The sequence below is a fragment of the Lemur catta genome, chromosome 4 (genome assembly GCF_020740605.2).
Source record: "Lemur catta isolate mLemCat1 chromosome 4, mLemCat1.pri, whole genome shotgun sequence".
NCBI lineage: Eukaryota > Metazoa > Chordata > Mammalia > Primates > Lemuridae > Lemur > Lemur catta.
Genome location: NC_059131.1, coordinates 93,964,443 through 94,108,621, shown reverse-complemented (window position 1 = coordinate 94,108,621; position 144,179 = coordinate 93,964,443). Strand labels below are relative to the sequence as shown.

General features: G+C 38.5%; 1 protein-coding gene across 1 annotated transcript; it reads left to right on the top strand.

Annotated features, from left to right (window-relative positions):
* Positions 1-77,594: 77,594 nt before the first annotated feature.
* Positions 77,595-133,559, top strand: DHX15 (DEAH-box helicase 15). Its single transcript, XM_045550461.1, has 14 exons — positions 77,595-77,875; positions 84,383-84,809; positions 89,814-90,007; positions 103,905-104,064; positions 105,698-105,916; positions 112,062-112,229; positions 119,083-119,169; positions 120,171-120,320; positions 121,230-121,338; positions 121,824-122,015; positions 124,922-125,044; positions 129,354-129,544; positions 131,601-131,770; positions 132,993-133,559. The coding sequence occupies exons 1-14, from the start codon at positions 77,805-77,807 to the stop codon at positions 133,108-133,110; spliced, it is 2,379 nt and encodes a 792-aa protein (XP_045406417.1). The 5' UTR covers positions 77,595-77,804; the 3' UTR covers positions 133,111-133,559.
* The last annotated feature ends 10,620 nt before the right edge of the window (positions 133,560-144,179 follow it).

Sequence of the window (144,179 nt, the reverse complement as noted above, 5' to 3'; positions counted from 1 at the left end):
TTCCAAAGCAGCCATTCTACCTTCGGCTCCTCCTTGCTGTTTTCCTTCCTCCTCTTTTCCTCTACTCTTCCTCTTTTTCCTTTCCAGGTCCTCCCCACCAATCTTGCAGTGGGAATGGGAGGATGGTAGTGTTCTTCCTGCCAGCCATGTCTCCTGCCCTTCTTCCCTGCACTCAGAATTCCAATTTTGCTCAGGCGTGAGATTTCCTGCACGTTAGGGGGAGGTAGAGCCTCTCCCTGCTCCAGGGTGAATTTGGATTATTTGGCTCTAAACCAACCAGAGTAATTACATTCCTTTGCTAATATAATTGTTTTAAGCATGAGCATGTGACTCATTTCTGGACAATGTGACAATAGAGAAGTCTTTTGAGGGGCTTACTGGAAAATTCTCTTTACCCTATAAAAAGTACATGTGGAAGAAACGTTGGTGTGCAAAGACATGATGCCTGGAATGGTGGCAGCCATTTTGTTACGTAAGGAAGAGAATTGGCCCCATACAAAGTAGAGAAATGGAAGGGACGTGGGTCTTTGATGACATCAATGAACTGTTGACTTAACCATCCCTAGAACTGCTGGAATAACTCTGGGCTTCGTTAAAGCTGGTTTGAGTTGCTTTTCTGTTATTTGTGACTGAGAGTCTGACTCACATACACTTTCCCTCTCCTTTTCCTTCCTTATGCCTTGCTGCTTCCTTCAGGGTTGAGAAGTGCTCAGCAGGGAACCAGAGTCCATGAGTTTGACACTCTTTTGCACTGTTGAAGCTGGGCCAAAAATGGCAGAGGGGAAGGTAAGGGGGCCTCGTGCAAGGCTTATGTGGGAACTTTAGGTGCTTCTAGGTCCACCTGAGGTTCACACAACAGGTTAGACCAGACGTCCCTTCCAACTGCTCAAGATGGTGGCCGTAGAAAGCCACGGTCATTGACATTCCTAGACACAAGACCAGGAGGTTGCTATCCACGGTCTGTAGCACAAACAACATTAAGAGGGGAGAACAAGAGTGATCCCCCTGCCTGCTTTCTGGGGAATCAAAGATCCCCGAATATTGTTAGTGCTAGAGGGGACCTAGCACATATCCAATTCATTCCCATTATTTTAAAGATAAGAACCTGAGGCTCAAAGAGGGGAAATAATTATCCAAGCTCCACAGTTAGTTAATGCCAGAGGAGGGTGGGCAGATCCTGCTTTGGTTCCTAACTGAGGGCTTCTGCATGACTCAGAGCCACAGCGATCAGTTGAGATACGTGGTCCCAGATTGCTAAGCATTTCCCACATTGTCCCTGAATATGTATAAAGGCAACCTTTTTCACTTGGATATGGTTCAAATCAAGAAACAGTAAACTGAATCAGGCGTGGGGGAGGAGGGCAGTGTGTGTGTGTGTGCATGTGTAGTGCACACAAAGAGGAGGTGATGTGAATGTTTGAGAGCTGCTGCCACACTGACTTGCCTCTTACGCTATCACCAGGCTTCCTGGTCACACCAGCTGCGTTTCCCAAAGCTCATGCCTTCCTGGCCTGCTACCGACAAATTGCAATGATTTGCAAAACAGACAACTCTGCAATTGCGTGAGTACATTTAATCTTTTCAAATTAAACTGACTTCACATTCGGCATACCATATGGAATTCTTCAGGGTGTTTATAAACACAGTTACACTTAAGCCCTCGTCCACTCTGCTTAAACTGTAGCAGAAATAGCACAGAGAGCCAAAAACATACAGATCGAAAGGACGATCTGCCACCAGGCCAAATCCCTCCAGAGGCGGAAAAGACTTCGGACATCATCTGGTCCAAAGGCCATATCCTGGAGGCCACGGGCCGAATTCAGCACACAGATGTGTTGCGTTTGGCTCAATTTATGCTTCTGAAAAATTTTGCGCCAACATTTAAGAATTGGAAGGTTTCACACAAAAATGCAGACTTCCTTCATCTTCAAAAAAAGAAAAAGAAAACTGGAAACATGACCACACTGAGCGCTCATTCCTGTATAACAGTGGCTAAAGATGAATAGTGGCTTCTCCCTCTGCCAGGGAGCCCTTTCCTGTCTGCCCTGTTTCCACCACTCCCCACTTTCTTACATTGTCTGTAGCTCATTTGCAATACTTGTCTGACCCTCCTAGGCATTTGGGTTTGCCACCCTTATCTAAATCAAGACGTTTGTTACAGAGGAAGAAACTGAATCTCAGAATCCAAAATTGACTTTCCTTCCACCGGCCATGGAAGTGGGTACATGGAAGATGGAGAAGGCAAGCCCATGTTACCCACATTTTGAGAGCCAGAGAGACCACAGATGACTTTAGGATTAGATGAGAAAGTGAGATATTCGATCTTGGCCTTGGGCTCATTGCAGATGTTCATCCATGAGTTCATGCATTGAACGTTTATTGTGTATTGCTTTTCAAGAACTACTTTAGGCTCTGGGGAAACAAAGATGATAAATCTTGATTTGGATACTCAAGGAGCTTACAGTGCAGCAGAGGCAAACAGACAGGGTAAGCACATGAGTTCTAACACCCTTTCCCCTCTCTTCTGGTCAGATCCGCAGGCAGACGGCAGTTTCATCCAGTGGTTACTGCCACATACAGACTTGGGTTCAAATGCTTATCCTCTCTTTGCCTAGCTTGGACAAAATGCTTCATCCCCTAAGCCTCAGTTTTCACACCCATTTAAAGTAATGAAATACAGGCCGGGCACGGTGGCTCACGCCTGTAGTCCTAGCACTTTGGGAGGCCAAGGTGGCAGTATCACTTGAGGTCAGGAGTTTGATATCAGCCTGGGCAACATCGCAAGTTTCTGTCTCTACAAAAAATAGAAAGATTAGATGGGTGTGGTGTTGTGCACCTATAGTCCCAGCTACTCAGGAAGCTGAGGCAGGAGGATCTCTTGAGGCCAGGAGTTTGAGGTTGCAGTGAGCTATGATGGCACCACTGCACTCTACCCTGGGCAATGGAGTGAGACCCTGTTTCAAATAATAATAATGATGATGATGATGAAAGGCCTACCTCACGAAGTTCTTGTGAGGAAACATTTGAAAAGCCCCTTGCACATGGTAGGCATTCAATAATTGGTGTTTATTCTTTTTCTAGAATGCTTTTCTTCCCTCCTCTGTGATTCATCTTCTTTCCCCCCTTCATTTTTCTTTCTCTCTAATTTGTTCCAGACATTGATTAAAATTTGGGGATCTCCACATATTTTCTATTATTGCAAGTCATTCCACTGGGTGATGGGCAGGACTCATAATGAAAAGTGCCAGTGCTTATTAAAATAAACCCACACGGCCTTGACTCTCACAAGTGCATTGTTTGTGCTCCTTCTTTGAAGGACAGAAAATTACTGAAGAGTGAATCCTTAATTATTTGCTCAGAGTGTCTTGGTTGATGGTCCTACTCTGGGGTTCTCACATGCAAAAATTCTTCTGGGCCTTGAGCTTTCCAGATTCAAAGGTAAAACAAAGGACCAAGAGCCAGAAAATTCTTAGACTTTAATCCCAGGACAGATTCTGGTTCCCTCGTTGGCCATGGGCAAATTACTTCCCTTCCTCGCTTTCCCCACCAGCAATGCAGAAGTCAATTATTTCCTTGCCTCACTTGGGGGCTCAGAGACTTAATTAAGCTTTTGGAAGATGGTTGTTAGTTAACCTAATTCTCTTTGTAAACTATCATTTCCTTTCCTAATCATATCTCCCCAACTTTTCATAAATTCGTACCCTTTTCCTAAAGTCAGAATGTAGGATTACTCTTATTTTTCACTAATCCACTCCTATAAATGATTTGTTTCAAAATATTATTATCACTTTCCCATAACCAGACCCAGGGTGGGAAAATTCTGATGAATCACCTCAGAGATGACCGAGACCCCAAAGGTGCTGGAGGAGAGACCTTCCTTCGCCAAAAGGTCAGCATTATCTTTGACCTTGAAAATGGAAAATGGTCTTGAGCCCTATGGTCATTGTGGCAGCCTTAAGGAGACTTGCGTCTTAGGTTAAACTTGCTTGTTTTGCAGTGTGTAGTCCTAGCAGGAGCAAGAGTCCTTCAAACTTAGGTTCAAAACCTGGCTCCACCACCTCCTAACTGAGCGAGCGACCTCGAACACTGACCTTGAAGTCTGTCCGTCGGTAAAATGATGATGCTAGCGTCTGCAAAGCTCTCCTTTCCAGGCTTGTCATAAGGCTGAAGTGAAGCCATATGAGTTTCTTCTTTCACACCCCCCTGCAGAGAAGTGTGTACGTCTGTCCAGTTTCTACAACTAGATTATAATAAACCCCTTGAGAATAGGGATTGTGCAAGTATATCCAGCCTTTCTGAACAGGGGTTCCACAAGGGAATTAAACTCCACAGAAAATTATGTGATTGACTCTTTTCTCAGTTCTCCCCCAAATGATATATAACTAGTACCATTTCAGACTCAAAGGAGAGAAGTTAATTCACTAACTAGAATGGAGGACTTAGGACATTAGGGCTTAATTCTTTCCTGCAACCTGGTAAAGAAGCCCTGGAAAGGTAACAACTCCAGCACTATCAAAGGTAAACTCCAAACTTCCAGTGGTTTAATACAATAGAAATGTATGTCTGATGGTGTTCCAGATTGGCAGGAACAATAATCCAGGGCTTCCAAGGTCTCCGTGCTCATCAGCATCAAGGGGAAAGAGCTGGGAAGAGAGAGGTTTTCAGTTCACATTCTGGTAGCCAGAACTCAGGCACGAGGAAATCTGGGAAATGTAATCCATCTGCAGAACCAGGGGAAAGAAGAAAAATGCTAGCAGGTTTCTGCCATGTGTAAGTATTGTCCCCTGGTGTTTAGGCTATCACAGAGTATCTTACAGGGTGACGGAGCTTAACAAATGTTTATTAAGTTTATGAATAAATGAGTGGATTAACCAATCAGTCCTCACACTCTTTCTCTGTTTATCATCTCTCCCATTTCCCTAAACCCTTTCTTCCAGCCAGCTGCTGCAGTTAGTAAAGCCCTCATTCGTTGATCTATAGAGTAAACAGAGTGTTTGGAAAAGAGCACTTGGCCTCAACTTCCAGAGCCTTGGGTTTCAGTCTCAGCTGGATCACTTAGCAGCTGGGTGACCCGGGGGCCAGTGGCTTTGTACCTATCATTACAGGTAGGTATGACACGCTCCTGTGTCTACAGGGGAAACAATGGATTGTGGCCCATCTCATGGTTTTGGTGAAGACCACAGGACTTAAAATTATAGTACTCTGGGAAGTACCATACAAATGTAAATTGCTGTTGATATTCATCCTTGTTCCATTACTAACTAGAAATATTCAAGGCATTTCTCCTCAGAGGGTGTCTGTGTTATAAGAGGAAGCTTTGAACAGATTCCTAGTTGTAAAATATCAGGCACTTCCTTGCTAAGCTGTGCTTTCTGCTCAATGTTCCTGTGTCCTAGTAGCTGCATGTCAATAATTTCCATAAAGGCCATCACGGGGGGACCAGAGTGTGGGGTATTGTTTAAATCTGTAATGATGACAGGCTCCAGGATAAGGGAGGAAAATGCAAACACGAGCTAATGGGCCAATGAGATGCAAGCCAATTCAGAGACAGGGAAGGAATGAAAGGCGGACAGGGAGGGGCTGAGAAGGGAGGAGGCAGGGATGAGCACTTCCTTGTACCAGGGGTTTGGTGTCTCTGGCAACGCAAGTGAACATCAACTGACCCAACTGGATTATTTCCTCCAAAGGGAAGGGTTATAGAGAGTCAGGGGAAAATGAAATGAACAAAGGAAGTAATTCAAGGTTTATAGCCCCTTCCAGTGGGGCAAAAGACAAATGCATCATTTGTATGGAATCTAGATGAATTCTAAATTAAACTATTTACCCTTTGTGCAACAAGAGTTTGAGGGGTAACCTGCTATCACAAACAGGACTCTTACCTCTTAGGAAGGGAGGTGATGCGGTGTTACAGAAAAGATGCCAGTTGTAGAACCAAATACAACTAGGTTTAGATTTTTGCCCTGCCACTTATTTCTAATCCGACTTTGGGGAAATGTCTAATTCCTGTGTCAAAGGTTTGCTGTAAAAACTGGATACAATAGTGTACCTGCTCACCTGCCTAGCACATAGTAGGCTTTCAATAAATGTAAGTTACCATTTTTTAAATTTTTTTATTTCACGACTATCATTAGAGGAAGAAATAAGTTACTATTACTAAATTAGACCAAGGTATCCGTCTTCGCTAATGGTGTAGTGATTGATATGCCCAGGTACAGATTACAAACAAGGTTTGCAAAGCTCAGACAGAAGCCATCTGATCAACTTGCACATGACTTTTTGGAAAACTTCATCCTGTACCATCAAAGTCATGTCACTAAAAGTAGGCTAAGAACTTGCAAACTCTGTTGCCCTGGCTTTTCACATGGCTGACTCATCACCATCTTTAAAGTCAAGGTTTAAATAGTATCACCACCTGTTGGAGGAACAGGCTCTTTCCTGACCATCCTAGCCACAGTAGGCCTTTCTGGTAACCTCATCACTGGGTATGTATGTGTGTACTTGGTTTCTGTCTGTCTTTTCAACCAAAACGCAAGTTCCAAGAGGGCAGAGAGCTTGCCTGTCTTGTTCATGGCGGTTGTGGAAGTGACACAGCCCCACATGTGATGTTGGAAAGGCTGCCTGCATGATTAGTAAACATTCTAACACTGGCCACCATCGAATCCCACAGAGAGCGCTGCGTCCTGAAACGCAGATGCCCCTGGGAGAGGCAGCAGTTGATTGAAATGTGTTCTGGCGTGTAAGGGACCCTGAGGAGCTCCCTGCACGGGAAAGAGCCCCCAGAGAAAGTGGGCTGGCAAATGAGGGCAGGGAAGGAGCTTGTCTGCCCGTCACCTGGGCCCTTGGATACAGGTATGCACGTAGGCTGGAAAGACATCTTCCTCAACCCAGCCTGCCCACGCAGAACCCAATTTGCACACGTCACCTGCACCTTGGTGTAGTCCTCTTCCTTTCCGTGAGTGGTTGTGGGGCAAGGAGGAAATACTGTCAAGACCAGACATGAATCTTATAGTAAACAAGCTTTACTCCGCTCTGTTCTGTGGGGTTTAACCCTTCATAATACCCAGACGGCAGGTTGAAATTCTGTAAAGTTTCCATGCTAGGCTGCTAAAACTCTAGCCATGAGATAAACAAATAAAAAAGGATGCAAAGCTCTAAGAGCCCTTTTCTCCTAAGAGAAGGCATGTGAAGCCCACATTCTTTGTTTGGCAGACCTCTTTCTTCATTCCCTTTATAACTCCTTTCCTCCTTCCCTTTCTTCTTTCTCTCTCTTTCCTTCTCTCTTTCTTTCTCTCTCTCTCTAGCAATAGGATCGGTGAGGATTTTCAGAGGAGCCGCTCTGACAAGAACCTGGAGGGGGAGACATAGGTTTCATACTAGGTGGGAACTGAAAAAGGAACGAACCTGCAATTTATGAAGCACCTACTGTGTCTTGAGACTCAAGTGAGGCTCTGCAGTTAATTTGCCTGAAGTCACACAGCTAACTGGTCAGATTTCACCCCCTATACTATTTAATTATTTTGAATTTTATTCAAACTGAGGAATATTTTCTTACAAATGCACACGCATGCTCTTTCACCCATTAACGTCACTTCCTCTGGAAATAATTAAAGATGTACACAAAGATTCAATAATGAGATTGTTGATTATAACATTGTTTTTGATGGAAAAAATAACTGAAATGTCCAATAATAGAAGTTGGTCAAATAAACCATGGAATATCCATGCAGTGGAATACTTTATAGACATTAAAAGTGATATTTTCAGCCGGGCTCAGTGGCTCATGCCTTTAATCCCAGCACTTTGGGAGACTGAGGTAGGAGGATCACTTGAGGCCAGAAATTTGAAACCAGCCTATGCAACACAGTGAGACCTTGTCTCTACAAAATATTTTCAAAAAATTAGTTGGGTGTGGTGGCATGCACCTGTAGTCCTAGCTACTTGGGAGGCTGAGGCAGGAGGATCACTTGAATCCAGGAGTTCAAGGCTACAGTGAGCCGTGATTGTACCCTTGTATGCCAGCTGGGGCAACAGAGCAAGACCTTGTCTCTAAAAAAAGAAAAAAGAAAAAAAAAAGATATTGTCATTGTTTATTGCCATGAAAACATGTTGATGATTTATTATTAAGCTACAAAGAAACAGGTTTCAAACAATATGTAAAATGTTATTTTGGCAAATAAAAACACAGGAAAATATATACATACAAAAAATTCAAGAGAATATTAAAAAGTGTATCCTTGAATAAGAGGATTGTAGGTAATTTCTATCTTCTTTTGCTTCTCTGTATTTTTAAATATTTTTATACAAGGCACTTCCATCTCTTGAGTACTTTGTTTTAGTTTTTTCTCTATAAGAGTAATTTTTAGAATGATTAGAAAGCTACTTTCTAAAACATTTTGCTTGAGGGCCCAGAATTTGGAAACATCTCTATTTTTTCTAGCCACTGCTGAACAGAGAAATACAAATCCTAGCCAAAAATTCACACTTGGCCAATATTGTTTCTTTTTATAATTACATTGTCAATCGCTGATTAAAATGTAAGTGCCTGAAAACAGAAAATGTGTCCTTTTTTCCCCTCTTTAATCCATGTCTGTGTGTGGTACTCAATGAATATTCATGGTTGTTTGATTTCTTCCCTTTACCCCTTTGGTCTTGTCTTCTTTCCTTCCCCTTCCCCTTGCTCTTCCCCTTCCTCTTCCTTTCCCTTCCCTTCCGTTTCTTTTCATTTTTCTTTCCTCCTATTTTACAGCAAGAAGCCTTTTATTTGGACCATTGGTAATTATACTTTGTGAAAATCTGGTTAATTTAGACAAGATTAAAACTCACTTTTTTTTCTTTTGAATAACATTAGGGTTTGTTGAGTGAAGTGTCCTTGTAAACAAGACAAGGTGGGAAGGGTGTATTTAACCTACTGGAGAAAATACTTTTGAACTCTGTGCAACATCCTTTTGTGCCCAGTTAATTAACAGACTGGTTACAAATGATTATAATTAATTGACTTCATTTGGCAGAATTTCTTCCTGGCATCACCCTGTGTTCTATTAGCTTGTGTTACTTGTCAGTTTGGAAAGTAACACATCTTTTCCTTACAAATAGCACCAATTTAGAACTTGTTCAATAATTTGGGTGGGTTTTTCATACTCTTACTTCTAATTTTCATATTTTACTGTGTTTTAGAACCCTGTATATCCCTCTTTAAAATAAAAACATGCTTTTTAAAAATACAGAAATTTTTTCTTCCTTAAAGAAATACGGCTATAAAATACAGGGTGTGTATTGAGAAATTATTTATTTATTTATTTTTTATTGAGACATAATAACTGTACATATTTATGGAGTACATGTTACATCTTGATACAAGCACACACCATACAATGAACAAATCAGGGTAACTGGGACATGATTCACCTGAAACATTCGTCATTGCTTTATGTTGGGAGCATTTGATGTATTGAGAAATTAATCACGCTCACTAAATAAAAAATAATATAAACCAATCAAAGTGTGTAAAAGTAAAAAGTGAAAGTCCACACCCCAGCCCACCTTGCCTGTCTCCATGCACAGGCGCGGAAGATTCCTAAGAGTCAGGTCCACAGGGCTGGGATGGGCCTCCTTCCTCATTCAGTTTACAGTGGCTGAATGTGCTTCTGACCCTCTAATAACGTAGCTTCAGAGTATTCAAGGCCACTTCATACCAAAATGCCAATTTGATAGAGTTGGCAATTTTTCAGTTTTCCAAAGTATGTTTTGTTCGGGTTTTGTTCGCCAAAAGCAAACTCATCAATTAGCCTTTAACAATATGCCTGTCAGGTAATTTTTTCCTTCATTGAATAAAACAGGTATAGAATGAAGGTAAGAATTGACATATGAGTACATAGAATCTAAAACAGTCCCGCCAGAGCTGTACTGTCCAATAAACCAGCCAGTAACACATGTGGCTATTCAGATTCAAACAACATTTAAAGTTCAGTTCCTCAATTCCATAGCCACATTTCAAGGGCTTAATAAACATGTACAAGCTAGTGGCCACCATATGGAGAATGCAGATGGATAACATTTCCATCACTTTCAATAGAAAGTTCTATTGGACAATGCTTCTCTAGAGTCTAATATGAGAAAAAAATACAAAATCCTTAGTAAAATACCTTCCTCATAATACAGATATATGTTTCAAGTTTGGGCTACAGACGCCTTACATTTTATAGCTGTAGTGCAAAAAATATAACTGGAAGGAGGACAAAAATATACCCCAGGAAAAATACAAGTCAAAACCACAGTGAGATATCATCTAATCCCAGTTAGAATGGCTATTATCAAGAAGACAAAAATAACAAATGCTGGCAAGGATGCAGAGAAAAGGGAACTCGGATACACTGTGGGAATGTAAATTAGTACAGCCAGTGTGGAAAACAATATGGAGGTTTCTCAAAAAACTAAAAATAGAACCACCGTAGGATCTGGCAATCCCACTCCTGGGTATTTATCCAAAGGAAAGGAAATCATTATATCAAAGGGATACCTGTACCCGTATGTTTATTGCAGCACTATTCACAATAGCAAACATAAGGAATCAACCCAAGTGTCCATCAACAGGTGAATGATTTAAACCAACGTGATATATATTATATACACGTGGAATACTATTCATCCTTTAAAAAGAATAAAATCCCGGTAATTTGCAAAAACATGGATGGAACTGGAGGTCACTAGGTTAAGTGAAATAAGCCAACCACAGAGAGACAAATATCGCACATTCTCACTCATCTGTAGAGGCTAAAAAAGTTGATCTCCTGGAGGTAGAGAGTAGCATCGTGATTACCAGGGGCTGGGAAGGGTGTGTGGGTGTGGGGGTGGGGATGAAGGGAGGTTGGTTAATGGGAACAAACACACAGGTAGAAGGAGTAATTTCTGGTGTTTGATAGTCACAGTAGAGTGACTATAATTAACAACATTATACTGTATATTTCAAAATAGCTAGAAAAGAAAATTCGAAATGATCCCAACACAAAGAAATGATAAATGTTCAAAGTGATGGATATCACTAATTACTCTGATTTTATCATTAAACATTGTATGCTTATATCAAAACAGCATATGTACCCCATAAATATGTACAAATACTATACATTAATTAAAAATAATTAAAATTTTATATATAGAAAATATATATATATATATTCCAGACACTTTCTATTCTAGGAATTGACCATGTTAAAGGAAAACCTTAACTGCATAACTTCTGCAGTGCTTTTTCCAGCCAAAGTAAGAATTCTAAATCTTTATTGTACCATGCAGCCCCTTGGCATTATGGTAAAATCTATGGATTCCTCAGAATAATGCTTTCAAGTGCATAAAATAAAAACATAAGATTACAAAAGAAACCAGTCGTATGGAAACACAGTTACCAAACTGTTTAGTTAAATTATAATTTAGTAATATCTATCAAGCTCTAGTAGCAGGTCTTATTAGTACTGTAATTTCGAAGTTGTGATGAGCATAAATGATATTTCAAGATATCTGTAACGATTGTAATGTTCTATGAAAAGATCTGTGATTTCTATTAATGACAAATTCATAAATACTGCTAACATTAGTGTGCTTTGTTGCCTACATTCATATTTAAAGGAAATGCTGAATTTCAGTTAAAGGCTAGTGAAAATAAAGATGTGATTTTTTTTTTTTCTCGTCCAGGTTTGTGGCTCTCTGAGCCTGCCCTGCTTAGGAGCCAGAGCTACAGGCTTGGTGCTCTTGGCGCAGCAGCGACTGGAAGGGCTTTAGGAAGGGGAAGGCGAAGTCTGGGGGCCGGACGCAGGGTGGGCAGAGGGCAGACAGGCAGGAGCTAAACTGCTCGGAGTGAGGAAGTAACAGGGATCTGGATGGGGAGGAAAAGGTTCTGGAGGACAGACAGCTGGAGACCACAGTCAAAGGTGAGGCCTGAGGAAAAAAAATCCCCTGGTGAAGAAATGCCCTCTGGCTGAAATGGCCAAGGAAACTTTGGGACCCTCGGGATTGTCCTGCTTGATTTTGCCTCTCACCCCCAATTCCTTGTTGTCGCCACACCGTGAGCTACTTCCCTTTTTCTGCCAGTCTGGACTTTCTTCCAGCGCAGGCAAGCAGAGCTTCTGTCACAGCCCGGTCCCTGAGCCAGCTGGTCCAGTCCCTTCTGGGGGGGCTTGAGAGGACTAATTAACTATGCCGCTCTGCTCTGTGCCCAAACTCTAAATCAAACGGGAGAGCCGGGAATGCGGAGATGGACGTCAAAACGCAGGCTTTGTCGCTGCTGAAGGCGGGCTTCCTACCTCTCCCTGCCCTCCTGCCACCACACGGCCCGTTCTGAAGCCGGGGACCTGCGGGAGAAGGCGGGGGGCTGGGGCGCAGACGGGCCTACCCAGGACAGTGCGGGCCCGGGGCACGGGGGTGGAGGGGGACAGGGCAGAGAGGGGACACACATACGCTTACCTGTAGCTTTCTTTTTTTTTTTTTTTTTATTTCAGCTTATTATGGGGGTACAAAAGTTCAGGTTATATATATTCCCCATGTCCCGTCCATCCCCCCGAGTCAGAGCTTCAAGCGTGTCCATTCCCCAGACGGTGCGCATCGCACTCATCAAGTAGTTACACCCCCATCCCCGCCCCCCGCCCCCATCCCCCCGAGTCAGGACGTTCAAGCGTGTCCATTCCCCAGACGGTGCGCAAGGCGCTCATCAAGTAGGTATGCACCCATCCCCTCCCCCCGCCCCCCACCTCTGTCCGACACCCAATTGGTGTTATTCCCAAACGTGCACTTAGGTGATGATCAGGGAAACCAGTTTGCTGGTGAGTACATGTGGTGCTTGTTTTTCCATTCCTGGGATACTTCGCTGAATAGAATGGGTTCCAACTCTCTCCAGGAGAACCAAAGGGATTCTGTATCACCGTTATTTCTTATAGCTGAGCATTCTTGATAGGCCCGTTCCTCCCAGTGTAGGAGCGCGGAGGGATGGCTGTCACTACCCATCGGGTAACTCCACCTCCAAGGGGAGGAGCTGAGGGAAAACTCTTCCTGGGATCTGAGGGCTGGAGAAGTGTCCACCTCCAAGACCCACATTCTGAACTGTCCTACCCAGGCATAAATAATAATTATTATTAACAATTAATATCATTATTGATTATTAGAATGAGAGGAAGAGGATCAAGAGGGCTCCAAACCTTGTCATAGGGGCTGGATTAAAACTTTTTAATACAGAATCTCATTTAATTCTCACAAAAACCCTCTCTTGTAGGAGGTTGAACCACGTGAAATTGCAGATATTTGACCACAGGACTTACAAAAATGATAATTTTGTATCTTCTGACCTAATGGTTCCCCCAGTTCACAGATGAGGTCACTGAGACTTACAAACGTGAAGCGACTTGCCAAGGACCACATAGCCAGTGAGAGATCCATCTGGAACTTTAACTCAGGCCTGACTCTGAAGCCCGTGGTCTGAACTGCCAGGGTAAGACGGAGGTGGGCCGCGCACCTGCAAACACACCTGGGGGCTTGGGCGGCTCAGCGCACAGCACAGCAAACACCCAGGCCTCTCGCAGGCCTGTGCCAGGGATTAAGAGTAAAGAGAGTTAATATATAGGATCTGCCACCAGTGGTGCCTTGCATGTAGTATAGCAGGTGCTCAAATACATTTTTGACAGGTTAATTACTGAGGCTCGCCTTCTTACACAGCACGAGGAAAGCCTACTTGGCCCGGAGAAGCCTCCAACCTTGCAACGTCCAGCCCCTCACTGTTTACAGAGCTGGTAGGCACACGTTCCTGGAGCCGACCTGCTGCTTTGTTAAGTGCCTGATCAAGGGCTGAAACTGATGACTTAGCCTGCTTCCCGAGAGCGATGACTCTCCACTGCTCAGAATCAAGTTGGCTTACAATAGAAATCAAGGCCGGAGTGGGAGCAGCCTTGGGCCAATTTAGAGAAATGCTAGAGGTTCAGATGCAGGGCAATTTCAGGTTCCTTTTTGCATTTTTCCTGAGCACGAATCTACCCCCTGGTTCTCACTCCCATCCCAAATCACTCCTGGGAAACAGTCTTACCTCAGGTACAATCTGACTCATGGTGACAGCAGGACCATCCGGCAGTGCGACCCTGCACCCCAGGCTGGGAAGGCTGCATTTGTAGCATGTCAGCCCTTCACCTCCAATTTCCCAGCATAGGGGCTGGATGAAGGATCCTTCCAGCTGCCAATTCGGCTTTCTAAACACCTTCAGTGTGCATCCACTTCTGCTGCTGCCACCGCCCAAATTTAGGCGGCAATAATCTCTTCCTCAGATTATCGATCTGTTTAAAACAAATCCCTGATTGTGTCGTTACACCACTTCAGACTCTTAAAATTGTTTCTTTATGCTAGAATAAAGTCCAGACTCCCTCGCTAGCCCATGAACCGCTCCACAATTCACCTCCCTGCCTCCCCTGCCCACCCCACACACTCGAGGTTTCAGCCACACTGGACTTCTCTGACTCCTCAACTGTGTCATTCTCGAGAGATCTTCCATGCACACTATTCATTGTCCTGGAATATTCTCCCTGTCTCCACTCATCTTAGCTGATATTTCCTTGGAGACTTTCATTGCTCCTCCCCAGGCTCCTATATTACCCTGCACTTCCTCCACCCTAATGCTTTTCACACTCCATTGTATTTTCTTCTCCAGTTCTCTGCCTCTCCCACAGAAGTGCCTAAGTCACAATAAAGTTTCAGTAAATATCTGTTGAATGAATAGATGAATAAATGAACAAATAAAAAAGGAAATTAAAGTTTCATGCTCCAGATGATTGAAAGGTCTTCAAAATACACAGCCAATCACTTGAGGTCAGGAGTTCGAGGCCAGCCTGGGCAACATATTGAGACCGTATCTGTACAAAAAATGTTAAAAATTAAAAAAATAAAACTAGCCAGGCATGGTGGCAAGCGCCTGTAGTCCCAGCTTCTTGGGGAAGCTAAGATGAGAGGATCACATGAGCCCAGGAGTTCGAGGCTGCAGTGAGCTATGATCGCACTGTTGTTCTCTAGCCTGGACCACAGAGCAAGACTCTCTCTCTAAAAAAGCAAAAACACGTAGCCTGTTATGGACCTGAGAGAACTTTAGTTCTGCTCTAGGAGACAGACTTACCGACCCCAGGTTCAAATGGCACACATGTATCTGGGCAGAGCCAAAACCCCACGGAAGCCCCAGCACCTGAGACCATAGTGTATCCGGGTGGATTCCCAAAAGCCTAATATAAGGCAGTGGCTATAAATTAGGATTCATTTGTCATCTCACAATTTTAATCCCCTGCAACAACACCAGGTCTAAATCTCATCAAAAATGTCGATGACTTCTTGATTTGCTTTTATTATTCATCTCAAACGTGATGAAAAGAAATTTTTCTCAAACTTGAAGTAGACAGAGAACTCAATTTCTTGGCTGCCTGAATGAACCTGGGATGGGAGCATCCTTTTTCAGGAAAGACAGTTCTGCTTTACCAATGTCATCGCTGCTGTCTCTTCAAGGGCAGAGACCAGTGCTGCCCACCCAGTGGAGACCAGGGGCTGGAAGCAGTTGTCACTCCTAAAGAATCCAAATGGTGGGATTTTTTTCAAGCCAAATCACTAAAAGCTATGACTGAAAATATTTATTTATGTCCTTAAGGACAACTGCTGTGCTTTTAAAACCTATATGTAATAGATAACCAAATCCAGGACATAAAGCTATACACACTACATGAAAATTCACACAACTAGTTTCCATAAGGAATGCCCTCTCTATAGCCTAAAGATAGGAATACTACATATTTGCTAAAACAAATGAGAGCATTTCCAAGGTGAAGAGATCCCATCAAAGATTCCAGGGTAGCCTGCTAATCTCATTCCTTATCCTTGATGTCACAGAATGAGAGAAACAATGTCAGTGAAAGTGGGTCCCAGCTCACTAAGTGTTGTGAGAAAATAAACATACAGCACACCTGTGTTCATGCTTGGCCTTACTTCACAGAGGGAGCTATTGGAAACACATAAATTAAAATAGTAAGACATATATAAATGCTAAAACATAAGACTCAGGGAAACTATACATTAGAATGCAATGTCAAGTTTTGGGGTGAAGGGAAATAGAGCATAGTTTTGAAAGCTGAAAGTCCCATGCATTGTTATCAATGAGCTTCAAATTTAGCTTTGAGTTTCCTAGTGCCCAAAATGAAAAGGGAATGTAACTAGTGATATTCGAGGTAGTGCCAAAAGCTGTGTCTTAGGAGTGCACATCTGAGGGCTAGCCCTTGCTTAGGAACACCTCCCTTGCCGAGGGGAATTGAGAAATTTCAGATACTGGCTGAAAGGTATATGGAGTTTTATTTTACCTTGGGTGAAATGATCTCTTCTCACTGTCCCTAAATCACATCCTAAAGGTAGACAAGCCATTCTGTCCCTTACAGGTCTGGCCCGAGGCTCTGAATAGGTTCATCCTTTCCCCAGGTATTTACTGAGCACTGTCCTGGTATGAGGGACACTGTGGTGTGCTGCCCAAGGCGCCTTCCAGCATGAAGGACTCACCCTTGGCTGCTGGCATGCAGCCCTCAGCTGCCAGCCCGCTTTGGCAACCACCTGAGCAGAGAGGAGCTGCCGCACCTGGGTGGGCCCACATCTAATGACTGGTCAATGTGGGGGTATAAATGCCAGCCCTCTCATCTCAGCTAGGGACAATTCAGAGGGGACACTGTAGCTGCAGCACAGGCCACAGAGTTGGCTGGGTGCTCCACTGAGACTGCATCCCAGCTCAGCTTCTCCCTCTGCTCAGTCTTTCTGCCTTCTCTTCCTTCCTACAGGCAGTGATCCCAAGAGCTAATAAACCTCAGGCACACTCTCTCCATCTCAGGGCAAACTTAAAGGAGAAGAATAAGAGAAGCTATACCTGGTTAGCAGTTACAACACTGCTACCTCTCCAGGAAGTCACAGCAGAAGAGAGGAGGGAGGAAGGATGCTCAGTGTCCTAGAGCTCAGGAGCCTGGGTGGTCCAGCTTACACAGTCCTTCACTGTCTCTTCCCAATTGTCCTCCCAGCTAGGGGTCCAGGGTCCTTGGGCTCTCCCCCTCCTCTCCTGCTATCAAAATCTAATCTTGGGCTGTTTTCTTGTGCTTAAAATGAGGGAGATGGGCTCAATGATTTGCAAGCTCTATAATTATGATTCTTTGAACATTTAAAAACATAGTCATGTGCTTTTAAATCTCAACCCACATTATTTCAGAGAGTCCCAATTTATGCAAACACAAACCAAAGGACATTACAATATACTATTTACTTTTTCAATACACTATATTTCAGTAAATAGATTTACGTCACCATCGTTGAAGAACATTCGATGAGTGCCCGCCAGATGCATCATATAGCACTTAAGAAATCAGCAATTGTTGAGATGTTGACATGTTTAAATTTGGCTCATATTACATGAAGCAAATGAGTGCATAACTTAGATTAGGAATTACATTCATGCTACATGGCTGTTGTTTCTTCTCCCTCTTCATCTTTTTCTTCTTCTTTCAAGCTGCCAGATGGTGTGGATCAAATTATTCTAGAATTCAGAGAAGCCTGGATTTACACAGATGAGCATAACATCGGTGCCGACTTCTGCTTCTGTCACTGCCGCTCACAGTGGTGTAATCTGTTCCCACCACCAACCCCCAGCCAGCCATGCTGCTCAGATACGAGGGGGGTTCCAGCAACAATTTTAAGTATACTTTGAGAATTGCTGGAATAAAACTTTTTGTTTTATCTCTTTCACTTATTTTGTTAAAATTTTAAAAATAAAAGTTTTATCTTTATTTTTAAAAAATGAACTGGGCTACTGGGCGACTGTAAAATACAGTGGTTAGAATTTCAGCTTGAAGAGCCAGATAGACAATGATGACAACGAAATTTTACTGAGCATTTTCTGTCTATTAACTTATCTCATCTTCACAACGTCTCCATTTCACAAAGGAAAGAACCAAACCCCCCAGAGAGGAAGGGCAATTTGCCTAAGGTTACCCAACTAGCAAGAGAGAGAGCGCCAGGATTTTTAACCCAGGCTGTTTGGGTTATGGAGACTAACCATGCTTTGAATTGCTTCCCTCTTCTGATACATAGTCAATTAATATCTTTGTTCTCAGTATCCCCATTAAAAGACAGAGGTAAGAAGATCATCTTCCATATAGGGTTGTTGTGAGACGGTGAGAGGATGCAAGGAAAGCATCTAGCTCTCTGCCAGGCACATGGTGAGCACTCGGAATGTATTTGTCACTCTGCAAGGGGCTCTCTCAAGGGAAATGTTTATCTCCCCTCAGTATCTCACTGTTGCATCTGATTTGGAAGCTTCACCTTTCAGGAGTTCACAACTTCACTTTTCTCCATACTTAACCAACAAGGATTCTAACTCTCTGAACGGTTACGGGGGTTTGCTGTGCATGTGTGTGCGCACCTCCCGGTGCATACCTCCTGGGGCACTGCCTGGGTGCCTTCGGGCTGCATTCATTGGTTCCACAGCCTGGGAGTCACATGCTCGTGTCTGCCTCCAAGGAACAGAAGAGAACATACTTTGTGCAGTGACCAAAGCAGGGACAAGGGCAACACAACCATTGGTCTTATCTTTTCAGCACTGAGTTCCTACTCTTATACTTTGCTAATAAGATATAAATTGGTATAGGCTTTATGGAGAATAATTGGAAATTTCCATCAAAATTTTAAATGTACATATCACCTGGCTCAGTAGTTTCACTGGAAGAAATTATATCAACTGTATGATAGTCACTTCAACACTGATAAGCCCAGAAGATTGAAAACTCTCTAGATGCCCATACATTATGGTATATCTATACAGTGAAATATAATGTTGCCAATAAAAGAATGAGGTAGCTCTTTATTCTAATAAGAAACATCACCAAGATATATAATTAAGTGAACAATACATAGGTGTGTATGTCTGTGTACATACATATATACATAGGTATACCTAGATATGTACACATAGACATACAGATATAGATATATTACATTTGTGGCTATCTTAGTTTGAGTCCCTCCAGAAGCAAACTCTGAGAAAAGAGTATAAGGATAAGATGTTTGTTTGCAATCCCAGGAGCTTCTAGGAGAGTGGAGAAAGAAGGCAAGGAAGGCAAGGCAATCAATTAAAGGAAATAGACAAGAACGTTCCCACTGAGGATAGCTGGGGCACAATCTTGCTGGGCAAGTCTGGAGAACAATGTAGACAGAACTCGCTTTGGAGTTGTCTCACCCAGGATAAGCTGGGCATCTTCAACCTTCCATCTGACTTTGGTGGCAGGCTACTTCCAGGAGCAGGAACTCTTGGGCAATCTTGCTTACAGAAAGTGCCCCTTGGGCCAGAACAAAAAGCCCGCAGGCATTAAGACTCAGGTATTCACAGAAAGCAGCCTTTGGTGTGTTGAGGGGAGAGATGAGAGGATGTTAGGTGGAGCACTAACGGCATCTGCTCAAATATGCAGAGCATGTCTGGGAGAGATGCACAAGGAGCTGGGATTACTGGTGGGGAAGAGGAAGAGGAACTAGAAGATCGGAAGGGATGGGTATTTTCACCGTGAACCCTATTGCATTTTTAGAATGTTGCAATGTGCATGTATCACCCATTCTCAAAGTAAAATGATATACAGGCATTAAATTGAGCAGAGATGCATGAGAGGCTAACAAGCATGTCTCTAGCACACCTGGGCACCATTGACAAGTGGGGCTGGATAACTCTGCCTTGCACATTATAGCACATTTGGCTGCATCCCTGGCCTCTACCCACTATATGCCCCTAGTTGAATTGTAATCATCAAAAAATGTCTCTAGACATTGCCAGATGCCCCCTGGGGTGGGGGTGGGGCAAAATCACACACACACTCACACACACACACACACACACACACACACACACACACACACCCCTGCTGACAATCTCTACTTTAGGGAACCCCGAGCGGCACCTCTCTCTAATGAACTGAGACACAGGATGGTCTAACGCAGCACATCCAAATCTCAGCACGAAGCCTGTGCACAGGGAAGGGTGCCAAGGACCCAGTCTACCCCTTCAAAGGAGTGGATGAGCTGTTTATGGTTCTCTCCCCAGCCCTTCCCAACAGGCTCCCCCTGCTCGTCCCTCACCTCCCACACACGTTCCGCAAAACCAACAGGACACTTGAAGGCAGGAGGTTTTGCACACACAGACATCATGTAAGTATTTCAAGACAGTGTGTTGTATAGTGTGAAGTGAAAGTTCCTCCGCTGCCTGGCAGTGTTTGGGGAAGCTGTGCTCCTGACCTTGGACATGGCTGAATCAAATGTGGCCCCTGCCTGAAGTAGCTCACAGCTTCGGTAAAAGGCGAGCCTCCCCAGCAAAGGGCCAGTCAGGCACTGGGAAGGTGGGTGCTTCCTCCTCCGCCTTCCTTCCCTTTCTTTGCTGCCCTCTTTCTCCTGTCTGCCCTCCCTGGAAGCACTTCTCACTCTCCCACATTATCCCATCCATTTTATTTACTTGTTTGTTATCTGTCCGTCTACCTCTGCTAGAAGCAGCTCAGGTAAAAATGGGGACAGGCTCAGTCCTGTTCTGGCTGTTTCTCCAGCATCAAGAACAGCACTTGGCACAAAAGGGTTGGTCAGTAAATGCCTATTGATTGAATGACTGGATGAATGAATATTGCGGAGTATTGGAGAAGGAGGAGAGAGCACTCAAATGATGATAAGGGAAGAAGAAAAGGGACAGGTCAGGAACCAGGTCAGGAGACACCTGGAGGTTAGCAGGCATAGCTCCAACTGCTCAGAACAGGAATGAGATGAAAGCTCTTCCCCAACAAGGAGCTGGGCTACCTTCCCACCAACTCCTCCCCCTCTTCTGCCAGTTGCCTCCCAGAAACTGGGGCTGGACCACCATTTGCAGGATGTAATATCATCAGAGGATGATGGCATCTCTGATATGAACCGAATTTAGATGGGCTCAGCCGGCTTTGTGCCCCACTTACCAGGTCCTTGTACCATTTGCCATTTTTGCAAACAGGCAATGGGGAAAAAGGAGTCTTTGTTTCATTAGAATGAAGGCCAGCTTTTCCTGAGACTGTGTAGAATAGTTGCAATTGTTTGGATTACTGTTGAGCAATGCTCACTCTCCCTCCCTCTGTAAGCCAAGTTTGTGTCCTGCTCCATAGATGTTGGGCTCGGCTTCATAGCTCCTTTTGACTAATGGAATGCTAGCAGGCACAACATGGCTAGGGGACCTTAAATGCACTAACCCAGTGGGTTGGCTCTTACATTCTGGTATTCCTCCAAGGGAAGAGCACACCCTGCATGACCATGGCCGTTTCAGAATGAAGACACATGGAGTGGACTTGAGCCTGACTCCCAGCCTGGATCCTACCCCACAGGACCCACAGCCAGAAACAGAGTCCCCCGAATGAGTCCAATTTGGGTCACCCAAACCACAGTCCACCTACAGACCCCTAATCATGAGAGCAAATTCTGGTTGTAAGCCCCTGAGTAAGTTTTGGAGTGTTTTGTCAAGTACCATTATGTGGCAATGAAGGATTGACTCAATAGTAATGTGCAATGCCTGCTCCAAAGTCAGGCATGAACTGTAATGTCTCCTTCTCAACAGCTACATGGCTTTGGGCAAGTTAACCTAACCTTCTAGCCTCAGTTTCCTCAACTATAAAAAGAAGTAATAATAGCATTACCTTCAGCATTGTTGTAAGGATTAAATGAGATAATCTATTAAAAGTGCTTAGCATACCATCTGGCCCAGAGTAAACATTGTATAAATCAGAGGTCACAAATTGGAAGTCTGTCTTCAAACAAATCAATTAATTCTCTCTATTGAGATCAATTCCCAACTGTCAATTCAGAAATTTCATGTAAAAAAAAAAATCTGGATTTATATCTTCTCTTGAAAAAACAGAAAATCTGGTGACACACAGCAACCATGGATAAAGCTAGGGGGCAGTGTATCACCATGTATAATAGAAAGCCTGCCCACAGGGGCTTAAATAACTAAGGGGTTAATTTTTCTTATGCAGCAAGGTGTCAAGGGATTGGAAGTCCAGGGCTGGCACCGAGGCTGAGCAATGCCATAGGGGACTGGGACTCCTCTTTCTTGCTGCTCTGGTATCTTTAGCACATGGCAATTGGTCCTCACGGTTTCAGGATGGCTGCTGCACATCCAGCGATGGCATCTGTCTCAGGCAGGAAAAGAAGGTGAGGATCTTAAAGGGACAAAGGACAAAATCTCTCCTAGCAAGACTTTGCCCTTTTATATGAGAAAGGAAGAATTTCTAGGGACTTCCACTTACATCTTAAGGTTAGCAGCGAGTCGTATTGGCTATACCTTGCTGCAAGTTGGGCTGGAAGTTGAGCATTTCCTTATTGCCTCTATAGTTAAAAAAGAAGGGAGGTGGATAACTCAAGCTAGAGTATCAATCATCTCAGCTTAGCACAGACTCTCCTCAGTCATTTATTTACCTTCCCTCCGTGGCCCCTGCATGTGTTTGTGTTTGCAACCCCTGCCGTAAATAGTCTCTGTTTTTATTATTCTCAGAGAAGTCGGGCACAGTTTGAGAGCATGTCCCTGAGTTTCTCCTTCTGGCCTAGGCCTTCTAAGGTCATGACAGAACTGAACTTCCAAGCCACACACTCCCCAGCTACTTCGCCCCATTTTTTGTCTTTAGCTTCTTATCTGGGGCAGGAGCAGTAGATAATACATTCAAAGAAGCCGTGGCAAGTTTCTAGTCAACCTCTTACAAGTATCTCTGACCATACTAACCATATTCTTGATGTGGCCTTGGCTAAAACTGAGAAAATAGCCTTTTCCCTCCACTCCGTTTCTCCTGTTTTTCCTTTTGACGGACATTGATAGTTTCACACCATTTTTCAAGGCAGGCTATTGAAGTTCCAGTAGGTGACCTCTATTTACTACAATAAAATTAGTGATTTATAGAAAGTCAGAATTCCACAATCCCCCGAACTCCCCTTTTATCCCTAACTACTATGTCAACAAAGCACCCAGCATCCAGTATGGTTCAAAGGTCTGAATTGTGTAGCAAAATAAATCATTTTTAAAATCCCAACAGTAATGTATGGCGTGAGCATTCTTAACTGGAATTGAGTAAGGAGGAAGAGAGCGGATGCAGCCAACCTTGGCTGTGGTATATTACTCAAGTTGATGTGGGGCAGAGAAGATTGGATATTTAATGTCAATGATACCATGAGAGAGGGTGAAAAATTCCAAGTTCCACTAGAAAATAAGAAGGTAAAATTTAGGTCCCATAAGCCCTAGCCTATTTTTCTTTCCTCCCCCTCCCCCACTGTCATTCTCCCTGTTTTCATACCTTCCTCCTTCCCTCTCTCCCTCCCTTCCTGCCTGCTGGTCTATTTCTGAGTCCACTGTTCAAGGCCTAACAAATTTTTTTAATAGGACCCTAATTTAGGTTCAGCATTGACATTCTAATATATGCGGAATGCTGGTCCCAAACTTGCTTATTCAAATGCATTTGATGTTGTGCTTTACATCACAATATTCAAACCCAAATCTCTGGGGTGTACAGAGCTGCCCAGAGTCTGTGCAGGGCTTGCCTCATTTGGGCAAATTTACACATTCAAGGTGGTCTCTGCTCCAGGGGACTCAGGAATCGTGCAGAGAAAAGGTCTGTCCATCAGGAAGTGGAGCGAGCTGTGTGGGTGTGGCAGTTCAGTTATGTTGGCTCTCACCGCAGTCAGCAACTTTGTTTGGAGCTCTTACTACAGTCAGGCGTTGTGCTGGGTGTTGGGGACAAAAAGCCATAAGATAGGATCATGCCCTCAAGAACTCACCACCGAGAGGAGGCGACGGACCCCAAAATAAATGATTTTCCCTTCTAGAAGAGCTCTAAAACCCCTAAGACCGTGCTTCCTGAACTTTATTTTTTCTGGTTTTTTGTTTGTTTGTTTGTTTACCATTCCGTATCTTTGTGCTATACTTCTTGATCTTTAATGTGCACGCAAATCCCCTGGGGTTCTGATGAAGCGTCAGTTTGGATTTAATAGGTGTGGGCTGGGGTCTGAGCTGCAAGCTCCTGGGTGATGCCCACGCTGCTGGCCCCCGGCCACACTGTGAGCAGCACTGTCCTAGGGCTGGGTGTCCACTCTGAAGAGGAAGCCTAGAGGGCAACTGAGAAAGAAAAGCCCCAGGGAGCAATTAGATGCCGCTTCTCCAGAAGCATGTGGCTTCCACTCAGGTTAAGTAGGACAAACGGTCCTTTTCTGGGCTTTACTTATCCCAGTAAGGCTGCCGGTCACTGTGTTCACAAACCAAAGGAGCATTTTCAGCTGTGGGCTAAGGGATGCAGCAGTTTCAGGAGACAAACGCTTGAAAAGGAAGCACCAACCCCGTGCTTAGAGTTGGGGGTAGTCAGCGCACTCTCATTCTTTTTAGTACATCCTTCATTTCTCTTTTCCTTCTTCATTGGGAAAAGGAGTTTTTCATGTCACTGCAAATTCTGTGGCTCTCCATGGAGCCTGTTTTCTCCCTTGCCCCCTGTCCCTTCAAAGTTACCGTATTTATCAGAATTCTTATGTCACTCTACACACACAGTAGGTGCTCAATAAATGCTTTAACAGTCTTGAGCAGAAAACACATGGACATTTAATTCTCTGTTTTGCTTTGTAAAGCCTAAGCCAGACACTAGAGCCTATTTTGTACCTCTGAATCTCTATTTAGAAAACGTTTCCTTCTTTCTTGCAAGGGATCGTGTCAGGGACCCACTATGTGGAAAGCTTTTGGGAGATCATTGAGTTCCCAGTCTATGAGACTTTAAATGTGTGCTATCATAGCAGCTATCTATTGCCACAGCTAGTGCTGTGTAACAAACAAGACCTCATGAGTAATTTGCGTGTTGTTCATGCATCTTGTGGTCCACATGGAGGTTCTGCTGGGTTCACTCCCATGTCTGGAGGTCATCTGGGTGTCAGAAGATCTAGATTGGTCCTGGCTGGACAAATGGAGGGACTGAGCTCTGCTCTGTGTCCTGTCCCGCAAAAGCCTCTCTCCGGCATGTGTTCATGTCAATGAAGGTACAAGAATGCAAGCAGAGACACACACGTGCTTTTTTTTAAAGCCCATGTTTACATTCTGTCTACTAAAATCCTGTTTGTCAAAGAAAGTCAAATGGCTGGGCTAGAGTCAGAGTGGGAGGGCACTGCAAAGTTGCATGCAAAGGGCATGAATACAGGAGGGGGAGGAAAACTAGAGCCATTAATGCAATCCATCTACCAGGGCTTTCACATGCAACAGAGTAACTTCACAGTCCTAGTTAAGCTGATCCCAGCAACATCTTTGCAAACAGCAACCATCTAACCCTTCTCTGCTCCCAGAAAGACAGAACAGCTGCAAAAAGTCAAGAGAAAACAAAGGCATCTGAGAGGAGGGTGAGCAACAGAGTATTTACTGACAATGCTCTATTCATAATCCACATTTAATTCAGACTCAAAAGGACGCATTTACAATCTGCCAGGTTTTAATATCCCCACCCTTAAGTGGCATCTATGCAGCAGTAGAAATATCAAGCTTTCTGCCTCTTTCAAAAGCAAGGGCCTGAGCTCAGAAGGTAAACAAAGGGTAATGAAACAGCAAATGGCAGAGTGTCAAGTTGTTGGAAGGTGTCTAGCGGAATGCCACGGGACGCGGTTTCATTTTGGTCTCATTTAACATCTTCATTAATGATCTGGAAGAGGGAGTAAACAGCACATTAATTATAATCACAAGTGCTGCTAAATTGGGATTTGTTGCTTGCACCAAAGGAAGGCACTCTGAAAGGACAGGGCGGGAGATGGATCCAGCTTGGGAAAGGGGAACAGCACCTAGGAAAAAACATCACAGCACATGGCAGGGAGGGAACAAGGCACTTGGAAGCAATGAGGCCATAAGACAAGGAAGCTGCCTTTATAGAAAAACCTAGGGTATTTGCAAATAAACCAAAAGTGGGAGAAAAGTTTACAACAAAGAGGAGGCCTCAAGAAATTACATACAAGTAAGCTGTAGCAGGAAAAGACAACATAATTTGGAGTATAAGCTACAGAGCAGAGGATGCTTGACAATTTTTCCTTCATAGCGTCCTTCTCCCACCGGGCTATAAGTTCACGGAGGGTGGGGATATGTGTTGATTTGTTTTTTGCTCCATCCCCAATGCCTGGTATTTAGAAGTCACTGAATGAATATTTGATGAAAATGATAATGGAGTGTGACTTCTGAAGAAGGACTCAAAAGAAATTTTCTGTGGTCCTAGCTACTTGTGAAGCTGAGATAGGAGGATGGCTTGAGCCCAAGAGTTCAAGACCAGCCTGGGCAACATAGTAAGACTGTGTTAAAGAAAAAAAAAGCTTTCTCTCTAGAAAGTACAAACCAGTCAGAAGATTAACTAAAAGCAAAAGAAACAAACAAAACAAAAACTGAAGGTGTGGAGGAAATGAACAAAATGAAAACCAATGAAAGCCCCCCAGAGAGCCCAGACCCTGTTGGTTTCATTCTAGTGGCAATAGTAGCAGTGGTAGTGGCAGTAGTATTGTGCTTAAAGATGCCGGGCACTGTTCTAAATGCCCTGCATGCATTCTTTTATTTAATCACCACAATAAAGTTATAAGGTGTGTTCTATCATTGCCCCTATTTTACATATGAGATATAGAGAGATTAAGTTTTTTCAAAGTCCCATAGTGACAGTGATGAAATTTAAATTTTATGCAATCTTATTTCATGTTTTTTAACACCATATTGTATCGCCTGCCACACTGGCTTAAGGGAAAGGAAGGGAAGAGAGAAAGAGAGTGAGAGTGAGAAAGGGAAAGAGAAAAGAGAGTCAACACACGCAGCTGACAGCGCAGGTGGCTCCTGCCAGCCTCCCCCCCCCCGCCCCCGCCCCCCACCAATGAACCACGCCCCAGCAGGAGATGAGACTGGAGAATGAACACAGCCCCTCTCCCTTTCTGTGGCTAGAAGAAAACACCTGTAGTCTTCCTTTATTTTCTTTTTTATTCTTTCATTTCTCACCTCTCTTTAGGTAAGCGAAGATCTGGAAATTTATGTTTTGCACATGTACCCTTCATTATTTTCTGTATATTAGTGCATACCTTTGTCATTTGTATACATTGAGAGTTGAATACATAAAAGCACATATATTGTACTTTATAGGTGATTGAAGGAAATTTCAAGGGCAATTTTTCACCAGAATCATTTTTTGTCCTATACTTTGATTTTAGAACAAAAACCGCTTTGTCCTAGGTTCCTTCTCCCATGAAACCACTCTGTGTTGCTTAGCATTTTTGCTTATACTTATAATTTTAAAATAATTGTTTGTTTTGTTTGATGCTTATTAGGTAAATATCTGAAGGTCATGAATTTTTGCTTCTGTAATTACCAGCATCTGTGGAGGCAGCATGGTCCTTGGTGGGAAGGATTGAGGTTAAGGCGGAGGCGAGCTGTGGTTATCTAGAAAATGCTGGAGGCATCAAGAAACTGGGTCCAGCCCCCAGAGTACCCAAAGGTGCTCTGGTTCCTGAAATCTGTCTGATTCTAAATTTCTTCCCCAAATTACTTTTTTTTTTTTCTCTTTGGCCTGTTAGCATTGAGTTTCTGTCTCTTACAACCAAACAATTCCTTAGTAATGCAATGACCTTAGGGTCTGTCCAATTTTAAACAATCAATGCTTTGATTTGGGGATTCTAATGCTAATGGTAATGGGGTATCAATGTAAAAGTGTTCTGGGGACAATAGGAAACTATTGTTCCAGATAATTTTCCATCTAGAAATTACTAAGAACTGACTCTAAGTTTGATGCCCAATTTATAAAAATATGCCCATCAAACAGAGAAAGTCCTAAAACTAATTTAAGAGGGTATAAAAAGTTGTTCTCCACACACCTAACAACAGGAAAGCATTTTCTAAAGTCTATTTGTGTTAGAATAGGGTGATCACATAATTTAGCCTCCAAACTGATATACTTTTGGTAAGGAAAGGAGGTGCCTTTAGCAATGATGCAAGGACAGGGACGTAAAACAGGACTGGTTACCCTATTTAAGATACACGCCAGCAAGAGGGTTCCTTGGCCCAGTAAGTTGGGTAGTCTGCATACTATACTTCCCTTGTTGAAGGCCTTGTTAAAGGTTCTGAGTCCTACGGTTAAGAAAAACCCACCAAATGTCCTCTAAATCAGCATTTTCCAAACTGTGTTTGATTATGAAATCTTTATTTCCAATAATACTTATTACCATCCAGAGACTCGGTGTTCCATGGAACATATTTCAGAAAATGCTGACCTTGAACCTGTCTTATTCAGGTACAGTGTAACTTAACTACTTATATGAATGACTTGAATCTAGAGGCCTCCAAAACAAAAATATCTTCCCACCAAGCTCCCACTTGACTGAAAGTTCTCCTACTATTTTCTCCTATAAAGACCTTTTACAGGAAGTGTGCATTGTGATGGGGCTAGGCATCATGTCATCTGGAAGGAATAACTCATTAGTGAGCTAAACATTAGCGATAATTAGTTTATTATCTAAATAGCCACTTACTCCCCACAGATTCTGAGTGGAGAACAGGTCTCCCAGGAATTGTCTTTATAGGAGAAGTGGGGACAAAGGTGTCTGAGTAGGGGACACTGGCCTGGCCTGTGCAGTATTTTAGTGATAGGTTATAGATTAATATGGTTCCCAACCTTTACTCCACTGAAGACCACTTCTCTTTGCCTGTTTCCCAGATCTCCAGTTTTAAAAGATGTTGCCTCCCAAATAAACTAAACTTATTCAGTAGGAGCTCCCGTGGCCTTACTGTCATCCGTTTTCTGGCCTGCCCTTCACCCTCCTCCTTCTGAGAGTGTTCCTCCCCAACTCCAGCCATGGACTCCAGAAAGGGCTCCCGTGATCTTCTAAAACCCACCTCTTGGACGCAGTGATTAGTCTAGGGATGGGCCCCTGGACCAAGCGGACTAATCAGAGACTTTCCCTGAAATTTCTGACATTTGGATCAGAGCGATTGAATCTCAGTTCCCCTCGGGCCACCAAAGCTGTAAATACGTGCCTGAGAGCTGCCAGCAGCCAGGTTTCCAGCCCCGCGGAGGAAGCTGGCTGCTAAGGTTTGAGTGTGTCCCCCGAGGTTCATGCGTGGGACATGTGATCCCAATGCGGTCTGCTATTGGGAGCTGGGACATTGAAGAGGTGGTTTGGGCATGAGGGCTCTGCCCTCATGAATGGATTAACACTGTTATCACAGTAATGGGCTCCTTAAAAAAGGAAAAACTCAGCCCCCTTTTCTCTCTCTTGCCCTCCTGCCATGCGATGCCTTCCACCACAGGATGACACAATAAGAAGGTCCTCGCCAGATGCAGCCCCTTGATCTTGGCCTTTCCAGCCTCCAGAATCTTGAGCCAAATGAACTTCGGTTCATTAAAAGTTACCAAGTCTGTGGTATTCTGTTATAGCAGCACAAAATGGACTAAGACACTGGTCTTAGAGCAGGGTTCCCCAGCCACTGTTGACATTTGGGGTAAGGGAATTGTTTGGGGAGGCTGTTCTATGCATTGTAGGATGTCTAGTAGCATCCTTGGCCTCTACCCACCAGATGCCAGTAGCACCCTCCCCCTATTTGTGACAACCAAAAATGTCTCCAGATATTACCAGATGTCCCCTGGGGGGCCAAATCCCTCTCCAACCCTGGCTGAGAAGCGCTGGCCTAGAGCATGAAGCTCACACTAAGAGAAGAGCCCAGGTGAGAGATATGGAATGAGAGGATGTCCTGGTGACGTTTAAGGCCCCGGCTCCAGCTGTCTCTGAGACTCAGCACTCCCCAGTTCTTCCTGTGGATTGAGTTCATGAGCCAATTAACTCCATTTTTCCCCTAAGCTAGTTCCAGTTTAATTTCTTGAGTTGCCCACAAGAGCACCGTGTTCATCTGTAATTTCCATTAGGATTTTTGAGAAACTGAAGATAGTTGACTTCCTAGCTCTCCTCCTGGCCCATTCCCCACCCCTGCCATGTGCATGATTATATTCAAAGGCCCTGCGAGTCAGAGCTCCCTCCCCCTGCACTAGATGAAGTTTGAGGCGTGAAGGAGGACAGACATAGTGAAAATGAGCCCACCATCCCCACCTCCACCAATGCTCACAGCAAGCACAGTTCCTCTCCCCTCTCCAGCAAGCAGCAGAAGTGGGTTTGCCTAAAGATGAGGAATGTTTTTTTGAGGGGGAAATGGGAGTAGTGGAAGCAGGGGAAAGTATTAATTTTTTTTTCTTCAGTTATGATAGCTAAGCAAAAATATTAATAGAAAGCGTCAACAGAAAAGAACTCAAACTGTAAAATAAAGAGGTTTATCCTGAGCTGAATATGTGTGATCATGGCCCAGAGAGCCACACCCAAGGAGCCTTGAGCAAGGGTGTCCCCATGGTTGGGTGACAGTTTGGTTTTATACATTTGAGGGAGACAAGAATTGCATGTGAAGTCATAAATCAATACATGGAAGGCGTACATTGGTTTGGTCTGAAAAGGCATCTCGAAGCAGGGATTACAGGTTATAGGTGGGTTTAAAGATTCTTTGATTTGTAATGGATTAAAGAAATGAAGCTTTGTGTAAACGTTTGGGATGTTTTAAGTTAAGAAAAGAAAGTCTGTTAATCAGAGAAAAGCCACTGAACTTATACCAAGACTCAAGTGATCTGATTTAACTTTTGTCTTACATGGCCTTAGGCTTGTTAATGATTTTGTGTCTTATTTTTAGAAAAAATAATTCCAAAAGGGACATGGCATAACTAGGCGTGTCTGACCTCCATCATCCTCATGGCCAGTAGCTTAGCTTTAAGGTTTTGGCTTTTTTTTAAGGTCCCCTTGGCCAAGGGGGGGTCCATTGGTTGGCTGGGGAGGCTTAAGATTTTATTTTAGTTTACAAAATAATAGAAAATTTATGTCTTGATGTCAGAGAAAGCCTTTTCCCAGAATATATATATAAAAAATGTAATATATATAACATGTAACATATATATAAAATAAATGAAGAATAATAAAATAAACATAAAATAAAATAAGATAAAAGAAATGGTCTTCAGTGGAGTAAAGGTTGAGAATCATACTAATCTATAATCTACCACTAAAATACTGCACAAGCCAGGCCAGTGTCCCCTGTTCCAGACCATTTTTTTCTCACTTCTCCTATGAAGACAATTCCTAGGGGACCCGTTCTCCATTCAGAATCCATGGGTGGTAAGTGGCTACTGAGATAAACCACTGGGGTAGCATGTCCTGAACCCCATCGGTCTCATAGAATACCCCTAAAAGCATATTCAAAAGACAGTGGTCGCCCATGGGGAAGGAGATTGAGAGGTCAGGGGACAGGGGAAGATGGAGACTTCCTTGTTATTATATAACATATAGTTAATAATAGGGAGTTTCCCGGACATGAAAGCTGGTGACCACACATGCTGGGTCTCAGGGCAGGCTATGGCCTGTGTTGACAGCTCAGAACTACTCAGACATTGCCCTCCTGGGGCCCTGGGCCCTGGGCCTCTTCAGTATGACCCCTACTCCTGCCCCAGGATTGAGCTCAGTGACCCACCTCTCCCTGCGAAAGTGCCAGGCCCCATGCAAGGAGAACATCCCCCGGCCCAGCTTCCCGCAGGTTTGGGGCTTAGAGCTGGGGGCCTGCAATGGGGCTGGAGCCGGCACACAGGCAGGTAGCACCAGGAGAGCCATAAGGGTGTGAAAATACTGGAATACTTCCACACTGCTGGGTAAGCACACACTCTCCTGAGCCCGCTGGCTGTAACTTTGCCAATCCAGCCCCTCCCTGGGAAACCCCGGAGGGCCTGATGCTCCTGAAGGGCTAATTAAAGGGTTAATGCTGCAGAACAGGCAGCCCCAGGACCCGGCATCTGAGCACGCTGCCATCTCTCCTGATTGGCTGGTGCTGGTGCCTTACTGGTTGTTAAGTGTTTTGAATAACACGCCTGGATGGAAAACAGAATCCTGGGGAGAAGGGATGGGAGGGTGGCGAAGACTGCACTTATTTTATAATCCTGCTTTGAGATGACCCTGCACTGTCATTTATTCTTTGCAGATGCATTTTTTCTGAAGGCACTTTGGATTTGCCCTCAGTGACAGAGTAGCCTTGGCACCTGCTGGAGGCAAAGGCGCTCACAGTCCAGCAGGGAAAGAAGACTTGCGCCAGCTACAGGTGGTGGAGAAGCTGCTCTGGCCCGAAGGCTGGGACTTGGCTGATGGATACTTTCCTTTCCTATGGGAGCCATGCTGCGTTTCCGCGGTTTTCCAGGGAGTTCAAATAGCCTGGCAGGGTGCAGCCATGCTCTCTTCTCGGGCCTCCGGATGGGCACACACTGGCAAGTCTGCTGGTAGGAATTCTGCTTCTTCCTACCATGCAGTAAACACACCCAGCACCCTGGCCACCTCCAGGCTTTGCTGTGACCCACTGAGCCACCAATGCCATGTGTGTACCAGAGGAACTGATGCAATCAAACGGAGCTAATTTAGACTAGAGAGGGCTTCTGTAGCAATTTCCTTGGATTACTTTTACTCTTTCTAATTTAGGCAAAGCAGAGATGCTCCAGTATCCCTTCTTAATTCAACTTATGCTCAGGTCAGAGAGAAACAGACGAATCATTTTCAAACTACTGCTCTTGAAAAGGCAAAGGAGACTGGATAATGGTGAACAAAGTTCATTCTGGTCAAAATACAAGAAAGACCAAAAAAATGACCCCTTCAATAAACGCCCTCTCTCCTTCTTCCTGAATCTATTTGTCCTTCCATAGCACGGCCCCATCCCTCTGCCATTCTCTGCCCCATTAAAGCAAGATCTTATGCTCATGCGACAGTCAACTATTAGCTGATAAGGCTTAACAACTCCCAGTAGGTATTTGCATTTTAATAGAGAATTATTGAAGACCAAAAGCTTTCAGGGTCCAAAAGAACAAAGCACAGAATTATAGGCTGTGAGGTGGGTATTTGGGGGAGAAGAAAATTGTCTGGATTATTTTCAAGTTTTACCATATTTATTTTGTCCCCTCCACAAGGGCCACCAAGTCTCTGAACCCTCTTCTGATGTTCCTGCCCCACCCACCCCATCTCCACAAACACATTAGCTGGCAGTGGCTTGTCTGTGGTTCTCTGGGGGAGAAAATTGTCTTTTATGTAGCGAAAATTCTCGTGGGCCATTCTGGCTATGGAAGACCAGTCCTCGGGTTGTGGAAAGCCTGTCGTTATCTGAGTCAGTAGGGGGAGGGGTGACCTGCCTGGTTTAGGAAAATAGCGTGAAGGGAGGGTGGCTGGATCGCGGCCTGTCAGCTAAAATGGTGAAGCTAAGAAGTGATGAGACAAAGATGACAAGAACGTGGGCATAGACTATGGTTTCCTATGGAAGACTGGCCAGTAAGAAGTTCGTAGTACAAGACAGCCAACAGACTTTTAGAATAGGGATGTTTAATTTTAAATTGTGGGATATGTACTTAGTTAAAAACAACCCCTCATGTCCTCAAAATTTCATAATTAAAAACTTCTTCAGGTACTAAAACAGATATCTATGCTGAGTAAACTCTACATGCCAAAGTAAAGATTTCGGTGGCTAAAATCCTGTGAGACATTTAAACTTTATAACCTACTAACTCTATTTCTAGGAATCGATCTTAAAAGATAAAAATCTGAAATTAATATAAAATGTTATTATGAAAATGGAGTATTATTTCCACAAATAAAATTAAGAAACAATGTCCAAAAGTGTCTGAAAGATCCTCCACGTGGAACACTTCACCAGCCTCCTCGATCTGTCAATGTCGAATCCATTCTTCCAGGCATGTTAGTTTGATTTCCTACTAAAGCAGAGTCTTGCCCGTAGCTGGCTTGCTTGAAAGAGGAAGACAATAGGTGTGTGTTACTGAGCAGGTGACCGCCCAGAGTAATCTGGGGCTTAATCCCTAGGGGTATCTTCTGAGGAACTTGGTAAAATGTGCCACAGAATGACTCCTCCTTGGAGCAGGAAGCTGGGGTACCAATTCACCAGCTCTTATGCCACCGTAGTCGACAGTTGCCACTGGGAGCATTGGGTCTGAGACTGGCAGGCTGCCCTGCAGGTAGACTGAGCAAACCTGCATGGCACTGGAAAAGGCCTTAAGCAAAGAAGCAGAGTCCCTTAACTGTCCACTATAGCTACCAGTGAACTGAGGCAGTCCTGGTATGACATGGGGTGCCCCAGTTCAAAGTCATCCCCACTCTTCCTCCACATAAAAGAAGCCTTCACGTCCTTTATAAAACATCGATCTCCCCATTTGCCAATAATTCTATAGCTCTTGTGTCTATAGTGCCATTGCTTTCTGTGTGAGCTTATGTGTCTCTTTAGGCCTCAGTTTCCTCATCTGTAAAATGGGGACAATAATAGTGTCCACAGTAGATTACAAAAATGGCTATGATTCTTCATCTTTCTGCTATCCATGCTCTTTACACTGTCATTTCGCAGCTCCTCTCATCAAGAAGCAAAGTCTATTTCCCCATTCCCTGAGTCGGGTTACCCTTGTAAATTTGCTTTGGCCAAATGCAAATGCACCAAAAATGACCATGTGCAGTTTTGAGCCTTGGCCTCAAAAGGTTGGGGTACTTCCACATGCTTCTTGGAGTCCTGCCTCTGCCTAGAGAGCAAGACAGAGCTGGCCTGCTGGAGGAGGCGAGACCTCGTAAGACAGCAGCAAATTGTTTCATCTGGGACCTTCCCAGACCAGCCAGCCACCAGCGCCCAGATGCACGAGAGAACCCAGCTGAAGGGCCTCAGCCAACAGCCAGCTATCCCAGAGGCAGAAGCTCCCAGCCAATGCACAGACTTGTAAGAAAAGATAAATATTGTTGTATGCCAGTGAGGTTTTATGGTCGTTACACCACATTATGATGATAATAGATAACTGATAGAGCACCAATTCCACTGAGAATTAAAGAAGCATATAAAAAAACATGTGCAGGACTTGGCACAGTTCCAGGACAGTGATCTATTTTCCTTAAATGTTAACTATGACTGTTATCATCACCACACTAGCCTGGTGCACCATGTGTTCAGATTATGTATATCTATGTCGGTTTCTCCTACTGAACTAGGGGCTCCTGGTTGATAGAAAACTAGATCCAATTCGTCCTTGCTGATATATTTCCCTATATGCAGGGAGCCCAGAATCCAGTAGGGAGACAGACATGCACATACACTCCATTGTGTGCACATGAGATAGCAAACGTCCAAAGGTGCTGAACACAGAGCTAGCACAACAAAAATCCCCAATCATGATAAAAGCAAATAAAAAACAAGCATCGTGCACGTCAGCACATTTGCATGGAAGATTGATAAGGGCAAGGTTGGCCTTCACCTCCACCACATGGAGCTTAAGGAACGACGGGCTTATTTGGCAGTTTTATAGCCATAGCTGCTGCTTTAGCTTTCAGGCTCCCTCTCCCTCCAGAGACTAACCATCACATGATGATAAAACTAATTAGAGCAAGCATGGGGCCCAGAAAAAGCAGCCTATTAAGGAAATTTGAGTCAAATGAATGCAAGAGGAACTTCTATTGTAAATATATCCTTAACAAGTATTTATTTTTGTTCTAGCCCAACTTTCCTAAGGGGAGTTTATTGTTTGAGAAAAGACATAGTGAAAATCAGAATGTTTTTATAATACATCTCCTGGTCCCCGGAGAGACCCTTTCTGGGCCCAGCAGGCTGCAGGGAGCGAGCTCTCTGCAGAAACACTCAGGCAGCATGTGCGGAGCCTGGGCCGCAAGGTTAACAGAGACTCAGACAAATTCATCTTCATTTCATGTCTTCGACAGCCTCTCAACTTAGGTCAAGGCCAAGGCAAACGAAGCGATTTTATTAGAGGCAGGCACAGGTAGTGGAGCGCACATGCACTAACTTGGATTCCATGCCCAACTCCACAACCCATCAGCTGGGGGACCTTAGCCTAGTTATTTAATTTCTCTGAGTCTCAATTCCCTCATCTGTAAAATAGGGACAATAAGAAGTCACCTTGTCTGGCTAGTATGACGATAAAGAAGAGATTCCAAATGTCTAGCTCATAATAGCAAGTGCGTAGGGGCAGGACAGACTAGTGGTTGAGCAACTGGGCTCGATAGCCGTATGGCCTGTGTTTGTATTTCCAGCTTCACCACATGCTGACTGTACTTACCTCTCTGTGCCTCACAGTCTATAGTATTTGCAAAGGGGGGGTGGGAATTATAGCTAGCTTTAAGGCTGTCATTAGGATTAAATAAGTTAGCATATGTAAGGCCCTTAGAACAGTATCTGGTACACAGCAAGCGCTCAGTAAGTGTTAGCTATTGTTGTTATTCAAACAGAATTATTAATAGAAATCTCTGGTGACCAGAGACCTCCTAATCATCTCACTTTAGTCAAGATATCAGCTGCAATACATTAGCTCATGTGCACAAACAGCAAGAGTGGATTTAAGCAAATCATAATTCAGTGAGTCATGATTCCAGTTTATAAGCAGAGAAGCACAATTCAATTTTATAGGCAGCTGGGCTGCTAATTAAGAAGAAGCCCTTAATTATAGCACCTGACATAGAAGCCCGGTCTCGTGGTTACTTGCCTTGTTTTTCCACACTTTTCCTTTAGTTGAGCACCCACCTATGTATCTGCTTATTGATTATTTCCCTATCTTTATAGAGAGTATGTCTCTATGACAGAGGTGGCCCAGGGACCTAAAAAGTGCAACTGCTTCCTGGCACTGGAACTCACACATCTCTGCTGGAAGTAAAAAACGGTACTCAGCTCCCTGGGATGGTGATTTCTAAGGACAAGAAGGGAGCCACAGGACTTTGGGAGAGCAGAGAAAATGGCCCATAGAATTTACCCAAAGGAAATGAAAACTTCTGTTCATATAAAAATGTGTATGCAGATATCTATAATGACTTTATTCATAATTGCCCCAAACTGTAACAACCCAAACGTCCTTCAGTGGGTGAATAGATAACAAACGGTACATTCATACAGTGGCTTACTATTCAGCAATAAAAAGAACAAAGTATTAATACTACTACAGGTATAACATGGATGGGTCTCAAGAGCATTAGCTGAGAAAAAGAAGCTAGGCTCAAAAGGCTACATATTGTGTGATTCTCATTAAGATGACTTCTTGGAAAAAGGCAAAACTGTAGAGATAGAAAATAGATCAGTCATTGCCAGGACCTGGTATTAAGGGAAGCGGGTTGACTACAAGAGGCCTTAGGGAATTTGGGGAAGAAATGGAATGTTCCATTTCTTGATTGTCATAGTAGTTACACAACCTATGTGTTTGTCAAATCTCACAGAACTAATACACTAAAATAAATACATTTTGGCCGGGAGCGGTGGCTCACGCCTGTAATCCTAGCCCTCTGGGAGGCCGAGGTGGGCGGATCGTTTGAGCTCAGGAGTTCGAGACCAGCCTGAGCAAGAGTGAGACCCTGTCTCTACTAAAAATAGAAAGAAATTATCTGGCCAACTAAAAATATATATAGAAAAAATTAGCTGGGCATGGTGGCGCATGCCTGTAGTCCCAGCTACTTGGGAGGCTGAGGCAGGAGGATCGCTTAAGCCCAGGAATTTGAGGTTGCTGTGAGCTAGGCTGATGCCACGGCACTCACTCTAGCCCGGGCAACAGAGCAAGACTCTGTCTCAAAAAAAATAAATAAATAAAATAAAATTTAAAAAGTAAATAAAATAAATACATTTTACTGCATGTGAATTATACCTCAGTAACCCTAACTTTAAAATAAAATAGTCCATAAGAACCATGGAGCAGCGTAAAAAGGACCATGACATTTTCGAAAGTCAAACAAATAACCTCTATTTTTTTCTGACTTTTATTTTTACTTTATGCATTTCTTGAGATCCTGGTTAGCCATTAAAATATGCATTTTTAAAAATAGAGGGCAATTAATCTCATCAAATATAGTAACACTAGCATATGAAAGTATTTCCTTTTCCAAGTAAAATCAGTCTTGCAGGAAGAATCAGATATGTATTCCACTGGGAAAAACACATTAACAGCCCTTATCCATGTCAGAGGCTACACAGGAGGGACTGCATTGCTTCAGACTCTGGAGAAGGGGAGATAAGGGCTGTGTCTAGCCTATTCAGAACTGACCTCAATGCACAATGACTTTAGCACATAGGAAAGCTGGTCCTATGAAATTAAGGCAAAGTTGAATAGAGAAAATTGCCAGGTGGGTATTCCCAGAAGAATAGCTTTGGCCAAGTGAAAGAAGCTCAGCATGGATAACAATCCTGGAATTCACAGTCAGAATACTAACAAACTTGTCAGGGTCTAGCATTGCAGAAAGAGATCTGGCTTTCACAGTTTATGACAGACATAGAAGAGTGTGGACTGATTGTTGTGAGCTTTTTCCACCATTAAAACAATTTTTCCAACTGAAAACACACTTCACTGATGAATCATCAGTGCCAGCTATTCAAAGAATGACAGCTCCAAAAAGTGCTGGTTGATAAGTGCGTAACCCAAGCCTGGGTGGCTGCAGAGGAAGAGACAAATGCTACGAGCCAACGCGTGTTGAGTATGGCTGAGTGACATGTGCATGACCTCATCTCATCCCACGCAACCTGTGCGGAGGATGTTGTCATCACTGCTTTACAGACAGGACACGAAGGCTTAGAAAGAGGTAGCCACGTGCTCTTGATCATTTTATATTTTCAATGCAAATGTTCTGTGATTCTACAGCACGTGGAAATGGTGATTTCTGAATTAAATTCAGACAAAAGTTGGGGGAGGCAAGAGGATAGGAAAAATAATCCTAAAGAGGTAGGCAGTGGTGTGCAGGTAAGTGTTTCACAACTAGCTGTGGGATGAGGGGCTGGTCTATACCATAAACAGTCAACCATGACCGAATTCAAGCTATCCTCATATCCTCGTGAAGTCCACCAGCTTGCAAACTTCCTGACAGTTTAACAATTGGCTCTCCTGTGAGTTGTTGGTAGGGAAATTTTTGGTGAAAACTATCAGTTGAGAGAAAGCCTTAAAACAACCCTAAGTGAACCAGAAGGCAGGGGTGGAAACAGCAGAGTAACTGGAAGAGAAAAGGGGACCAAAGGATATGGGGGATAACAGAGGAGGACACAGGTCAGGTGACAGATTCAAGACCTGCTGATGAAGACATCAGGGGAGCCCCAAGTCACCCTTGGGGTCCCATTGCCCCTTAGGTTAAGGCTATGGGTGGACTCAGGGACTGAACAGAAGCTTCTGCTTAAGGAAAGGCAAAAAAAACTTGGTCAGGGCTTAGAAAAGTGACCTGGAGAACAGAAAAGAGACTGAGTCACTGAGAAGCGGAAACGGTGATTTCTGGTGACCACATTGTTAGACTTACTCTGACATCCAAGCATAAAGAAGCAACTGTCCAGCCATCTGAGCTCCTCTGACGGGCAGTATCAGCCTGTGTCCCACATGCTAGCCAGGCACTGCACGGTCACAAAGGGGACCCTCTGGCGTCACTTGCTGCTCATAGATCTTATTTCCGAATGCCTGATGCCAACAGTTCCTCCCGTCACATGGTTTCTGTCTCTTGCTGCTTAGATCCTGACCCTATTTTTCATGCTCCTACTTGCAGCCTCATCATGGAGCAAGCCTGAAGGGCACACAGTCCTTCCGCTATAAATTCAACTTCCCCTTCAGTTCTCCCCACTCCCACACTTATGGCAGTACTAAAACAAAGCTGCGAGTTCCTTGACACTCCTTCCTTCCAGAGGTAGGATCTATGTCCCCACCTCTTGAGTCTGGGCAAACATTATCTTTAGAGTATGCTAGAAGTGCCACCATAGGATTCTGAGATTGGGTCATAAACAGCCACGTAAGGAAACTAATTACTCTGAGGCCACCACAGTGAAAAAGCCACATGCAGGCACTCCAGGGGACACTCCAGCTGAGCTTTTCATCCAACTTGCCAAGCTACCACATGGCTGTAAAGCCATCTTGGCCCCTCCTGGCCAGCCCAGCCTCCATCTGAATACAGCCAAGTGAGCTTAGTCGGTGCAACGTGGAGCTTACACGCGAAGTCATGAGCTATAATAAAATGGTTGCCGGGTTAAGCCAGTACATTTTGGGGGTAGTTTGTTATACAGCAATGGATAACTAGAACACCCCACTCACAGACTTTTCGTGCCTTCCCTTTTGAGGAGTCTCTGGGCTGACAGTGGATCTAGTCCTAACCCCTGAACTGTTAAGGGGTTTATTTAATCCCATCACATGAACCCAGACAATTTTATTAATACCAGTCTATATGCTACGTTAGTACAAATGTGCGATAAAGAATCATAATTTTCAGCACACATTTCCTTGAAAAATCAGTCTCTGGACCTAAGGCCTGTCAGCTAGTCCTGAGATGTTGTGTTATTAGTTTGCTACTTGTTTATTCGTTTGTGAACTACTCCCTATCAGAGAAGTAGAAGCAGGTTCCAAAGATTCCTAGACAGTTTAAATATGAATATTTTATCCATTTATGTAATCTTCCTCCCTTAAATTTGAGAAAAACATTCCTCCAACTGAGCGGCAAAACACCTCCATCACAATACATGAAAAAAGGAAGAATAAATTGAGAGCCATCCCTTCAAACTTATGTCATTCCAACTGAATTCATGACCATGTATTGTTAGTTACCTAATTAACTTACAGTGTGCCTTTATTCATTCACTCCACAGCATTTATTGAGCACATAATATATACCAAGGACCATACTTGACTCTAGAAACACAGAGATGAAGGAGAAACAATAGCAGAACTGAAGAGCTTAGAGTCTTGTAAAGGAAACAAACCCTTAAGCAACTATCTTAATTTTGTGATTGTAAATGCAAACATTTGTTAAGTTTTGATGTTTCTGGAATTGGAGTGTGTCTTTACAATCAATGTCAAACTTTACTTTCCTACCAGCTGCCAAGCAGGAAAGTAAGGGCCACTTCCTGGGGTAACACAGGTGGTAAGGCCTGAGCACGGGCTATTTAGAGCTGCACAGTAAGTCTTCCTTTGCCCTGTTCTCACTCCGGTGAGTTATTTGCATCGGTGACAAAATATTAACTAAACTTTTGGGTCTCTAATTTGTTGTTTAAAATGTCTTCCAAAAGATTATGTTATGAAGAAACATTAAAACAAAAACATAGTGTGCACACAGAAAAATTCCTCTCTTCAATAGGCAATGCAGTTAAAGGGGGTGTCTTGGAAATAGCTGATAGAGCTTTCAAATGAGGGGGAGACAAATGTGACCAATGCACGCACCATGAAGGGCTATCACTCAGGCTCTAAAGGTCTCTCTGTTCAAAGCCTCCTTGTCCCTTAAAGAGAAGCCTTTTAACTTCTAGCAATATGTCATTCCCTACTCTGTGTGATACGATTTAATATAACGGTGGATACATGTCATTATACATTTGTTGAAACCTATAGAATGTGTTGCCGCCCAACCAGGTTCATTTGCCCACTGCCCAGAAAGAAGCCAATATGCTGAGTCAGCAGGTTTTACCCCAGAGAAAGAGTCTTTATTCCACATACAGCTTGCTAGGTGAGGAGAGAGGAGAAAGTTTCTCAAATCCACCTCTCCAAGACTTTGGGAGACAAGGTTTTTAAGGATAGTTTCGCAAGCAAGGGATTAGGCAATTAGGTTTGTTAATTGGGGCAAAATTATGGGGACGTAGAAATCATCTTCTTGTGTTGCTCCAGTCTGTGGGGTCACAATTCCAGTTGAGTCAGTTTCTTGGTATGGGACACCAGTCTGGGTGGGCTAATCAATCTACTGGAAGGCCAGGCCTGGAAGATATCTTAAAAACTACCTTTAGGTTTTGAAAAGGTGATGTTATCTACGGAGAAGGTTAAGAATCTTTATGGACCCCAGCTGTGTGGCTCCGGAGAAGCAAACAGGGGGACAGTGACTAATTATCATTATTTTTAGCTAGGCCTTTACCATAATTCTCACCTTGTACCCCATTATTGAAGGGCAGTTTCAAATGTACAATATCAAGAGTGAACCCTAACGAAAACGATGGTCTTTGGGTGATATTGATGTGTCAACGGAGGTTCATCAGTTGTAACAAATGCACAACTCTGGTGGGGAATATCAATAACGGGGCAGGCCTTGCATGTGTGAGGACAGCGAGTTTATGGGAGATCTCTGTACCTTCCTCTCCATTTTGCTGTGAACCTAAAACTGCTCTAAAAAAATAAGGTCTTAAAAAATATATAGTGCTTACCTTAATCATTGAATCTTCTGATGGCCCCTTAAATTTTATGCCCAAGGCAAATGCCTCACCAACTTCACCCTAGTCCTGGCCCATGTGTTGCCAGATTATTTGTAAAAAGGGTTTTGCTTCTAATGACTGCCATGTAAACACAAGCATTTTACAATGTTTTTTAACTTAATTACAAAATACCACATACTCATAGAAAAGAAAAAATAGAAAACAGCATAAAGTAAAAGTCTCTCATATTATCCTCCTCTCAATCCCATTTCCAGAATAAATTGTGTATTTATTCTGTTAATAAATTATGTATCCTTCTGGATAGTTTTTATATAAATGCATGCAAAGTATACATGCTATATACACCTTTTAAAACAACAAATGGTATCATATTGTACCTCTGTTCTGAATTTGCTGTTTTTTTCACTTAATGATATGACAGACACTTTTCCATATCCTTCTAGTCTAGCTTGTTCTGAGTGCATAGAAAGCCGTTGTACAGTATCTTAGTTCATTCACGCTGCTATAATACCATAAACTGGGTGGTTTATAAACAACAGAAATTTATTTCTTACAGTTCTGGAGGCTGGGAAGTCCAAGACTAAGGCACTGCAGTTTCAGTATCTGATAAAGGCCCAAACTTTCTGTTTCATAGTTAGCATTTTCTAGCTGTGTCCTCACATGACGGAAGGGACAAATCAGCTCCTTTGTCCTCTTTCATTAGGACACTAATGCCATTCATAAGGGTTCTTTCCTCATGAGCTAATCACTTCCCAAAAGGCCCCACCTCCTAATCCCATTACCTTGAGGGATTAGGTTTTAACAGAACTGGGGGGGAGGACACAAACATTCAGACCATATTATACAGCTATATCATAATTTAATCAAGTCGGTATTGATTAAACAACATCCAGGTTGTTTCTCGCATTTGTTGTTTCAAACAGTGCTCTAACAACAAAATTCCCTAAACATATTTTTGTTTGTTCTAATTTAAATTTTTGATTAATATTGCCACATGGCCTTCCCAAATTTTTTTTTTTAAGAGACAGAGTCTTGCTCTGTTGCCCAGGCTAAAGTGCAGAGGTACAATCACAGCTCACTGCAGCCTCTAATTCCTGGGTTCAGGTGATCCTCCTCCTCCTGAGTAGCTGGAACTACAGGCACATGTCACGATCTCTGGCTTAACCTTCCCAAATATTTTATGTATTTTTTCATCCTCCACCAACAGTTCAGGGAGTATCTCTTTTCCTTCTCCATGGCCAATACTGTATGTCATTAATTTTTTTTAATTTGCTAATCTGATAGATAATTTTATTTTCTTTTGGCACTGTTTTATTATCTTTTTATAGATTTTTAGCCATTTACTGCTCTTTTGCAAATTTTGTGTTCATATCCTATGCCCATCTATCTATTGAGTCATTGATCTGTTCCATATGGATTGGTATGAATTCTTTGCATACTAAAGAGATGGATCCTTTGTGAATCAGGCATTGCGAACATTTTTCTTTCTGTTTCTCATTTATCCTTTGATTTTGTCTATAGAGAGTTTTTTGTTTGATTTTTGGGAACGTTTTTTGCTACATGGAAATTTCAGGGTTTTTAAAAATATTTAAATATTCAATCTCATCATTAGTGGTTTCTCAATTTCATGTCATATTTAGTATGCCCTTCCCCATTCAAACTTTTTTTTTTTTTCAGACAAAGTCTCGCTCTGTTGCCTGGGCTAGAGTGCCATGGCGTCAGCCTAGCTCACAGCAACCTCAGACTCCTGGGCTCAAGTAATTCTCCTGCCTCAGCCTCCCGAGTAGCTGGGACTGCAGGCACACACCACCACGCCTGGCTAATTTTTTCTATTTTTAGTAGAGATGGGGTCTCACTCTTGCTCAAGCTGGTCTCAAATCCCTGACCTGAAGCAATCCTCTTGCCTTAGCTTCCCAGAGTGCTAGGATTTACAGGCGTGAGCCACCATACTCGGTCCAAACATTTTTTTAAAAATCCGTGTTTTCTTCTAAGATTGTTGTTGCTATTAATGATATTTCTTTGAGAGTCTGAGCCATTGAATTTCCTTTGGTTGAAAGAAGTGAGCTAGAGAGCCAGGTGACCTTTGTCAAATGGCTTTCCATTTTTCACAACACATTTTATTGATGAAGTATGAAAAAGGCCATCTTTGTACCACTGTTTGAGAGGCCTGCTTTATCTTAAAATAATGTTCATATAAACTTTTGTTGATTTCTGAATTTTCTGTTCCGTTTTTTTAATAGAATCTTTCTGCCTCCATACTAGTCCATAGCATGTTAATTACTATAATGCAATGAAATATTTGAAAGAGATATTTCCCCTTATGGTTCCTTGTTGTCTGCAGATTTTTTTCCCCTGGCTTTTCTTTCATGTTTGCTTTTCTAGATGAACTCTAGAAAAATTTTGTCCAGTTTAAAAAAGCCCTTTACACTGACTGGCATTACACTGAATTTATAAATTAATTTCAGGAGAATTCCTATCTTTTAATATCTTTTTAATAATATTCATGCCTTTTTAACTCATAGAAAAAAGGAACATATCCCAAAGTATTAAAATCTTCTTGAACAAAATAATATTGCATTGTATGGCATATATTTGAGAGCTTTAGGAGGGAGCTCTTTTCTATGTTCCATCATAACCATTTACATTTGTTTTAACACAAACAAATTTTTTCTATAAGCAACATTAGAGCATCTACTGCATGTACTAGGCACCATGTTAGACAATAAAAAAAGAATGAAGCAAATACATGATCCCTGATCTGCCACCTCAGAAATGACCTCAGATGCTCATTTCTGGTAAGGAAGACAATCATAAAAAATGTCAGTGTAATGTAGCGACTGCTAGAACAGGGGCAGTACAGTGTGTTATGGCATATAGATTCATAGAGTTTGAAGAAGAGCTTACTTTCCTAAGGGTTTGTCCAGTGCTTCCAAGACATGACATGTCAACTAGATTTTAAGGAAAAGTGGATGATGGCTAATAAGGGTATTTTCCATTCATGTATCTACTGGAGACTTGATGTTACTCAAGTTGTTTTAATTAAAAATAACACCTTCTTATTACAAAAACATTCATTAAAGACCAGCCATTATATATAAGCAGATTTTCATATATGAGAGAGAATTCTTTAGATCGTATAGATATAACTTTTTAACTTTATATATGATGCAAATACTTTCTAGCCAGCTTTATTAATGTCCATGGTATGAAAGTTCAAAAATTTTAGACAGTTAAATCTGTCACTTCCCGTTTAATTTCTCCTATTGTTTCAATCTTTCAAAAGCTACCGTCTCTACAAAGATCCAGTAAATGGGGTCTCATTTTGGCCACCACATTTCTGTAGTCACATGGAACTTCTGAATAGGATCTAAAAATGATGAGAAATGAAAAGAAAGTTTCCATTTCTCACAAGTAAAAGTTAAAATAGAACAGACCAAAGAGAGAACTTGTATATTATCCCCAAGAATAATACAGAGGATGATGAGCAATGATTTTCCATGTCCGATAATTTTGATTAAGAGAAAATGTGTTTACAGCAAAGTTAAAAAAAGTTTGGATGAACATAAGAAAGAACTTATGTACTATCAGGGTCCTAGAAAAATGCAGTAAACTCCAAAATAAGATGAGGACCTCCAGTTGCATAGATTTTTCTAAGATAATAGAAACAATTTCTCTTTAGTGATTTATACCATTGGTTTATAAACTGGAGTTCTTATCTGAAGAATTTGTGAAAGGTAAGAGAAAGGGATAGGACTGTTAGTAGTAAGTTAAGTTATAGTTCTATTGGTTAAACATAAAGATCTAGAAAAACTAGTTTATCCTGTCCTCTTGATGCTGACTCAGCTGATAACTCAAGGTCTCTTCTACCACTACTATTGCTTAATGGTAGTCATCAAAGTGCAAGTCACATTCTTAAAAATAATTTTTGTCACAACTTTGTGATTTACTGATCTGTATTAATTCTTGTTTGGCCTTGGACAAATGGGGTCACCGTGAACACACTTCCCCTAAAATCCAACATAGCCACAAAATTACATTATATAAAGAACCAAGAGCATTGAGAATATAATTTTTTTAAAGGAGGGAATAAAAAGTATGTTTTTCTATGGCTTAGAAATGCTATGCTGATAGGAAAGTTAGATAAAAATAGTTTAGCACACTCCCAAATTAACCAAATTTCTTTTCCTAGGGTAGGCATATTCAGCATATAAATCAATGGTCAAAATCTGGTCTTTAGTGACTTTGAAAGCAGACATAAAAATGCATATTTTGCATTTTGAAAAGTCTTTAATTGACTGCTAGAGCCATGGTAAAAGGAGATTAGAATTTTTTTCAGCTGCATAAGATTTTCAATGAGTTCCCTAAAGATGTGGGTGGGTATCTTTAATTTTAAGATTGAGTCTATCAGTAGGAAGGAAATGTGGTATCAGGCGTTAGAACCTCATTTTTATTATCTAGCATTTATGCAATTCATTTCCTTTCTGAATTGAAAAATACTTTATAATGTCTCAGTTAATGTGGGCAGTGTTGCCCTTAAAGGGCTGGAGTTGGAGATATTAGACGTCAGCAGGTGGCTAAACCAGGCTTCACAAGACTACGTTGAATTGGTAGGGTCACTGGGACCTAAAGTCCAGGAACTCAGACTCAGAGAGTCTGACTCACAGCAACGAACTCAATTTTCTGAGGTCAAGGATGGATGGTGATGGGTGAGTGAGACACACATCTGCCTTTTCTTCCTCACCAAATCCTATGAAATCACCAAAGAGTTACTTTTAAAAGAATAAATCTACAACAGTGTAGGGAAAGAATAAAAAGCTCTATTAATGAATTAGAAACTTGGAATTATTCCTAAAAGAGAGAAAGCAGCAGGGATCATATTTAAGAGAAAAAAAAATCCTAAGGAACATCACAGCTTAAAACACACGTAAGAGAGGAATCATAGCAAGAGGAGGACCAGTCTGGGGGAAGCTCCATACACAGGGCTAATGCAATGCACTAATTTATTCTTTCATTCAACGAATATCTGTTAAGCATCTTTTATGTGCCAGATGCTATTCTGAGCGTTTGCATCACGTCAATGCACAAAACAAGATTCTTGCTCTCTTGAAGCTGATTTCCTAGTGGGATGAGACAGACGATACAAGGTACACTTAATAAATAAACTTTATATGTCAGAAAGGGATGAGAGCTATGGAAAATGAAAAAGTAGGTCAGGGCAAGCAAGATTTGTTGTGTCAGGGTAGGAGGGAGGATATCGAATAAAGTGGTCAGGGTAGGTCTCGTTGAGAAGAGTTACTGAGCAGCTATCTGGGAGAAGGGCACTTTAAGCAGAAGCAACAGTGAGTGTGAAGGCACTGGGGCGGGGGGGGGGGGGTGCCTGGCATGTTTGAGGCACTTCAGGGGAGCCAGAATGGTTGTGGGAGAGTAAGTCAGAAGGAGAGTGGAAGGGGATGAGGTTGAGAGGTCACAGGAAGTCGGACCACAAAGGCCCTTTTGTGGACCTTGGGTTTTACTCTGTAAGAAATGAGGGCAGTGTCAGAGGGAGATGAATAGGGAGAAGAGGGGAGTGCAGGGTTTTGAGCAAAGGAGTGATGTGATCTAACATGTATTAAAGGGCTTGTTTCTGGGTGCTGTGTTGAGAATTGACTATAGGAGGTGGGAGAATAGACACACCGAGACCAGTAACCTGGGTGAGGGAGGGATGGATGGTGGCTCTAACCAAAACGGAAGCACTGGAGGTGATGACAGTGGTCAATTCTGAATATATTTTGAAGGTAGAAGGGACAGGATTTCCTGATGCATTGAATGCAGGGTGTGAGAGAAAGTGACAGATGACTCATGTTTTCTCATCCAACCAGGGCAGCTGCAGGTCCCTACAGGAGCTTTTCCCCAAGGTCATGCAAGGTTTGGTGGGATCTGGAACAGGGGAAGGTAGTTCACAGTTCCGTTTTGGATGTGTTGAGTTTGAGATGTCAATCAGGCGTTCAAGTGGAGGTGTCAACAGGCAGTTATGCAGGGTCTGGAGTTGGGAAGAAGGTCTGTGCTAGAGATATGTATTTTGGAGTTGTTGGCATATGTATCATGTTTAAAGCCATGAAACTGGATGAGATTACCATATGGGAGGGTATAGATAAGAAGGAGAAAAATGACATTAACTGATTAAAAGAAAAAAACCAGATGATCGTCTCACTAGATGCCAAAAAAGATGCAATAAAGCTCAAACACTTGTTCCTGATTAAGAAACAACAAAATTTTTAGCAGGCTAGAAATATAAACTATATTTGAAGAAAAAAAGAAGACCTCAATACATATTGAAATATATCAAGTCCTCAGATGGAAGGCCCTATATATTTTTTCTTTTTTCATTCAAATTACAAAGCAATACAGGCTTATTGAACAGTGTGATGATGTGTAAAGAAAAAGTTAATCCTCACTCCATCCTCCCTCAATCCCCTTTGAGGTCATAGATGTTAACACCCTGACATTATTCCTTCACATCTTTTTAATGGTTCATTCAATATTACAAGCATTTATGCAGCCCACAAATACAGACGTTTGTTTGTATGTGCTTTGCTTTGACAGAATAGAATCATACCATACCATTACTAGCTTTTTAAAATTTAACACTGTATCATGGACATCCTTACAAATATGTAGATATGAGTTCAGCTCTAGCTCTTTCTCCTAATACATATCACATTTACACACACATTATACCTGTATATTGTATTTTATGCATATATACATATAATGAATATACATGTTAATATGCATAAACACATTAATTGGATATCATTATGGTGGCTAAAACAATTAGATCATTTTTTTCTTCTACCCTTCTCCTTTCAGGATCTCATCCCTCCACCCCCAACTTGGCAAATCCTCTGCTCACAACCCGATATAGAGCATTCCAAACTCTTTCCTCAAACTCATGTAATAGTTTGAAGCAAATAGGAAAGGTGAAAAAGCTTGATAAGTGGGTGGCTCACGAGCTGACCAGAAATAAAAAAAATTGTCTTTTTGAAGTCTCACCTGCTCTTACTGTTCACAACAATGAACCATATCTTGATTGGATTGTGATGTGTCATGAAATGTGAATTTTATATGACAACCAGCGACGATCAGCTCAGTGGTTGGACCGAGAAGAGCTCCAAAGCACTTCCCAAAGCCAAACTTGTGCCAGAAAAAGGTCATGATCACTGTCTGGTGGTCTGCTGCCAGTCTGATCCACTACAGCTTTCTGAATCCCAGCGAAACCATTACATTTGAGAAGCTGTAGCCTGCATTGGTCAATAGAAAGAGCCTGATTCTTCTCCATAACAACACCTGACCGCACAACCAGAGTTGAACGAATTGGGCGATGAAATTTTGCCTCATCCGCCATATTCACCTGACCTCTCACCAACTTGCTACCACTTTTTCAAGCATCTCAACTTTTTGCAGGAAAAACACTTCCACAACCAGCAGGATGCAGAAAATGCTTTCCAAGAGTTTGTGAAATCCTGAAGCACGTATTTTTACGCTACAGGAATAAACAAACTTATTTCTTGTTGGCAAAAATATGTTATGGCAAAAATATCGTAATGGTTCCTATTTTGATTAATAAAGATGTATTTGAGACTAGTTATAATGATTTAAAATTCACGGTCCGAAACCACAATTACTTTTGCATCAAGCTAATAGTTTATGATGCAGATACATACACAATTTATTCAACCATTTTCTTATGGACATATTCATTTTGTTTTTAGTTTTTTGCTACCATAATTCTGTAATAAATACCTTCATATATGGCCTTCCACATTGGTTCTTTTATTTCCACAGCTACAGTTTCAGGAGTGCAGTCATTAGGTTCAAGTGTATATGGATTCTTTATCTTAATAGATACTGCTAGACTTTTTTTTTCTCAAAAAGCAATAACAATTCACATTTTCACAAGCAATGCATGAGATTGCAATAGATAATATCATTCTTTTAAATTTTTGTCAGTCTGATTGTGTAGAGTAATATCTCATCATCATTTTAATTTGCAATTCCCTGACTGCTTGTAAGTTTAGGTACCTTTTAATATGTTGACTAGCCATTTGGATTTGCTATTCTGTGAATTATCTTTTTATAGCTGTTGCCTTTTAAAAACATTGGAGTGGTTTATCTTTTTCTTATCAATTTGTAACAAATTGTTGTATATAAGAAATATTAACCCTCTATTTGTTATCTACATTGCACATGTTTTTCTAAATGCATTTTGACTCTTGACTTTGTTTTGGTATCTCTCACTAAATAAAAGTTTTAAATTATATGTAATTGAATATGTCTATCTTTTATGCTTTCCAGGTTTCTGGTTTTAGTTTAAAAAGATGTTCTCTATCTCCTAGATTTGCATGTAGCCACCTAAATGCTCTTCTAAAACTTATTGTTTACGTTTAAGTTTTTAATCCATTTAGAATTTATTTTTTGGATTTGTTGTGAAATTGGGATAGAAGTTCATTTTGTTCCAGATGAATAGCCAGTTATGCCGGCACGACTTATTAAATAAGCCATTCTTCCCAACAGAATTGAAATACTACCTTTGTCACATATTAAATTATGATATATACTGAGATCTATTTTTGGATCCACTCTTCTGTTCCGCTGATTTGTCTACTCTTATGCCAATACCATGTTGATTGTATTACAGTGATTTTTATTACAGTGGCTTTCAGTTGAAGGCAAGTCTCTCATTATTTATCTTCTGCATAGTTTTCTTTGCTATTCAGGCATCGATATTTCCATGTGGATTTTAAAATGATTTTATCCAACTCCTTCAGACCCCTAAAAGGAGGACTACTGGGACAAGAAATGGAATTTTGCTATATTTATTTAGGGGAGAATTATTTTTTTAATTTGTAAAACTTGTAGTATTTTTCTTTAAAAAAAAAAGAAATACCATTTACCATATGTTTAAAAATTAACAATTTCTTGATATAATTAAATGTTTATTCACTGTTCGAATTTCCCCAATTATCTCATGATTATTTAGTTAATTTGTTAGACTCAGGATCTAAATAAGGCCATAAATTGCAGTTGGTGGTCGAGGGTGTTTAAATCTCTTTTAATCTATTGACTCTCCCTCTATCACATGTTTTCTTGCAATTTACTGAAGAAAATAAATTGTTTGTCCAGTAGTATTTCCCTAGCCTGAATTATGATAATTGCACCTATATGGTATCATTTAAAGCATTCCTCTGTCTGCTGTAGTTGCTGTAATTGGTGGTTAGATCTAGAGGTTTGATCAGACTCAGGTTTAATTTTCTGGCAAATATTCATCATAGAGGGTTACACAGAAGGGTGGATTGCCTCTGTTTGTTGTTTAGCACTCTTATATCCATTGATTATTGCACGGTGGTGATATTTTGATTCCATCATTCCTTCTCATTGTTAACTGAAGCAGCTTTAGAAGTTTCTTCTATTTAATACAAATGTGCAGGGTCCTCTTCCACCATCTGGTACCTGGAGGTGCAAACTCTGTAGGAAAATAAGAATAAGGATTGATTTCAGATGAGCTGGTTTCCTAGAATTCTGTAAAGGTGGCTCCTATGTTTTCCTTTGTGTTTGTTTCATTACAAATGAGTGGAGATTGGAGTTGGTGGAGGAGGGAAAAAAACCTAGTGGAGATAAACACATTAGATTTCTTTTCAATCTATTACAGTTATTATTTTTATATTTCAATGAGCTGTGGGAGAGAGCCTCTTTAGATTGGCTCTTGAGTCCCTTGGTCACATCCTTGGGAGTTTTTTTCCCCCCACGTTTTTATTATTTATTTATTTTTAAACTTCAGAATATGATGGGGGCACAAACATTTTGGTTACATATAATGCCTTTGCCTCACCCAAGCCAGAGCTACAAGCATGCCCATCCCCCCATACAATGCGCTCTGCACCTATTAGTTGTGGGTTTACCCATCCCCACCACCCCACTGCCACTCACCCAGCACCCAATGAATGTTACTTCCCTGTGAGCACCTAAGTGTTGATCAATTTGATGACGAGTACATGTTGTGCTTGTTTGTCCATTCTTGTGATACTTCACTTTGAAGGATGCAATTGCAAAGATGTGGAAACAACCCAAGTGACCATCAGTACATGAGTGGATTAATAAAATGTGGTATATGTGTACCATGGAGTACTACTCAACCATTAAAAAAAGCCCTTGGGAGTCTTTGAGGCTGATCCAGGGAAAAGAAAGCTCAGATGCTCAGGGCAGGCTGCCTGTTTCCTGCCCTAGATTTATTAAGGCTGTAATCCAAGGGGCCCTGCTATCTTCCAGGGAAAATAGTATTTGGGACCACCATCTGCGCACTTGGTGTTACTGGTTTTGTCATTGTTTCTGAGCTTCCTCAGTGGACAGAGTAGAAAATGGTATTTGTTTATAAGATGATGCACACCATGAGTTTATGCTAATAGTAACAATTCAGCTACAGGGTTTTTATTTAACTCTTTGATCTCCTTTCTCCCACACTGAAAAATTGCAGTTGTTAATAATCCTAACAGAATTTCTTGTTTACTTTAGGCCATTCTGTATACACTACAGTCTCAAAATAATGGTCTTTACACTACCTCTAGAGCATGAGATTTCTGAGAGGAGCTTAAGATATTTTTTGCAATTCTTTTTGCTCTTAGGGCATATCCCACTAGGGATAGGCTATTAAATTGCTATGCTTTCAAGTCACTTTAAATAGGTTTTCTCTGTGTGGCTGTGCCACCACCCTGATTCCAGTTGGGTTGGGTTCATTTGTTTCATTTTACTTTCCATTTCCAGGCATTGCTTTTTAAATATTTAAGTTTGTTGTATAAGTATATAATATATACATGGTTTTAAAGGAAAATCTATGAGCAAGATACATTCAGAATAGTCAAGTTTCTGTCTCTGATAGTTCCTCAAAAAGAAGTCATGTAAAGCTGCCTTTATAGTTAATTAACTTACCATTTTTAAATATAAGTAGATACAGACCTATGCACATGTGTGTACATACATAGTATGTATATGTGTGTGTATCTGCCCTTTCTTAGTTAAACAGTAGAAAACTGCATACACTTTTCTCCATCTTGTTTTCTCATTTAACAAACTATGGTAGAGATCACTCTCTGTCCTTGATCTTTTGAATTTTAATGCTTCATTCAGTGGAGTTCCCACTCTATGCAGCTTCTTATCAGCCTTGAATTATTGTAAAATTGAGATACAATCCAACTGTATCATACCTCCTCCCCTTCCAGGCCATCGATATCATCCACCAGATGAGAAGTTTTATTTTTTGATATTAACTTTTCCTATCCAAGGGCAAGGTATATGAAAATGCAAGGATATCAGTCATATTTCTATCAGTATATAATTTAATTCAATCCCAATCCAAATCGTAGCAAGACTTTTTAAGAGAATTTAGTAAGCTGGTTAAACATTTCCTATGAAAGAGAAATGGACTCAAATGACCAAGAAAATTTTGAAATAATAAGAAAAACGAGAGAAGATTTTCCCTACCAGTTTTTGGAGCATACCCTAAGAGTCTATAGTCTATAGTCTATATAAACTTCTTTAGTAACGTACTATAAGACTTCTGCTCCTGGCCATGACGGAGCATCAGAGCCCAGATTAAACCTCCTCCCTAAACAATGATATTACTAGATAAAATATTATTATATGAAATAACAGTTTTCAGGCATTGAACAACAGGCAGAATAGAGAAGGAAAACAAACAAGGTGAACCCTAATGTTGCCACAGCTCGCTGCCAGGGGAGAATTTCCCAGCGGCACTGCATGGAAGGAGCACCCATACCAAGCATCTCTGACTTGAAAACTCAGCATGCAGAGTGTGAGGAGATCAAGGCAGCTAGAGTTTGTGGGGCAGGGCCAAAGAGTGAAGAGCCACACTGGAAAGCTCTCTGAAGATCTGCAAAGGATTTCCTGTGAGGGTTCAGCTCAGTACCAATCAGTGTATGTGTGCCTTAGTCAGCTTGGGCTGCTGTAACAAAATGCCATAGACTAGGAGGCTTAGACAACAAACATTTATTTCTAAAAATCTGGAGACTAGAGGCATGAGATAAGGTGCTGGCATGGTCAGGGTCTTGATGAGGGCCCCCTTTCTGGTTATGTCCGTACATGGCCTTCCTTGTTGCTTGCACACAGAAAGACAGAAATGCCATGTCTCCCTGTCTTTTCATAAGGGCAATAATCTCATCATGAGGGCACCACCCTCATGATTTAATCTAATCTTAATTACCTCCCAAAGGCCCTACCTATAAATACCATCACATTGAGGGTTAGGGTTTCAAAATATGAATTGGAGGGGGGACATAAACATTCAGTCCATAGCAATATGTATGAGAAAACTACATGAAGTGGTGGAAAGACCACCAAAATGGATCAGCCAGAACAATCTCTAGAACTAGCTCTAGGCTAAGGGCTGTCTGGACCCAGCTAACAAAGCATAAAGGCAAGCTTTGAAAGAACTGAATTCATTCCAAATAACTTAACTGTGTCCAAGAAAAAAAGCCCCAACATATTTTTAAAAATAAAGAATACCCAGTATTGAGTAAGACAAAATTCAAAGTATCTGGCATCCAATAAAAGTTTACTAGGCATAGGAGTAATGTCAGGAAAACAGAGTTTGCTACCACCATCTTCATACAGAAGCATTCATTTTGATAGTCACCCACAGATGAGAGTATCATTGTGGGAGTCTGGAAGTTCCAGCACACCTTGGAGCAAAAAAGTCTAAGAATAGATGCATTAAAGAGGGTAATAAGAACAATTTCCCTTTAACTGTGTCACCCTTACCCTAAGGCAGTGCAGCTCAGTGCCAAGAGAGACCCCTTCAGGCTATAATCTTATACAGGGGAAAGTGAATGAATAGTAAGCAAGTGCCTGACTTCTCAGCTATGCAAGATGCTGCTCAAAAGGTCCACTTCTTTCTCAACCCACCCAGAATACTGAGGTCATTGGCACAGCTGAGTAGTTGGGAGAAGTTGAGAGCAAGGAAGAGAGTTAGGGACTCATATCAACCAGGGCTCAGAACTCAACAAAGGGCCATGGATCCTACTAATGGCTCTGTGTTGCAGATTCTATCAAGAAGCCCTTCCATGAGCTGTTGGGGCTACAGATCCCCTCAGCTGGCTCACAGGCACCCCAAATGCTTTGCATAGAGTGCTTTGCATGACTCGCTTAACCCTCCTCACTGCTGTGGCCAGCTCCCCATACATGCCCCCACAGATGGCAAATATGAGCCCTTGCAGATGGTTCATAAACACACACAGACAGCCAGCCTGACTCTGTATGATTGAGACAGGGCACACAAACTAGAGCAGTTCAGGGTACTGACTTAGGGGGAAAAAAAGAAAAGCTTTCAGCATGATACCTGGCTTTGAAGGTTGAAAAGAAAGCACAGAATCTTAAGAATCCCCCATATCCAAGAGATGACAAGAATTGTTGGGCAGGAACATTCATTAAAAAAAAAAAAAAAAAAAACTGAGAGAGCTTCAGAATCCCTAGTCAGGCTGAATGGTGAAAGTATTTCTCTCCCAAAGTTAGTTAGTTAGAAAAACAACAATGCAATTGAAAAATCAAGGAAACCTGACACTACCGAAGGAAAACAATAATTTTCTAGTAACTGACACAAAGAAATGGAGATCTATGAATTGCTTGACAAAGAATTCAAAATAATTGTTTTAAGGGAGTTCAGCTAGCTACAAGAGAAAAGAGATGCACAATTCAACAAATTCAAGAAAATAATACATGACAAAATAAAAAGTTCAAGAAAGAGATAGAAATAAAAAAACAGAAATTCTGGAGCTGAAGAATTGAATAATAATAAGAAAAATGCAATAAATAATGCCAACAACAGATTTATTCAAGCAAAAGAAGGAATCTATGGATTTGAAAACAGGTCATTTGAAATTTTCTAGTTAGAAGAAAAATTTTCTAAAAGAATGAAAAGCAATGAAGAAAGCTTACAGTGTTCATAGGACACCAACAAGAGAACTAATATATATATTATGAGAATTCTAGAAGAAAGAAAGAAAGGGGAAGAAAAATTATTTGAAGAAATAATGGCTGAAAACTTCCCAAATCTAGAAAGAGATATGATCACCAGGTAAATTAAGCTCAAAATTTCCCAAACAGATTCAACCCAAAGAGGACTTCACCAAGACACAACATAATCAAACTGATAAAAAGTAAAGACAAAGAGGACTTTGAAAGCAATAATGGAAAAGAGAATCATCACATAAAAGAAAGCCCTCCCCATAGGACAGTCAGTGAATTTCTCAGCAGAAATCTTGTGGGCCAGGAGAGAGGGGGGTAATGTAATCAAAATGCTGAAAGAAAAACCTGGCAGCTAAGAACATTTTACCAGGCAAATCTGCTTTTTGGAAATGAAAAAGAGACAAAAACTTTCTCAGACAAATAAAAGCTGAAGGAGTTCATCATTGCTATACCTATCTTACAAGAAATGCTAACAAGAGTTCTTCAAGTTGAGTTGAAAGGATGCTAATTAGTAACATGAAAGCATATGAAAGTATAAAACTCACTAGTAAAGGCAAGTATATAGTCAAATCAGAATACTCTAATACTAAAAAGATAGAGTGGAAATCACTTGTAACTCTAGTATGAAGGCTAAAAGACAAAAATATTATAAATAAGTATAGCTACAATAATTTCTTAAATGGCAAACAATATAAAAAGATGTAATTTGTGTCATCAAAAACATAAAATGGAGGAGAGGGGAGCAAAATTGTAGAGTTTTGTGTGCAATTAAAGTTGTTATTAGCTTAAAATATACTGTTGTAATTATAAGATGTTTTATGTAAGCCCCACGGTAGCCACAAAGAAATCTATAGTAGATACACAAAAGATAAAGAGAAAGGAATCTTACCACTACAGAAAATCATCAAATTACAAAGGAAGATAGCAAGAGAGGAATAAAGGCAAAAAGGAACTACAAAACATCCAGAACACAACTAACAAATTGGCAATATTAAGTTCTTACCTATCAATAATTACTTGACATGTAAATTGATATTCCTCAATCAAAAAATATAAAATGGCTGAATGAATTTAAAAACAAAAACAAGACTCAACTATATACTGCCTACAAGAGACCCATCTTAGCTTTAGGGATACATATACTCTGAAAACATGAAGGATGGTAAAAAGATATTTCATGTAAATAGAAACTAAAAGAGCACAGGGATGGCACTATACTTGTATCAGAGAAAATAGACTTTAAGTACAAAACTAATAAATAGTTTAGTAAAGATGCAGGATACACAATCAATATACAAAAATCAGCAGCACTGATACACTGACAACAAATTATCAAAACAGAAATTAAGAAAATCCCACTTACAACAGCAACAAAAAGAATAAAATACTTAGAATAAATTTAACTAAGGAAGTAAAATATTTATATGCTAAAAACTATAAAACATTGATGAAAGAAGTTGAAGACACAAATAAATGGAAAACTATTTCATGTTCATAGATTGGAAGAATTAACATTATTAGAATGTCTATATTATCCAAAGCAATCTACAGATTCAATGCAATTCCTAACAAAATGCCAATGGCATTTTGCACAGAAATGATAAAAACAATCCTAAAATTCATATGAAACCACAAGAGCCCCTGAATAGCTAAAGCAATCTTGAGCAAGAAGAACAGAGCTGGGGTCAGGTGCAGTGGCTCACGCCTGTAATCCTAGCACTCTGGGAGGCCGAGGTGGACGGATCATTTGAGCTCAGGAGTTCGAGACCAACCTGAGCAAGAGCAAGACCCCGTCTCTACCAAAAAAACAGAAAGAAATTATCTGGACAACTAAAAATATATAGAAAAAATTAGCCAGGCATGGTGGCGCATGCCTGTAGTCCCAGCTACTCGGGAGGCTGAGGCAGAAGGATTGCTTAAGGCCAGGAGTTTGAGGTTGCTGTGAGCTAGGCTGATGCCAGGGCACTCTAGCCCGGGCAACAGAGTGAGACTCTGTCTCAAAATAAATAAATAAATAAAAAGAAGAACAGAGCTGGCAACATACTTCTTGATTTCAAATTATATTATAAAACCATAGTAATCAAAACAGCATGGTACTGGCATAAAAACAGACACCTAAACCAATGGAATACAATAGAGAGCTCAGAAATAAACCCACACATATATAGTCAACTAATCTTTGACAAAGGCACCAAGAATACACAATGGAGAAAGAATAGTCTCTTCAATAAATGATATTCAGTTGTTGGATATCAGCTAAGGGTCATTCCCAATTTCTGGAGGCCACATTTATTCATTTGCTCATGATTCCCTTCTCTATCTTCAAAGCCAGCAATGGTAGGTTGAGTCTCTCTCTTGCTTTGAATCTCTCCTGCCTCCTCTTCCATCACATCTCTCTGACTGACTATTCTGCCTTCTTCCATTTTTAACAGCATAATCTGGGTCAATCTGGGACATAATCTGGGATAATCTCCTTATCTTAAAGTCTGTAACCTTAATTCCATCTGCAATTGTAATATAACATCATAGGCAAAACACCAGGGGATGAAGATCATGGGGCCCAAATCTTGCCTAACACACTTGGTTTCTTAAAAACCTTTAACATTTCCTTCTTGGAATGTTAATTTTTCTTCGCTTAAGGGGCCTGGTTTGTACGGTTGGTTCTTCTGTTATCTTTGCTGGTTTTGGTGGTTAATACTTCTCAGCTGTCTTTACTGCAATGAACGGTCACGAGAAAACCAGGGCCTGTCTTTCACTGTAATTCTCTATATGGATGAAATGATCTCACCTACACCCATTTTCAAATACAGCTTTACTCTGATGACTCCCAGATTTACATCTCCAGCTCCAAGCTCTAGACACATATTCAGCTGCATCCTTGATGTCTGATAAGCATCTCAATCTTAGTATGACCAAAGTATTAATAGAACTCTTGATTCATTCACTCCAACCAACTTACCACAATCCTTTCTATCTTAATAAATTGTTCCATGATCCACCCAGTTGATCAGACATCCTATATTCTTCTCTTTTTCTATTTTCCCAACCTTCTGCTGAGACAATACAATAGTGTGTTATTGTCTCTGCCTGTAAAATATATCCCAAATCTAAGCACATCTTACCTACTTTATTGCCACAGTCTTAGGTTTACTCACTGTCTTAGTCTATTCAGGCTGCTATAACAAAATACCATAGACTTAGTAGCTTGTAAACAACAGAAATTTATTTCTTACAATTCCGGAGACCGAAAAGTCTAAGATCAAAGCATTGGCAGATTTGGTGTCTGGTGATAGATTGCTTTCTAGTTCATAGATGGTGCCTTCTTTCTGTGTCCTCACATTGTGGGAAAGGTGATAGGTCTCTCTCAGGCCTCTTTTATAAGGGCACTTATCCCGCTCATGAGGGCTCTATCCCTATGACCTAATCACCTTCCAGAAGCCTCACCTCCTAACACCATCACATTGGGGATTAGGTTTCAATATATGAATTTGAGGGGGGGATAAAAACATTCAGACCACAGCAGTCACCCTCATTTCTTACCTGGATACTTCCACAGCTTCCACTTTTGCCTTATTTCTCCATAATAGATTCTCCAACAGCAGCTGAAGTGACTTATGGAAAAGTAAAACATAATATTGCTCCCTTATTTAAAATCCAACAGTGGATTCCCACTGAAATTAGAATAAATTCAAACTCCTTACAATGACCCATAAAGCACTAAATAATCTGGCCCCTGCCTACCTCAATGACCTCATTTCAGTTTACTCTCTCTTGTTCACTACTTCCATTCATTCTGATCTTTTTCCTACACTTTACATACTAATACTCATTTCCCTCCTTGTACTTGCTTTTTTGTCTTCCTGGAGTGTTCTTTAAAAAACTGATTTCTTCTTATCTTACCTCAATGCCATCTTCTAGGAAAAGCCTTTTCTAACCACCTTATCAATGTAGTCCCTCACACTTCTGGCACATCCAGTCTAGCATATTATCTTATATTATTTTTTTCCTAGCACTCATCAATATCTAAAATTATCCTATTTGTTTATTTATTTACTTACTGTTTGTTACCCTCCACTAGAATGCAAATGCCATGAGGATAGCAACCTTGTCTATTTTGTCCATCACAAAAGCCTTAGCACCTGGAACAGTGCTTAAGACATAGTAGGTGCAAAATAAATATTTCTTGAATGAATGAATAAATGAATACATAAGACTTTCAAACTCTCTGACAATTCATCTGGAATTTGGAGCTTGTTCAAATTGAAATGAAAGAAACCTATACTAGTATCTTAAGTTGGGCTTCTGGGAAGCAATCTCTGAAACTGAGATCTGCATGCAGAAACTTTATTAGAGAGGATTCCTGTGATCAACACCAGTGCAAAAGAAGGGAAGAAAGCAGGATTGGACAGAGGATAAAGTTTGGCTGTGGTACAATCACAAAAAAAGGCCTAAACTGATCCCAAACAGAACTCTGAAACTGGGATGGTCCTTCCAATTTGGCCCAGACTATGAAGGGAGTCGTTGACCAGTCATAAGACACAGGTTACCTTGGTTTGGAGATGTGTCCTTGGGTGAGGTGGGTCTCTACAGCTGAGGAAATTCCTGAAGAGGCTGACAACTGAGGGCTGAGTGCTGGCCTCACTCCTTGCAGATCCTGGGGAAATAAGTCCTTCCTTTTCTTTTCTTTTTTCCTTCTTTCTTTTTTTTTTTTGAGACAGAGTCTCACTCTGTTTCCCAGACTAGAGTGCAGTGGCATCATCATAGTTCACTGCAGCTTCAAACTCTTGGGCTGGGCTCAAATGATTCTCCTGCCTCAGCATCCCAAGTAGCTGGGACTGCAGGTATGTGCCACCACACCTGGCTGATTTTTTAATTTTTTTTTTTTTTTTTTTTTGTAGAGATAGCGTTGCTCAGGTTAGTCACAAATTCCTGGGCTCAAGCAATTCTCCTGCCTCGGCCTCCCAAAGTGCTGGGATTACAGATGTGAGCCATTGTGCCCAGCCAGTCTTTCATTTTTGAAATGAGATCTCGGTGGCACACCTGAGGATCTATTACAGTCCACCCCTTGCATTGCTTAGAGCCACTTCTTTATACAAGTCCTAGGAACAGCTCCTCCAGAATTCTGGAGCACCTTTTTCCTAGAGAAAGCTAAGAGAATGAAGGTGAGGGGGATCATCTGCAGAGAGCATCACTCAAGTAGGTTTCAGTGCTACAATTACTGCTCATTGTTTCCCTGCTCTACTGACCGCCTATCTTACCCTCATCCTTGGCTGGCACCTCTGCTGGTCCTGGTGGCTTACCTAGAAGTATGACCCAGACCATCAACTCTTCAGGATCTGAGTCTCTGGTCACTATGCCCCTCTCAGAGTGTAGCTGCTACACTTGTCTATTTGCTGTCAAAATTGGTCAACAGAATACCAAGAGGTACTCAAATAGATCACCAGAAGGAAAATGCATTTTTCCTTTTTGCCCTTATTTTGTAAAAGCAACCTTACTGCCTCCTGATGATCAGAGCCAAATACCTCTGTCAGGATGGTAATTCCTCTTCTTGCCCTCTAGTCTCTTGGTATGAGACACTTAAAGAGCCCAGGTGGCAATCTTAGTGGAAGTATTCTCTTTTAAGAACCAAGACTCTTAAGTGTTAAAAACTCAGAGTTTCAGGGATAGAAAGCACAAGTTCCCAAAATGGATCAATGGGAGCAAAGGAAATTGCGGGTAATGCCTGCTGCCAGCCCTTGGTCCCCAGACCTATGTGTTCTACCTACTGGGGAAACGGCACCATACGAAGGCTATTCACTGAGACAGTGCACTGCATTCTGAAGTCATGGCACGCCATCTTCATAAGGCATTGGCTCTGAGCTGGTGCTTCAGCCAGGACATTGCCTTCTCGTTATTACAGTATGTGATATGAACAGTGAACCTCCTGGTCACTGGTGCCTGTTCCTGTGTCTGCTTTAATGTTAAGTGAGTTCCTTTGTCTCACACAATAGTACGTGGAATCTCATCTTGATGATAGAGGCTGGCTGCTACCAGTTGGATAACACAGGATTTTTTAGTGCCCCTTTCCCACCACTGATACCCCCAATATAATACCATGGAAGCTGCTGGTTTGTGTGGTCCAAGAGGCCAGCTGCTTGCCCTATAGCTTGGACTTGATGCAGAGTCCTTTCCTCCCATGGACCCCATTGAAAAATGGCAACTTTCCATCATCCAGTATGTGAGCTGGAGCAGTCCTTCTGGAAATACATTGCCTCCAGAACCTGTAGAGGACTACCTCACAGGCATTGTGCTGCTATTCTTGTGATAGGAGCTACAAGATACAGTAATTTCTCCTTTACTTTGAGAGGGATGTCCTGGCATTTCACTGGACTCTAAAAAATTACTATGTACTGGGTTCCAGAATCTTTTATGGTTAATTTCCCTCCAGAGTGCATGTGAATTGCCAAGGCCTCCAACTTCCTAGCCAGTTTTTGTTCCTCTGGTTCAACTAACATGATGTGATCAGTTTGCTGGCCCAGTGTGATATTCTGTAGGATGTCCAGCTGGTCCATGTCTCTTCAGGCTGCGTTATGACAGGGGACAGCAGAGCTAACACAGCTCTGGGGCAAGGCTGTAAATGGACACTGCTGTGCATTTCAAAGGAATGTGAATTGTTTCTGATTCTTTTTTTGATAGGAATGGAAAGAGAGTGGATTTGCCAGATCATTGGTCACATATCATGTAACTGAGTCCATGCTAATCTACTCTAGCAAAGATAGACCCAACACAGAAACTGCAGTTGGGGATACTATTTGGTTAGGTGTGTGATAGTAAATTGCCATTATGCAGGATCTGTCTGAATTTTGCAGAGGCCAGACTGTTAAATTAAGTGGAGGTACAATGGGAACAACATTTATCTTCTAGGTCTTTAAAGGAGGTGAACATTTTACCCTTTTTTCCCCAGATTACTTTACTGTGGTAAAATATATATATACACACACATATATAAGATAAAATTTACGATTTTAATCATTTTTAAGTGTATAGTTTAGTGGCATCAAGTACATTCATACTACTGTGCAACCATCACCACCATCCATCTCCAGATCTTTTTCATCTTCCCAAACTGAAACTCTGCACCTATTAAATAATAACTCTTCATTCCCCTTTTCTCCCCAGCCACTGGCAACCACTATTCTATTTTCTGTCTATGAATTTCACTACTGTAGGTAATTCATAGAAGTTGACTCATATAATATTTGTTCTTTTCTGTCTGGTTTATTTCACTTAAGCATAATGTTTTCAAGGTCCATCCATGTTGTAGCATATGTCAGAATTTCATATTTTAAGGCAAAATAATATTTCATTTATGTATATATGACATTTTGTTTATCCATTCATCTATCAATAGACATTTTGGATTGTTTCCAGCTTTTGGCTACTGTAAATAATGCTATGAACTATGGTGTACAAATATCTGTTAGAATCCCTGCTTTCAATTCTTTAGATACATACCCAGAGGCAGAATTACTGGACTATATGGTGTCTATTCAAGTTCTTTGCCCATTTTTGAATCAGGTTGTTATTTTGTTCCTGAATTTTAGGAGTTCCTATATATTCTGAATATCAATCCCTGATCACAACTATGAATTGCAATGTTTCCTCCCATTCTGTGGGTTGCCTTTTTACTGTGTTGGTATTGTGTTTTGATGAACAAAATTTCTTAACTTTTATGAAGTCAAATTTGGGAAGTTTTCAGACATTATTTCTTGAAATATCATCTTTTCTCTTTTGCTTCTCTCTTCTCCTTCTGGAACTCCCGCAAGGTATATATTGGTCTGTTTGATGGTGTCCCATAGATACCTTAGGCTCTGTTCACTTTTCCTAAGTCTTTTTCTTTCTGTTTATCAAACTCAATAATTTCCGTTGTCCTATCTGCAAGTTCACTGATTCTTTCTTCTGCTTGCTCAAATCTACATTTGAATAACTCTAGTGAAATTTTTATTTCAGTTATTTTACTTTTTAGCTCCAGAATTTCTTTTTGGTTTCTTTTTAGGTTTTTCTATCTCTTTATTGATATCTCCATTTTGTTGATATATTTTTTTCTTGACTTTCTCCCTATCATCCTTTAGTTCTGTAAGACAGTAGTTTTAAAGTCTTTTTTAGTAGATTTGCCATCAAATGTGTTCCACGGACAGTTTCTATTGATTTTTTTTCCTTGACTGGGCCATATTTTCCTGTTTCCTTATGTTTTTTTTTTTTAAACTAGACATTTGAATCTAATAATGTGATATCTCTGGAAATCAGATTCTAAACCTTCCCCTGGAATTTGCAAGCCTTCAATAGACTCCAGAGACAGATTTTGTCAGTGCGCAATTGTTGTCTAGGTGGAGAGACAGATCCTAGTGCTTCCTGTTCTACCACCTTCTCCAATCTGACTCCCTAGAGTTTTCAATATACATTTTTAACTAATCTATGTCCACCCACAAATAGCATTATATTGCTTCATGTATAGGAGAAATAAATTACAACAGAATATCTCCAATTCCTTCCTACCATCCTTTATGACATTGGTATCACTCATTTCACTTGTCTCAGTGTTCTAATTTCCAAAGACATTGTTACTATTATTTTAAACAAAGTGTTATCTGTTAGGTCAATTAAGAACGAGAAAATAAAAAGTTTTATTTTACCTTCATTTATTCCTTCTTCAACACTTTTTCTTTATGTATATCCAAGTTTCTCATCTATGCCATTCCTTTTTCCTTGAAGAAGTTTTTAAAAATATTTAATGCATCCAGTTCTGTCTGCAATGAATTTCTTCACTTTTGTTGACCAAAAAAAGTCTTTATTTCTCCTTTACTTTTTTTTTTAATAGACAGAGTCTCACTCTGTCACCCAGGCTGGAGTGTAGTGGTATCATCATAGCTCACTGTAATCTCTAACTCTTGGGATTAAGTGATCCTCCTGCCTCAGCCACCTGAGTAGCTGGGACTACAGGTGCATGCTGCCACACACAGCTAATTGTTTTGTTTGTTTTTTGTTTGTTTGTTGTTGTTGTTGTTGTTGTTGTTTTAGCTACAGGGTCTTGCTATGTTGCACAGGTTGGTCTTGAATTCCTAACCTCAAGAAATTCTTCCACCTCAACTTTCCAAAGCACTGGGATTACAGGTGTGACCCACCACATGCAGCCTCTCTTTCACTTTTAAGGACAATTATACTGTACCTAAAACTCTAGCTTAATGAGTTTTTTCTTTCAGCACTTAAAATACTTTACTCCATTCTCTTCTTGCTTGCTTGGTTTTTAATGAGAAGTTCACTGTGATTATTATCCTTGTTTCTATGTAAGTAAGATTTTTTTTCTCTGACTTCTTTTAACATTTTGTCTTTGTCATTGCTTTGTTGCAATATGAGTATGATATGCCTAGTTGTATGCTTGTTGGTATTCATCCTGCTTCGTGTTTTCTGAGCTTCCTGGATTGTACTTGTATGTCTGTCATTAACTTCAGAAAATTCTCAGTCTTTATTACCTCAAATATTCTTCCTCTCTATGCTGTCTTCCTTCTTCTGTTGGTATTCCTATTACATATAGTTACACTTTTTGGAATTGTCCCAGAGTTTTTTCATGTTCTGTTCTTGCTTTTAATTTTTATTTCTCTTTGCATATCAGTTTGGGAAGTTTCTGTTGACATATCTTCAAGGTCACTGATTCTTTCCTTGGCCATATACAGTCTACTAATGAGCCCATGAAAGGCAATCTTTTTTTATGTTACAATATTTTTCATTTTTTATTCTTTCTTGGAGTATCCATTCCACCTACTTATATTATCCATTTGCTATTGCATGTTGTCTACTTTTTTCATTAAAGCCCTTAATTTATTAATTATAGTTATTTTAAGTTTTCTGTTTGATAACTTCAAAATCTGTTATATCTGAGTCTGATTCTGATGCTTGCTTTGTCTCTTCAGAATACGTTTTCTCTCGCCTCTCAGTATGCCTTGTAAGTTTTTGTTGAAATCCAGCATGATGTATTATGTAATAGGAACTTAAGTAAATAGGCATTTAGTGTGAGGTTTTATGTTATTCTGGCTCGAAGTTGGGCCATGTTTAATGCTTGCTGTAGCTGGAAGTCCTAGAGGCTTCAAATTCCTCTAGTGTCATTTACTCTCCATTATTGACTTTGGGCTTCCCTAAGAACTCTTCTTCAGTTAGAATTTCTGTCTTGCAGCTTTTTCAGCCATAACCCACTGTTACTATACTAGAGTCGTGTTGTTGTGGTGGTAAGGAGTGGGGCAGGGAAGTGTTGTAATCTTACAATTAAACTGTAGCCTTTTAATAGGCTTATGTCCCTGAGCTGTAACCTTCATAAATGTTTGATAGCTTTTGTTACTTCCTTGGGTGAGACAAGAAGGCTCCAGGGGGTAGGTGTGGGAGAAATACCCTTTCCCAAGCTGGGCCAAGGTTCTGGTATAGTCTTTTCCCTGGAAAGGAGGCCTTCATCATGAAGAATGTTCTGGGCATATTTTACAATGGTTACTTTTTCTCTGTCTCTGCCAGAACCATGAGGGCATTTTTCTTGGCTTTTTGTTGTAAATAATTGGTGGGTTCCCTGAAGGTAAAACCCATGAAAGTGTGGGGTTTCCCACACTAACTTCCCTAGAAGTTTCACACACTAAAAAAGCTGAGTTGGTGGCAGTGGAGAGAAAGATTGAGTGAACAGTTGGGTGGCAAAGGATCCCATTAAACCAGTCTCCCATTCCTTGGAATAGGCCTGTCCCACTAAACTGTTGTGTCTCATTTTAGGAGATAGTGTTACAGATAGGCTTTCAGACAGGAGAAAAGGTTAATGTTTGGAACATTCTATAAACCAGTTTCCTTGGAGTCTGGAGGGCAGTCAGTTGTCTAGATGTTAGACTTGAAGTAGGAAGTTAAAGTGGAAGTAGACAGTGGCAATCTGACAGATTTTTCTTGCCTGTAGCTTGTATGTCACAAGGTATGCTTGCAGGGCCACAGGAAAAAAGGTAGTAGCAATTTCACTAAGTCCAAGTCAGAAAAGTGGAAGAATAATTTGGAAACATTAGTTTGAAGACTTGTAGCCAGGAAAGAATTCAGGATTCAATCCAAATTTTAGGCAAATAATAAAAACTCAAAAACAATGAACAAGGCTAAAATCTATTAACGGATGTATTTTCATTATCTTATGAAACTTAATACATAATTTTTCTCTCTCTAGTTTCCCATTGCTACCAAGAATAAATCATAGTAAGACCAATTTATTTGCAAAATAAATTTTAGTCTCAGCCAGTCGCGGTGACTCACACCTGTAATCCCAGCAATTTGGAAGGCTGAGGCAGGAGGATCGCTTGAGGCCAGGAGTTTGAGACTAGCCTGGGTAAGGAGCAAGCCCCATCTCAACAAAAAATTAAAATATTAGCCAGGCATGGTGGTGCATGCTTGTAGTCCTAGCTACTCTGGAGGCTGAGGCAGGAAGATTGCTTGAGTCCAGTAGCTTGAGGCTGCAGTGAGCTATGATCATATCACTGCACTCCAGCCTGGGCAACAGAGCAAGACATTGTCTCAAAAAATTTTTTTAGTCTAATTATACTTGGCCTGATTATTTGCTTTAAGTGCAGCAAGAATAGTGATTGGTCATACAGGCTATATTTAAACTGGCTTTGCTGAAACTTTTTTTTTTAATGGAATCTCAGATTAGACTTCCAAAAGCTTCTCAAGCCTAGCAAAGCCAAGGATTTGCCATCAGACTGTCTGCAATACCTGTGTGAATTGAGTAAATTTCTCTCTTCGAGGTCTTGAAATAACTTGAGGTTCCTGGGCCTGTCAGAAAGTGACACCCTTTACTTACCACTGGTCAGGAATCTTGTAAACGAAATGCACAAATGAGGTACCAGACCAGTCTTTTCAATAGGCTTTTTATCAGATCTATACAGTCAACCTCAATTCCTCAAAGCAGTCTGGTCATATCTAGAAATATGCCATTCCAGTCAAAGCCTTCCAAAATAACCAGTGTCTCCAACTGTGTCCTGTTACAAAAGAAAACAGATTGTTATTGAACTTATGCAAAGAACTATTTTGACATAGATTAAGAATACTCACAAATAGTTTCCAAATTCTGGAGAAATCAGGCAGATAGAAAGAAAAATGCTTCAAATTTTGCTCATAAAAGTACACTTTACCCAATTTTTTGTAAGCTAGTTTAAAAGAAAAAAAGCTTTCTTGATTTCTGAAAAACAAAACATGAAATGCATCAGCAATGTTTCAAACAAAAAGTCATTTTAAAATGTCAGTCCTCCATTAGTTCAGTCCCATGTAATTAACTCTCATTCTGCTTGATGTTTGGTTAGAAATCCTCATAAATGCATCAGCTTTTTAATTTGAGTTCTGGAAGTTTTTCCTAGTCCAATAGTATGATTTCCAAAGCTATCAGAAATCTGTATTTTCCATGAATTTCCTCATAGAAGCAAATTTTGAACTTTAGTTGATTATAAACTTTTTTTTATTTTTTATTTTTATTTTTTAGAAACAGGTCTTGCTCTGTCACCAAGGCTACAGTGCAGTGGTGTGATCATAGCTCAATGTAACCTATCACTCCTGGGCTCAAACGATTTTCCTGCCTCAGCCTCCACAATAACTGTGACTACAGGCATGCACCACTATGCCTGGCTACAAATTGCTTTTTGAGATGAATCAAAGTAAAACAATAATTAATAATTATCTACGGATGACAGAAATGTTAGAATAGCTGTGGTTAAAGACAAAATTGACAAGCAAATTTAGTTATTTCTGTGGCATACAACAATTTAACACAATAATCACAATTGTTACTGATAACATACACCAAGATATAACAGAATTTTAGGAATCTCATACAATTTTGGAACACATATTAATAACACATTTATACAAATAAAACCCAAAGAAAGTTAAACACCATTTTATATTTGACAATGCTTTCCATATGATTTTAACATACCAAATAAGCCTAATAATGTCTTTCTTAGACTTCCAGGGGAAGTAATATCCAAAAAGTTAGAATGAGGTAAAAAAGAGTGAATTTAGAATTTGAAATTTGATTTTGGAAATCCTGTCAAATATCAAATGTTTAAAACACTATCGTACCACAAAATAGGATCACAGGTCACTGTAAAACAAGTCATTCATTTAGCCAAAGTGATAATTCAAAGATTCAAAAAATAAACACTTTACTTTTTAATACAGAGGAGACTCAGTTTCTTAAATAATCAGAAGACCTAATAAATATACCATAATACAAACTGAATCTATCTCTTTCTCTCTCCCCCCTCTTTTTTTGCAGTTTGCTCAAAAGGTAAACAAAAATCTTGTACTATCTTTTACTACTATTATATGAAAATATTATTCAAAGGAGAAAACTAAATTTTACCATTTCGATAGTATATCATTAATGCTAAAGCTAATTTAATAAAACTTTATAAACAAATCCATTCAATCTTAATCAGATTTGATCACACAAAATAAGATTTCCATAAATTTTTTATAACAACTCACAAAATTTTCCCATTCTTTTTCTTTCCCACCTTTCTATATCCATTCAGTTTTATCCAGCATTCCTTTTTTTAAGTTAAAAGAACTTTTTAAAACCTCTAACCCAGACAAAATTACTTTTCCTTTAACAAAAACCACATTTTCATGCCTTTATAAGCTCACAAAGAAATTAAGCAAGTATCAAAAATACCATAGAAGCAACAGTTTTATGATCTTAAAAGATCTAACAGAGACATTATAAACCTGTTTGACCAATAGATACAGGGCAAAAAAGTCTAAATTTTGAAGGTGTTTCTATTTTACTTTACCAACAATTTTAAAACTAGCTTTATTTACCAAAGATTACTAAAGTCACATGAACTTGAAAGGCACTTGGGATTATTTAATTAATTTATGAGTACTCATTTATTTATAAGTCAATTTGGTACCATAGACAGTATACAAACAGACATATACACATAATTCTTGTTAACCCTGTGAGGATGGTTTCCGTGGGAGGAGTGTACAATTTCCACTTAGCATTTCCCAATATGTTAGCTCTTACCCTTACAGGTCAAGAATTTAGTATGGGGGTTGCACAAACTACTAAGGATGTCTATTCTATGTATGTTTGTACACCAGGGACATGACAACTTGGTTTGAGGACCTGTATACCTACTATGAGCTGGATCTGGGACAGACCTTTACTAGGCTGCCATATGTTCCCACTCTAAGAGAGAGCCCGTAATGACACTTTGAGTCTGTAGGTATCAGTATCAGTTCACACTCTATCCAATTGTCCATGAAACATTTAGGTATTCTCTTTTCCCCAGTGTATGGCTACCTGAGTAAATGGCTATAGATCACTTGGGGGAAGGACTGAGGGAATTATTACTGTGCATACTTGTTATGTATGGTGTTGCAGAGTCCTTTCTCCTAGGGACCTGGCCTCCCCATCTATCAATGTATTATTCCAGGTCCAAAAACTGGTTCAAGTCCAGAAACTGGGGAAGTGATCATGACTTTGTATCAGAGCAACTGCCCTCAACCTCTTCTTGTTCAGATTAAGGACTTCCTTTGATGACTGCCCATTTATTTTGCCCTAGATGCCTCATTCTACTCACTATCTCCAAAAGCCCTGTGGGTCAAGCCGGTTTGCCTGCCACTCTTACAGCATCCACCTGGCTTCTTGTGTTTGAATGACATCAGGTGACCTCTGTGCTACAAGGTTCCATTATCCTTACTGCTCTCGGTGAGACCAGTTCAGAAACAGCATCTTCTGCCTTTACCCTGGACTACAGGAAGAACCACCACTGAGTTTCTGAGTGAGGTTGATGCCTCTCTCACCAGAGAATTCCTTATTGATTTGGTAAGTGGTATACCCTCTGAACTTCCCTGTGAAATATATTTAACTGCTGGGTTTTCCAGCTTTATGTAAGTATATTCACTCTAGCAAGCTCACTTCTGTGAGCCATTTAATCCTCACTTACAATGTCAACCACAGCAGTTCTGATATTTCTACTTAACTTGGTGTATTGTGGGCCACTAATTTTTTTATGCTTCTAGATGTCATCCTAAGTGTGTTCACACTATCACCAGGACTCCTTGCATGAGTGTTAAATCCTGTATCCTAGGAGAGTATTCCCAAATTGATAAATTCTCTCTTATCTAACTTTATATTCCACCTCCCTCCAACCATTCATAACTTTCAGAATTCAGCCCCATGCATACTCTCCTGGCTCCTGCTGGTACCTGTTGGCTAGGACCTACAGCTTCTTTGGGGTAGGGTTGCATTCCAATATTATCAGTCCTACGATGTCCCTGGAATATTATATGTAGTGAATTGACCATAACTAATGCCTAGCAGCCAGCAGGGCAAGAGGGGGTGTATCCTGAGAAGGTTGGTAAATGTTACTCTGCAGAAAGGAGACCTCCCATTGTTTCACAAGGGAGGAGTGGGAGCACTTTGGCAGGCCTAGCAGGTTGAGGGGAATCTAGGGATTCAAGATTTTTCAGGTATATCAACCCAAATGTACCCATGCCATATGTCAGAGACCCACTCTTTCCCAACCAGAGCCCTAACCTGGACATATCACACCTGCCTAGCTGGAGAGTTTGATCTTTTTTGGAAGTTTCCACTTGGCCTTCTGCTACTTAAGTTTAAGTCCTGGAAATGATCCTCAGTTTTCTCTGCTTTCCCACTGCAGGAGATAAGAACCTTTTTATATGCTCCCCAGAAGGATTTCTGGTATTCACACTTAGCTCTGAATCACAGATTAATCACTCTTAGCCTTTCGTTATCTCTCTCCAAAGTATTAATTCCACTCAGCAATAGCCATCACATTGCGGTGAGCTTACAGTTTCTATTTCTCCCATACCTGAGAACCGTGCTGTACACTACATACTCTTTCCCAGGTACACTACAGGTGAAATTTTAACAATTGCCCTGTTTGCTTGTGGTAGTTATGTTCTACCTGCCACCACTGATACATTGCCAGCCAGCAATGGGTGACCAAGTCCAAAATACAATCATAACTGCCTTCTTGGACCATTTCTGACACCAAATTTTTCAGGTTAGGTTTTGTGAAAAGTAGACTCTGAGGCAAAGATTAGCATTTAAAAAGTTTATTAAGGAGTACACATAGGATCAACATGAGTGGAAAGAGAAGATAAAAGTAGGACAAGATAGGGAAAAGGTGGCCATGATGCTATTGTACCATAAAGAATTTTACTGGCCTTTATCCTTGGTTCATGGGAGGTAACTTTTAAACCGTTGGAATTTCCCAAGTGATAGGAGTGTCTTTGTTATTTATAGTGGGCCCTTGGACCACACCTGTATTCGGGCTAAGGACATAACTTGGGATGGAGGCTGGTCCTGCCAGAAAGACCAACCATGTTATTAAAGGGTTGAAGCTTTGAGCCACATGATATCAGACCTTTAAGGAGGAGGAGGCACTGGAAATTGAGTTCAATCATGGAGCCAATGATTGAGCCGATCACAACTATATAATGAAATCCCAATAAAAACTCTAGACACTGAAGCTCAGTGGAGGTTCCTGGCTTGTGAGAACATCGATGTGTGGGAGGGTCACATGTCTTAATTCCACAGGGATAGGACTCTGATTTATATTCTTTATAATAAAACTGTAATCGTGAGTATAGTGCTTTCCTGAGTTCTGTAAGTTATTCTAGTAAATTATCAAATATAATGGGGTTATGTGAAACCCTGAATTTGTAGCCAGTTGGGCAGAAGTGCAGGTGGCTTTGTTGTCCCCTGAACTTGTGGATGGTTTCTGGAGTGAGGGCATTTTAAATGCTGTTGGGGACTTTGTCCTTAATTTGTGGGGTCTGGAGGGTTAGTGGCCAAACTGTAGTGTGGTACATCAGATGCCGACATAAGAAAGGCCTCAGCTGATCTCACGGTGAGTTTAGATGCTCTGAGGCTCACGGTTGTCCTGAGTTGGGCAGAGGGGCCACGCCTTTGTATCTCTAACATGTACTCAGGCTGCCCTTGGGCATGTCAGGTTTCTTTAGCCAAGGAAGTTCCTGAAGAGAGCTGACAGCTGAGGGTTGAGTGCAGGCAGGACTCCCAGCAGCTGAGGATGTCTCATTCTGGAATTGGGATTTTGATGGCAAGTCACAGCATCCACTACAGTTTGTAACTATTTCTATCTCTTAAATAGTAGAGAGGATCAGGTGATTAAAAACAGTACTGACAATCCTTTCAATTTGTAAGCATTTAGTAGCTAAAGAGAATTCAGAGGGGGTGATTGGTAGGTTGACCGTATCATTTTCCCACTTAAATCTTGTTGCTGTCTTCCTATCACTTTAGGAAGGATAAAGCCTTACATCCTCAGCAGTACTCCTCAGAATCTGCATGATACGGTTCCTTCTTGCATCTGCAGGATCATGCCTTCCTCATCTCATTGCTTCATCATTTCATCCCATCTTATTTTCTGTCTGTGGATTGCACCTTACTTTTTACAGTTCCAGGGCCTTTGCACAGGATGTTTTCTCTGCTTGGGATGCTTTCTTCCCTCTTTGCCTGGCCAATCTGTAGTCATTTTTTAGATCTTTGTCTAAATGTCTCTTGCTCAGAGAGGCCTTTCCTAACCCTCAATCTAGACCAAGGTCACTTGTTGTATGCTCTCATAGCTCCTGTCCTCTGTAGATGGCCTTTTAAAACACTTATTACAGCTGTAACAACAGTTATTTATGTGTTTGGCTGTTTAATGTCTGTCTTTCTTCCTTTGACATGTTTCATGAAGGCAACTATGGGTATTTTCTTCTTTCCTTTTTCCCTAGTACTTCACTCAAGGCCTGACATGGGGACTTAATAAATATTTTTGAGTGACTAATTAAATGACGTAATTAAGGTATGGGTAACAGTTACACAGTTATAGCGGTTAACAGCACAGCTCTGGAGTCAGACTGTGTTTAAATCCTCCAAATCCTAACTTGTCCATTGAGAGCTCTGGAAACTAGTTCTCCATCTGGACAATGTAGAAACTTGCATATCATTTCACGTTGAGTTTGTCAGAGTGGGAGAGTTTATCCTCAATAACCACACCCTAGGAGACTAATGTGGAATGAGATTACCTATTTATCAGCAGCAGCACAGTATAGCAGTTAAGCACATGTACTTTCTGGGCTGAATCCCAGAACTGTCATCGTGGCCACAATACTTTGTCTCTTTGTGCATCAGTTTCCTCATCTGTAAACGAGTCTAACTCATAGCACCTAAATCAATATTGCCATAAGTCTCTAATAGGCTGAAATATGTAAGGAAGAGTCTTTGGTTCATAGGATGGGCTTTATATGTGTTTGTTATTATCATTATTATTTCTTAATTTAGGTTGGGAGACACCTGTGGCTGAGACCTGGAGCTGGTTAGCTGCATAAGATATTTCTTCTAGGTGAGCAAGTCCATGCCATAGACCAAATATTAAATAATAGATCCGAGGGTTTTCTAGTAGACAAAGAGTAAAAGTAAAGGAAATAGAATTTTCTCTGGAGGGTGGGCGCAGTGGCTCACACTTGAAATCCTAGCACTCTGGGAGGCTGAGATGGGAGGATCGCTTGAGGTCAGGAGTTCCAGACTAGCCTGAGCAAGAGTGAGACCCCATCTCTACTAAATACAGAAAAAAAAAAAAATTAGCCAGGCATGGTGGTACATGCCTGTAGTCCCAGCTACTTGGGAGGCTGAGGCACGAGGATCGGTTGAGCCCAGGAATTTGAGTTTGCTGTGAGCTAGGCTGACCACCTGGCACTCTAGCCTGGGCAACAGAGTGAGACTCTGTCTCAAAAAGAAAAAAAAAAAAAATTCTCTGGAAACATTCCCAGCAAGTTGTAGGGGGCCTGGTGGGAGGCTCTTCTGTATTCTAACGATAATTATATATGAAAATCTGGGGTGGAGCATTAGATCTAGGACTCTGTTCCTTCTCCTAGGAAGTGTGCATATACTGGCAGATTCTAGCCCTTTGTTCCCTTTATTATGGAGTCCAGAAAGGCATATCCTTTGGTAAATATGGCCTTTCTTCAGTCATTTAGTTTACAACACAGTTGATTAGGCTATAGTTTTATTTAGATATATCCTTGGCCCAAGGAAAAGGTCTCATCACCTTGATTTCAGTTCCTCCTTTATCAAGTCTCCTTGCACATTTATGAGGCTGACATCTCTAAGAGTGGGGCACTTCTCCAGGCAGAATTCTAACTTTATTTCCTGATTATGTCTCTGAAATTTTAGAACAGTTTATATTAGTCCTCAAACTGAAAACCTGAAGACTGGGATTGCAATAGCCGGAGTGAAATCTGGATTTTGATGCTGATTTTAACTGGCTGTGTTAACTTGGGCAAAACCTAAAGGTTCAGGTTACTTCATTTGAAATAAGGAAGCAAAAAGAGAAAATCAGCTGGGAACCCTTTTCCAGGTTTACAAGTCAGTGATCATACATCATGATCTGACAAAAGTCAGTACAGTCGTTCCTCAGTATTGTTGAGGGATTGGTTCCAGGAGCCCCTGCAGATACCAAAATCCATGGATGGTCATGTCCCCGATATAAAATGGCAGTATTTGCAGATAAGCTAAGCACATTCTCCTGTATACTAAATCATCTCTAGATTACTTATAATATCTTAATACAGTGTAAATGCCATATAAAGATTAATAGTTATTATGCTGTATTGCTTAGGAAATAAGAACCAAAAAAAAGTCTGTACATGTTCAGTATAGATGCAGCCATACATTCTTTTTGGAATATTTTCTATCTGTAGTTGGTTGAATCCATGGATAAGGAACCAACAGATATGGAGGGTCAAGTGTACTATGTTTTTTTCCTATCAAACATACCTATAATAAAGTTTAATTTATAAATTGGGGACAGTAAGAGATTAACAATAACTAATAAATAAAACAATTATAACAATATACGGATAGCCCCTGACTTATGATGGTTTGACTTAAGATTTTTTTCAACTTTACAATGGGTTTATTGGTTTATTAAATGAATTTTTGACTTAATGATATTTTCAGTTTACAATGGGTTTATTAGGACATAAACCCATCATAAGTAGAGGACAATCTACAGTTTTAATAATAAAAGTTATGTGAATGTGGTCTATCAAAATATCTTATTGTACAGTACTATGGGTACCTGAAACCACAGAAAGTGAAACCAGGGACAAAATGGGGACTACTGTACATTTAGGATAGAAAGTTGTACTAAATATTTTTTAGGTGAAAAAGATGTACCTGTTTCTTTGTGTTCACCTTGGAATGTGGGTTTGGTACAAAAATAAAAACCCTCTTTATCAGTTGCGATTTTTAAGTTGCATTTAATTTTAGCCATTGCAGTTCTGAGAATTTGATATGAACCAGAGTATGGTCTTCCAGAGTAGCCAAACAGAGCCATTACATGAAAGACAGAGATCACCCTGCTTGAGTTGGTCCACAGACCTTTTTCTTGTGCATTTCTTCCGAGAATGAATGCAATTGAGCGAGCAGATGGGTTCTAGGGGGCGAGTGCCACAAAAGTCTTAAGGGTCATCCTGCCCATCAATTTGCTATCGCTTTACAAGCTGTAGGGTACAGCCCTTCTGCCTGGGTGATTTCTTCACCTTCCTCCGCCTTAGGGTGTACATCTCTAACACAACACCTACCCTGCAGGGTTACTGTAAGAATAAGGGCAGAGCTAGGGGTAATACTGTGAAAGCATATTGTAGACACACGGGGGGGGGGGTGGCAAAAAAAAAAAAAAGTTGTACCCTCACTGCCAATTTTCTGTATTCCAGTAAAAACATCTACAGCTTCAGTGCATTTTGTCCGCGCTGGGTAAAAAAAGGGCAAAATAGATCATGGCAAGTCTAAACATTTTCTCACTTCAGTTTTCTCACTGCGATTAAGTGTCTGGTGCAATGGCTGCAAGTTCTAGATTTGGACTTATAAAACAGTAGGGTTCCAACCACGGCTCTTCCACTTACTAGCTGTGTGATCTTCATCAGTTTCTCACTTTCTCTGGGTCTCCGATTCTCCTAAAGCCAGGGTAATACAGATGGTTAGGATTTCCTAACTAGGACTAGACTTTCTCAATTTTGTCAATCAGTGGGGTAAGGCGGGACTGACAAGAAGCGTAAAGGCCATCAGGCTCAGGCCCCCAGCAGCCTCTCAAAAGCGCGGAAAGCTCCGGGAGGACCGAGCAGGCTGGAGAAAGGTGGGGCCTAAGGAAGTCGGACCAATGAGGCTGCTGGCGGGACTGGAGTTCCCGCCTCCGGGCAGCGTGCGCGCGCACCACGCACGCACTCACGTACGCACGCACGCTGCGGAAGCGCGCGCAGGCCCAGCCCTCGTCGCCGCCGCCATTTTAGCTCCTGGTTCGGGCCGCACGGTGTGGGCTGTTGTGGCGGGAGGGGTGGGGGGTCCCCCGGAGTTCAGTGGCTGTGCTCTACTGTGCCCGTACAGTAGCTAGCTCCTTGTTTTGCTTGCCTCATAACCGCCTGCTCGAAGAGTGCGAAGATGTCCAAGCGCCACCGGCTGGACCTGGGGGAGGATTACCCCTCCGGCAAGAAGCGTGCGGGGACCGATGGGTAAGCGAGGCCGGCGGCGCGAGGCAGCGACTCGGGCTTTGTTGGGGTTCCGGCAGGGAGCGGGCCGGGGCCGGCCTGGCCCGGCGGGTCCCGGAGGCCGAGTCTTTGTTGTTCTCGGGGCTTGGTTCACCACGGCGGGTCGGGAAGAGCGGCCCCTGTCCGGCCCGGCAAGGGCGCGGGGCTTTGCGTGTGGCGGGGCCGCCGTCCGGCCCAGTCGGGAGGGGGAGAGGCCTGTTGTGGCCACGAGGGCGCCTCCTCTCCAAGGCCGAGCCGAGCGAGAGTCGCTTTCGATGGGGCCGGCAGGGAGTGAGCCGCGGACCTCGTGGCCTCTGCTCCCGAGTAAGGCCTGGAGCCTGGGCAGAGGGTGGGGGAGGGCGCGGCGGGAGTATCCCCTGCCAAGGGCACCGGGCGCTTCTCGGGCTGAGGGATCGGGGAAGGGCTGCGACGGGGGCTGGGGGCGCGGCTGGGTGCTCGGGACGGGGCAAGAGCGAGGGCGGAAAGTGAGAGAAGCGTGTGGATTCCTGTGTAGGCTGGGGTGGGGGTGGCGGGAGTTGAGTGAAGCGAGCAAAAGGGTAGTTCTCGGGGGAAGGGAGAGTAGAGGGCCTGCTGGGAGAAAGGAAAACGTGGAGTAGGATACCCGATGGGCTGGAAGGCGGGTGGTTTGGGGCGGCTGAGTTTATAGTTTGGCGGGAGAGAGCGTGCCTCGGTCCATTCAAATACTTCAAAGTAGACACTAGGCAAACTTCCGCCCTCTACCTACGCTCCCGCCATCTCCTTTATTTCCTGCCTTGTTCAAAGCAGTGGTTACTGAGCATCCCCGGGGTAGGGATTAGAAGGCATTCTTTTCCCCCCCTAAAGTCTTATTTTCTATCTTTTTCCCATTTTCCTTCATAAGTAGCTTTTGAAATACGGGGACTCTTTTCAGAAGTGTTTTTAATACTTTTGGCAATAAATCGCCCACGTGGAGGTTGAGAGTTGACATACACAGACCATGATGTTCCTGATTCCTTTCCCTTAGCCTTTCCTTAAAGAGACAGGAATTTAGCAGTTAACTTAAGCAGATGCGTAAAAGTAATTTCTTGTCCAGTGTATGTTTTTATCCAAAAGTACAGATATCAATTTGGATAATTCAGGCAAAAATCATAGAAGTCCGAATATCCAGATACTTTGCATAATTTAATTTTATTGTGTGAATGTGACACAGTCTCTGTCAAGTTGCCTATATAGCTTTTGTGCCTTCTTTTATACTAAAGTTCTTCATTGGGATTGATTTCCAGGTATCTGTTTAGTTTCAGTTTGGAGTATAAGCCAGGGTAGGATGCACTTTTTGATGTCTTGCCTTATATTGCTAGAAAGCAGAAGTTGGTCACATTTTAATTTTGTAGATTCTTTAGCTTACAAAATTAGACATTGTAATCATACAGTGACATTGTAAGGCTCTCCTTAGGCTGTCCTACCTATCCTCCATGACCCCCAGCAAATGTTAAGTGGGTTTGAGTTATATGTCACAAATCCTCAGAGCTGGAAGCAATTTTAAAATGTGTAATCAGCTCCTTTCAAGGAATTAGAAACGGAGACCAGAGATTAGGTAGCTTGTGCAAGTTTACACAGTTTACAGCAGGATCTAGAACCCTGCTCTATTTTCACTCTTCAGTGGTCAGCCTAATAATGTAGTTGAGAGTTATTACAGCCTATTTTAATGATACTTATAATGGGTTGGTAAAGTAGGGAACACTTGGTTCTTGATTCCTCTGAAGCAACAATAAATTGCTTCCCATCTGGCTCAGATGCATCTGATATTTCACAAGAGGTCAGATTGGAACAAAGTATTTTATATGGGAGGGAATGAATTCACTGATTTGTATTTGTGCATATGCACACCATTTTAAAATGCTTTCCTTGGCGTTAGTGGTCCCACGATATGTATATGTGGTTGTTTCCTTTCTTTTCTAAAAACAGATTCCTTAGTAAGAGTGTTGACTTTTTGAGTCTAAGATGGTAACTTTATGATTGCCTTGTATATTGACATTTGCCTGTAGGTAAAGGAGAGTTCATCTTTAGAATAATGACCAAGTCCTGAGAAATTTCTAGAGGGAAGTTTGATGCTGATTTCTGTGTCATTTCTAAAAGAAATGGTTTTATTTAGCTTACAGTTTTTTTTAGTTTTCAGGGATTTTTATTAAATCCATGACAGTTACGAGAGCTTGGGCTTGTCAGTCTCCTGAATGCCACTGCCAAACATGACTGTCCCATTTCTCCAGTACTGAGAAGGGAGAGTAACTTAAGTGGGAGATTTCACGTATATTCATGCTCCCAAACTATATAAGGCTTTATTTACAACTGGTATATTTTAACTTTGAAGTGAGATGTAGAAGTTGTAAGTTCCTGTTATATATTCTGACCTCATTCCTTTCTCCATGAGCCCACAGAATTTTCACTGTAAAATTACTACCAAAAGACAACTCATTGTTGAAGTATAGAAAGATTTTTTAAAATTAGGAACATTTTTCATTTGATGTTGGTTTCCCATATGCCTGATAAGTGCTTTCGTGTTAATTGCAGGAAAGTGAAGCTAATATATTAATGCTGCGATAACATGTAGCGTACGTGCTATGCACCTGACACTATTCTAGGTGCTTTATACGTAATAAACATTTTCACTACAGTCCTATGTAGTAGGTGAGGCTAAGTAACTTTCCACAGGGAACACAAGAAGTATCTGTACACTACGGTATAAAGAAAAAGGCAATAAATTCCCTGAGATTTCGTCTCTATCTTTGAAGGATATTTTTTTGAACATTTTTTACGATCTCTGCATATTTACTCACAAATATGAACTATACTAATTATCAGTGGGATTTTTCAATATTTGTTATTTTGTGCTTTGATTTTTTTCCCCACTCAGAAATGTCATTAACTATAGTGTGTGTATATACACACACTCACTCTTGTCTTTTTCATTGGCTGCATAAGTCTCCAGTTGTAAAGATGTGTCATAACTTACTTAACCAACATCCTGTTAGCTGATGTTTACATAGTTTCCCAGTCATTATTTTATAAATGAAAAGTATAATGGACATCCTTATAGATACATATTTGTGCACCCATATCTTTAGGAGAAGTTACTGGAAGTAAGATTGCCAGATAAAAAGCAATGCTTACTTAAAAATATTCCTATTTTGATGATCAGTTTACATCTTCATTAGCAGTATTTCAGTGCCTGTTATTCTTCCATGTAGAATTTTAACATCGTATTATAACTTTCTAAAAAAATCTTTAATGATAACCAATATTTATTGGGCATTTACAATGTGCCAGGCAATACTTTAAGCGTACTACGTATATTAACTCATTTCATCCTTTTTATACTCCATAAATTATTAGTAACCACATTCTATAGATGAGGAAAGAAATAACTGGTCATATAGTTAGCTTAAGTCCTGAACAAGGATTGAGCTGAGACACAGTACAGAACCATGTGCTCAACAGCTTTCATATTGTCTGTCCCTTCTACTGTTGTGGCTAAGTGAGCATAAAGTGCTGTTTTCATGATCAGTTTTTTGTACCATTATGCCTCAATTAGTAAATCTTTAAGAACAAAACTCCTTTACAATAGAAATGCCTGTTTAAGAAAGAATATATGCATACATACAATGAAATATACATATTTAGGAAGCAGAGGATTCTAGTCCCCCTTTTACCTTTAATTTTTATCCTCCTCCCCCATTGAAGGTAGATAGTTTGAACCACAGGCAGCATTACTGGGTGGTTGAGTTTGTCTTCTGTGTCCTCCCTGTTGCTCTCTTATTTTAATCTGAGACATTTTATTGATACTTTTCTCTTTGCAGATTAGTAAATTAAGGCTTGTGCCTTTCTTGTGGTTATACACCTGTGATCCAAGTACGTGTTTTACTCTTACACCACAGCTATCTCCATTTTTTTGGTCAGCAGCTAAACTTTATGTCTTCAGAATGTATTCTATACTTCCGTATTTTGTTTGTTAATGAAGCTTCTGATAAAGTGAATCCCTGAAAAAAACTTTGTTAGTATAGGTATTACTTTAACAAAGCAAGACTGTGTGTGTCTGGATATATATACAATTTATTTTGTTCATCACCCCTTTTCCCCCAAGTTTTGTAACTCTTGAAAAGTTAGATCCATATCTTAAGTGCCTCTTACTATGCTAAAAGTATAGGAGAAGTTCATTGAACTTTTTTTGGTCCCCTCCCTCTCCCACGTGGTTGAGTGAGTACTAGAAATATGAATCCTTTTTATTTAGACCAAATGTTATTTAAGGGTTCCTTTCACAGTGTAAGCTCCATAGTCTTTAAGCTGGGTACATTTTTACGTACCTTGTTATAAACTACTAATTTGCATTTTGGGGCAGTATAAATGCTTACTTAATTGATGGGCACCTTAGATTGGAAAAAGAATGAGAGAGGCAAAGAAAGGTGGTTGATGACGTATTTCAGAGATAGGCCAGGACTCTGAAGTTTTGAATTCTGAAACTTCATTTTATGTTTATTGTGTTATCCTTTAGTTTTTCTTTCCCTTTAATTTCCTTTCTGTTTATGCCAGGTGGAATGAGAGGCTTCATTCAATTCTAACTACAATGCCTAGTGATTCTCTAGAAGCTGAACATTGAAATGGAAGAAGGGAAAATCTCTTTTCATATTTATGTATATATACACACACATACATATGTAAGGCTTTTCTCCCCTTTGAGTAAATTCATATGAAATAGAAATATATATATTTCTATTTAAGAAGGACAGGATCAGATATAATTGGTTAGCTTACCATTTCTGTAATTGGGGAACCATCCTAGAGAGTGAACACAGGTAGTTCCTGCTGTGTTACTGATACAGTATTGCATTGCTTAATGATGGGGATAAGTTTTCAGAAATGTATCCTTAGGCAAATTCCTCATCCTGTGAATACCATAGAGTGTACCTACACAAACCTGGGTGGTATATAGCCTATTGCTCCTAGGCTACAAACCTGTATAGCATGTTACTGTGCTGAAGACTCTCGGCAGTTGTAACACAATGGCAAGTATTTGTATCTAAACATAGAAAAGGTACACTAAAAATACTATGGTATTATAATCTAATGTGACCACCATCATGCATGCAGTCCGTTGTTGACTGAAATGTTAACATGATGCATGACTGTACTTACTTGGAGCACAGAAAATATATGCTATTTTTGTATATTACAGATAAGGAACAATGAACGTAGCTCCATGTTGCCACAATAGTTCAAGTCTGGTTCTAAACACCTTGTGGCAAGTTTGTTTGCTATAGGACTTGATCTGGAGTAAACTGGATTAGTAGAAATATGCATAGATTATTTTAAGGTTTTTATGCGCACCATCAGCCCATCTCAGCCAGCAGCCTTTTCCTGAACACAGAGACATTCGAGCAACTTGTAGTCATTCTACTTGTGAGGATTCCTAGCATAATTTTAAAATTACCATTGTATGGTGGGCCATCTCTAGTAATTAGAAGTATAATACATACCAGAATTGGCCATTTTAAATTGACCTAAGTTTAATATGATGGCTACCTGCAGAATTTTAACATTTTAAACAACTAAATATTATTCATGAAGCCTGCTTTAACTTGTCTACATTTCATTTTATGGTTAACCAAGGTACATAGGTTTACAAAGTATTTCTAATGTTTTACTATAGCCATTATGGCTAAAATGTAAGTGAACAATGAAAAAGGAATAAAAGTGTTTTAATATTAGTTGTCCTTGTGAAACAGTATACACTTATCAAACCAAATTGGGAAAGTGCTGTAAAGTATAACTAAGAAAATAAACTTAGCTATAATTCATACTTGTATTACTTAGTTGAGATTCTGATATGTGTAACATTGTACTGTGTTCTTTTCACTTAGTATTACAGCACAAAATATTTTCCTGCAGCAAGGAAAGGGATATTAATTTACTAGAAATGAATAAAAGTATTGAGCAGAACCACCACTCTTTACTGTAACATTGTGAGGTGGAGTTGTCTTTGTGTCTGGTAGCAGTGTTCTTACTAAATCTTGAATATTTTTCAGTGCAAAAAATACCTCTTCACATAACTTGAAGGAGAGTCTGGTAAAGATTGTGATGCCATCTTCTTTTGCCCAATTAGGCCTTTTTTCCACCTTACCCTCAATCTCTAGTGTCTGTGACTTCTGTTTAAGTGGGGGGGGGGGGGGTTGCGGTTTACTTGCCAGATACTGAGTTCTTGTATTACCTCATCTATGGTAAAGGTTGTGGAAAGAATTTGAGTATTATCAAGGAAGGGAAAGATATTTATGGTGGAGCATGGAGACTCCTTGATTATAGGTTCTTTTTCATTATTTCTGATAGTTATGTAATCCACTGAATTTTATATCCATTTATTCATTCAGTTGTTGGACATTTATGCTTTTTTTTTTTTTAACTATAATGCTACCATGGAAATTTTGCATAAAAATCAGAATCTGAATTCTAAATTTTTATTTTTAGGAAGGATCGAGATCGTGACCGGGATCGTGAAGATAGGTCTAAAGATCGAGACCGAGAACGTGACAGAGGAGATAGAGAGCGGGAGAGGGAGAAAGAAAAGGAGAAGGAATTGCGAGCTTCTACTAATGCAATGCTTATCAGTGCTGGATTACCACCTTTAAAAGCTTCCCACTCAGCTCACTCAACCCACTCGGCACATTCAACACATTCTGCTCATTCAACACACACGGGACATGCAGGACACACATCACTTCCACAGTGCATTAATCCATTCACCAATTTACCCCATACTCCTCGATACTATGATATTCTAAAGAAACGGCTTCAGCTTCCTGTTTGGGAATACAAGGATAGATTTACAGATATTCTGGTTAGACATCAATCCTTTGTACTGGTTGGTGAGACTGGATCTGGTAAAACAACACAGGTGAGTTATTGTATATCATGGTACATATTTCATCAGTTCACCAAATGTTGCTTATTTGATGCTGGTGGTCGTTCCCTTTGTCTGTCTATCTTGTAGAACACCTTGAGTAGCTGCTTTGATGTTTAGTGCTTTTTAGTGACTTTCAGAATGGAAATCCCATAGGGAGTACCTGTCTTCCCTGAGTCTGGGTGAAAATAGCAGTGCTGGTTTTTCCAATTTTATTACCTTAAATATTTCAGAGTGATGTTCTCCTACCCATTTTGCTCTGGGACAGTACAGATTTAGGGGCACAAAATTTATTTTCCAGTGCTTGGGTGCAGAAACCATTAGAGTGGTTTTTGTTGTTTGTTATTTATTATAATTTTTTGAACCATATGAATATTATCTATTGTTTTCAAAGCATGAAGTGCTGGAAGGCATATAGTCTCTACCCATGACTTTCATCCATCTAGTCACACCCCCATCCCAGTAGATGTCTCATTAGTACTAGTGTCTAGTGTCTCATTAGTAATATATCTAGGAATATGCAGGATATTTTTCAAACATGGGTGGTCTATGATTTACTAGACCCCTGTTGATAGACATCTAGGCTGTCTCTAATGGGTGTTTTATATGGGCAAATTTGTCTGTAGGAAGTGGGAATTGCTGGGTTAGAAGATAAGTTATAATTGTGATATATACAGCCAAATAGCCTTCCTTAGGGTGCATGTCAGTTTACCCTTTACTATTCCGTGAGCATATATGAGAGCACATGTGGGAAACTATTAGAACATACTACTGAACTTGAATTTTTGTAAATCTGACAAGTGAAAAGTGATATTTTGATGTGCTTTTTAATTTGCATTTTCTTGCTATGAGTGAGAGGTTAACCATGTTTTCGTTTTCTTGAGGCTGCATCATCAGTTCAAAAATTCCTTTTGGTTACAAAAGTAGCAGTTCCTGGCCACTGTAGAAAATTCAGGAAAGTTCTGAAATGAATTTAATGATCTATCTTACCATGCAGAGATGATTGTTAATATGTTGTGTTATCCTGCTGGCCTGTTTTTCATATTCATGAACCTATGATACATGTTTACAATTAAACATACTGCATATACAGTTTATGTTACATGTGACAGAGGTCAGTTTGCACGTTTTATGGAGACATTTTGAAGGCTACTATAGCAACCAAAATAGGAAGCTTTTATTAAAGACTGGGCCTTAGTGAGTGTGATTTTTCTTTTTTAATGAGGGAAACTTAGTGTTGCTATTAGGAAATGAAGCCAGCAGGGTTTTTTAAATCAACTTATTGAAATTTAAAGAATTTTTAAAAAATACATGATAGGTTGTAACTGAACTTACTACTATCATAGTATTTTTAATAGTTATTTGGAATGTTTTAGCACTTTGCATAGTATTAACAGCAGCCATTTAATTGGCACTTGGGTAAAGACAGACACTGTGTACTTTACATGTATTATTTCATTTGAATTACTGTACAGCCCTGCAAGGAAGGTATTCATCCCCATTTTACAGATGAGTAAAATGAAGTTTATATATTTATGAGAAACTTAACTTTAATGGGTTGCCCTGGGTTACATAGTTTATGAATGTAGGTGGGCTCAACATTTTAAAACTTTGTCTTGTAGCTAAAGTTACATTTATTTCATACTGCTATTCTCTGGTCTGATACGGTCCGCCTCATTTCAGAGATGAGTTTATTAACAGTGTAGAAAAAGATTAAGTCAACTTGAAACAAGAGGTTTGTGATTATTTGGATTTTGGGGGATTACTTAAGATACTTGGGTACTTAGGTTTGCAGGGCATTTGGGGGATTTGAAGGGAAACCAGTTTAAAAAGTGAATTTCATTCAAAGGCTTTTTGGCATACTCTTATTAAACTTTAAGAGTAGTTAGCCATTTTTTTGGTTATTTCTTTGTGCCTGTCAGAAAATGAAGTCCTCCAGACAAAATCTAAAGTAATGATTCTAACTTTTGGCAGACCCCTAGTAAAGACATTTCATATTGCTACTTAGTGTGCATATACTACATGCACATATAAGAAACTGAAGCTAGCTCACCCAAAGGGACTGCATGAGCAAGGACACCTGTTTACGAGAAGGGAAAGCATTGTATGCCCTGGCTAGAGTGTAGAGGGTGTGTGGAGTGGGAGGTGGGGCTGGTGAGACGGGACCTATAGGTTAAGCCTTAATATATCTTGCTATAGATTAGGAAGCCATCAGAGCTTTTAAATTGGAGGGGAGTGACAAAGGATTTCTACAAAAATGTCCTGTCTAGTGAGCATGTTGATGACAGACCATCCATATAAGAGGTCGTAATAAAAGTTTTGACTCTTTGAAGGGCATTAGGAATGGAAATTAAAGGATGTATTAGAGTCAGGATGTTAACAGTTACTGAATAGGGCATATGTGAGGAATTATAAGTATTTGGAGGAAGTTGAGAAGTGGTTTTGCTTTTTAGCATGTTGAATTTGAGATATTAATGAAATAGTTGTTCTTTGTGTGGAAATGATGATTAGGCTGGGGATGGGAGCTAGAGTTAGGATTGACGTTGGTGTATTGTAGGTAGTATTAGAAGTTAGGAGAACACATAAGACCACTCAGGATAATGTATAAACAAGAAGATTAGAGGGCGGAGGATCAGTTTTGAAAAAGATGACCTCAAGTGGGGAAAGGGAAGAAGCTGAAAATAAGGAATAGCTTTGGAACAACTCATCCCGGTCTTGAACAAGCCAATAGCCTATATATTTCAGGACGACCTATTTTCTTTCCTAATGCTATTTTCCTTTGAAATGTGGATAGATGCATTAACTAAGTGGTTCTCCAAATATTGCCTGGGCACTCTTAAAAATCCCTGAAACCCACCCTTTCAAGAGTCCTAGGATTTTCTTTGCATATTTCAAACAAAACAAAATATTACCGACATATTGAATTAGCAGATAAAAGAATCCAGCTGTTGTCTTTTAAGCTAGACATTAGAGATTTGTAAATATGTAAGACAGTACACTCATCCAGCTGAATTTGTTTGTTTTTGAGATAGGGTCTTGCTGTATTGCCTGGTCTAGAATGCAGTGGTGTCATCATAGCTCACTGCAGTCTCAAACTCTGGGGCCTGGGCTCGAGTGGTCTTCCTGCCTCAGCTTTCCAAGTAACTGGGACTACAGGTACACGCTACTGTGCCCAGCTAATTTTTGTATTCTTGTAGAGGCGGAGTCTCACTGTGTTGCTCAGGCTGGTTGCCAACCCCTGGTCTCAAGCAGTCCTCCCGCCATAGCCTCCCAAAGTACTAGGATTATAGGCTTGAGCCACTGTGCCTGGCCTAAATTTTTTTTTTTTTTGGTTTGAAAATTAGGTATTTTGGGGAGTTGAGTCCGCACTCTCTTCCCCACCACAAGACCGTGTCACAGTAGTCCCTATTTTTAAAAAATGTAGTTAACTTTCATAGAAAGTGTTATTTGTGTTAGCATAGAATGGGCTTTTATTTTAACAAACTTAGTTGTTTGGCATCCTCAATTATTCTGAATTTAAAGGGGTCCTGAGATCAAAAGTTTGAGAACTGCTAAATTAACCAAAACTGTCTTGTTTTTAAAGTGGGGTAAGCTATCCGTTTCACTGGAGTAAATTCAAAAATCTGTGAACCTTCTTGCTTTGAGAATTCTGAATTCACTTTAAATATCTTTAATTTGCCAATGCATGTTTTTTGAATTTCATTTTGATAGGTCTTTTAAAAGTCCATTTTGCCTTGGTAAGAGGGTTGCTGAAATGAGGAGATAAATATATATAGAGAGAGAGAGAGAGAGAGAGAAGTATGCAAAACCTTACTGGAAAACCACTTAAACATGGGTCTGTGGGTTTATACAACTAGAGAGACACTGCTATTTTAGTTTAGTATTTTTGTTCATTTAAAACCTTTTAAAGATATGTATTGTTCTTAGAGAAGCAGCATAATCATCCCTCTTTCAGATATTTGTCAGTGATGACAGTTATCCCCAAATTGTGAAAGCAACCTAACTAAAATGTAATAATATGCAACAACCAATATTTTTCATCAAGTGTCACTGTACCAGAAAACCCCCATGTTTCCTGTAGCATTAGAATCTAATAGGCTTTTGGAGTTTTTGATGGAGACCAGTCATGTCCTCCTCCTAGCAGTGGATTTTTGTTTTATATGGTTAGCGCTTACATTTTCCTCATGGTTCTTTTCCAGTTAAATGATTAGGGAAGAACCAAAAAATTAGAGGATCTGTTTAGCTTCTATTGATGATGAAACAGGGAGGAAATGTGCTGTCATCATGGAAACTAACTTGTGCTTGAAATTTTTTTCCTGCCATCCCTCTTGGCTGCCCTTCTTATTTGGGGAAGTGCTTGCTGCTCTAGGTCTTGTTGATTTTTGAGACTGGCAATTCCTAAAATTGGCTTTTAAGATAGTACCTAAGGTGTTGCCACTGTACATACTGCTTTTGAGGGGAGAAGGATAGGAGCACCAAAGAGTTAGGGCTAGGAGTTAGTTTATGCTGGTTTATAAACTAGATTTGAATTGAATTAAAAGCACAGCTTTATAGCTACAAGGAGATATGATTTCTACCTTTACCTGCATTTTGTAACTCAAATTATATGGGAATTTAAAAGTTGGACTTAGAATATTTTTGGAAACTAACATTGCTATAATATTATAAAGTAGAATTTGTTGTAAATTGAATTTTTTTTCATTGTACAGAGAATTATCTAATGATGGGGACAGTTATACTGTTGAGCATATCCAGCAAAGCCTAATTGGATCTCTACCCCACTCCAGAATATAATTGTGTCTTACAATATTATACATGACCCTTCCTTGGATTAAGAGAGCTTGTGTTATTATAAGTTTGAGTCATAAATAATTCTTTTTGTCATATGCTTGATTGAATTTTGTTTTAAATTATTGGAATGAGATAAAGTGCTTTATTTTAAATATACTTGATATACAGGCAGAGTAGAATTAATTTAAATGTGAAATTATTTGATAGATTCCACAGTGGTGTGTGGAGTATATGCGATCATTACCAGGACCCAAGAGAGGAGTTGCCTGTACCCAACCCAGGAGAGTGGCTGCAATGAGTGTGGCTCAGAGAGTTGCCGATGAAATGGATGTGATGTTGGGCCAGGAAGTTGGTTACTCCATTCGATTTGAGGACTGCAGTAGTGCAAAAACCATCCTTAAGTAAGTACTATATCTTTAAAAATGGATGCTTTTCTTTCTCTGCTTGCAGTTTTATACCACTAGATAGGGAATTTTGCTAGTGCAGGAGCAAGTCATCCAAATTTAGATTAGAATTGTCCAAAGTAGACTTTCTTAGACTTGCCAGATGTCTTTTTAATATAGATTCTTTTTCCTGGTAGTAATATATGTAGCTGTCCAGTAAAAAATTGAAGTTCAGGGGTCAGATTTTAGGTATTTTGTTCTGCATCATAGGTGAAATGTTACTGATACTCTATAATGTGTTTTTAGTGGATGCACTCTGATACATCATTTAAATGTGATAGAAAAGTAAAGCTTAGTAAAAGCTCCTTTTAAAAGAATGATGTGTAGGATGGGGCATGATTTATTTGGGGGAAGAGGGTACTTTCAATGATAATTGTGTAGCTATTACCATGCATATGTTATGAGCTTAAGGAGGAATCTTTTGTTCTGGAATAAACTCTTGGAGACTCCTAAAGGTCCTCATTCCTCTTTATAGCTTTGGTGCACATGATTGACAATCATTGAGTTTCTTTGTAATGTTTTAACTTTTCCTAATTTTTTTATCTTTATCTTACACTTGCATTCTGCGTAAGTAGTGATATTTGCTGCCTGATGGTCACTCTTGAAAATCTCATTTCCCTCTTGTTGCTTCTGCTTATTTGTGTTTATGTGACATGTAAGTCAGTTTTAGAAGTAATTTCTTTGAGTTGGGGCTGTGGCAAGTGCCTGTATTTCCAACTACTTGGGAAACTGAGGTAGGAGGATCATAAGGCCATGAGTTTGAGGCTACAGTGTGCTATGATTGTGCCTATGAATAGCCACTGCACTCTAGCTTGGACAACACAGTGAGACCCCGTGTCTTTAAAATGATTTCTTTATCACAATTCAGTCTTCTCCCAGAGATTTTTTTTTTTTAAAGACATTTGGAGACAGAATGTTATGTGGGCAGTGATGTGAGTCTTTGATGGCAGAGATATTTACAGTGTTAATGGTATAAATGAAACAAGAGTCTTACATAACGTTTGATTTTTTTTTTTTAAACTATGTATTTTGTAGGAATGTTCAAGTGTATGCAGAAGTTGAATAGTATAATAAATTCCATATGTATTATCACCCACCTTCAACCATGTCAATCTTGTTCATCCATATCCCAACCTTTTCTCTGTCTCAAATTCTTTTGAAACAAATCCTAGATATCATCTCATATGTAAATATTTCAGTGTGTATCAAAGTTTCTTAAAATATAATTATATGACAACTACAAGTAAAAATCTTTAATCAAAATATTCATTCTTCAAGTTTGTGTCAGTTTTTTCTAGTTCTTCGATATATATCTGATTTTATTAGAACTTACTAATTCAGTATGGTTAGTAGTTAAACTTTAAAGTACTTAAGTCAGCTTGTCTTTATGAGGCATGTTTTTGGCTTAACCCCTGATTTTCATTGTTAGTTCAGTGATATTACATTGATTACAGAATAATTACATCAACAGACTTGTAGCTCATTGTTTTATAATACTTTAAAATGCACGTAATGTCAAGGACTTGAAGATAATAAAGGACAGATATTACTCACCTTTAATAGAAATATCATTCTGACATTTGATTCACTTTGCATTAAAGTTATTTTGGTAAGCCACTCTAGTGTGGCTTAGTCAGTTGAGTAGAGAGAACAGAATTGGTAAATTGGGATGTGAGAAAGTTATACGCAATATTGAGGCTGTGTGTGTGTGTGTGTAGTGGGAAGTAGAGAAAGGATAGGCTTTCAAAAGATGTATGCTTGTGAAAGATTTTGGTTCAGTTGGTAGGGAATGACAAGTAACATAAATAGATTTGATAGCTTAAAGTGAAAGTATTTTTGGCATTGTCATATTTTCTGATGGAGCAATTCCCAGAGATTATGATGAAACTTCTTTAAAACTTATTCCAGACGGGGTAACGTCTTTGGTGTTCCTTCTAGAATACGCTGAAGAGCTAAGAGATAACCTGGTGTTGTCTTTACATAATATTAGTAAAAGAGTGTATTATTACCCATTAGTTACCCTAAAACGAAATAAAATTTTCAAATATAACCTTCCTGTATAATAGGAAGAAAGCTAGTGGTAGTTTTAACTAATGGGAATGCTTTATTAAATGCAGTGTTTTATGAATCCTTAAATATATTTTGCATAGTCATTTATCAACTCATTGAGAACCCATACATTAAAACCAGCTAAAGCCTTAACTGAAGATCAGTTATATAGTTAATTGGGTAAGAAGAGTGACTACATCAGACAACTATCAGTACTCTTCATTGGCTGTTTTCATAAATAGATAGATATATTAAAATGCTCATGTGTCCATTGTGTAGCCAGGGGGAGGTACAGATCCTGTTTCAGTCTTCTGCATGTGGCTATCCAATTTTACCAGCATCGTTTATTGAATAAAGATTCTTTTCCCCAGTGTATGTTTTTGTCTGCTTTGTCAAAGATCAGATGGCAGTATGAGGATGGTTTTATATCTTGGTTCTCTGTTCCAATCCATTGGTCTATGTCTCTGTCCTTGTGCCAGTACCATGCTGGTTTTTGGTTACTATATCCTTGTAGTATAGTTTGAAATGTGGTAAAGGGATGCCTCCTGATTTGTTGTTTTTGCTTAGGGTTGCGTTGGCTGTTTGGGGTCTTTTTCTGGTGCCGTATGAAGTGCGCAATTATTTTTTCTAGATGTGAAAAAAATGATTTTGATATTTTAATGGGGATTGCATTGAATCTGTAAATCACTTTGGGTAGTACACACATTTTAACAATGTTGATTCTGGCAATCCATGAGCATGGTATGTTTTTCCATTTGTTTACATCCTCTGCAGTTTCCTTACTTAGTGTTTCATAGTTCTCCCTGTAGAGGTCTTATATTTCATTTTTTATGTGTTTGCCTGTCCCCATCCTTTTTTTCTGAAGCATGTCTTTTGCAACAAATTTATTTTCCTGTTGCTGTCTCAGAATGGCAATTATGAAAAAACCCAGTGAAGTAGCTAAAGAAAGGCAGAGCAGTCAGTGAAGGAAAAGTTGCCGTATTTATGACCAGTCAGTATAACATATCTTAATTCATTTTGATTTATGGAAGATGAGGTTGGCTCCTAGTGTAACACCTTTGTGGTGGATTTTAAGAAGCACTTTGTACTTGGAGTTATAACACATATTAAGAAGTTATTTCTTCCATTTTTTTAGGGACCTGATAATTTTTTATGGAAGAAAACAGTTTAATCTTGTACCTGTGGAAAACATTGTAATATTTGATGTTGGATGATTTGGTAGCTAATTTTACTTTTATTTTAGGTGATATGCATCCTTTTGATTTTTTTCCCCCAAGATGTAAAATTACTGAGATAGTGAGGGAATCCAGTTAGTTGAACAAGTACTGTGTAGTCATTCAGTCAGCTAATAATTAAGTACCTTCTGTGTGTCAGGCAGTGCTAGGAATAGTAAAAAAAAAAAAGGTAAAGCTGGACCCTGTCCCCATAAAGCAAATAGAAATGTAAATATAAAATTTCAAATTGCGATTAAGCTTCAGAAACAGAATATTGGGGTTTATATGAAAGAACGATTTAAGAATTTGATTTAGATTTTTGAGGAGACATTAGAATTTAAGTCAAGACTTGAATTGAAAATGATGGTTGGCCAGAACAGGAATTGGAGTATGTAGGGTGAGAGCTTTCCAGGCAGATACAACAGCTTTTTTTTAAAATATATTTTTTTCTGAAGGGAAAAATCATAGTTCTTACTTGAGAAGGTGGCACTCGTCTGTATATGCTTTAAGTAGCCTTCTGATTTGTGTAAATCAGCATTTCTATGTCAGATCAGTTTTAGGATGTTAAAGGACTGTTTTTAATCTCAAAAAGGCAATATAGATAAGAAGATAGAAGAGAATCCAAAAGCATTTCATGAATATAACAGCCTAACATTGCTACAGTAAGGGGCTGGATGGTACAGAACCTCTAAGGTTGACAGCTGGAGAATTGCCCTAACAGATTCTTGGGGCCTCTGGAAATGACACCAAAGCACTGGCTGCATGAGGACTACTTAGAGTTTATAGAGTGGGTTTCCAAGCGGTCAATCTCATTTAAAAATAAATGACTTGAGAACAAAAAGGAAATAAATCCTAGTGCACAGCCTCTAGGCTTATGGTGCCTGAGTTGTGTCCTGGCTCTGCCACTTACTAGCTGTGACCTTGGCTATATGTTAATTAGCCTTTCTGTGCTTAGTGCCTTTTTAGAAGGTGGACCTGATAATAACTACTTCATAGGGCTCTGAGATCAAATATGGTAGTCCGAGTACAACTTGAGAGTAATCCTGGCACTCAGATTAGGAGTGCTTCCGTCAGCATTGCCGATTCTTGCTGCTTGTAGTGGTGGTATGTTTTCAGTTTGAGAAATTATTGGATCTTACTGGTTAACTCAAGGAAAGGAACTTTTGAAACCAATTTAGTAAAGTTTCTTTTAACACAATAATTGAATTACAATTGGGGGTGGTAACTTGAATTAAACTTTGATAATACTTGTCACTGTGGAATGAATCCAAATACTCTTTCAGTGCCTAGAGGTAAGAGGTCAAATAGGTATGGTACTTTAAGTACCATTAATTATACAAACAATTATAAACTAATTTATTGAATAATCTGTTATGTCGTAGGATTTGTTCTAATTCAAGTGTAGCACATAATTAGGTAAAAGTAATTCTACTGGACTCTTAGAGGTGGGAATAAAGGATAAATGTGGTTACATACCACTTTAGGCAGTTCCTACCCAGAAGACTAAAAAGTTCCTGTAGTCACCTTAGGAGTAGAATTCTGTTGGCTTTTATTAATTTATAGAAAGCTAACTTGATTTTCTAAGGGTCTACATATTTTGTTACCTTTTGACCTTTGTGTTTGTACTTAAGCACTTTCAAGGATTAGTTATAGAAGGCTTGTTTACACAGTGCCAGCTTCATACAAAGTATTTATGAACACATTCATCCTAGCTTTCTGTAAATTCTGTTGTGAGGGTGAAAAAGCGTTTCCTCCAAAACTTGTGAAAAGTGAGGAGTGGGCAATAATATATTTTGAAGAAGTGAATTGCCTTTATTTTCCATTGCTAACTTAAGCATTTCTGAAACACATATAGATATGCGTAATAGCTACTTCCCATAACAAAGCTATAGTTTTTGCATGTGGTCTTAAGCTGTTCAGCTTTCTAAGAACAAGTCTCTACGTACTACAAATGGGTTTTGATATTTTCTTTTTGTTTTTGCCCCATTTGTTGTATTAGTACATTAAAACATCGTAGATTCCAAGTTGTTCAAAATATGTTGCCTTTCCATGTGACCATTTACATCATTTAGTAGTTTGTCTCATTGTATAGCCGCGGCCACCAGCTTTCTGGCACCAGGGACCAGTTTCATGAAAGATACTTTTTTCACAGACCTGAGGTGGGCCCAGGATGGGGAGCTGCTGTAAATACCGATGGAGCTTTGCAGGCTCCCTTGCCTCCTGCTGTGTGGACGTGTTCCTAACTGGCTTTGAACTGGTGGTAGGAGAACTGGTGGACGGGGAGGGGACTATAGGTACATAGTGCTGTTGTGATTATAGTAAGATTAGTGTTGCTTGTACTGTTTAATATTGTTGCGAAGAATATATCAAATTGAACTTGAGCCTGTATAAGTCTTTGATTCCGTTACCAGTGAAAGGAACATTAAATATGTAGGAAATTTATACTAGTACCTCTGGCTTTTTACTGACTTGGTCAGGGCGGTGAGCTGTGAAGCAATTAGGAAGGTAATTAGTTAGAGTGTATAGATGATTTCACAAGGGGGAAATATTTCATCTTAGTTGAAGGATGGGGAGACTTAGGCACATGGACTACAAGTAGCAAATAGTATAAATCATTTTCTGGCATTCTAGGTTAGTGAGCTAGGTTTTCAGTAGGGTTGAAGTTGTCACACTATCTTGATTCACCGGACATTAATGTTTCACTAATTTCTTTATGGCACCCTAAGTCTAAAGAGATACTTCAGAAATCTATTTATTAAATAGTTGGCTCCTAACAACTTACTAAGTATTTAAGTTTAAGAATACACATACATTGAAAAAACCCTTTTATTTCATTCTTAAATAACCACCATTATTTAGCAGTATACTTGCACCATTTGAGTATAGTAGTTTCTTGGACTTTGAAATCAGATTAGACACTACCACCCCTATTTCCTACTCTGTACTTACTTTTGCATGGTACTCACTTTTTATAACAGTGACTATCAAAAATCTAGCTTCACAACTATGATATCACCGGAAGGAATGTATGATATACTGTTGGAACTTTGAACTACCTTAAAGTAGTAGTTTCTCTGGTGTCCTACAGTTAATATGGAAAATAATAAAAATTATGTTTTAAATCATTAAGATGAGAACATATTCTAGGTTATTATTTAACATTTAACAAATCGAATGAACAGTTTAACTGTACCATATTGAGGGACCTGTCTATACCTGAAGTAGTTTAAACCTGTTGGCTGTGGAAATGTGCATAGACATTGAAGTTATAGAAGTAATCTAAACCTGAATTGTTTGAATGCCTCTACAGTGACTAGCAGATTATACATAGGCTAATCTTCAGGAGATCTTAATATTGAACAAAAAAAGTCTTTGTTTTTTAAACTGCTGTGTTTACACGGATCAGATTTGCTTGAAGTTGTCTTTATATAACTTCATAGAACTATGCTATTATGAACAAAGGAAAAATTTTGTAAAATTCTGTAGTGAATATTTTGTGAATAAAGGTACATTTATCTACAATTTCCCCTTTTCCCTATGTATGGCAACTTTTGGGACACTGTATTATTTTTGGACCTGTGGCATGCAGAAGTAATTGATATTGGAAGAAATTATTTTGATGGAGGAAGGTAATTTGTGATGACTTTATTGTAGCTATCGAATAAATATAATAGCATTCACTGTGAGCATGCTTAAAATTATTAGCAATGTAATTGATCACTTTGTAGTACTGGCATTATGAGGGATAATGTCTTAGTCCTTTTGGGCTGCTGTAACAAAATACTGTCGATTGAGTAGCTTATAAAAACCCAGAAATTTATTTCTTACAGTACTGGAGGCTGAACAGTCTAAGATCAAAGTGCTGGCAGATTTGGTATTTGGTGAGGGCTTGTTTCCTGCTTTATAGATGGCACAGCTGTGTCTTTACATAGTGCAAAGGAATAGTGAGCTCCCTGGGGCCTGTTTTTAACTGAGGCTGAGTTCTCAAGACCTAATCACCTCCCAAAGTCTCCACCGCTTCTTAATACTGTCACTTCGGGGGGTTAGGATTTCAACATAAATTTGGGGGGGACACATTGAGACCCTAGCAGGTGGGTAGGGTGTTGAGACTCAGCATACCGAGTAGTGAAGAGAGCTATATTGAATAAAATCTCACTATGTATTCTTCTGATACAGTTCCCAATGAATGAAAGCTGTTTTAGCTTTGTCATTCTTCTGTGCCACCTTCTTGTCATTCTGAAAGTATTCCACAGATAAAAGCTTTAAACAAAGGTTATATGATAAGGAACAAAAAGGTGAACAAGTACTTCTTTTGAGCATAGTATCTTTTAGAAGTGTTAATCTCTTATAACTTTGAAGAAATTACTACAAACCTGTTTGTTTAGGCATATTGACATAGGTAAGCTTTTCTTTAATAGAGGCACTTTCAAGTTGTATTTAGGTTGACTAGTTATTCTAAAATTTGTGGCAAATAGAAAAGTTATATATACCTTGAGCATTTTAAAATAAAACCTATAGATTCATTTATCAATTTGTTAAAGTTGGACCAACACACTTCGTTGCGTATGGGCCCTTTGTTTGGAGTTCCATTTAGTTCTTAAGGTGGAATTTAAACTTCAAACACTTGCGAAATACCATGTATTGTTTCTCTGGAATTCAAGAGAATTTAGTCCTTTGGAATTCTAGAATTCCTTCTAGTCTTTTAGAGTTGTCTCACACATTTAATAGTTTTTTGTGTGTAACTCATCTTGTTACAAGATTTTTTGAAGCATGCAACTTGGGGTTCATATATTCACTTCTCTTCTCCCTGCTCAGAGTTTATCATTTCATGTCAAATGTAATTACCTTGACCCAACTGGTAAGAACAGAAATTTGTATGTATGTATCACATTATGATTTTTGGAGTGACAGGTTATCCCAAGGATTTATTAGTTACTTAAAGATGAGTTAAGAGTGTGGTAAGGAGTTGTATTCATTGCATACTTAATCAAGTGCCAGGCAGTTAGTGTACTAAGTGCTTTATTTAGGTACATTGTTGTTTAAATAATTTTCACACTATTTACATTTTACAAAAGGAGCATTACAGAAGTAGAAGAAATTGTCAAAGGTTAGACAACAATTGGAAACCAAGTTTGTCTTTGCAACAAGCATGTGTTCTTAATCATTGTGTGTTTTAGTCCATTTTTCATTGCTCCATGTAATTCTAATTCTCTAAGTGTAAGTATTTATAAAGCTTTCCTAGGTAATATGGAAAGCAGTAAATCTAATTACTCAGATTAAAAAGTGTCAGTCATTTATAATAGATACCTTTTGAAACGGATACCAACAATTTCTTTGGGTCATGCTGACTCAAGTTTTAGATTCTTTACAAATAGTGTTAATTTATCTGCATATTTAGTTATGCCAGGATAAAGCCTACATTTTGAAAGGCAATCAAACTAACAGTATTGGAATAGCACAGCACAGGTAGAATTTTCATAACAGATTTAACTTCTCCAGCATTTATACCAGGGCTCAAGGCAATATGTATACTGCTTTCACTCACATAATGGCTTGGGGATTGTTCTAGAACAGTAATCGAGTTGATTTGTTCTTTTTAATGCATTTATGATTGTACCCTAGTTTGACTAATCCTATTGATGGATACTCAGATTTTTACAGTTTTCCTATTAGAAACGGTTGCTGTCCTCAGTATCTTCTTACAGTCTTGTACACACTTTTTTCACACGTGCACATCTGTGAAATGAATTCCTTACAAGTGAAACTGGTTGGGTCAAAGAGTGTGCTTGAATTTTATCAGCTTTTGCCAGGTTGCCCTCCATAGAGATTTTATCTACTCCCACCAGTAAGAAATGAGAGATGAGCATCTGTTTCCGTACCCTTGCCAATGTGGCGTTATAAAACTTTTTAAAATCTTTGTTGGTCTTTTATGTGAAAAACAGAATCTCTTTATGGTTTTAATTTGCATTTATTTTGTATGAAATTAAGCATCTTTACATATATTTATTAGCCATTTGTGTTGCTTTTTGGAATCTGAGACTGGTGATTTTCTCTTTTCTCATTTTTCCAGGATTGCTACCTGGTTGACAGCCATTTGCCAGGTGTTACTTTAAAATGTATCTCAATTTTAGAGAAGTTAAATTTGACAAAATATATGGTATACAGACTTGATGAAATTTTATATCTGTTTATATTCTTTCCCCATCATTTTGTGGTCAGCTTTTTTCTTACTGATTTGTAGGAGTTCTTAAGAAAATTAGCACTTTGGATATAAGTTGCAATTTTTGCCCAGTTTGTCATTTGTTTTGCACAGGAATTGAATTAACTACTTTTACAATGTCTGAGTTTTGCATTGTGCCCTGCCCAAAATGGTCTTAAATAATTTAATCCATGTATTTTGCTGTTGTGGCGATTTTAAAAATTTTTTGATCAAGTTGGAATTTGGAGGTTAGTATTATAAGGTTTGGAGTAGGGATTCAGGGAGTTTCTGTGACCATTCCCCTATTCCCCTGCACCAAATATGACACTAAATTATTGGGATTGCTTTACATAGGTAGTTTTTTCATCACTCAAGTGGAGCATTAGTCATTGATGTGCATTAAAGTTAGGAATACCTTAAGTATATTGTTTATTAAATTTTTTTTAATTTATGGTTTTCATTTTAGAAAAACAATTTTTGCCTGGGGATTTTTTTTCCCTTTCTTGGCTTGTGATTTTTTTTCAACCAGAAAATTGGAGATATTTCTAAAAGTTATGAATATACATAAAAATATAAATACATACTGTATTCGCAGGATATAATGTTTTGCCATGCTTTGTTATTAGAATTGGTGATGTCATCTAGCTGGGATCAGAGTTGATGTATGGCTTGAAGTTTTACTATGCCATCTGTATGTGCCTATTGCAAAAAATATTTAAGTGAGGTTGATACTACCAAACACATTGGGATTTTGGTTTATTTTATTGATTAAGCAGTCACTATTAGAAACCTGTACTATTTTTTACTGACTCCCAAGGATGTTTTTGCTACATTGGTATCTGCTTTGCTTAATCTACCTGTTGTTTAGCTTAATTAATTTAGACTAGTGCATTGGAAACTTTAGTAGATATCAGAATCACTTGAAAACTTGTTAGAGCACAGATTGCTATGCCTCGCCTTCAACATCCTGATTAAGTAGATCTGGAATGAAGCCCAAGTTTTGTATTTCTAATCAGTTCCCAGGTGATGCTAATGACTTTTTAAGTGAGTCTCTTCCTCAAAACAGTTGGAAGAACTCTGTAGATAATAGGGCACCTAGTAAAATGTAGAGTTTGGCTAATATGTGACATTTTTGTTTACTAATTCATTATTGAAACTTCAAAATTATGTAATAATTTTATCATTACAACTTCCTATTCTTGTGATTTACTGTTTGGCTTGAATAAATATTTCATTGTATCTAAGAGAACTAGTATAGCTTGACCTATGTAAAGGGAAATGGACTATGGTTTTTCTAGATCATCATACCTGCTTTTGCCTTTCCGGTGTTCTGTGTTGTTACTTTTTTTTTTTTTTGGGTAAAGGATTTCATACATCTTAGCAGTATAGCAAATCATCAGGTACTTCCTTTTTTTTTTTTTTAGTGGCTTAAACTTACCAGAAATTTATTCTCTTACAGTTTTGGAGGCCAAAAGTTCAAAATCAGTATGTTGGCAGGGATGGTTTCTTCTGGAGGCTCTGAGGAAGGATTACTTGATGATTCTCGTAGCTTCTGGTGTGGCTGGTAGTCCTTGGCATTTCTTGGCTTGTAACTTTATAACTCCAGTCTCTGCCTCCATCACCACATGGTTTTCTCCCTGTGTCTCTTTTGTGTTCCAAATTTCCCTCTCTTTTCATGTTATAAGGACCCTGGTCAGTGGATGTTGGCCCACCCTAAATCCAGGATGATCTCATCTGAAATTTTTAAACTTAATTACGTCTACAAAGACGCTGTTTCCAAATAACTTCACATTCATAGGTACCGGAGGTGAGGACTTGGGCATATTCTTCCTGGGGAACCTTTTTGCTCTTATATATGTAAACACAATGTATTCCTTTATCTGGGACTTTGATCAGAGTATGTTAGTGTAGAGGGACCTAGGGCTGGGAATCTATATCTAGTCTTAGTAACCTGTTTAACTGGTTTTGAGAATCTGGAAAAGTTAACTATTACTCAAGTTTTCTTCACTGGAAAAGAAACAGTTTTTTATCTTGAAACCTAACTTTTAAGATGTCATTTTTCTCAAAATTCTTTATTGTACAAACAGCGAGCTTCCTGTATTAACTGGTGATGGAGGAAATAATTAACTAGCGTCTCATGGAATTGGATCACTGGGGGATGATTAGATTAACATTGAAACCATTAGGAATTCTCTGAAAGGCAGGTTTGAGTTTAGTTTACCATTTAACTTAGTACTTGCAATATGCATAGTTAATAAAGCTTGGAAATAACAGTTCCATTAATATAACTATTAATAATAATATTTGTAGTCTGCCATTTCTCCTTAGAAAAATTAAAAAGAATCATTTGGTCAGCTCAGCTCCATATTGTTGTGTGTGTTTAAAGCTTGAGGAATGTGAGGAGGAAAAAGATCAAAATAGAGTGTCTTTTTGAATGAGTTTAAGAAGTTTTCAAATTAAAATATGATATTTTATCAGTTATGTGACTTTTTTCTCATGTTTTTAATGTCCAAAGTTGAAATGTCTCTTAGAATCTATGGAGGCCTTATAATTGGTGGCAGGTTAATGATTATCGTTTCCTGTGAGTGCTTGAACTTTATCTAGCTGTACTCATTGTTACTTCAGATAAGTAATGTGAGTTGTTGGGACTAAAAATACTGAGTTTATTTACTAATTAAAATGCCTTCAAAAATGTTACACTAGGATTCCATGTTGAAATGAATAGTTATTGAGTATCCAGAAAGGCTGGAACTTGGATCAGCAGGGGGTAAATTTGATAGTATTTGAGCAAATGTTGGAAGAGTAACCAATCCATATTTTTACCCTGCAAAACAACAAACAAGAGCCCTATGGAAGCTAAGGAAGTTAGCCACAAGGGAATGAAACTGTATTAGGTGTCACTACTGAGATAATGTTCAAGAGGATTGCATACCTCATGTCTTACATATCTGAAGGCAGGTAAAATTGCCAAATGTCCTCAGATAGATGAAAGAAATATCAAAGCAGCTACAGGCTATAGTGTCACTGATGCACTGTGCTGAACTATGGTTAAGGAATTGCGTCATGATTTAATTGGCAGTGTTTTTTCTTTTATGTTCTTACAAAAAATTATCTTGTGGCTAATGCTGTTGTTGATCCCAGAAATGTGATAGTTTATTTTTTTAAATATGACCATGGAAGAAGGAACAAACTATATAAAGGAATACAGATGGGTTTGTTTATCAAAAGTGTATTAAATTTAGAATTAAATTTAGGTGAAATAAAGAGGATTCATTTCTTTCTGTTGTGTACTATCAATTTGTTGAACTTAATGTTCCAACAGATGGCATTAGCTAAAAATATCAAGTTGGTCCATGAAAGATTAGCTTAGACTAATCATAAAAAGAACCAAAATGGTGGTTATAAATGATGACTTCAGATTTTTATACCATTTTAAATCTGTAAATAAAATCATGGGTTTTAATTTAACTGAATGAGCTATGACTTCAGCATTTAAGGGCATACTGTTTTGTCCAGGTGCCAAACTGAGGTGAGTTGCTTTGTATTAGTGATAGCAGCAAGCAGAGTGGAATGGACAAGAAATGGCTGAGCCATACAGCATTCTGCAAACCACCTTTAATCTGATTGCCTCCATTTTTATCCGAGTCTGCATGGTACCTCTCCTGTGATGGCTGGATTCTATATTAGCTGCCTTCTTTTGAAGCATCCTAAGCCTGGTTTCCCTCTCTTTTTGGTTCATTGATGAATCCGATATCATTTGCTTTTTATCTTCCATTTATGTGTCAGCATTTCTATAGTGTTGATACTGCCACTCAGTCCCACTGCCTTTATGAATGAATTTCTTTTGTGCTTCTTTAGGGTCATTTCATTGCCAGGGAGGGGAGCATGGTAGACTCACATTGTATCAGCCCTTTTGAACCAGGAACCTGTTGTTAGCTTGTTAAGTAAGGAGTTGTTAAGGCTTTTTAAAAAATACACATTTGCATGAGGTGACATTTTAGTAATGTGATGTCATGAGGCAACTTAAAATCGTTTGTTTGGTTTTACAGGTTGAATGTTTTTATGTTTAAAAAATTTTATTAAGAAATTTATTTAAATTACAGATTTTGCTTTAGCATTTGTATGAAACTATGTGATTATTATATTCCATAATCAGGAATATCTTGTTTTCTCAGTACATTTCGGTATTATACTTGTGATGTGTATCTTGTTTGATTATATACTCTTAGAAAATTTTCTTGAAGCTTAATTTTGTGATTGATCATGAACTAATAGCACATTTGTTTGGGGCAGAAATTTATTTTTGACTTACCTAATGTGTTTGTATTTCATTTTTATGATATGGAGTTTAGTTTTAAGTGAACCTTGACCAACATGTTCTTTGTAAATATAGGTATATGACTGATGGGATGTTACTTCGTGAAGCTATGAATGATCCCCTCCTGGAGCGTTATGGTGTAATAATTCTTGATGAGGCTCATGAAAGGACACTGGCTACAGATATTCTCATGGGTGTTTTGAAGGAAGTTGTAAGACAGAGATCAGATTTAAAGGTGAAGTAATTTCATTTCTAACCTACTTTGCTGTATCTTCATTTTAGACTTTATTTCTCCCACTTTTTAGTAATGTATTTTTAAGCCAGATCTCAATTTTTAACTCACCCAGTTCTTTTATAATCTGGTAACATACTTTTGTAACTGTGCTGCTCACCCTCCCCTTCATTAAGTACAGAGGTCTCCTTTTAGGATCTAATCTTTGTCCCTCAGATCCATGTCCTTATCCCAGCACAAACACTGTACCCTTTATAACTCGTAATGATGGAGTATGGGTATAACTATAACCAGGACAAGCAGCTCCTTAGAAATGCAATTGCTTGTACTACTAGAGTCTTGGTTTTTAACAGCTTGAAACTTTCCTGGCCGGGCGCGGTGGCTCACGCCTGTAATCCTAGCACTCTGGGAGGCCGAGGCGGGTGGATTGCTCGAGCTCAGGAGTTCGAGACCAGCCTGAGCAAGAGTGAGACCCCGTCTCTACTAAAAATAGAAAGAAATTATGTGGCCAACTAAAAATCTATATATAGAGAAAAAATTAGCCGGGCATAGTGGCGCATGCATGTAGTCCCAGCTACTCGGGAGGCTGAGACAGTAGGATTGCTTAAGCCGAGGAGTCTGAGGTTGCTGTGAGCTAGGCTGACGCCACGGCACTCATTCTAGCCTGGGCAACAAAGCAAGACTTTGTCTCAAAAAAAAAAAAAAAAAAAAAAACCTATTTCCTGACATTTTTGTTCCCCAAAGTTTATGAATTTTCTCCTTTTTGCTTTGGTGTATGTGTGTGTGTATACCATTCATTAGAATGTAGACTCATCTCTTGTTGGTATGTGTGTTATAGAAGGATTCTGTACTAGGCAGAAAGATTCTGGGTCTTTTTTAAAAACTGATGTGTGAGCATGTTTTTGCTTATAAAAATTAAGTTTATGCTTTAAAGTTTAATGAATTTTATATGTGCTATCATTATTTATTAAACTTCATGAGCTACCAAGGTTTTAGGGAGAAACCCAATAGTAGAAATTAAGAACGCTAGTAAAATGTTTTATGGAGGAATCTTCTATTTAAGTAAACTTTTAATGGGTTATGTAATATACGGTTTACACAGAGGGAAGGCGACTGCTCAGTTAGTGGCCCTGCACCTGAACAACATTTTGTTGCTGTGAGTTTCTACAGTATAGAATGATGCTTGTTTATTTTAGGAACTTCTCAAAAGTCATGCTCATTAAAGATGAGTTGGAAAAAGGGAGAAAATTTATATCTGGTCTGCTGAATTTTTTTTTTTTTTTTTGCATTTTCTTGTTTTTCCCTATATGTAAAGTTGTTTTAATAAATATAGCAGTAATCATACTACATGTTAATGTCTTTTACCAATCATTTCACATATATAGTTTTATCATCTTTGGTTTGTAAGGTATTTCATGAAGAAAGATTATAGTTTACTCATGTATTGGATGTTAGGTTTATTTCTATTTTTTTTTTTAATGTAAATCACTTTGTGTAGCTGAGCCTTCCTGTATTTGACTTTTTTGTTTCTATTTTTTAGGCTTCTTTATAACTGATACATATATAACATATATTGCTGTACATGAGACCATGTAAGAAGGCAGACAGCTTCAAGTAATTTGTTGTTTTCTTTCAGGTTATAGTTATGAGTGCTACACTAGATGCAGGAAAATTCCAGATTTACTTTGATAACTGTCCTCTCTTAACTATTCCTGGGCGTACACATCCTGTTGAGATCTTTTACACTCCAGAACCAGAGAGAGATTATCTTGAAGCAGCAATTCGAACCGTGATCCAAATTCATATGTGTGAAGAGGAAGAGGGAGATCTTCTACTTTTCTTAACTGGTCAAGAGGTATTGTCATTATTTGCTTCATTATTTAGCCTTTGGCATATTATTTCTAGTATGCAGAGACTTTAAACTTAAGAATTTGGCATATATTAACCATATTTTTCTTATCCCAACAGTTTTCCTCAACCTGATTGTATTAATATATAAAATATATAAGCTCTTTTATTTATATACTCTAGGAATACCTTTTTATACCTCCAGTGTTTGTGTTATAGATAGCTATCCTAAGAATGTTAAATGCTTTTAGAATTTCAAGATTTAGCAATTGTAGTCTCAGCCTTGGAGAGGTCTGGGTTATAAGTAGTGTTTTGCTGAGGCGTGAATTTGTATCACAGCTGGTTTTGAAATGAAGTTACCTTCATCAGTTATTTAGTTTGTGAGTGAACTGGGCTGCCTATCCATCATCAGAACACTTGTGTGTTTTGTTTTGTCATCTTCCATGTGCTCACTGAGGATTGGAGGGAATCACAAAATTTTCTTAGAACTTAACCTAATTTTTAGATATAAATTTTATTCTCAAATACAGCATTTTCTAAACTCATTTCCAACAGGGTCTAAGTGTGCTGTGAAATGCTTGAGTGGCTAAGTAAATTTAGGAAAACTTATTTGGGTAAAACAAAATTTTTGGAAGCGTTTTACTAAAGAGTTTCTTAGAGTTTTGCTCTAGTAGACTTTGTGAATTTTGTAGAATGTGCTTCTGAAACGAATATACATGCAAAGCACTTAGAAAACTTGCAGGTTTTGATTCATTAGGTCATGATGGGGCCTGAGATTCTGCATTTCTAATAAATGTCTTGATAATGCTGGTGCTCCTCAAGGGTTGAATGGCAAGATTCGAGAGCATAGAACTTTCTGTAATGTTGGAAGTATTCTGTATCTTCTGTTCACTAGGGTAGCCACTAACAAAATAGGGCTTTTTAGCATTCAAATGTGGCCACTATGAAGAAGGCCTAAATTTTTTATTTCACAGAATATTAAATAATTTAGATTTAAATAGCTATATGTGCAGATCCACCCCCCCCTTTTTTTTTTTACAGCCCACTTAAGTGTTGCTTTTACATTTTAAGAGACTTGTAAATTTTAAAAAAAATGCAACAGAGATAGTATATGAATGCAAAGCTTAAAATGTTGTGGCATCCTTGACAATGAAAGATTGTCTTCTGCTCTGGAATATTTTTCCCCAAGTGTGGTCAGTACATCGCCTGCTTGAGAGAAGAGAATTTGTTAAAACAAGGCGGTTTCTTACCTCTTTCCTGACTTGGTGAAACTGGTAAAATTTGGGAGTGAAATATAGAAATCTGCATCTTCAACAAGCTCCTTGGACCATTTTTATATTTCCTTTATTTTAAGGGTTACTGTTCCAGAGGAGTATTTTGGCCAATATGATGCCTGTGATACATTGATGACACCCTAAATTTTGGGAAATTGCCCTAGTGTCTCTCAGATATCAAAGATCTGCTGTGTGACTGCCTCCCTACACTAGAGTTGTGAACTCTTTGTGTTAGATTCTACAGGGGTGCTTGGTACATAATATTTGAGCAAATGCTATTGTATTAACACTGTAAGCATCAAATAATTTTTTATCCTTGGATTTCTTCAGGATTGTCTTAATGATTTGTGCCACATTGGCCGTGGTTTTCTTTCTGTAGAGCAGGGTTTCTCAACCTCAGCGCTATTTATCCTGTGGGATAGTTAATTCTGTGTGGTGAGGGACACTGTGCGTTGTAGGTCATTGATCAGCCTCCCTAGCTTCTACCCATCAGTGCACTAACACTCCTTTCCTGGTTTTGACAACCAAAGATGTTAGCAGACATTGCCAAATGTGCCCTCGGGGTGCAAAATTATTCCCAGTAGAGAAACATATTTGTTCTTTGGGGAAATTGTTGCAAATCGTCTTCCTTTTTATCCATTTCAAATGGAAGAATTTTTATATATTTTGTAAGCAAGAGTACCAAATGCTTTTTTGGTGGCATGTAAATGGCATTTATCCTGTGATGCAGTATTGAGGCTGTTGAGATGCTCATTTTGTCTTCTTGTGTCCGGTCTCTATGGTTTCTCACTTCTTCCAAACTGCATAGTATATTTTCATTTTCTTAATGATTATTTAAAATTGTTAGTATACTCAGATAACCCAAGCAAATTGGAATTCTGTCAGAGATATCAGATGGCTGGCTTCATGGTAAGGACCTGAAAGGTTTTTCTCTGAGACAAGTTCTCTTCTCCCCTCCCCTCCCCTCCCCTCCCCTCCCTCCCCTCCCCTCCCCTCCCCCCCCTCCCCTCCCCTCCCCTCCCCTCTCCTCTCCTCTCCTCTCCTCTCCTCTCCTCTCCTCTCCTCTCCTCTCCTCTCCTCCCCTTCTCCTTTTTTTTTTTTTGAGACAGAATCTTGCTCTGTCGTGCCATGGTGTCAGCCTAGCTCACAACAACCTAAAACTCGTGGGCTCAGATGATCCTCCTCAGCTTCCCAAGTAGCTGAGACTACAGGCATGTGCCAGGATGCCTGGCTAATTTTTTTCTATTTTTGGTAGAGATGGAGTCTTACTTTTGCTCAGCCTGGTCTTGAACTCCTGAGCTCAAGCAATCCTCCCCCCTTGGCCTCCCAGAGGAATTACAGGTATGAGCCACCTCACCTGGCTGAGACAACTTTTTGTAATTCATATTTTGGCAACTGAATGACATAGCTTGGGAAAGAAAGAAGTAAACAGCATGGTTTGCAGATGTGTGCTGGAGTATATGTCATTCATGTAATAAAGGGCTACGGTAGTTGTGAACTGTTTACATAATAGTGCTTCTGTAGACATTGGAGTTAATTTGGGAAGGAGAGAGACTGACTTAAATTGGTGAAAGGTTGAGAAAGATTTGAATTCTAGAATGTTTTTAAGTTATTTTAATGCATAACATCTGGACCTAATATTTAAAATGAAGTGCTGCCTAATAGTAAGTCCTTAGGGAAGCTACTCTACTGAATTAGGTAGGAGTGATTGTAATTGAAGTATCAATTGTTTTAAAAGTAGGTACTTGAAGATGCTGAAACCGTTCATTCCTTAGGCAACAAATTCTTCTATCTTTAGTTTTGTTTAGTAAAATATTTTTTTCAACATGCAGTGAGTTCATAGGTAAAGTCCAAATTAATGAGGTAACATATATTGATGCTTTGGGTACTAAAAGTCTTTCCTCAAATCAGAAATTCCTGAACTCTGTCTTAGTATTGCCAATGACTAACCAGACAACTGCTGCATGAAAAGTGAACCTTCCATTTCTTTCTCTACCTGTTTGTGTTTATATTCTGATGAATATAGATGAGTTTTGTGGCATTCTGAACTTTTAGTGTTGACTCTATGGAAGTTTGCTAAACTTCAAGGGGTAATTTTAGCAAATTTTTATTGCAGAGTTTTAAAATTGTATTTAGAACCTTGTTTATATAAACACAGTAAGTAGTATGGGATTTTTCTTCTGTACTTTAGAGATGCCTTTATATCCCACGCACTTGTCAGTCAGTTTATTTTATCTCCATGCATGCTTAGCAGATTGGGTAGTCTAGTCCCTTCATTAAAGTTGAAATTTTCATCTTGAAATACTAGAATCATAGAGCAAATGTATGATTTGGGTACTTAATTTTTTAGTATGTGAAATCTGGATATTTCGTGACTTGTGACCATATATTTGCCACTTGTTTATATGGTAAAGTTAACAAAGTTACAGATACTCTGGATGTTGGTAATTTAGTTTTGTATATATGTTCAAAAATTTTTTTTTTAATTTGGAGAACTCTTAATTTTGTATTTGCATGCCAGCAGGGGGCATTCTAATCTAGATACAGCATTTCAAAGTAATTTTTTTCTAAAAATATTTGTTATATTTTTTTCTTTTGATGAATAGCATTCTACTTTCCTTTTTTAGAAACTTGATCTCAGGAGGCAAAACTATTAACATCAGATCCCTGTTAGCAATTTTCTGTGTCACAATTTTCAAGACAGATAACCTTATGTTATTAAAGAAAACTGATAAAATTGGTGGAAATAATTTTTTTATTCTTACTGTATTTAAGAACTTTGTGTTTAACATGGAAACAAAATTGCAATTTGATATAAACTCACTTAAATGAAAATTAATTTGATATAATAAAAATATAGAATAAATTTACCTAAAATTTCGTTCCCCCCATTTGTATCATTCTGTCTTTTGAACAAAAGGTAATTAGTTAATGAGGATAGCTTCTGATTGGGTCTTTCATTGGGTAGGCTGCCTAGAATATATTATAACAAGCTGTTTGATGTATTTTTGGGTTTAGTTGAAGTAATGCTTCAGTTAATTTTAGAACACATTTGCCAGCCATGCTCCCCTCCCCATTTTTAAATCTCTTTCCCACTCTAAAATTTCCACCCACCTATATGATGTTTTCTCCCTTTAAACTTTGATTTGAATGCAAATGCATTGGAATACAGTCATGTGCTGCATAATGGCATTTGGGTCTTCTGGTGGCAACAGTGCCATGGTCCCATAATGTTATAATTGAACTAAATATAGCCATGTAACATCACAGCACAACACATTACTCACCTGTTTGTAGTGATGCTGGTGTGAACGAACCTACTTTGCTGCCAGTTGTGAAAAGTACTGTATAGCACATATATATAGTACATAATGCTTGATAATGATAATAAATGATAATATTACTTTATGTATTTATTATACTATCTTTTGTTATTTTAGAATATCTTCCCACTTACTAAAAAAAAGTTAATTGTGAAACAGCTTCAGGCAGGTATTCCAGAAGAAGGCCTTGTTATCATGGGAGATGACAGCTCCATGGAGACCTTCTAGTGGGACAAGATATGGAGGTGGTAGACAGTGATTTTGATGATCCTGACCCCATGTAGGCCTAGGCTTGTGTGTGTGTGTGTGTGTGTGTGTGTGTGTGTCTTAGCTTTTAACAAGAAAGAATAAGAACTAAAAAAAATTTAAAAAAATAGGAAGACGCTTATGGAATAAGTATATAAAGAAAGAAAATATTTTTGTACAGTTTTATATGTTTGTGTTTTAAGCTAAGTGTTACTACAAAAGAGCCAAACAGTTAAAAAAAACTAATTTATAAAGTAAAAAAGTAAAAAAGTTACAGTAAGCTACAGATAATTTATCATGGAAGAAAGAAAAATACATTTTTTGTAAATTTAGTGTAGCCTAAGTGTACAGTGTTTATGAAGTCTACAGTAGAGTATAGAGTGTCCTGGGTGTTCATATTCTCTCACCACTCACTGACACACCCAGAGCAATTTCCAGTTCTGCAAGCTCCATCCGTGCATGGCAAGTGCCCTATATAGGTGTACAAATTGTTAACTTTTATTCCATATTTTTACTGTATGTTTTCTGTGTTTAGATACACAAATACCATGTTACAATTGCGTACAGTATTCAGTACAGGAACATGCTGTACAGGTTTGTAGCCTAGGAGCAATAGGCTGTACCATAACCTAAGTGTATAATGGGCTACACCATCTATCTAGGTTTGTGTAAGTATACTGATGTTTGCACAATAACAAAATCGCCTAACAACATACCTCTGTTGTTAGGCAGCATGCGACTACTTTTCTATGGTAGGAAAATTTTTGAAGCTGCCCTTAAGATATTTGGTTTAGCCTAGTTCTTAAATATCTATGTTGATACTGTAAAGGTGTTTGTTCTCATTAGGCACAATGAAGCAAATCTGCCATATAATTGCATTAGTGATACGTGACATTAAAGCCTAATTGGCTTATTTAAAATGTCTGGCACATCAATTTCTTTTAGATTGTGAAAATTGAAAAGGTCATGAGTGCAGTAAAATATTCCTGGGTGAGAAATTTCAATTTTAGTATAATTTGTTGAGAATTCATTAGGAAATCTGACTATAAGAAAAGGGGGAAGGGGGTGTGGAATACAAATAAGGCAGTTACGTATTCATTGGAATCCAAAAATCAAACTTCTTGGATTGTTGTGGAAATCCCATTGAAATTGGCTAAATTTATTTTGGTTACTAAATTGAAAATAGGGTATCCATGAAATGAAAGCAAATTGTATACAAAAAATAAGCCACAAAGAACTAGGATTATGATAAAAACTAGAATGTTTCAGTGTTTGGTTTTGTTTTTAGACTCAGACTTTTATTTTGTAGGAAATTGACGAAGCCTGTAAGAGAATAAAGCGTGAAGTTGATGATTTGGGCCCTGAAGTTGGTGACATTAAAATCATTCCATTGTACTCTACACTTCCACCTCAGCAGCAACAGCGTATTTTTGAACCTCCACCCCCAAAAAAACAGAATGGAGCAATTGGAAGGAAGGTAACATTAGAAAGATTTTTTTATAAACATTAATATCAAAGGAATTGTTTTATTGAAATACCAAATTATATTCAATTGTAAAGGATTATGTTTTAGGTGATTATGACCTGGATTATATATAACAAAATAATCTGCATCTCAAAAGTGATAAAAGATGTGTTGAGGTGGGGTTCTGCATGTCTTTGAGCCTAGAGTAAGAATATATACTGCTTTTCCCCACCTTGGCAGTCCTCCTCAGCAAATGTAAGGTCAGTTAGGGCGGGTTTAGAAAAGGGGGACGTTGGGCCAAGTGCTGTCTTTCTCCCATTAAATCATTTGGTAAAAAGCAAGCACTTCTTCCTTCAGTGCCTTGGCCTTCTGCCTAGAATTTTCTTTAAGACTTAACCAAATGTCATGCCTATAGGTGTGGAATGTGGACTCTGCAGACCTTTAATAACAGTAGCACTAATCATACTTCATAAATATATGGATTCCTTGAAGGCAGGAACTTTGTCTGGAACCTTTTAGTACGGATGTGTGCCCAGTTACAGAAAAGGGAATAAGGTTATTCCAGCCCTATCTCTGAGGCACTTTGTTGGAGGAATGGGAGGAGAGATGAGTACCAGTCTGAAATAGAGAAGCTAGGCCTTTAGTTTTTAAGATTTGGGAGTTCTAAAAGATTGTTTGAAAATAAGATTGCACTATTTTATTAAAAGATTTGAAAACCCCTAGAACAAGGGAGTCAGTTTGACTTTTAAGCCTAGCCACTTGTTAGGTTAGATAATAGAAGCATGTTAATTTTGTTAAGATTATTAATCTCTGATCCCAGTGTTTTTTATTTTTTAAACTGGGTATAATTTACTACTTTCACCTTGGTTGGTAGATGATTATTTAGTATTAAGCTTAATGTATATGAGATACTAACATGCTCTCTCATGGCAGCTACTATAAAGTTTTTCAGTTTATTAGTATAGAAAAAAGTCTTATCTTACCTAAAGTTTTACTCAACTTAAAATTTACTTGTTAGTCAAAATCAGAATCCATTGCTTTCTTATATCTCTATTCAGGACTCACAGCTTCTATTGCTGTTTTTTCCCAATCTTTTTGCTAATATTTTTGATGATTACTAAAAAATTACAGATTATAGAGAAACATTTAACTATATCATGGCCAATTATTTTTTTACATGGCTGTATAAAACTTAAATGAACCAAATATGTTTTTCAAATTGAGAGAATTTACTGAATGCATATACGTACCAGCCTGTTGGAATATAAGTTAATAGGAGATTAATAGGGAGAAAACATCAACTTCTGAGTTGTTCATAGATCATCAAATGTAGTAATTTTGACTTTAAAAAATAGTATAATCATAGCTTCATTATGCTGAACTTTCAATTATTTTTTTGTCATAATGCTATCTCCAGATCATACTAAAACATTTTTTACGTGTTACTTTATGTGTATTATGGACTTTGTGGGAGAAAATGGGATGTTTTAAGTGATACTTTTAGTATGTAATTTTGAAGTCGACTTTGAAAATATTTTTTCTCTGTGGACTTTTAAGCTAGATTCCACATCAATAGATGTGTGTATTTCTCAAACATTTCTATAATAAAGAGGAGTTAATGCATCCTCTTTAAAGACCTAAATTTTCAGTGTCCTGAAATCATGTGAACTTTGTATTTCTGCATTTGTTTAATTTTTAAAATGTGCTTGTATACCATTGAATGAAATTGGCATACAACAAATATGCTGTGTTTGTCCATCTTTTTGGGTACTTCTCATTGCATTGAGTTACATTGAGAGATGTGGGCCCATGCTTCCAATAGTTAAACATCTGAGCTCTTTGCTTTCTTTATTATTAATGTATTGGATATGTAGGTTCAGTCTTGTGCTATTTCAGCACTTGAAATTTTGTCTTATCTATAACTTAAACCCATGGAATAGAATTAGATTTTTTGTTGTCATAGTGGTTGTTTGCTTTTTGTGTTATAAATCCTAAGGATGGCAGAGGAGAATTCTGTCTTACTGAAAGAGTGACTCAGCAGTGGCTGGATATGCAGTGGTGGCCACAGCTAATGTGGTCTCACTCTGGGAAGCGGTCCTGGGTTTTTTAAATTTAAAACTAAGGGCCACAATGATGCTTTTCCTCCATTCATTGATGGTGTTTCATTCAGTTAAAGTTATTGGACATCTTGCTGGAAAATCATGTTATCTCTTGCCGTGTATCAACATCATCTTAAAGGTTGAGAAGAGCCCCTCCGTGGACAGACGATCCTGGGGGAGTGAAGGAAGACTTCCTTGGCAATTGGGTCATCATTCTCAGTATGAGGAATAACAAAGCACAAATTAAAATTTTTCATTCAAGAGTAGTTGATAGAGGAAGACCTGCATAGCAAGTCATGTATATTTATTGATGGGCAGGGCAGCTGTCTGGTCTGAGATGGGGTTGTCAGCTGACACCTAGAGATAGCTGAAACATATTCTGGCCAATCACTGGCAGGCCCAGTTAGAGCAAGAAGAAATGACTGGTGGCATTGTGGGGAAGGAGATAGCGTGAGAATTAAAGATATGTGAGGGAAAATGGGTAGGCACTAGAACAGGAAACACTGCTGTTCAATTGCTGTTTTCTATTGTTTGTTTGTTTGGTTTTTTTTTGAATCCTGTTTTGTTTCTGTGTTTTACTCCTAACAACACATAAATGCTTCACCTTTTATAATATCCTGTTTACCTTTACAAAATAAAGGACCTAAGGGCCACTAATCAAACACCACACCAGGTGCTAGAGTGGAGCTTTCATTCAGAAGTGTTAACTGTCACACACAACAATGATACAGTTAATTAAAATTAAATAAGAACAGAGATTTACTCTCTGCCTCTGATTGTGAAAAGCAAAATATGATTTGATTTAATTTTTGTTAAATTATTTACTTTGTAGTAGTATAAGGATAATAGCATAGAGCAGATATATAAAAATATTTGAAGTTATTGAACAAATAGAATATTTAATACAGTATTTTAAATTCCATCAAATTGTAATTCTGTGTAACTTTATATTTGAGTCCCTTTGTAAGGCAGTGTTGTATTTGTCATCTCACTCTTCATTCCATTAATTTATGCAGAATAGATTTTTCAACTTGACTGTGGTAAAATGAACACAGCTTTTTAGTGTTAAAGTTTTACAGTGTAGATTGTATATAAGGTTATGGTTTATGGGCATTTGTGTACTTAAGTAGCATTCATTTTACAAATAGTTACTATGTTCTTTTTATGTATGCAAATAATAGCACTAGCGGTGAACCATTTCAAGTTTTTAACAACCAGGAAAGGTTCATATTGCAACACGTATTTATGTGAGGTAGATGTTTTCATCTGCTTTGATAATTTCTGAAGTTTTTTAAGTATTTGATTAAGCTAAAAGCTGTAGTAGTTCTTTGTATGCATTAAAGTTTACTCTTCAGTAAAACTTTCCCATGCATCTTTTGACTAAGACTTACAATTGCTGTTTTATAGATTTGGTGTCACTAAAATCCAGCAATGATTATTTGATTTAAAATAATCAGTTTTCATTAATTTTATCCATACAAATAGCTTTTTTTTCTGTAGCTTAGCCCACAGTTTGCTGATTAATATGGTTCAGAGCATACTTGCTCAATAAAAAAGAGAAATAGCCCTTGTGGAGATGGTTCTATAGTTTTAAAGAGAGGCTCAATGATCCACCGTCTGAAGATTGCTAGTTTTTTGCTGCTGGATTGTTTACAAGCAAATAAGTTAATGTCTTTGAATTGGAGACTCCCACAGAGTTCCCTGGGGACTAAAAATCCAAACTAGTTTAATCTAAGTGCATTATTGTGTCCAAACAGTGTTCAAATAGGGCAATTCAGGTACCCTGAGTTCTACCTCTTTGTAGTGTAATTATTGGAATAAATCATAGTGGGGTCGTTTTGGAAGGCAGGTTATTGAGGGGGAAGTTTACTCTTAGCACATCTTGACAATGATGCCAAACTTTTCACCATACGGTTTATTTTCTATAATTGGGAATATTTACCTGAAATAGTTACTTAGTGAGGTTTGAATGCTTTTTAAATAAACACTTACTTCAAAGTTACAGTCTAGAAAATTTGTAACAGTTTAATAGATTCCTACTGATCATATGTGTGTCCCTTTACAAATTCAGGATCATTTTGTCTCTTGGATGGTGGGCCATTTACATGCTTAGGGCTTGCCTCACTTAGCTGCTGGGGTTCCAGGGCAACTTTTTTTTTTTTTTGAGACAGAGTCTCTTTGTTGTCTGGGCTAGTGTGAGTGCTGTGGTGTCAGCCTAGCTCACAGCAACCTCAAACTCCTGGGTCAAGTTATCTTCCTGCCTCAGCCTCCTGAGTATCTGGGATTACAGGTGGAGCCACCACGCCCAGCTCATTTTTTGTTTCTATTTTTAGTTGACTGGCTAATTTTTTTTCTGTTTTTAGTAGAGACAGGGTCTCACTCGTGCTCAGGCTGGTCTTGAAAGCCTGACCTCAAGCAATCCTCCCACCTTGGCCTTCCAGAGTGCTAGGATTACAGGCATGAGCCACTGTGCCCATCCCAGGGCAACTTTTATTGTTTCATTTATTTGTTTGCATTATGTACGTGTGTATATTTATTTCGCCTTAGCTGTTTTTTAGTCCTTGGGAAAATCCTAAAACTTCAAGCTTCTCTGAGGACTCATTTAACACTTATATTTGAGGGTTGACTTTTAGCTGGCAATACACTCTTTATCACTAATGATATGGGGCATGCCCAGTTGGCACAATCACTTGATTTTTAAACACTTGTAGAATCACACATCACTTCTTTATAAGTATTATAGAATTTGTCTCACACACAACCCCCAAACAAAACATGTGTACACAAATGAAATTATTTTTTGGAGAAAAAGTTAACTTTTTAGGTACGTCTTTAAGAGTTGATCACATCAAAAAATTTTTATCACATGGCCTCTATTTTGTTCTAGAAGAAATATGACAAGTTATTTTTCCCAAAATAACTTAAAAAAAAAGGGAAGGTAATTTTCTCTACTGTCCTACATATATTCAGAACCATGATTTTCACCCCAGAATTCCAAAAAACCAGAAGACCTCTTATATAATTATTAGTATATAATTGGTTCTGTATGGTTTATAAGGCATTTCTACATCCATTTTATTCCCTACAGCTTTGTGTTAGCTAAACTAAGTAATAAGCCAGAGTTGTAAAAGGAAATAGAAGCTTGGAGGTATTAAAACCTTTCCACAGTTACTTAGCTACTCAGATTTGACTCCTGGCTCTGCCACCTACCCCTGAATTCATTGATCCTTCCACTATTAAAAACTGACTTTCTAGAAGAGTATTAATCTCAGGTTATACTTACTCAAGTCTACCTGTCAACTTTATATACCCTGTTTATGTTTGCTTCAGTTCTAATTATTGATCGTGTTATCTCAGTCTCCTGTAGAATTTCAGTAGCATCATCAAACCACCTGTGGTTTCTTATCCCTTTGCTAGTTCTGTCTTTTCACATGACCAACAAAAAAATGAAATATTTTGAGTTTTGACATGTAAATGATTCTGAAATACCCTATTAATAGATCCCTAGTAAGTTTTTAAACCTGCAACCTGCAAGGCTTCCTGCCAATGTCTTGGGACATCTCCTCAGTAGGTATGAAGTCAGAAAATGAAAATGTTAATATTATTTTAAATAAAACAGGTAATAGAACAAAAGCCTAGGAGTTATTTAAGCTTTTTATTTATGAAAGAAAATGCTTTTAAAAAATTAATAGGAATAAATATAAGTTCTTTCATTTCTTATATGTGCCCATAGACGTTCTTGTCCACATACACTGTTTAAGATGAGCTTTGTAATGCTAATGCTCTTTCCTTCTCTCTTGTGAGTAGATCTTACTTTACCTTCAAGAACTATTCTAAATGCTGTTTTCTTAGTAAAGCCTTTGTTCCCTGTGGAAGTAAACCCTTTTTAAATCTCACAGTGAATTTTTGGTGTCATTTACCCTTTCTGTCCATGCCTAATCTTCCCTTACAAACTGTAAAATCTGTAAAGCACAGACTGTTTCTCTCATTCATTTTCTGTGTCAACTGCTTACCTACACAGACATCTCCAACTTAATGTTAGTAATCTGTTCCTGAAAATCAGATGTTCTAGGTAAAAATGCAAATGAAGAATCCCTATTTCCCATTGTTTTAAAAGGAAAAAATTATACGTAACATGTTATTTCCAGGTCCTTAACCAATTTCCTAAAACATGTCTAACATATAGTTAAACATGCACATATAAAAATAAGCTGTCATACATATTACTATTTAAATGCTTTAAACTTCGTTCAGTGTATGATTCCGAAACAGTTGCTTGTGTACAGTAACATATTACATATTATCCCTTTGAGACTGTATACTTACCAACACATTTACATTAGATTGTGATGATTTTTCAATTCTTACTGGATTGTACCTTGAGCTTTTTCCCTGGGGCATTTCTGAAAAATGGTGAATTGAGTTTCAGTGATATAAATATGAGGTTTTCTTTCATAAATATTGCTTGGAAAAATTGAAAAATACTCTTGTGGAAGTTTAGATATTATAAGGGATGTTTTATTAGTGAGACATTCTGTAAGGTATGTTGTGTAGCTATCAGTGTTTTTGTTTTGATGCTATTCTTTTATTGCATAATCATGTAATGTGGTAGAGTGATAACCTGACGTAATAGCTTTGTTGGGAAGGGAAGTAGTTTATTTACTGGTTTGAAGTTCCTTGTGTTAGTGAAAGTTAATAGCTAAACTTACTGTCATGTTAGTTTTACTTAATGTGTAACATAACTTGTATACTGTATTTCTTAACAGGTAGTTGTGTCAACTAACATTGCAGAGACATCTTTGACGATAGATGGTGTGGTGTTTGTGATTGATCCTGGATTTGCAAAACAAAAGGTACCTGTTTTAGTGTGTTAGTTGAACACTTTATAAATCAGCATTAGTTGCATGGTACTTACTGCCCATTTATTTAATGGCTAAAATTTATATTTCACAAATAATTTTCTATTTTCATTTTCATTTTCAGATTTCTGCCATAGGAGCCCTTTGTGTTTAGAAATTAAGGCAGTATTTTATGTTTAATCCTAGAGGCTTTTTTTCCCCCTCCCATTTAGGTAGGGTTGCTTTGGTTTCTTTGTTTCAGGGTTGTGATGGGGGATGTTTTGGCTTGTATGTTCATTTAAGGACCATAGGTGAAGTAATAAAAGTACAGGATTGTCATCCCCGCAGACCAGTCACTTACCCAACACTAGAGTTCCTACTATGTACTGGGCACACTATTTGAAAAAAGGTACTGTGTTACTCCTCTATTTTAGCAGTGCTGATGACTAAACATTTTTGACAAATGAAATTGCTACTCAGTAAATACTCTAAGTTATGTTTCAAACATCTTTTGGGTAAGTTGACTATATCTTGTAGGTATATCATGTTATTGATAGAAAAATTTCCTTTTAAACAGAAAGTACATGACTGACTTCTTTTGGACTAAGTTCAAAGTGTTTTTCTTGATGTCCACTCTGAACATCAGGTGTTGAAATTGCAGGTTTCTTTTCAGGCAAAATCCTTCACTACCAGCATATAAAAAGCAAGGCACAAGGTAAACTGATAGAACTGAAATTATTTTAAACTAGGAGTAGTAAAGATTACATAAGCCATCTGTGTGTTGGATAAGAAATTTTTCATGTTAGCTTGAGTCTTTCAGAATGGTGGAGTCAGAATGTCTGAGAGAAAGTTAAGGCATGGGGTGATGAATTCTCTATTATTGTGGCAACATGATTTATGGTGGTCATACAATACTACTTTGTTTATTTTAGGATTTACTGTAGGCTTTGGGTACCTCTGAATCACAGTTTTTGTTTAACTGAAGAAATAATCTTGTGTTATTTCCATTCCAATAGGTATATAATCCTCGAATCAGGGTTGAGTCCCTTTTGGTGACAGCTATTAGTAAAGCTTCAGCTCAACAAAGGGCTGGTCGAGCTGGACGTACCAGACCTGGGAAATGCTTCAGGCTTTACACAGAGAAAGCTTATAAAACAGAAATGCAGGTAAGGGATATTACTGTATTTTTCCTGTGTGTTTGGAAGTTTAGGTTGAATTGTTACCTAAAAAAGAAAATTGCTTCATTTACTTTATCTTCCCTTTTAAGACCAAAAGCTCCTTAGTTTTTTTCTGAGTGAGATTTATGGTATAATCTACCAATACAGCAGTACCCCCTCATCCACAGGGGTATGCGTTCCAAGACTCCAGCCTGAAACCTCAGATAGTACAGAGCTTTACATATACTATGCGCATATTTCTTTTTCCTTTTTCGCAGTTTCACTGAAGATACATTCTTACTGTAGATCATAGTACAGTGTGTGATTCTCCCCCACCCCTTGTTAAGTGGAGAGTTTTTCACCTTTTCACTTACAGGAAGTACTTCAAGGCTTCTCCTTGGCATATGTGAATTGCCAGCATGGCTACTTTTGCGCTGTAGAGCAATTACTAAAAAAAAATGAGGGTTACTTGAACACAAGTGCTGAGATACCATGACATTGAGTTTAATATCCATTTTGGGCTGGATCAGGTGGGACTGAGTGAGATTTCATCACACTACTTGGAACAGTGTACAATATAAAACTTACAAATTGTTTATTTTCTGGAACTTTTAATCTAATATTTTCAGGTGTTGGTGGTGGGTAATTGAAACCTTGGATAAGGGGGACTACTGCACAACCTTTTTTTTTTTTAAACCGTTCTGAGTTGGGGTGGAAAGCAGCAGAGGCTTTGAACACTAAAGATTGTTGGAGAAAAGTATCTGATTTCTGTATTCCATAAGTATTTTTCTCTCCTCAGTGTTATAGAATTCGTGCCAAAGTGAATAGCTGAGGAGACAGGGAACAGATATGTTTTGTTTTCGGGAGCAAGGTGATTGAGCAATGTTTAACAACAAACACGTTTTTGTTTTTTGCTAGGATAACACCTATCCTGAGATTTTGCGTTCTAATTTAGGATCAGTTGTGTTACAGTTGAAGAAACTTGGTATTGATGATTTGGTGCATTTTGATTTTATGGATCCACCAGGTATGACTTAAGAAAGCACATTTTGTCAGATCTTTTAACCAAAATGGACTTAACTATTCTTCCAGTATGCATCAAGATAAGTGATCTTATATGATAGCATTAAAACTAAAAAGGATGACAATTATATGAGCAAATAAGTTTTTTTTCTTCAGAATTTATTCTAGGTATTCAGTTTAATTGAATTATCTCCTGGGCATGAAAATGTGAGAATAAACTTTCTGATTTTTCTTTGGGAAATATAGCTTGATAAACACATTGATGAATTAGCAATTACTTAAAATATTTAGAGAAAAGACAGTTTTACCTACAAGAGAATCTTGCAATTTTGTATGATTCATTGTTTGCTAGATCTATATAATTGAATTTGATGACAATTGAGTTTGGTCCACTGTAGAATGAAAAATGAGTTTGCTTATGATAGTACTTTGTCACTTGCTTTGCCTTGCTTAAGGCAACTTGTCTAATAGATTGCCTTTTCCCCCTAGCTCCTGAAACTCTGATGAGAGCCCTAGAACTTTTGAATTATCTGGCTGCTTTAAATGATGATGGAGATCTTACTGAATTGGGATCCATGATGGCAGAATTTCCTCTAGATCCACAGCTCGCTAAAATGGTTATTGCAAGTTGTGACTACAACTGTTCTAATGAGGTCCTATCTATTACTGCTATGTTGTCAGGTAATAGAGGGAAAGGAACTAACAAAAGCCCAGCTCTTCAAAGTTTGGGTGGACTTCACTTTTGTTTTTGTTTTTTAATATTTAGTACGGTAGTGGATTATATAGATCGTTTTAAGGAACTCATTTTGTTTCCTAAATACCTTGTAAATAGTTTCATAATGACATAGTATTTACAAATTAAAGTAAGTCATTGTGCACAAAACATAGTAAAACATTGGCTCTCTTGAGTGCAAATAAAAATTGCATTGAGAATAAGTTTGAATGCAAGTGTTACTGAATTCTGTGGTAGGTCCATCAGTACTATCTTTGCGGTTTATCTCTGAAAGTACAAGAAGGATTTTTGTTCTAGTACTTGGCACTTACTAAGTGAGCCTGTGACAGACTTAAAGTTTACATTTAAGTTGAGCCATATCTATCTACGTGTATAAGTATGTATTCCAGTGGCAATCAAACAAACATAAATTTCAAACTTAGCATCAAATAAATAGAAGTAATAATACATACTTTCAGGCTTTAAAACTAATCTGATAATGTTATTTTTTTACAGTGGCAGAAAAACACTTAGTAAAAGAAACATACCTAATAGATAAAATTCCTAATTTTGTAAAATTAGAACATTAGGCTGAGGAAATAGTGCTGTTTTTAGTAGCAGTAAAATTTAATCCACAGATGAATAGTAACTTGGAAATAGATTTTCCCAAAGGAGTAGAAATATTGTTAACAAACAAATTTAATGATTCTTATAGCTAAAAGTAGAAAACAAGTTTTTACTTACTGACAGTATTCTATGCTACTATTTCAGGACTGGGGAGAACTAACTTCTAATCACAGAGTGGTTTATTGGTCTTAATTACTTTTAATGGTGCAAATAATTCAAAATCTTCCATGGAATTAAAGGATAAGTTGAAAAATATTTAAATATAAAATTATGGCTTAGTTTAGATGTATGGTATATTCTAATGGTGTGAAGTTTTTATGTAAGAACTAGCTAAAATGTTTTCTTGCAGAGTTATGACTGATCAGACTCAGAGCAGATGGGCAGGGCAGTATCGAATCATTTAAATTATATTGTAGTTTCATTTGCGGAGGTGGTGGTAGGTTGTTGTCTGCCTTTCTTATGTGTTGTTTTGTTAGCTTCTCCCAGTTGTCTTCTCCCAAGAGTTTAGCTTTTAGAGAAAGTGGGGCAAGAGTTAACAGATCATCTGTGTACCCACTTATCTGCCGTATTTATATTTCTTTAGATTGTCTAATCAGACATACTATATGATTACCCTTGTTTGAGTTTAGAGTATTAGCCCTTTAAAAAATTTGTCACTGTGATGCAGTTGAAATCTTCCAACTACATCTCAGTCTTATGTGTAGTAGGAGTTATTCAAAACAGGCTTTTGCTGGTGGTCATCTTTAGCAAATCAAGAAAATTAAGCATTTATGTGCAGTAGTTTTTAAACAGGCCATTTATGGGAAAACTGTTGAAATAGCGGATAAGAAAGAAGTCGTGGAACAAAAACAGTTTGCTGAGCTTGTAATGCTTTGTTTGCCATTTAAATAGTTTCTGGCGTTTTGAGGTCCTGATATAAACAGTGCAAACCCAGGGGCCTTATGGAGTGCTACCTATTCATTCCCACTTAACTCTGGTGGCTAGTTCACATTAACATTCACAGCTATGAGAAGTTTCTGTACTTTCGTAAATTACCTTGCTTCAGTTACATTAAGCAAGACTTTTAATATTTACTGTGATCATGTTTTGTTGTCTTTGTTTGGCTACTTTGGCATCTTTTTAAAGGGGAAACTGTGTGGGAAAGAGTAATTTAATACTGTATTTGATCTCACTGTCAATTATTCCCATTATCTTCTATCTGAACTGATAATTTATGATTTTTTTCATTGACAAGGTTTTCAGAACTTTAAAAATGTGTTGAAAAAGTCCCAAGCTGTTAAGTATTTTTATTTCATACTACTTTTATGACTATGGAATTGCTAAATTAAGGAAAGTTGTATTTCAAAAAATGTAGTATACGCTTTGTAACAACTTATACAGTTTTATGTGAATTAATATTGAGGCTCTAACAAATAACTGTAGTTAAATATTTTGATGACCCTTGAAATGATTGTTTCAGACTAATTGTCAACTTTTAAAATATTGGCATTTGCTTTTATATTGAGGTTTTGATTCACATAAGTTTTTCTTTTATACTTGGGACTTTATTTACTAATTTTATTAAAATGTTGGAATACTAGGCTGAATATCACAGCCTTTTTGAATTTTCTTGATTAAAAGGCGGTTTAACCTTCCACCACTACTGCTATCATCAAAACCCAAGACTTGATTATTTTTATGTTTACATATGCTTCTGCTCACCGGTGCTAATAGTGATACCCACCAGTTGGTAATAACCATAGTCTTAGGGAAGAAATTCTAATAGAAATGTGGCAGTAGACTGGTTGCAAAGTTGATTTTAGTTCTGCAGTGGGTAAGTAAGTACAGCTTCCTAATTTCACAGCCATTCAGTGGATTCACTGGATGGCCTTTTGGAAAATTACAGTTAGCTAAAAGGCTGTTGACACTGTAATTCTGGTTACTGGTAGAGCTATCAGCACTGGTTTTTTGAAATAAGTTGAGCTTTCTAGTATCTTGATGGCCTTCAGAATAGCTGTTTTGATGCCTACTTTTAGATCTAGTTAAAATAATCAGGTACTCTGTAGCTTTGAAACCCTCTTGTCTTACAGATGTGGTTAGGTGTTGATGTACCTAATCAAGGTAGTAAACAGTCCAAGATGCAGTTGGAGGCCATCCTGCCCTGCCCTATGCTCTGTGAACTGACCTAGCTAGGCCTTGTTCCTCTATCTGTGAATGCGTGACTCATCGATATGGGCGTTTGTGTTGGGCCCATACCAACCTTGTTTAGTCCCACAGTGTTTTGTTCGCCCCACGGAGGCCAAGAAAGCCGCAGATGAGGCCAAGATGAGATTTGCCCACATAGATGGAGATCATCTGACACTGCTGAATGTCTACCATGCTTTTAAACAAAGTAAGTGTAAATTAGATTGAAGGTACTCTTTTGTCTAAATGTCACTTGCAGTGTATAAAATGTTTCTTCATCTCACTTTCATTTATTATCTGTGACAACTTTACATTGAAAACCCAGGGGTACTTTAGAAAAACTCCTGACTAGCATTTAAAATAGAAATTGCCAATCCTTTTCAAAGTTGTTTACATTTATAATGGGGGTGGGGGAAGCACCAATTACAGAAAACCTGAAAAATACAAGGTGATAAAAATGAAAGATTTGTATATAATCTACCACAAACCATATAAATTTTTATATACTTCTTTTTTATTTTCATACACTTTACATTTTTTGTGAATAGATTAGTATTGTTTATATAATCATTACTCTTAACAATTTTACTAATAAAGAGCTTTTAATATTAAGACTGGTAAAATAGGAAAATGGGCAACAAATGACAGTTCTCAGGCTACAAGTGGTCTGTAATCATGAGAGAAAAATTAAACTCTGTTAGCCCAAGAGTTGCATTGTTGTTGAGATACCATTTCCTCACCTATAAAATTGGCAAGATTAGAGAAAAATCTTAGTTGTGTGGGAGTGGGGTTAGTGGAACACTACTAATACACCGTAGGTAGGAATATAAAGTGATGTGGGTCTTTATGAAAAGCAGATTTTTATGTTACCAAAAACCCTAACAACTTCATACTCTTTGACCCAGAAGTAATCTATAAAGCTGTCTTTTGAAATTTCTGTGGAGACAGGATCAAAGTTTTTCATCCCAGAATTATTTGTGATAGTACAAAAATTGGAAGCTACCCAAATGCCCACTAGTAGAAAGGTGGTTCAGTGAGTTATGCTGTAGACACATGATAAAATATTGTTCTAGCTTTAAATTGTATTAGCAAATATTTAGTGACCTGAAAGCCGTTTGCCAATTATTTGAAAATGAGGAAGGAATCATAGTAATAATAAAGTTATTGCTAGCTGTTGTTGGAATGTACCATTTCTAAAACTTAAGTGAGAGGAAAACTTTAAAAGGGGAGAATAAATACAGAAATGAATGCAACAGGATCTGAAAAGGTTTGATTTCTACGTATCAGTAGGCTGACCTAAATTAAAGACTGATAGGCTTGTATCATCGCCCTCTGCCAAAAATGAGGGATTCTTAGTCACTCTAAGTTTATAGTTTCTTCTCATGAGTTGTTCCTTAATATCAATTTTGTACTTGTTTTATTTATAACTCATTTTTATTATCTTATAAAAATCCTATTTACACTGCTAAAATGGAGCTGTTGACTTTGGCAAATCTGTAGGGGGTGGTGATAAAATTTATTTTTCTAAGTGTCCTGGTTCTAGAGGGCCAGCATATGGAAAAGAATGTAGCACCTGTGGTGTCATATACATCTCTGTTTCTTACTCATGAACCCTCGTGTGAGTCAAATAGTATTAAGGGCTATCCAGGAGAGAAAGAGTGGAGCCCTTCTCTGCCCAGGTCTCAAAAACTGGGGGCAGATAAGGGAAGAAAAGGAAACATGGTTGAGAAACCAAGAGCTGAAGGCCAGTACACGATTTACTTCAGAACATTTTATTTTATTCCTCTTGTGTCCATAATATTGATAATACATAATGTTATTATCTCTGGTAAGATAGGTCAACTCAAGACTATATTCCTGTTGTCTGCCAAACATCATGCTGGGTGACCAAGAGATATATTAATATAACCTATTAACAGACCATGATAGCTGCTGTAAGAGGGAATGCCTTGAGAATGAGCAGGTTCACACTCACCATGGTTCTCAGAATCTCCTTTGATATTATGATGATAGCGTTTAAGTGATAGTTAAAAGATTTTTGAAAAAGCATCATGGTTTTATACATATTCCTACTCTATTATTTTTACAAGGCATTTTAACTAATTCCTTTAAAATTAGAGATTGTGTTATTTTGTCATTTAAACTTTTTGTTAACTTAGCATAGTAGTATTTTGGATTTCATAATTGTGTTTTGAAAATGAAATTAGGATTGATATGTTTAAGAGCTGTATTTTGATTTTAAATATAAATCTAACTATAATATTTGAATTTAGAGGGGTTTAATATTAAAGATGATAAACTTACTAAATGCTTGTTCTGAATGAAGATATTTGATACTTGAAGCTTTCTATGAAAATACTGAATAGTTATAAACATCTACAAAAACTTTATCCTCTTCGAAAAAGGGCCAGCAGTCGGGGAATTCAGTGAGTTAGAATGGTAGCTTTCACTCACTAGATGTGTGATCCTTTCTAATAAATACTTCTCACTGCCAGAGAGATGTTAAATCATTGGTTGGATTTTAGGCCTTTGCTATATATAATGACTTGACATTTTATAGAAATGTCCTCTTTAGTCAGAGGTAGAGGATTTAGTCTTTAATAAGTGACTGCTGCCTTTTCAAATAAGGAGAGCTCTTCAAAAACAAAATCAAATTTTCCAAGACCCTCACACATTACTATTTGGATATTTTGTATCTGCTTATTGAATTTGAAATATATTCACTAATGCTTTTTAAATGTTATTGAGACATTAAGTTTATTTCAAAAATAGCACATATATTTCAGATACTAGTCAAGATGTTTTTCAGTAGTAGAGACAATGGTTGATTGCATAGTAAAGCTGAAATGTCACCTTGATAAAATGTCATTTTAGTACTATTTATATAAATAACACTTTTTAGAAAGAAAACTAGGTTTAAGTTATTTTGCAGTACTTTGAGTGTGTGAGAGATCTCTAAAAATTTTACAAATGGTTTGGCTTTAGATCTCATGAGTTTATTGTATTGATGGCTAGAATTTTAATAAAATGTTCCTAATTTTAGATTTATTGCTCCTGTTTATCAAATGATTTCTGACAAGTTTAGAAATATACTAGAACTACCAGATATTATTTACCTGGATGAATAACTTATAGTTGCCATTTTGTTCATCTTTAGCTTATGAATTGTAAAAATTGAAAACCTTGAAAAGATTGCATTTCAAACCAGAGTCGGCAAATCAACGACCCTTTTCAAAAGTCCCCCTTTTTATTGTCCAGTTTAGGTATTTTTATTGCCTTTTGCTTGCTACAGGACATAAGCAAAAGTACCTCCAAAGTATACTTTGTTTCATCTCCCAGAGATATACAGTGCTTTGTCAGACAGATACCTTTTATTTCACATTCCAGATGGGTTAATTAATGGATGTTAATCAGTGCCATATTCTTTAATTCAGAGATCCATTTCTGACCCCACCCTGTCCACTCTAATTTTTGAAAGGATACATTTTGTAATGGATAAAAATTTATTTATATATCTGTTGTTTTTCTCAAGAGCATTAAGATAGAGTTGTATGTTACAGTTGGTAGAATCCTAGAATCAAAGAGAAAACAATGTGTAAAAGATAAGCGTATATCACCATAGCTGGAGAAGGATCAACACAATTTTAATTTTCGTGGTTTTTTTACTTCTGCCATTTCGCAATAACACTTTTAGTTGTATTTATCAAAGCGCCTCTGAAGTAAATAATGCAATTTTTTGCTGTCACTGTCTTTGGGACATAAAGATGTCACTGTAATATTTTTTTCATGATACTTACAGTTTGAGCTCTTTCTTTAGATGAGCAACACTGGGTTAGTTGAGAGCTTATCAAGGATTCATCAGTGGAGAACGATAATATATGTAGTGAAATTACTTGAAGTGCTTAGACATAGGTCTTTTTTATTAAACATGAGTGGAGATTTCCTTGTAAACTTTATCATTTGTATTTCAAACCTTGTAAATTGCTGAGAGGCACATGTGTCACAATAAAATTTCAGCCTCTTGAGGTTTGGGGCACTGTAGCTCAGGCATAAAATACAATGTACTAAAATACCAATATACAATAGTCGTTTTATGTTCAGTTTCATAACTTTCATGCTGTATTTGATTATCTTAATCTGAGACTGTGTTTTCTTTGAAAATGAGCAAGATTTGGCATTTTACCAAATTCCCCCAATCACCCTTGTCTTATAGACGATCTGTTGGAAATAAGCAGGTGGATGTTAATGGATAAAATAATACACTAAAAACGGTTAACTCAAAGTCATTGTCTTGACATCCAAAACCAAAAATCTTAATTTCTGTTTCTGCTTTTGAACCACACTATGTGATTTTTAGGAAAGTCAGTAACATTGTAGTTAATTTAAAGAAAATGTCTATAAATCTGCTTTGTGTTTATTTAGCTTATTCTTTGTGACAATTTCCTTTCTAATTAGAAAACATTCCTATGTGGATGATTCATGGTTCTCCTTTTCTCCACCCCCCTCTAACTTTTTAGATCATGAATCGGTTCAGTGGTGTTATGACAACTTCATTAACTACAGGTCCCTGATGTCTGCAGACAATGTACGCCAGCAGCTATCTCGAATTATGGACAGATTTAATTTGCCTCGTCGAAGTACTGACTTTACAAGCAGGGACTATTATATTAATATAAGAAAAGCTTTGGTTACTGGGTATTTTATGCAGGTATGTGGATGATATAGGAATGCATTATTAAGTATTCACATGATATTGTTTGATTTCTATTATGGTCCTTTGAATCCACATAAAGGAAAAGACGAGTTTAAGAATGCCTATAAAAATCGATCTTAAATGCTGTTACATCAGTTTCTTTGAGTGAATTGATATTCTAAGAACTTTTGTATGTCTAATAAGTAACAAATTAATGCCTTGAATAGCTGAATTAGTACAGTTATGTAGTAATCAGTTTTAAAAACTACCTTTTTGTCAGTGGAGCCTTTTTTATACCAAATGGACACGTCCATTTTCAGGTGTGATTAAGCACTTATTTCTTCCGGAATGTGAAATTTAACCCTTGACTTTTGATAAGTATATTAAAGTTTCTCTGAATCTGGATCTTAATCGGAAACATATTGTCACAGCAAGAGTACTAAAAGGAAGCAATTGTCCAGGTGGATCCAAAAGTACAGTTCAGTTTCTTTCTAGAAACTGAGCATCCCAAAATTCAAATATTCAAATAACTAGATTTTATTTACAGTCCTATAGAGTGATCTTAGGCATTTATAATTAAGCCTCTTGGGTACTGCAAAAGCCAAAGATGTCTTCTAAGTTAAGCAATAAAGATGAACCATAATTTAAAGGGTTTCATTTAATTTAGCTGGTGTGTGCTGTATTGGAGGCCATAAGAACTGAAGTAAAATTTTTCAAGTAAATATTGTGAATATTTATTTTTAAAGTGTTTAAAACCCCGAGAAATTATGTTTGAAAAAAGTTAAGAAAATTAGGAGATTGGTGAGGTGTCTGTATTTGAATCTGAGTAATAATAAGACTGGTATGGCATCTTATTTTAAGATACTATGCTTAATAGAGTTAGGTAGGAAAATTATTTCTCTAGACTTTTATTATATTCTTAACATTTATTTAACATAATAATTCATTTAATATGTACTAGTTTTAATTTGCTTTTAATAATCCAAAAGAGATTGACAAAGCTTTATTCAAGCATTATAGCTTCCTAATTCTCTCCTTAGATTAAAAGTTGTTAAGGAACAGAGCTGGGCACAGTGGAGTATGCCTTGTAGTCTCAGCTCAGCCTGGGTGGGAAGGCTGAGGCAGGAGGATGGCTTGAACCTAGGAGTCACAATTCTAACATAGTGTGAAACTCAGCTCTTTAAGGAAAAAAAAAATGTTAGGAACAACATGTAGTATAGTACATGACATCTTGTAGGCAGTTGGTACCATTTATTCAGTGAAATTGAGTTCATTTTCTATTATTTACATACAGTCTTTATTTACAGAGTTCTAGAATTGGAAAGGGCCAGTTTTCTCCTTCAGTGTTTGTTAATTAAATATTAGATGAGTATCACCAATTAAGGCATTTGATTATCGAAAAAGAAGTATAGGAAGGAGAAGCACATTCAACTTCTCTTTTTTCCCATTCTTTTTCTTTGTATTTTCCTTTCTTTGTTACATTTTTCTTCTCACTTCTTTTTGCTCTCTAATTTAGTTTTCTACTTTAGCCATGAATCTTCTAATAATTGTTCATCTGCTCTCATAAGTTGGTGCCCGGTGCTGAAGAGCCTCCTGTGGGTAGTCTAAAGCAGGAAGAACCAAATAATGTATATTAGGCTCTGATCCCATTAGGTCACAACTACACAACTATGCTTACCTTTGTTGTATCATGACAGTCACCGTAGATGAGTGTGCCTGTGTTCCAATAAAACTTTCCTTTTGGGCACTGAAATTTGGATGTCGTATGATTTTCATGCTTCATGAAATGTTTTTTCTTCTGATTTTTTTCTCTCCAATTATTTAGAGCCATATAAACTATTCTTGGCTCACAGGCCTTACAAATAAAGGCTGTGAGTTGGACTTGGACCCATAGGTTATAGTTTGCTGATACCTGCTTTCATGAAGCAGGGATAAATAAGTATAGCCATAGAATAAAAAGCAAAATGTGAGGCCCGCCTGTTCCTAATTATATAGGTGACTTTACACCACTTTTCTTTTGTAAGTAGCACATCAGAAAGCATTGTATTAATTTACTGGGTTTTGGTTTCAGGTGGCACATTTAGAACGAACAGGGCATTACTTAACTGTGAAAGATAACCAGGTGGTTCAATTGCATCCCTCTACTGTTCTTGACCACAAGCCTGAATGGGTGCTTTATAATGAGTTTGTGTTAACAACAAAGAATTACATCCGGACGTGTACAGATATCAAGCCAGAGTGGTAAGCATGCCTTTTGTTGTAATAGTATTTTGCTCAGAGTGGAATGTGACTCTGTTGCTAGAGTCATGGCCTTCCATTTACTCATTTGGGGACTCGATTTTCTCCTCAGCTAGGGATGTATATTCCAGTGTGTAGGTATGGGCAATTGGCCTGATGGTATGGTTGATCTCTTAACTTCTCTCCTTTGATAAGAAAACAGTGGGATTGTTAGTGTGGCCTGGATTTGGAGCCAGATAAAGTTACAATTGAGTAGCACCAGGAGTTTCTTTGGAGCTACTCTTGCTGTTGTATGTTCCCTGGTTCCAGAAGTCAGTCTTTTTATATATTTTATTTGTCCCATTACAATTAGCTCTCAACTATTTATTATTTATATATTGGTTTTACTACCTGTGCAAGCATAAAAATTATAGCTCTTTGTATTTTAGCATATTAGCTTTTACAAAATGTAATTAGAACTGATTGTTTTATTTTAAGCAAAATAACCTCTGCTCCTGTGGGGGTTTTGGTTTCATTTATTTATTTTTGCCAGAATACATTCTGTAGCTTAGATGAAAGATGTCAGCCAACAGTACTGGGACTAAAAGCACTATTTTAGGTGGTGTCGCTTGCTATACATTGTGCAGCTTTTTTCTTACACTGATTTGTGACTTTTGGACACTTCAGTTGTGTAGTATATTACCATTTTATCTAAAAGGCTTTGTTGAGAAAAAATTATATGGTAAACTTTATGAAAGATTTCAGTCAAGTGTATTTTTGGGATATAGAGTTATATTTACAGTTATTAAAACATTGGAAATGAGAAGATCCGATCATTTGAATGTCAAGCTGTTTATTCTTATACAGAACCTGCGTTATTACTATAACCTGGATGAGGCAGTGTAAAATAGTGTGCTGGAGTGAAGAAGTCAAGTATGTGTTATTATTTTTATATTAATGTAAAGAGAAGGTTTTTTAAAAGAACGTATCTTGAGTTTTTTGAAAAGTTTATGGGACGTTCAACATTGGGACGTTCAACATCAGAAAATTTACATCTTATTGAAACACTTAACATATTTTTAAGTGTGGTGTTTGTAAGGATTAGGCATTTGTATTTTTATCATTGTTTTGGATTTGAAGATTTGCCTTAGTTCATCAGTATATTAATAAGTGATGCCTATCCTGTTAGTAACTCCTGTACATTAATTAAATGTTAATTTGGTAATTTTTCCCCTCTTCTGGACAGGTTGGTGAAAATTGCCCCTCAATATTATGACATGAGCAATTTCCCACAGTGTGAAGCAAAGAGACAGTTGGACCGCATCATTGCCAAACTTCAATCCAAGGAATACTCACAGTACTGAATTCAGTGCTTAGAACTGAAGCTATTCAGAGGACAGCTTTAAAAGATGAATGAACTCAAAAGTTCAAGTTGTGCTCTTCACGTTGGTTCAATAATGGCCTTTATTTGAAAGCTTTTTAATTTTTCTTTACAGTAAATATTCCATTCTGATTTCATAAATTAAACATTTATGCCTCCCTTTTGTGTTGACACTGTAGCTCATACTGGAAAAGTCGATCAATGTTTTGCAGTTTATTGAAAGTAGTTCTATATATAACAATGTTATAAGCATTTCTTTAGAAATGGTTGAAAATGCTTCTAAAATGTGATTATCGACCATGGTATGCATGATCGTTGTAATTGTTGACATTCCTTTTAGAAGTTGTGAAATGTTACAACTTGTGCTTATGTAGACACAATCTTCTGTCTCAGTACAGAGGCACTGACTTCAATAAAGTCTATTTATACTAATTTTGGCCAAAGCCCTTTGGTATTTTTGTTCTAGTCTCTAGACTCTTCCCAAGTGTGGGGCTTTTTCTTTTTATATTATAATTATACTATTATCACATATTTAACATTTTTCCATGAGGAGTATTCCTTAAGTAAAGCAGTCATTAAAGCAGTATTTTTAAAAGCATAGCAATAGCGCTTTGTTAGGTCAATCAGGATGTGATCTAATGGGATAAAGTGTAAGTGTTCTTTTGAAATTGGATCCCAAAAGACCACAATAATGAAAGAATGGCTGTCTTAAAGTTCATTTCATAAGGCTGTTAATTCATTAACTTGTTACATTTTTATCAGATCCTTTTACTATACTTACATAAACATTTTAAGTACTCTAACCCATGAAGCATGTTTATTTGTATTAGATAGAAGGGAAGGATATGGTAGATCTCCATCAGTTTTACTATATTCGTAGTGTTGGAAGCTTTACGCAGTATACAAAGTAATTTGTATCGTGTGTTAAAATGTACATTTGATCTTCTGTTTTCTAAAACAGGCAGTAGATAAGTGAAAAACACTTTTGGAACCCAAAATGAGTTGTTTGTGGCCCATCAAAGATTCTATAATAAGTCAATTCTTTTTTGTTCACAGACTAAATACTGTACTTATTAATGTCTGGGCTTCCTCTTCCCTTCCCCTCTCACCTTAAAAATCTTTTAAATGTTAAAGGATACAAATAGGTGTGTGTCATTGGAATTTAAATATACTTGGAAGCATGTGTTTTCTATAGGGAGTTTGGCAAATTAAATGTTTTGGGCTACAAGATTGTTTTTTAGTGTAGATAGCTGTGGTTACTAAATGATGCCTGGTGGCATGAAAGAGTTCATATGCTTCTATAAGTGCCTAATTTTGTTTCCATGGAATAATTGACATGCTAGAACATTTCTGGTTACATTTGAATATTGGTTAGAAATTCATTCAGCATTAAATCTTGGCAACATTGTCTGCTGGAATCTTTGTAAGTTATGTTAAGAAAGTCTAGGCATTTGGTCAGACTATTTTCACTATAAAGGAGCTCTTGTCACAGGAATATGTTGGCTGTTAATTTATGCCACAAGTGTGGAGTTTGTAAATGCCATCATATATCAATAATCTGACTATCCAATTTAAATAGGTCTCAGTGTGGTGTCATGTGTTATTTAATCTTGGGCTGTTTAAAATCTGAAGTTAGACCTCTAGGTTTTCTTACAGAGAAAACCTTAAGTTTTAGAGTTTCAGATACGTAGAACAAAGTTTGGTAGTTGGCTGAGTTTCTAGGAATGATGAGTGTGTATCAGGAGTGGCCACATGGAAAGAGGAGAGCAAGCTGAGCTTTTATTTCCCATCATGATGTCCATCCCCAACTGTGTACAGTTGTGCTAGGCTGGCCACATCTGACCAAAGCTGGCAGTTTCTTACCATGGATGTTACTGGCTAAGGTGTGGCTTTTAAAACTTGTCTTCTCCAACCCTTTTATTTTACAGATTTGGCAGTCGAACACCGAAGTTGTTATAATTTCCCTTGTTCACATAGGGTAGTGGCTATCAAATAACCCCTTTGTGGTATAGAACAAGAAAATTTTAAAATTCCCTCCAAAAATAATAGAAAGTAACTATTTGGTTCTAATTTTTTCTTCTAGAGCATAGTTAGTTAAATAAGGCTGCTTGTGCTACTGCGCGGTGGCCATGTAGATAGTTAGATTTAACTATCATCTTCCCTACTCTTATTTTCCTCTCAGCCTTCCTCTTTCCGATGGTTTCTAGATATCCCGAATATTCCTGGCTAACCTCTGCCTGGTGTTCTCTGGATTGCTGTTAGTACTGTCGTCTGAACTGGTCAGACTGCAGTTGAACTTGTATTTCCAGAGGACCAGGCCTGCCATTGCTTCTCTGAATGTAATTTAAGTTTACATTAACCTTTCAAGCAACCATGGCATACTTTTGGCCCATACTAATCTTACTGTAACTTTAAGGTACCTAATTACTACACAAGAGTTTTAATCTTGGAGACCTTACCTCATGTTTAAATGCATCCATAGCTCATTAAATTAATAACATTTTTAAAAATTAAAGGCAAGATAGGAGTGTCTTAATTATAAATGTTTTTGACCGTTCCAGAATTCCTGTACTATGAAACTAACCTACAGGTTACTTCATGTGCAGTTTTTGGTCAATATTAAGTTTAAAAATAAAGTTGACGTGTTTGTTAGATGCTTGTATATAAGCATTGATTTGAATTTTGCCGTTTTCTTTTTTATTAGAGAAAATGGTGAGGGCTATTTTCTGCTCTTGAGCATTTTTAGTGGTCCCTAAAAAAATTTGTTCCCTGCTACTGTGTGCCTTTGAATAAAATGCTCTGTAGGTAACTAACCATTGCACAAGTAGTCAAGTAGTTCATCTTGTCGCCAACATAGTAAACATGTTTGTTGAGAACTTATTAGTTGCAGTGGCTTTTAATCACTTAATGATTAAAAGCTTTAGCAATGGCAAAATTAATGGGAACTTGTGATTTGCTTACTGTGAATTCTAACTTGGACTCAGGACTCATTTCTAGGATATTTGAACTCAATCTAGCAAAAGTAGCTGTATCTAGCCACCTCTGTCATTAGTTGTGTGGTATGTTTATAACAAACCTTGGAATTGCATGTTTGGTGAGTTTCTTAGAATTTTTTTTATTGCTATGGGCATATTTTCTGTTTGAAAAGATTCTATTTTTTTGTAGACTCCTCGTTTGTAATTAATAGACAGACTGTTGTGAATTGAACCTAATTGAGAACTTAAGTCATAAATGTCAGAAAACCACTTTACATAATTTGATAATTTTGAAAAACATTTCTTCCTGATGGCAGTTTATTTTACTTGTTTGTGGTATTAGTAGAATTTTTGTATAAATTGATTCATGGTCCTGACCGTTGTTTAAGCTCCAGCTCTGTAAGGCACTGTGTAATGATACAAAGACAGATTGATAGGTAAACCAGGGACCTTCTCAAATTACGGTCTGGTTATGCTTTAAAAATTATATGCAAAGATTTACAATAATAGAAGGCAAGTTGTGATGAATACGGTAAGGAAAGATGCAAAGAGCTATCAGAAGTCAGAAATGCAAGATCGATTAAGATCACGCAAGTCTTAAAAAATTCATATTCTTACAGCTGCCAGAAAAGTGATAGAAATAGCAGCCAAGTTAAGTTAAATGGTCAAGTGTGAACCATTCAGAGTTGTGAGGGCTGGGTCAAGTTCACACCCCTGGCTCTAGCCAGTTGTTGCCATGTTAGAATGCCTCATGGTATTTCAAAGCTGGAAATCTAAATCTATATGTGAAATCTCCCAACTAGAAATTTTAGATTTTTAACTCTTACAGCTGGATTCTGGGCAGGCATTTGCAACTTCTGAGATAGGTAATTAGGGAAAATTTTGTGAAGGGAGTAGCATTTTGGTTGGGCCTCAATTATTAGGATTTCAACAGGCTCTAAGGATCTTAGATTATTAACAGCCTTTCAGGACAAGAGTCATGATTCAGAAACAGTTTTTAAAGTTCTCCTTTATTGAGGTATAATTTACATGTAGTAAACTGTACCCTTTTAGATTTACAGTTTGATAAAGTTTGATAAATATATGCAATTGTATATAATCATTACAATCAATATAAAATATTTTCATCACCCCAAAAAACTTCCCCCTCTCCCTTTGTAGCTAATACCTTGCCTCTTACTCGAAGTGCTTGGCAATCACTGAACTTTCTGTACTTTTTTGCTTTTTTGGAAGGTCATAAATGAACTCACTGTATGCCGTATTTTGTGTCTGACGACTTTCATTTGGCATAATGCTTTTAAGATTCATCTGTTTTGCGTATATGAGTAAGTTCTTTTTTATTGCTGAGTCATATTCCATTATCTGTGTACCATATTTGTTTATGCATTTACCAGTTGTTAGGAAGTAGGGTATTTCCAGCTTTTGGCTAACGTGAATAAAGGTATTTGCATACAGATCTGTATGTGGACATAGGTTTTTATTTCTCTTGGGTAAAAATACCTAGGACTCAAGATTGCTGGGTTGGATGATAAGCACATGTTTATGAGAAACTGCCCATTTTTCAAAATGATATACCATTTGCTCTTCCACCAGTAGTGTATCAGTGTTTTTATTGCCTTGCCAACATTTCATAATTACCTATGTTTGTTTTAAATTTTAGCAGATGTGTAGTTGTACTTCATTGTGGTTTCAATTTGTATTTCACTCATAACTAATCACTAATGATGTTGAGTATCTTTTCATGTGTCTGCCATTCATATTTCTTAGCCAACTAGTTACATCTTTTGCCCTTTTTATAATTAATAGTTTTACTGTTGAGTTTTAAGAGTTCTTTATGTATTCTCAGCCAGTTGCAGTGGCATGCACCTGTAGTCCCGGCTACTTGGGAGGCTGATATGGGATTGGTTGAGGCCAGAAGTTCGAGACCAGTCTGGGCAATATAGCCAGACCCCTGTGTCTTTTTAAAAAAATAAATAAGAATTCCTTATATATTCTGGATCCATGTCCTTTATGAGACTTGTGTTTTGCAAGTGTTTTTCCAGCCTATTGGCTTGTCTTGTCATTTCTTTAAGAATGGCTTGAAGAGCAGAACTTTTAAATATTGATGAAGTCCAATTTATCTGGGTTTTGGGTGTGTGTGTGTGTGTGTGTGTGTGTTAAATGGTTTGTGCTTTTTGTGTTAGGGCCAGTTCTGGTTGTGTGTTAAAAGGATGGTTTGGCTGGAGCATACTCTGTGTATTATAAAGTAAGGACAGATGAGGTTATGAATTTAGGTTAGGATTCAGTTGTGGAGGACTTTTGAAGGCTTCTTGAAGAGTAGATCTGAGTTCAGTGTAGAGGATAGATTGCAGGAAGAAGGGAAACTGAAGCCATTAGAAAAAAAATACTATAATAACCCAGGTAATGAGATGGAACCAGAACAGAAGAATAAGAATGAAAGGGCAAGAGATGAAGTAGTGGTATAAAAACATAGGAGTCATCAACAGTACTAGTTGCTTTAGGGTATATGTAATGCATGGGCTTGGCTTGGAATGCCAGTTGTGAATCTGGACTGCAGATCAGATTATTGAGATCCTAGTTACCACCTAGAGAGAAAAATGGTAGGGATTATAAGCACAAAACATTTTAATAAGGAATTGGGAGAGGTGAAGGGGAGACCAGAAAATAAAACCATTTAGATAGTATAGTTTCATGCTGAAGACAGGTATGGTGCATGAGAATTGTGAATCCAGAAGGCACGTATTCTTCAGTTTGCAGAACCCCTTGCATGCCTTCGTTTACTCTATGTACCTGTCCTGTAGGCATTGTTGGATAAGAAAGGGCTTTGAAGCGGAAAAAGCTTACAAAGACTACTTTTTACAAAAATTTGCATTGTTAGGATTGAGACCATGAGAAGGGATATTTAGATAAGAGGCCACCTTGACATATTTTAGGCAAAACTTGTCTTAGGAGAGACTGGGGTTAAGACCACACTTGAGATAAGACTTGAGATCAAACATCGTGATATTAGCCTTGGAAATAAGGAGAACATTTCTTAGACCAGGGTGAAGATAGAAGGGGAGGTTAGGGGACTTCAACTCAAATGGCTGCTTCTAGCTTGGTGTAGGAAAGCATGTATCTTAATCTTAGGTGGATCAAGTTCAGGCTTGAAAGAGGGAAGTCGTGTTTGAAAGTGTTTTGATTGTGAGTAAGCAAAAGAGTATCAAAGGGATACTTTAGAATCTTGGGTGTGTTGATTTTATGAACTTTAGTGAATTCACTCTGTAGTCTGGGAACTGAAAGGGAAGGCTACCCCTGGTTGATGATGGATATAGTGGGCATGGAGAAAGTGGTAAAGTCTTTAAGACCTTGCCATTTGAAAGAATTATCAGGCAGAGCAAATGATCTTTATTTATACTTAGAGTTTAATGCATTTAGTGTGTTTAGATTTGCATGGCAACTATACCCACGAACTCAGCTAGAACCAGTGGATTTTCCTTATTATGTCTTGTTCTGTGATTTTTGGTTGATGATATTGGTGAACACATTCTACGTTCATTAATAGATGTGGTGACTTTTCTGAGAGGTGTCTTCATTTCAGCTAGTAATTTGATTTTTGTGTAAAGAATTATTGGGCAATTTAAAGTAGAAATTTTGGCTTAGCCAAATCTGAGGCAGGGTCAGACTGAAATGAAGCATACTATCAATTTAAAAGAATGACTTAATTAAAACCACTAATGGATGGAAATTTATTTTAATGATTACAGATATGTGTGTTATTCTATTTTAGAATTTTAGATTATATAAAAAAAGAATTGCTAAGATTAGATGTTGGGAAATATTTCGGCTCTATGACCCTAACACTATTTAGGGCCTTAGCAGAAAACCTAATACTAAATACAGAGAATTAACCAGTGCTGATAGTCTTAAAAAGGGAAACATTTTGATTTTTAAGAAATCATAGGCCAGGCAAGGTGGCTCACACCTGTAATCATAGTACTTTGGGAGGCCAAGGCAGGAGGATTGCTTGAGGTCAGGGGTTCGAGACCAGCCCTGAGCAAGAGCAGGACCCCATCTCTCCTAAAAATAGAAAAAAATTAGCTGGGCATAGTGGCACGTGCCTGTAGTCACAGCTACTCGGGAGGCTGAGGCAGGAGAATTGCTTGAGCCCAGGAGTCAGATGTTGCAATGAGCTATGATGAACGCCACTGCACTCCACTCCAGGCAACAGAGTGAGACTCTTGTCTCAAAAAAAAAAAAAAAAAAGAAAGAAAAGAAAGAAATTATAAACTTCTATAGTAATTAAAAAAGAAATGGTTACAATTGCATCTCTGGTTTACGATGAGTATATGTGATAGCTTTAGTGTATTTGTTCTTTATGTATACAGTGTCAGTTCTGCTTAGTACAAAAACATACTGAAGGCTATAAAATATTGAAAATTCTTAAAGCTTCATATTTGGCTGTTTTGTGTAATCATTGCTTCCCAAGTTTCATTATATTGAAACTTTTTGTCATTTGAAATATAGCTTACATTTTATCTTCCTATGTTTACCTTTGTACATTTAAGAGGGACTGGACTGATGACTTTAAGGTGTTGTCTAAGCTTTACATGTTTGAGTCTGTACTTCCCATGCCTCTCTAGGAGATGTTTAATTATCTTAGAGAAACATAGGGGAGCTTCTACAAAACGTGTTGAGTGCTTTAGAGATGTCTCCTGGAAGTGATGTAAAATTAACTGATCAGGGTCTGCCCATGTCAACTTTGGTGAAAGTTTTTATGTCAGGGATAAGGAAAACATTTGAAGTTCAAATTTCCCCCAATTTTTGTTTCATTACCATAGAGAAATGTAATATTAGGTATGTTTTGCTATAGAGAACTTTTAAACAGTACAGGTAGCTCTTGGACAGTTAACAGTCGTGTTCTTCACCTGGAAGCGGTAAGGAGACCAAAGGCAGTGGAGAGCACGGTCAGCATGGTGGAGGCAAAAGGAAAGCAATCAATGGCAACTTTTAAAATTGATGGGAAGGAGCCCTTCAGCATCCTACATCAGAACAGAACCTTATAGTTGTAGGTTATAATCTCTAGGGTAGATGGCATTCTTATCTCAGAGGAACTGAGACCCAAGATCACATGGCCATTTAGCAGCAGAGCTGGCCTCCCTCACTCTGCCCAGCTAAGTGCCCCTCAACTACTTGATGCCATTTCCCCTGAGCTGGGTACCAGGGGAGCTTGGGTAGGTAAAGCCTGGTTGGGGTCCTTGATTAGCTACATAGTTCTAAGATTGTGATGCGTATCCTAAGTTGAGAAAGTTAAATCACCTGTGTGGACAAGTTGGGTCTATAAGATTGTTTTCCATTCTGGTTTAATGTTTACAAGAAATGGGACTTTCCTGCACTCTTGGGCCTCCTTTTCCTTGAATGGTAACACAAGGGTCTGACAAGGAGATTTTTTTTTTTTTTCTTTACTGGTGGCTTGCTGCTTTATTATAGTACTGGTTTTCAGTACAATCATTTCTTGGTTGTATTTTTAAAATAGAGCACTGATATGACTAGTCTGAAGTGAACATAATCCAAAAGTCACTTCCTCAATTTGGGGATTAAAAATACTTCCAAAGTGAACCATACATTCTCTCCTGCTTATTTACACTCGCCCACGACTTGGAGCCATCATGGTGATCGATTGTGTCTTCCATCTCTGTTCCTGGAATCTGTTCAAGTATTTAAGGCTGTTTTCTTCTGCTAAGCTTTGAGTTCTTTAAGGCCAGAAACATGTCCCATGTCACTGTGTCCCTAGTACCTAACACTAAATATGCAGTAACTTTTCGGCAAATATTCTTAAAACATAATTGATGTGGCTTTCTTGTGCTTGCTTTTTATAGTGTCGTTCTCCTCTCAGTGGTGGTGGTAGAACTTCTTACCTTCTCAGACCTCCTAGTTTTTTTGTTTGTTTTTTACCCACTAGGCTAGAAACATGATTGTCTAAGGGTGTGTAATGAAATGAGGTAGGCATATGATGTGATGAGTGAGCATGAGCTAAACCCGGTTTTAAATCCGACCTCTGCCCTAATCTAACAGGAGATGTGGATTTGTGATTTACCTAACCTGCTTCCTCATTTGTAAAGGGAGGACAGGATATAATAGTTTGCCAGAGTGGTTGGATTCACTAAATGAAGTAATATATGACAAACACCTGCCCATAAATGGCAGCTTTTTCTTACAACACTGTTACAGATACGATTAAGATAGATGTGGGGCCTGAGTAAAGTAAAGCTTCAGTCTTTATATGGATTTTGAAACATTTATTGATCTCTTCCAGAGATCTGTCTTGCTTTAACTCCCTGGCTCTTAGGATTCTTAGTTGAAGTCATGTGCAAAGAGACCTCTATGTAAACATTGATAATGCTATGAGTAGAGGATTTAAATAACCTGAATGTTTTCCTGATTATATGCCAGGTAAATGCTTGAAGGGAAGTGCCCAGAAAAAGGATCTGTTGGATATATTGAAAGGGACCACAAGCTTTTCATGGATAATCCACACTTTATTTATGAATTAGCAGTGTGGTGTCTGTGACAATGTTTATAGATACTGTAATCAGAACTCAGTATGTCATTACAAGTAAATGGTCAGTGTTTACAGGAGAAGTTCAGGATGGCATGTACTTTCTAAGGATACTGTTTAAGTTTCCAGGGAAAGGCCATATTCTGACCTTCCTGTCTTGTCTCATGAGGGGGTTTGGGCGTGGCTAGGACAGCAGGAGCCAGGTGCTTAGGCTCACAGAAGATTTTGAACTATTCGGCACACAACTGTTATTTTTCTTATGCAGCATCTTTTTTTTTCCAGTCATGGAAGAAAGAAAAATAATACTTAAATGGCATATGTAAGGTAATTAGCTTATTATATTTTATATTAAAAAGTAATACTGATAATTTTTTTATAGGTATGAGATCTAGGGAATCATTTTTAAAAGTCATTTTCATTGTAGAAAGGAGTATTAGATGTCTTCTGACAAATTTTATCTAGTTAGTATCAATCCTATTTTTATATTTATTATTCGTTATATCTGAACAATACAAAGACCCAGTAGTGATCTAAAAGTTTTCCATGGTCATTGGGTTACCTACAGAATTTCTAGGCCTGTTAGATTTATTTTTATAGTGTTTAAAGTTTTGCTCTTTATTAGAAAATAGGAAACTTAGAAAAACAGATAAGTGGCAGTTCATCACTTTTCCCCTCTTTTATTTCCAAGTCATTATCTAGTTTCTGAATATGGCATTGCAAGTCTGATTTTTTACTGTTCATGCACTAAAGCATTTGAGATAAGCCAGGTTGAGGAAATCCTAAATCCCAGTGTTGGGACAGGGGTAGGTTAAAAGAAATACAGTGACAGGCTATAAAATAGTGTTGTCATAACTTATCAGTGGCTGGTAAATGGGGTAGTTGCCTTCTGACACCATTTTGAGTGAAGGCAGTTTAATTGTGTTACCTCTGTTTAGATAAGGGTTTGGAATCCACAGTCAAATGTGTGAATGCTGTGGTTAAAGTATTTCCATTATATAAGATTTGATAATTTTTAAGTGATTTTTTTTCTTAAGTTCCATTTTACATCAAAAGTTATTTGGAAAATGTCTTTCACAGTATGTTAACATGGGAGAAGCATATCCTATAATTGTATGTAAATCTAGTGATTGTGAAAAATTGGAAATTCACAGAAACAAATTGACAGTTGGTGATTTATCCTCATACTCCCCTTCCATGTTGTTAAAACAATTAAAACAATTCAGATTAAGAATTTCTAATTCTTTAGTTGTGTTATTTCTACTTGAAGACTCTCCCTGTCGAATGAAGATTCTAGCTTCTAGACATCACATTCATGCTTCCAGCCTCATTGCTTCTTGCAGCATAAACAATAAACACTTAAACCACTAAGCACTTACCAAGATACTCATAGAGGAAGGTTGCAGCTATCTGAGCTAATTTTTGCATGCTTTGTCAATTCAAATTTTCTACTAAGTTGAAAATCCACTTTGGTTTGCTGTGGTGATGGGTTTTATCCTCTGATGAGTCAACCTTTTCGATTTTTGAAAGAGTTTTAACCTT

What these genes read in the sequence shown, in the direction of transcription:
- DHX15 (XM_045550461.1), top strand. Translation starts at nt 77,805, where the DNA reads ATGTCCAAGCGCCACCGGCTGGACCTGGGGGAGGATTACCCCTCCGGC. An exon ending in AAGCGTGCGGGGACCGATGG is followed by an intron (nt 77,876 to 84,382) that starts GTAAGCGAGGCC and finishes TTTTATTTTTAG; the next exon opens with GAAGGATCGAGATCGTGACC. An exon ending in CTACCATGCTTTTAAACAAA is followed by an intron (nt 125,045 to 129,353) that starts GTAAGTGTAAAT and finishes CTAACTTTTTAG; the next exon opens with ATCATGAATCGGTTCAGTGG.